At 48.7% G+C, this 115,960-nt stretch overlaps 9 protein-coding genes, 1 long non-coding RNA gene and 4 other non-coding genes across 20 annotated transcripts; 6 read left to right on the top strand and 8 right to left on the bottom strand.

Annotated features, from left to right (window-relative positions):
- The first annotated feature begins 347 nt into the window (after positions 1-347).
- Positions 348-13,135, top strand: LOC136359818 (gallinacin-8-like). Its single transcript, XM_066316756.1, has 6 exons — positions 348-366; positions 5,880-6,011; positions 7,825-7,832; positions 9,868-9,958; positions 10,504-10,637; positions 12,632-13,135. The coding sequence occupies exons 1-6, from the start codon at positions 348-350 to the stop codon at positions 12,638-12,640; spliced, it is 393 nt and encodes a 130-aa protein (XP_066172853.1). The 3' UTR covers positions 12,641-13,135.
- Positions 13,136-14,217: 1,082 nt separating this feature from the next.
- On the bottom strand, positions 14,218-17,744 carry LOC136358688 (gallinacin-9). 2 transcript variants are annotated; one of them, XM_066314634.1, is made up of 3 exons: positions 17,596-17,744; positions 15,096-15,225; positions 14,218-14,447 (listed from the first exon to the last, which is right to left on the bottom strand). In XM_066314634.1, exons 1-3 carry the CDS (start codon positions 17,651-17,653, stop codon positions 14,432-14,434), a joined length of 204 nt encoding a protein of 67 aa, XP_066170731.1. In that variant the 5' UTR covers positions 17,654-17,744; the 3' UTR covers positions 14,218-14,431. The 2 variants fall into 2 exon arrangements, with proteins under 2 accessions (XP_066170731.1, XP_066170732.1); XM_066314635.1 differs by lacking the exon at positions 14,218-14,447 and having other exon boundaries at positions 15,092-15,225.
- Positions 17,745-25,625: 7,881 nt separating this feature from the next.
- Positions 25,626-26,158, bottom strand: LOC136358689 (gallinacin-10-like). Its single transcript, XM_066314636.1, has 2 exons — positions 26,013-26,158; positions 25,626-25,762 (listed from the first exon to the last, which is right to left on the bottom strand). Exons 1-2 carry the CDS (start codon positions 26,068-26,070, stop codon positions 25,626-25,628), a joined length of 195 nt encoding a protein of 64 aa, XP_066170733.1. The 5' UTR covers positions 26,071-26,158.
- A 14,356-nt stretch (positions 26,159-40,514) lies between these two features.
- TRNAW-CCA (transfer RNA tryptophan (anticodon CCA)) lies at positions 40,515-40,586 on the bottom strand. Its single transcript has one exon. It is a non-coding gene; the product is annotated as a tRNA-Trp (tRNA).
- Positions 40,587-41,681: 1,095 nt separating this feature from the next.
- Positions 41,682-41,754, top strand: TRNAR-ACG (transfer RNA arginine (anticodon ACG)). Its single transcript has one exon. It is a non-coding gene; the product is annotated as a tRNA-Arg (tRNA).
- Positions 41,755-43,821: 2,067 nt separating this feature from the next.
- On the bottom strand, positions 43,822-43,894 carry TRNAR-ACG (transfer RNA arginine (anticodon ACG)). Its single transcript has one exon. It is a non-coding gene; the product is annotated as a tRNA-Arg (tRNA).
- An 877-nt stretch (positions 43,895-44,771) lies between these two features.
- Positions 44,772-44,843, bottom strand: TRNAW-CCA (transfer RNA tryptophan (anticodon CCA)). Its single transcript has one exon. It is a non-coding gene; the product is annotated as a tRNA-Trp (tRNA).
- A 4,401-nt stretch (positions 44,844-49,244) lies between these two features.
- LOC136358347 (gallinacin-11-like) lies at positions 49,245-51,966 on the top strand. Its single transcript, XM_066314274.1, has 3 exons — positions 49,245-49,486; positions 50,410-50,538; positions 51,641-51,966. Exons 1-3 carry the CDS (start codon positions 49,429-49,431, stop codon positions 51,766-51,768), a joined length of 315 nt encoding a protein of 104 aa, XP_066170371.1. The 5' UTR covers positions 49,245-49,428; the 3' UTR covers positions 51,769-51,966.
- Positions 51,967-52,478: 512 nt separating this feature from the next.
- Positions 52,479-54,341, top strand: LOC136358345 (gallinacin-12-like). The gene is made up of 2 exons (XM_066314273.1): positions 52,479-53,331; positions 53,888-54,341. The coding sequence occupies exons 1-2, from the start codon at positions 53,199-53,201 to the stop codon at positions 54,034-54,036; spliced, it is 282 nt and encodes a 93-aa protein (XP_066170370.1). The 5' UTR covers positions 52,479-53,198; the 3' UTR covers positions 54,037-54,341.
- A 6,266-nt stretch (positions 54,342-60,607) lies between these two features.
- On the top strand, positions 60,608-62,792 carry LOC136358344 (gallinacin-13-like). The gene is made up of 2 exons (XM_066314272.1): positions 60,608-60,711; positions 62,460-62,792. Exons 1-2 carry the CDS (start codon positions 60,651-60,653, stop codon positions 62,576-62,578), a joined length of 180 nt encoding a protein of 59 aa, XP_066170369.1. The 5' UTR covers positions 60,608-60,650; the 3' UTR covers positions 62,579-62,792.
- Positions 62,793-82,453: 19,661 nt separating this feature from the next.
- Positions 82,454-94,742, top strand: CTSB (cathepsin B). Of its 5 annotated transcripts, none has more exons than XM_066314633.1 (10): positions 82,454-82,476; positions 88,036-88,187; positions 88,723-88,808; positions 89,197-89,311; positions 89,896-90,014; positions 90,642-90,727; positions 91,415-91,561; positions 92,193-92,309; positions 93,068-93,196; positions 93,325-94,742. In XM_066314633.1, the coding sequence occupies exons 2-10, from the start codon at positions 88,062-88,064 to the stop codon at positions 93,420-93,422; spliced, it is 1,023 nt and encodes a 340-aa protein (XP_066170730.1). In that variant the 5' UTR covers positions 82,454-82,476; positions 88,036-88,061; the 3' UTR covers positions 93,423-94,742. The 5 variants fall into 5 exon arrangements, with proteins under 5 accessions (XP_066170730.1, XP_066170725.1, XP_066170728.1 ...); XM_066314628.1 differs by lacking the exon at positions 82,454-82,476 and adding an exon at positions 82,491-82,540; XM_066314631.1 differs by lacking the exon at positions 82,454-82,476 and adding an exon at positions 82,494-82,516.
- Positions 82,792-83,941, bottom strand: LOC136358687 (uncharacterized). The gene is made up of 2 exons (XR_010743151.1): positions 83,593-83,941; positions 82,792-83,146 (listed from the first exon to the last, which is right to left on the bottom strand). It is a non-coding gene; the product is annotated as an uncharacterized lncRNA (long non-coding RNA).
- Positions 94,743-95,757: 1,015 nt separating the features above from the next.
- FDFT1 (farnesyl-diphosphate farnesyltransferase 1) lies at positions 95,758-107,725 on the bottom strand. Of its 2 annotated transcripts, XM_066314626.1 has the most exons (8): positions 107,578-107,725; positions 106,363-106,460; positions 102,334-102,517; positions 100,316-100,444; positions 99,727-99,918; positions 98,955-99,131; positions 98,582-98,734; positions 95,758-97,439 (listed from the first exon to the last, which is right to left on the bottom strand). In XM_066314626.1, exons 1-8 carry the CDS (start codon positions 107,677-107,679, stop codon positions 97,218-97,220), a joined length of 1,257 nt encoding a protein of 418 aa, XP_066170723.1. In that variant the 5' UTR covers positions 107,680-107,725; the 3' UTR covers positions 95,758-97,217. The 2 variants fall into 2 exon arrangements, with proteins under 2 accessions (XP_066170723.1, XP_066170724.1); XM_066314627.1 differs by lacking the exon at positions 106,363-106,460 and having other exon boundaries at positions 107,578-107,689.
- A 1,195-nt stretch (positions 107,726-108,920) lies between these two features.
- NEIL2 (nei like DNA glycosylase 2) lies at positions 108,921-112,746 on the bottom strand. Its single transcript, XM_066314271.1, has 4 exons — positions 112,561-112,746; positions 111,470-111,801; positions 110,443-110,639; positions 108,921-110,093 (listed from the first exon to the last, which is right to left on the bottom strand). Exons 1-4 carry the CDS (start codon positions 112,696-112,698, stop codon positions 109,777-109,779), a joined length of 984 nt encoding a protein of 327 aa, XP_066170368.1. The 5' UTR covers positions 112,699-112,746; the 3' UTR covers positions 108,921-109,776.
- Positions 112,747-115,960: the final 3,214 nt, after the last annotated feature.

Here is a 115,960-nt window from a genome sequence, read left to right as displayed (position 1 = left end):
AAACTGACAAAAGGCAGGTTTGCATTAGATATTAAGGAGAAATTCTTCCCTGTGAGGGTGGTGAGGCCCTGGCATAGATTTCCCAGAGAAGCTGTGCCTGCCCTTGGATCCCTGGAATTGTCCAAGGACAGGTTGGATGAAGCTTGGAGCAACCTGGGGTAGTGGAAGGTGTCCCTGTCTACACTGAGGAGTTTAGAATGAAATGGTCTTTAAGGTCCCTTAGACCTCAAACCACGTTATGTTTCTATGATTCTAAGATACAAAATGTTTTTTCAGATCATATTTTACTTTAAACCTCCCTTCAGTCCACAAACAAATACTGTTCAGGCAGTATTTTAACATGATACATGAAGTACATTGTAAGAGGTAAATGGTACATTGTAAGAGGTAAATGATACATTTCCTAATTTAAATGATTGCTGTTTCTAACTGACCAAGACCTCTGCAAGTGACACCATGTCTTACAGAACCTTTAGTACCAAAATTAAACTGAAATATTTTCATTGCTGACTGGCAGTTTATTTACTTCCTAGTCATGTAATTTTTTTGTTACTTTGATATTAAGTTCTGAAGTAGAACCATACAATAGTCTGAATTGGAAAGGACTTTTGAAAGGTGAATAAATCCAAGCCCTCTGCAATGAGCAGGGACATCATCAACTAGATCAGGTCAGCCCAGAGCTAGCTCAGAGCCCAGTCCAAGTACACAGGCACACAGAAGTGTATAGCAATTATCTATATGTATGTGAAAACAGGACTATAAACCATATCCCTTACAAGCATACCCTGACACAGCTTTTTATTCTCTAGATAGTTTTTGTCTGTGAACTGTTTCTGCAATAAGGAAAAAGGGTAATTGAATTTCTGGCGTGTCTGCCAACATCTGGCCATAAAACTGAAAAATGGAGGGAATAAAATTGCAGAAGTTGCAGTTGCTCCACCTCTTGCCAAGTGTTTGTGGTTAACTTGCCAACTGTTAAACTTTCTCAACCCAATTCCTCAAGGAAACAAAGGTGCATTTGTTAATACTTATTGTCTGTAAGTTCCTGTGTGCAAGTACTCAAGGGCTTGGCTTTAACACTGGGCACACTGTTTAATATAAATTTCACATGGTCACAGTCCCATCCAGGCCATCAAAAAACCTCTGTGTGGACCAGGGGAAGGGAGAAGCAGAGAAGGAGTGGAGCACCTTTGGCAGAACTCAGCAAGGTTTTGGGTTGTGGCTCTTAGGGTAGACAATCCACCCCCATCTGAAGCTCCCTATCCTTCTGAGCAAGAGAAAGACACTTTCAATTGTTATGGTGGGCTCAGCATTTTGTGCAATAATTCCATGCTGAGGAGCTGCTGTGCCTGATGCAGGTGGGATATACTCCAAAGTGAGATGTCCTCAAAGGAGGCTGCAAAGTGTCTGGAGAAGAAATGTCTTTCAACATTTTAAAATCACAAGGTTTGAGTAATTTTACCAAGATCACCTTCCAGAAGAGAAGGAGGATCTTATCTCCACCTTAGGAATTTGTATCTAGCACAGAAGATGAAGCAATTAGGAGCAAAAAGGAGAACCTTAAACGCTGTTCCTAGTATTTTACTTCTGAAAATAAAAAAGGAAATATCATGGACATATTTCAGTAGTGTTACCCCTAATTAAAGTGCTTCAAACTGTACACAAAATGCATTTAATCAAGCTCAATACTTTAATGATTATTCAGTTATCTTGAGTAAATTATGAGAGTAACATCTGCATGAATAATTGTCGCTCCATCTTTTGACCTGACACCTAATTAAAGGTACTGTGGTACAAGGGCAGAGTGCCCTTTCTTTTTTGAGAACCACAATGTGACTGGCGGTGATGTGTGTGGGGTCAAAGCTCCTTGGCACAGGCCAGGTACCCCAAAGTTTCTAAAATTCAAAGAACCTTTGTAAACTGAAACAAATTTTCTGGAGAAAAATGGCAGGAGTAATCTCACCAAATTTTAGATATCCTAAAAGGAAATATGAAAGTACAAACTATTTTCACTGCTATTCCTTTATGGATAATGGAGAGAGACTGTTCTATGGACTTCTATAGACATTGGCAATAAGACTTTTAGAAATAAAACATAGAAGTAACAGTAGGGAGAGAAGAAACCCAGAAACATTGCAGCAGGAGGAGGAATTTTGGAATAAGAGCCACGAGCACTAATTTCTGCAGAACAACACAAGTGGCAGCTGTGTCTCTCACAGAGCCAGAATCTGCTCTTCAGAGGGTTTTTTAAAATATGTTCTCACCTTTCCAAACCCACCCAGAAAGTCATTAGAAATCCAAACCCTCTGTGTTTGGTAACACATTCTGCTGGGCACTATTGCTGGCTGTTCAGCAACTGCTTTTGAAGAGATAAACAAATCACTATGTTGAGCATCCCTAACTCTTGGGAATATATTTTTTTACTCTCTTTCCCTTTTATTTACTTTTTTCCCCCCTGTTTTGTGTTGTTCATATGTTCCAAAATATTCCTGATTTTCCTTTTCATAAGGTCTGCTCAGAAGCAAAATTTCTCAGGTGCTTCCAGGCCCTCTAAAGGAAACATCTGGAGGTGTTTTGACTTTACCTACACTTCTAGGCCATGAGGGCAAGGAAAAGGAGACAGAAGCACACATTCCAGGCCATATTTTGGTTTTTTGCAATCAGAAAGGAAGGTTCACTTTGAAACTGGAGGTACTGAGGGCTCCTTATTTATAAAATAGCAGAAAGGTTTGGGTTGGAAGGGACCTTACAAAAACGTCTCAGCCACCTACCAAGAGCAAGGACACCTTCTACTCTCCCAAATTGCTCCAAGCCCTGTCCAACCTGACCATGGACACTTCCAGGGATCCAGGAGCAGCCACAGCTTCTCTGGGAACCCTGTGCCAGGGTCTCCCCACCCTCAAAGAGAAAATGTTTCCCTCCTTCCCCAAGAAGAATCACCCGAGGTTCAACCACATGAATGCCATCATAACTGATTTTATTTTAAAGGGGAGGAAAGAAATCGTTTCCACATTGTTGCCTGGTTCGTGTTTGTGATGTTTGCTTCACTGCCGGGGCAGATTGTGACAGCTTTTCATTGCAGCAGGAACTGGCGGCACCAGGAGCAATGGGATCAGGGTGACTCCCAGGAGCTGCTCAGGAGAAGCTGGATGGATTTCCAAGGTGGATCCAGGGACTCTTCAGCTACTCCACCCCCTGCATGAAGAAGAGAGAGTCTCAGGCTACCCACCTGTAGGTTTTCTGCAGAGATGTTCTCCTTATCTCATTACATCAGAGCAGAGGCTGCTGCGGGATGTGAAATCCCCCTCTATGCCTGCAGGTTTGGCACCAGAAAAGTGAGACAGGTGGCAGGAGTTGTGCCTCCAAGAAGCTGCTCTGGAAAAAAGATAATGAGGATATGAGCCATTCCCACAGAGATCCCTGCATCTCTACTCACCTTCTGCAGCAAGAATATCCACTGCTACACTCCCCAATCCAGTAATAGGGGCGACGACAAATCCCTGGGACACAGCGTCCGTTTTGGATTAAACAAGAATTATGTAGCCTAGGAAACTCTCGTCCTGCACAGCACAGAGAGAAGAGTAATTTACCATGAAAGTGATCAAATACAGTCTTCTTTACACCCCTCACTCCTTACCTGCAGCCCCTTGGAGCAGCAGGAAGAGAACGACCAAGAGCAGGTGAAGGATCCTCATGGCCACAGCTGGGATGTGAATTCTTTACCTGAAATGAGCAGAGAGCACAAGGCTGAACAACACTGGACAGAGAATTCCCTCCTGGCCATGAGGGACTGCTTAAAAAATGTGCCTGGAGACACCAAAGCCAAAATCTTTGCACAGTGGATTTGGGCAAAGAGAGTGAAAACCTCATCCTTGGAGATATTAGCAATTTCAAGGAATGCTTCTCTAAACAACCTGACCTAATTAGTACCAGATTCAGAGTGGAAACTCTTGGATTAGCTAAGACCTTAAATTATTCTGGGATTCTATGGCATTTTGGTGCTGTTTTCCTTTTTTTTTTTTTTTTTTTTTTTTTTTTTTTTTTTTTTTTTCCTTCTTTTAATTTTGATTTTACTGCAGTGAAAAAAGATGTCCCAGATCTTTTCAGCACCAAACAGATTACTCTGGAAACCAGCATAGGCCCACAAATTGTCCCCCTTCCACATAATAAGGTACAAAAAGAGTTAAGTGCATGAGCCAGTCTTAATCCTTAGGAAATTCTAAAAAAAAAAAACCCCGACATCTCTATCTTTTCGATATTAGTTAAGGTAGCAACTCATTCAAAATGTTATTGCATTCAGGCAAGACGTGGCTCAAAATGCAAAGCTCAGCTGCTGTGCTGGCTGGGTGTCTGTTTCTGGAGAAAAACATTTCTGTCTCTGATGTCTCAAGGGAAGGTTCCCAGGTCTCTGCTCCCCTTGGAGATCAGCAAACCCAGAGTCCTCCTGGAAGCTCTGCAAGCAGCCAGTCCATGGTTCTACAGAGTACAGAAGGCCACTTGCTGGACTAAAGAGAGGGAAGGGGTTAATAATCAAAGCAGAGACTTGAGACTGATGAAAGGAAAAGAGGTTTATAGAGATGGAGAGGTGAATGTGGCTCTCCAGAACCAGGAAAAATTACCTGAGGAGAAGGTGGAGGATCACTGCTGCTTCTGCTCTCCCGTGGATCCACCACTCCCAAATACGCCTATAAGGGGTTGGGGATGAGCCAATGCAGCTCCTGGCCAATGAAGATAAAGCATTTTCCAGCCTGTGTTTTGTTTCTTCCAATGAGAAGGGAAGGCCCAGTTTGGGACTGCTCTCACCACGGAGCCCCAGATCTTTGTGCAACACATCTTAGACCATCCAAGTTTGTGTAAGGCCCGTTAGACCACAGGGTGATGTAAAATACATGGAGACATGCAGTGAGGGCTCCTTCTGATCCTGAGGGCTCCTTACTTGTGCAATCCCAGAGTGGGCTGGAAGGGACCTTAAAGATAATCCAATTCCTCCCCCTGCCATGGGCAGTGACACCCTCCACTACCCCAGGATGCTCAGAGCTTTGTCCATCCCAGCCTTAAACACCTCCAGGGATCCAGGGGCAGCCACAGCTTCTCTGGGAAACCTGTGTCAGGACCTCACCACCCTCACAGGAAAAAATTCTCTTGTCACAGGGAAAAATTTCCCTGGAAAATAATCACTGGTAATGCCACCAGCTTCTCCTGGTGACTGCTGTGGTGCTTTACAGATCCTCTGGACCAAGAAGCCAGGACAACCAGAAACCTTAATGCCTAGGAGGGATCTCAAAATTGCATCAGGAAGAGGACAGGAATGAGCTGTGGAAATCTGTGTGGATTTTAAAGTATCTCAGTGCTGGAAATATCTTCCTCAAGGTGTATCAGCTTTGTATCTGCTCGAGTGTCCTGAATGAAAAGGCAGCTCAGATGTCCACCTTCAGGTTACCAAAATTGAGGGTTTGTTCCCAATTGGGCCAGCTCCACATGGGATAAATCATGGCTTTACAGTGCAGTCAGGGAAAAACAGACAAGTGCTTTAGAACTGATCCTTTAGAGATGTGAAGCTCAATTTCTGCTCTTTGGTCTCCAAGCAGCACTTTTATCCTTGTATTTCCAGGGGTTTGGAAGCAGCTGGCAAACCCTGTTTGCTTCTGCCTTCCCTGAGTTGGGGGGGGTCTTTGCTGTGAGAGAGATGCAATTCCCAAAGGGAGCAGGGGCAGCTCACTCCACATCTCTGCTCAAAATACCCAGCAGCAGACGGGATTTCCAGGCAGGGTTTGGCCAAGTCAGGTCTGGGCAGTCAGTCAAGGTCAGTGAATGGACAACAGGGCTCTTTCCCCATGGATTTCATGCCATTTTTTGCCAGCACCAGGACGTGCTGTGAGGACAAACGTTGGGCAATTGTACCAAAGGTCTGTCATCCCTCCTGTCATTTGTGCAGGGGACGCTGGAGGAAGAGGATGGCAGAGAGAAGGTGAAGGATCCTCTTTGCTTCAAGTGTCTGGGGACATCCCATGGTCACAGGTAAGGTAAGGTGACATATGGACAGATAGGGTTTAACCCAGTGGCCTTCACACCAGCTCCTAGAGTAATTCAGGGTGCTTTGGGCTGGCTGAGATCTCCTCCTGGAACTGGTGGAAAAGGGTCAGGAGAGAGGAGAGCAAGCCATGGAGGAGGAATGTGACACTGGGACATCTCAGGCAGCACTTGTCTAAGTGTGGGCCAAGGAACTGGGACCTGAATATTCACTGGGAACAAAGTCTGAGGTGTGCTGATTGAGAAAAAATCAACTGGGATTTAGAAGAGTCCTTCCATATATTTATTTTAACAATATTTTATATATACATATATCTATGTTAGTGTGGATTTTTCTAGGAGGATTGTAGAGAAACAGGACAGTAAGAAATATCACTACAGAAATTTTCTATGTTTAAAATAAACAGTTACTGAAATTTATACCCTGACTATTCCTGGCTAAATCACAGGTTAGAATATCTGGATTATTCTTCTCTATTTGCATGTTCTTCAGTGAAGGTAAAATATAAAGCACTTGAGTAAATTTGGCCTTTTTTCCTTTTGAAATATTTATATATTATATGCACAGGCATACAAATATATATTTATGCTTGGAGAACATCATTTTGGGGGCTCCACACAATGTCCTTTGCAGTACTCTGGGAAAAGGGAACTGAGTAAGACATTTAGAGGTCAAAATGCTTTCAGGATGCAATATTAGTTGATTTTAATATTCCTTCTTTAATTGCATGTGCTTAACTGCCAGGAAACAGGTGAAATGTATCACTTTTGTAATCATGAGTGGCCAAAACAATGCTTAGAGTCAATAACAGTATGTCGGAATTAAAATAAGAGTTAAATTATAGTATTTAGGATATTCAAAGGAAGTCTACCATCAATCATAAGAAAAAATAAAATTAATTAGTTAAAGATCTTATCTAAACCCTAATATTTGAGCTTGGATCTGTTTTGTTCCAGTTTGGGAGGGTTTTACATGCACAAAGTGGAAAAACAGGAAGAAAGAATATTTTTACCTTATTTTGATCTCCTTTTTACCCCAAAATCTCAGTTCAGAGCTCTGTGTCTCTAAAAATTCATTTATATATTTAACATTCACTTCATAGTCTATTTGTGCTTCTTTACATGTCATCACTTGAGTTATTTAAGTTTTGGGGGTTTTTTTTGTTTAAGAACAAAATCAGAATCCAAATAATAGAAACAAATGCTCTTCCATATTTTAAAGCAAATATACACATTCTTCCAATTAAATTACGCAGGAATGGGATTTTAAATAGCTGTCTTTTTTTTGGGGGGAGGCTGTTCAGTGCCCAGCTACCCTCTGGGTGAAGAACTTTTCCTGATATCCAACCTAAACCTCCCCCAACTCTGTTTCATTCCATTCCCTCAAGTCCTGTCAATATGTTTTTGAGAGCAGTGACTGGTTTCTTGTCCATCTGCAGTCCACAGCAGACTGCAGAGCAGGGAGGGCTTTGAGTCTGGCCTGTCAGAAAACATCAGTCACTCACATATCAGCACTGGGAATCAAAAGACATCAGAATAATTAAGGAAGAAAAAAATCCATAAAATCCAGCTGTCAGAATAATTTCAGTACTCTTCACTGAAGAAGGCTGCTGAAGGGGAATTTCAGCATTAGCTCTTGATTGCCATCTTCTGGGAGAGACCTGGGAAGGTGAATGCTCTTTGGAATACAGGAATGTTGGGGTTTTTCCTGGTCTCTTGGTGGTATGAATGAAAACACAATATCTGAGCTCACAGGTGCCTTCAGGGTTCAGATTAAACCAATGCTGTCATCAGTTTCTGTAGTCCAGATCCTCAGAGAGTACATATTTGACCAAAATATTTTTGTGAAAGTTGTTTCCTTTGCCCACCTAGAATCAGAAAGGCTGTGTGGATGTGGGTGCTTCCCTGGAATTAATTATTCAAACAAAAATTATTTTCTGTGGGACAAGCAGAACACAGATGTGGCAAATCCATGAGAATGAAAGAGTGGCCAGCAGGTCAAGGGAGGGCAATCTGCTCTTGTGACATCCTACCTGGGGTCCCCAACATAAGGACAGGGACCTGCTGGAGAGAGTCCAGAGGAATCCACAGAGATGCTCCAAGGGTTAGAGCCCCTCTGCTCTGGAGGCAGGCTGGGAGTGCTGGGGATGTTCACCTGGAGAAGAAAAGGATCTGGAGAGACCTCAGATCTCCTTCCAAAGCCTAAAGATGCTCCAGGAGTGCTGGAGAGGGACTTGGGACAAGGGATGGAGGGACAGGACACCGGGAATGGCTTCCCACTGCCAGCGGCAGGGATAGATGGGATGTTGGAATCCTCTCCTATGAATGTGCTGAAGCACTGGCACAGGGTGCTCAAAGAAGCTGTGGCTGCCCCTGGATCCCTGGAAGAGCCCAAGGCCAGGATGGGGCTTGGAGCAGCCTGGGATAGTGGAAGATGTCCCTGGCCATGGCAGGGGGTGGAATAAGATGAGTTTTAAGGTCCCTTCCCACCCAAACCATTCTGGGATTCTATGAACACAGAGGGGTCTCACCTTTATTTCACAAATTGCAGAATCCGAGCTTCCCTAATTCAGCTGTTATGGGGCTGTGGATGCATCTCCAGGCTCCAGACCCTGCCCTGCAGGTTCAGGTCCCCCCTGGATCCCAAACTGCGTGTCCCAGGCCATCGTTTCCCACCCCCCTGGAGGGATCGATGTGTCGGGCACACACTGGGGAGGTGGGAGGTGTTTTTGGGAAGAGCCAGTTCCTGTCCCAGGGGAAAGGCAGGGAGTTCACAAAGAGGTCACCATCCCCCATCAGCTGCTGGGAAGTGACATTTCAACTGCTGGGAATTGCTGTGCAAGTCCATGTCCTTGGCCAGCTGGCCCATGGCAGCTCTGTCATCCACAGAATGTATAAAAACAGTTGTTCTGGGGTGAGACATCACTCTGTGAAGATCCCCTGGAGTGGAACCAGGTGGGACTCTCTCCTCAGGTCCTTTTGGGTGAGCTAAAGGTGCAGTTTTCACACCAATTTCAACCAAAGAGGACAAAAGCATGTAACTTTTGATAAAATTTGTTGCTCCTCTAAAAAGAAATTAATTCCGAGATGTAGAATATTGCAGCATAATTAAATCCCCATGAATATCTGAAATAATCATGGTTGGTGCTTGGCATTTCAGTAATGATGATTATTACACTCAGTGTTAGTGATTATTAATTACTAAATTAGTTGGTATTATTTTCCCAAGGTAGCTGGACTCTGCAGTGAGAAATGATGGTGGAGAGACAGTTCAGGGCTTTCAGGATGGATAGATGTCTCCTTAGATTTTCTGTAAAGATATTTCAAGGAGTAATTACTGGCTTGAAAGCTAAAAAAATGCCATTACTTGAGTAATTAAAGCTTTGGGGTGTTTATATTCAAAGCAATTGCAAAGGCTTAAGTTTTTAACTAAATAAAATGGATATTTTAGTCATTAATTAACTTGCTTTGAAGATGAATCACTGCACCGTATGGGCTGCCATAATTAAAGTTAACTCAATCCCAGTCAGACTCAGCAGTGCTGATCAAATGGAAAAAAATTAATAAAAATATTTATAGTTATAAATACATTTTATCAATCTTATGGTGTATGCTTTCAAATTTATCTTTCCTTAAAAACTGTTATTTCTATAGATTAATTCTAGAATATTTGTTTTATTACAAATATTTGTAATAAATTTGTTAATTTGTAAAAAATTTGTAATAAATTTGTTTTATTTATTTAAAAATTGCAGCTAATTTGTCATTAATAGTGTTTGTGCTGGGTAATGACAAGTGCAGGTTGAATGCATGACTTCTTTTTGGTTTTTTTCTTAGCATCTGCTGTATTTGGTGGCACTGAATTTGGACATGAAGATCTTTTCCTTTTTCTTTGCTGTTCTCCTCTTAATGCTTCAGGGCACTTCAGGTAAGAGTGAAATAAACTCTAAGGAAATGCAGAGGGAAAATTGTGAGCATGGGAAAAAAATAGAAATAGGAATAGAAATTAAAGCAGAAATAAAAGGAATAGGAATAGGAATAGGAATAAGAATAGGAATAGGAATAGGAATAGGAATAGGAATAGGAATAGGAATAGGAATAGGAATAGGAATAGGAATAGGAGTAGGAGTAGGAGTAGGAATAGGAATAGGAATAGGAATAGGAATAGGAATAGGAATAGGAATAGGAAAAAATAGAAATATAAATTAAAAGGGGTTTAGTCCATCTTGCCTATGGCCAAAGTGCTGCCAGAATGCTGGGGCACATTTTTACCAGTGACCAGACACCAAATGGGTCCATGGGATGCACTGAACCCTCCAAGTTTGGAAAACAAGGGAATTTAATGGTGTGGAAGTGGCTAGCCTGCAGGTAAACTTCAACATTGCTGCCGTGCTACAACCTGGATTGTTCTTAGTCTTCTTTGGGAAGGCAAATCACCACTCTGCATTGTTTTCTTTTTTCACTTGTGCCCAGGTTTCCTGCGTGCCCCCAACACCGAGGCACAGTGCAGACAGGCTGGGGGGGTCTGCTCCAGCCACCACTGCCCTCAGCCCCACACCAGACCCTTTGGACGCTGCCAGCAGGGAATTCCCTGCTGTAGGACCGTGGTGAGTCCAGGAGCTGATGGATCACACACCCACAGAAGGGTTGGAAAGGGACTTTCAAGGTCATCTATTCCACCCTCATTGTCATGGACACCTTCAAAAAGATCCAGTTGCTCCAAGCCCTGTCCAACCTGGCCCTGAACATTCCCAGGGATTTATTGGGGTTTATTACTCATTTATCACTCATTTTTGTTCATCCAGTCTGGCTTTTACTCCTCCAGTAGAAGCTGGCAAAGAGCAGAGACTCTGCACACTCAGATGCAGGATTTCCTGAGGATTTCCTCACTGCTTCCCTCAGTAGCATTAATGATGCAGCTCAACCACCTCGTGGGAAAGATCACAGTGAAACTCCTTTGGCAGAGAGAATTAATTAGCTGTCTTGGTTTAGATAGACAGGTATCTGCCAGGGAAGATTGGAGTCTCCCTTGGAATGTAAGCCCCCCCTCCCCTTTTCCAAATTATTATAAATTTGCAAATAAAGGTTGTCAGGCAAAGATTTTGGGAATAGGTATAGCAGTTCTTTACTAGGGATATTAAAGAAAATACAAATGTTTTAGTACAAAAAATAAGCAAACAAAAAAAAAAAAAAAAAAAAACAAAAAAGAAATCCTAGAAAAAAAAGCCTGTCAGAGTCAGAAATACAACCTGACATCCTGTTGGTCAGGGTGTTGGAAACAATCCAAAGCAAGCCCTCCTGGAGTGGCAGATGTGGTCCTGCTGGAAGTAGAGATGGTCCTCGTGGAACCAAAGGGTCCAGAGATGGGTCCAGTCTTTTTTGGGAATCCCATGGGAACACTGGATATCGGGTGACACTCCTGGCTCCCTTTTATCTAGACGAAAATGGTTTGGCTCCTCCTCCCTGGGAAGAGCATCTCACAATGGGATGATGTAATGTGTCATGTCATGGGTGAGCTTCAATGGCCCATTAACAGAAGATATCCCCATGGAGGGAAGAACAGAGATAAGAAACAATGCCCCACCCGGTTTTAACAGCTGGCTTGTTATCAGTTACCCCCTCCCTTCTGGAGTTACAACAGATAAAGAAAAATCTCCCCAACCGGGGTTCAACAGATGGGATAGAATAAACATTTTTTTGTTGTTGTTACAAAAACCCCAAGACATTAGCCAGAAATGAACTCTTTTTGCTGCTGTTCCCATTAGCTGGTTCAAGCTGCTCATGATGAGTAGTACTGGCTTCCAAGGACACATCTCCTGATGTGCACACTCCTGAGACTGGGATTTTTGGGTCAGACCAGGAAATCTGCATGTTCTACCTTGCAAAGGCTGCCTGGTCCCATAGTTGGAAGAACAGCCTGAAAGTCTTGTTGTTCTTCCACATTATTTTTTTCTCCTTTTCCACAGACTCCCTCTTCTAGACAAAATCAAAATATTTGCTCTAGTGAAAGGTGTCCCTGCCCATGGTAGGGAGTTGGAACCAGATGGTCTTTGAGGTCCCTTCAAATCAAAATAATTCTGGTGATTAATTTATTCTTTTTCCCCTCAAATTCCTTACTGGAATCCTAAAGTTCACCCCATATCTTTATTCCAATATGAACTGCAGCAACAAATATCCCTGAATACTTACACTCTGCCTCCACTGATTCTAACATTTCATTTTCTTGGTTTTTTTTCTTTTTTTCCCCTGTTAAATGGTGCAGACACTTTTATTTTTGGATAAACTTACTTAAACTTTCTTCAATATTAGTAGCAAGAGATGTTAAAAACAAAACATGACCAGCAGAAATTCTTTTCCATACCAGAAATTCCAAGAGGAGTAGGAAGCTTCAGGCACAGAGTGTGGTCAATTAATTATTAATTAAAATAGAAAAACAATTAATGATTAAAATTCAGCAGCAGTAGGACTGTGAATATCCTGAAGAGCTGGATTCAGGAATATCAAGCCTTGGTGCTCATTCAATCCCTTCTGTGCATTTTATTTAATTTCTTTCCTGGTTATAAGTACAAATTCTCAACATTTCTTCCCTTTTTTTTTGCAGTATGATTAGTGACCACTGACATCTCAGATGGGCTAACCAGAGCTTCTGGCAATTTAAGGGATGCATCATCTTTTTGGAAAATCTGGAATTCTGAGCAGAAAATATGCATTTGAGACATGCAAGCACGCGCCACGATGTGAACAGAAAGAGAACAAACCCCTCCACAAACAACCTTAATGACCTGGAGAAACTCCAAAGCAGTTCTTGAACCATCCAGAAAAGGCCAATATTTTTCATTTTTGAAAATGTTTTTCTGCTGAAATTTTATTGTGTGAACCAACATCTGTCCCAGAGAGGTCACCAGCATGCAGGAGTTTGTGCCTGTGAGAGGATGCAAAGCTCTTCCTTTGGACCTCGGAACAGCTATTCTTTTATTATTGTTATTATTATTTTATTATCCTTTTGGATCCAGCAATAATGTGAGTAATGCCAGAATGCTCAGCTAAGGTGTTTATATTTCATAATCTACACATCTCAATAAATTTTAATAAACTTGCTCTGGAAGATCTGTGCTTGATCCTTATCCCTGAGGTTTCACCTCCGTATGCCTGTGAGAAACAATATCCTTATCCCTGTAAACAATATCCTTATCCCTGTAAGGAATTCTCTTGCATTTTTATTGGAAGGTCTCACCTGGAAGCAGTGTGAGATGTGCCTTGTGGTAAACTTATCCAAGAAAAGGGGAGGAAAACAAACCCATGTAATGACAGGAGTATATCCTTGTCCTAATAATCATTGATTTGATAAAGAATAACTTCAAGGACAGCACTTGGAGAAACCTGGGACAGCAAAAGGTGCCTCTGTCCATGGCTGGGGTGGAGGCCCATGGCTGGTGGATGAACTTTAAGGTCCTTCCCCACTCAAACCATTCCATGATTCTGTGACTCTCCAAACCCACTGTGACTGGGCCAGTGGAGAGCTGGCACAAACTGATCAGGTTGAGCACCCAGGGAGGTCCTGAAACCATCCAGCAGCTCATGGCATGGAGAGCATGGACACTTGGAGTTGTCCCTTGTCTCAAATCCTTGTGGCCTTTGCACTGGGGATGTTAGGGACAGGCAAGGGAAGGAGGGGATGAGTCCTGGTGATGAGAATCCAGGGTGATGGACACACAGCCCACTGCCTCCAGACAGAGCAGTGCAGGGAAAACCAGTTTGACCGGTTTAGGATCCAGAGAAATTAAATTCCATGGACATGATAGTGGTGTACACTAAATAGAGACAGCAGGAGCAGAACCTTGTCAATGTAGTCACTCAGTTTCAAGCCCTTTTGCCACCCTGGGGTTTCTCTGCATTCCAAACATTTCAGGTTGGGCTGGCAGATGCAGCCCTGGAGAGGAGCACAGGACTGAGCCTGTCTTCTGAATCCCAGCTCTGGGCTGAAATGGCAGCTGGAACAGGCTCTAATGTTTTTCCAATTATTAATATAAATGTTACCACACAAATCACTCCAACACACGGTGATTTAACAGGACTTGATGACACATGGACTTAATGTAGTTAAATAAAATTCATTTACATCTGATTTTTATAGACAATAATAACAGCACACGCCACCCTTACATACATGAGCAAGTATCAGCAACATGGTTTCACAAGAACTTGCTTTTATTAGAATTGAAACTGCAAATGTCTTTACTGGACAAGAACTCCTCCTCAGATGTTCTTGTGCTCCTGAGGGCCTCCAGCCCCATGGGAAAGGCTCCCCAGAGCACTGAGAGCAGGATCCATCGATGTCAAAAGATGGGGGACGTCTCAGATGTCCAGAGCTCTTCTCTGAGTGGTCAGTGGGGTGTCAGGTTTAGGAGCTGGGGGTCCTGCAGAGAAAAGTCAGCTGCTCAGCTCATCCACCAAACAAATAAATTATACCTCGACACCTCAGACTGTCACCCTGATGGGGACATCAGGGAAGTCACGAGGGTAAAGACAGCTGGGGACTTTTGTAGGCTGGACGTGTGTTTCTGGCCATGAGACAACCCAGATAAAACATGGGATGAGGCTGTGACCTCTCAGCACACACCACAGCTACTCGCTTGTGGCTGCTGATGCCCCAGAGTACCAGAGACACCTTCCACTGTTCCAGATTCCTCCAAGTCTCATCCAGCCTGGCCTTGGACACTTCCAGGAAGCCATAGCTTCTCTGGGCAACCTGTTCCAGGGCCTCCCCACCTTCACAGGGACAAATTTCTTTCTAAAATCCAATTCAAATCTGCTCTCTGTCAGACTGAAGCCATTGCCCCTTGTCCTGTCACTCTTGTAAAGTCTCTCTTTTTCTCCAGAATATTTCAACACCACAAAGGTTCTGCCTTATTTTCACCACACACAAGTCCTAGCAGCTAGTAGCAGGTACTTTCTGGAGGTTTTAGGGGGCTGTGAGAACGGGCTGTGAAGCTGAAAAGGAGGAACACACAGTGATTCTACTTGTTTTTGGTGCAGCAGCTCTTCCCGGGAGGAATTCCTCTTACCATTTGCAGCATTTTAGCTTCCCACCACGGCAGGTCCCGATGTCAACCAGAGGAGCAGAGCAGGGCACAAAGGAGCAGGAGCCCCGGCTCTGCCGGCAGGCAAGGGTGTCAGCGGCTTCCTGGCTGTAAGCTGCAAAAAAAAAAAAAGGCAAAATTCACGTTTGTTTGTCCTAGCAGAGGACTGGAGACTTGAGGCGTGAGATTTACCTGGCGCTGTGCTAAGGTTTTGTCGTCAAGTTGGATTCCATCCCTAATTTGAAAGGCATCACAGGTTTGGTCCAAATCAAGTCTACCACATTTCAGCCACTTTGTCCCAGTGGTTCTCGAGTCCTTTCTCTCTCAATCCCATGTTATTCAAGGGTTACTTGTTTTTGATGACACTCAGCTGATTTTAAAGTTACCATTAGACCTTGGTTTTCTTTATCTCTTAAATTAAAAAGCCCTGTAGTGTTTTATGCATATAACCTTTATAAAGAGATAGAAAATAACTGGTGGCCTTTTCCATAGAGATTCTACTGGAATTGCACCAGTCTTGCAGCCATCTCAGGGGGCACGGAGTTTTTTTATATAAATAATACATTCTGTAGTGCACGAAGCAGGAAAAGCCCAAGAAAACAATCCCAAAATATGCAATACAAATTTTGTCTCAATGGTTCTACATTTTTTGTTTGAGTAGACAGACATTTGATGGTCCAAGAAAGCTGGTACAAATTTGAGACTACTGCAAATCAAATTGAGAGCTGCTTCAAAAACACCCAAATAGCCTGGAATGATACAAGGGCTCCAAACCCACTTAATGCACATGGACAATAGAGAGTTCAGGCAAAACCCAACAGTCAGGATAACATTATTCCCAAAACCAGATGAGGTCTCCCAATCTAGAATACACAGTCAGGAATATGTGGGTGACAATTTGAGAAGAGAAAGCTCTCATGTTGCCAGATTATATCTTCAGCATTATTATAAAATTGCCTCAATAAAATCCTCAGGGAATTGTTCAGGTTGGAAAAGGGTCCTTGGATCTTCCAAGACCATCAAGTCCAACTGTTCCCCCAGCACTGCCAAGGCCACCACTAACCAGTGTCCCCAAGTGCCACATCCACATGTCTTTTAAATCCTTCCAGGGATGGGGACTCCACCACTGCCCTGGGCAGCTGTGCCAGGGCTGGAAAACACTTCTGGTGAAGAAATGTTTCCTTAATATCCAATCTAAACCTCCCCAGGTACAGCTTGAAATCATTTTCTCTCCTCCTGTCCCTGTTCCCTGGGAGCAGAGCCTGAATCCCTGGCTGTCCCCTCCTGTCAAGAGTTGTGCAGAGCCACAAGGTCCCCCCTGAGCTTCCTTTTCTCCAGGCTGAGCCCCTTTCCCAGCTCCCTCAGCCTCTCCTGGTGCTCTGCCCCTTCCCCAGGTCCATTCCCTTCCCTGGACACGCTCCAGCCTCTCAATGTCCCTCTTGTCATGAGGACCCCAGAAGTTTTCCCAGCACTGGAGGTGTCCCAGCAGTGCCAGCACAGGGAACAGGCACTGCCCTGGTCCTGCTGCCACCCCAGAGCTGGGACAGCCCAGGTGTCATTTGCCTCTTGCCCACCTGGGCACACCTGGCTCATGTCCAGGTGTTGTCACCAGCACTCCCAGGGCTTTTTCCAGTTTTCCAGTCACTCTGCCCCAGCCTGGAGCTGCAGGGGTTGTTGTGAGCAGCACTTGGCCTTGTTGAACCTCACACAATTTACCTCATCCTATGGATCCAGCCCGTCCAGATCCCTCTGCAGAGCCTTCCTGCCCTCCAGCACATCAACATTCCTGCCTAACTTGGTGTAATCTGCAAATTTGCTGAGATTACCCTCAATCCCCTCATCTGGATCATTCATGAAGGTATCAAACAGGACCAGCCCCAGTACTGAGCCCTGGGGAGCACCACTGGTGACAGCTCAACTTAACTCTGTCCCCCACACCTCTGTGGGCCTGCCCATCCTCATAGTTTTAATCCAGTGAACAGTGCACCCATCCAAGACAGGGACAGCCAGTTTCTCCAGGAAAACTCTGTGGGAAATGGTGTCAAGGATTTACCAAAATCCAGCTAGATACCTAATCCACCAAATGGGACACCTTGTCATAGAGGAGATCACGTTGGTCAAGCAGGGTCAGCTTTTCATGAACCAGCACTGGCTGTGTCTGATCCCCTGGGTGTTCTGTACATTAAGACACTCAAGATGAGCTGCTCCAAAACCTTTTTTGGCATCAAGGTCAATACAGGACCATCTTTTCTTTTTCCCATCTTGTCATTGTATGCTAGAAAGAAACCATCAGTATGACTGATGATTTCAAGAACCTTGAATCAATAGCTTGAAAATTAGGACTATGACCAGGGAAGTGGAATTCTGATAGGAAAGTCATGGATTCCAGGAGCAGAGAGGTAATCTGGCCCTCAGCACTGGGATCTAGTGAACTTCTCTACCTCTTCCCCCTTTCAGCCCCCATCTCATCTCTTTTCAGCCTCACCTGGAGCGGCCTGGAAGAGGAAGAAGAGAACAGCGACGAGGAAGAAAAGGATTCTCATGACTGGCAGCTGGCAGCAAGGCAGCTTTTGCAGGGATGGAGACAACACCAGTGTGAACAGAAGCTGTCCGAGACCGAGCACAGGTGGTGCCTCTGCATATAAAGGCTGTGGGACAGAGCAGGGTGGGTGGAGGAGGGGCTGCCTGCAGAACAGAGAGTTCATTGCCCCGTTCCCATGGAGATTGGTGATGTAGGGAGGTGTTGCAACCTCTCACGTTAGAAGATGCCCGACCTGAGCCGTGACCACATCTTACCCAGCTGACCCCAGCAGGCAAACCATCCAGCTGGTGGGCTGGGCCCAGGGAGGACATGGGATTGGAGCAGGAGGGAGGTGGGTTCCTGGGATCCGCAGGGCTGTAAACCATGTAATCCATTGTAAACCATGCGGAACTGATGGTGCCCTGTTGGCCAAGGTCTGGTGGCAGCGTGTCCTCCCCCGCGGTCAGCAGGGTGGGCAAAGGAGAAAACTCCTCCTTGGAGACAAGAGCATGGAGTGACAAGACAAGAGACAAAGGCTTCAAGCTGAAAGAGAACAGGTTTGGATGAGACATTCAGAAAAACTCCTTCACTGTGAGTGTGGTGAGGCAATGGAACAGGTTGTCCAGAAAAGCTGTGGCTTCCCCATCCCTGGAAGTGTTCAAGGATAGGTTAGAAAGGGCTTGGAGCAACCTGGGATAGTGAAAAATATTCCTACCCAGACAGAGGCTTGGAATGGGATGATCTTTAGGGTTCTTTCCAACCCAGACCATTCTGTGATGATGAGGATGAATGCAGGAAAGGATCAGAGCTTTAGTCCTTGTTTGGGTTGGAGTTGTAGGGCTGCAACAGAAGGAGACAGGGCAGGGCTCAAAGGGTCATGGATATTCCCCCTCCTGGCTATGAAACTGGTGAACATGGCAGTTGCTCCAGTCTCCCAGGAATTTTTCCAGCAGAGTTCACAGCTCAGTCACTGTCTGTACCTTTTATTTGTGACTCTAGCCATTTGTACCAAATGTCACAGAAATCATTACGCAGAAAAGACTGACAGAACACCCCTGTGTGTTGTGCCACACTGTCATAGGAGACTGATCCTAATTCCCTCCAGCAACCCCTAAGATCTGTCCTGAAAGCAATGATATCATAGGCTGACCTTCTTCCCAAATCTAGTCTGCAGGGAGTGTCAAAAATTACTCATTCTTGCCCAAATGATCTTGGTTTAATGACATTTTCTCTTGCTGTCAATCACCTTGCTGAATGTGGTTACGAAGAGACTCACATATCTCTGATTTCACAGATTCAACATACCAAATCTACTTCCTTGTGGTGTGTCCACCTCTCATCTCACCTTGTAACTTATTTCTGTATCTGAAAATAAAATCTTATCTTGTTTGCAATGCATGTGGCGCTCCAGCCATATCTAAAATGGACCAGAAGAAGTGTCACCAGAACTCCCCACAGTCCACACAGGACAAACCTAAAATCATCAATGAAACAAAGTCACGAGAGTGTTTTAATTATTTACTGCTTCAGCTGGAGCAGCAAACTGAAGTGATGGAGAGCAAGAGCAGGCGTGAGGCCTGACTGCACACAGAGGGCAGAGAGGTCTGTGCCTGGTGAACCTGCTGCTGCAGGTTGGGTGTAGGGCATGGAAAGGCTTCAGGTCTTCAGGCTTTTTTAAAATCATTAATTCAGTATATTAGGGCTAGAAATAAGCAAAAATCTTCTTGTGGGTGGATGAGGAGGTTGAGGAGGGGCAAGAGAATACAGATGGCAAAGAAAATGAATTCCCACTCATACTTCATTGAGCCTACATCCTTGAGGAATGTGGTGAGGAAATGGACCTTCAGACCTCTGCCAGGAGCTGTGAGAGCTGGAGTGGGCAGTGATGGTTTAGGGAAAGGTCTTGTTTTTTCACACACATTATTGAGCCAGAAGCACAGGCTCTAAAATGGGCTCTTGCTGTCATCCTTCCTCCATTTCCCTCCTGGATACAGAAGTTTCAAGGAGTCAGGAATTTATATTAAATCACTCTGTGCCTGTGTGTGCCTGGAATTTTATTTAAGGGAGTCAAGGAATCTCCTGGACTCCTGATTTGTGATCAAGGACATGGACACAACGCCACAATCCAAACCACTCTGAGCACCTGCCCAAGGTTTCAGACAGGCAGCCCATCCACCTGCACTCTCAGCTTCACTCCTGGAAAGACAAAAAGAAGGGGAAAAAGTGCAGTCCATGATCTTAAAACACAGCCAGCTGTAAGGAAACCATCTAGGGTGAAGCTTATTTGTAGAAAGAACAGGATATAATGGAAAAGGGAAAAGTGCTTTCTATTCCTTGCATAACCCCCCTCCTGCCTTTCCCAGGCAGCACAAGGGGAAGGGACGTTTAACTGGGGGAGTGAGGCTGCTGAGCAAACCTTGCTGGGATTGGGCCATGATGTCACAGATGGTTCAATGTTCTTTGGAACCAAACAACGTCAGGGAGAGGGAAGGAAAGGGGGGATGGCTTCAGCCTCCTCAACTCCCTCCCCCAGCTCCAGGTGGAGAGTGGCATCAATGCTTGTGCCAGGTCCAGGCTCCCTCCATGGAAACATGAATGTACCTGGGGTGATGACAGTCCTCTTGAAGACTACGTGGCACCAGGGAAAGGGAGCTTGGACACCATGTTCCACTTCTTCCTTTTTCTTTTGAGGACCAGGAAAAGATGATCCAAACAGTCTCCAGTGAACAGAGAAAACACTGAGGCTATGACTGACAGGAAATTGTTGATCTTGAGATGTCAGTTGGAGTTAATATTTGACCTGGCAGCCAAGCAGTGGGTGGTGGATTTTGCATGGGACCTGTCCTTTTGAAGGAAAATCGTTTTGTCACCCAGAAAGAGCAAATTCATCTGTTTGGCTTACTGATCCTTCAGAGAGCTTGGGAAATCTGCCTTTACACCTTGGGAAATCACCACCTGTGGTCTGTATTCCGGACTGTGGGGAAACCAGTACAGATATCTTTGGCCCTGAAGGAGTTTCCCTTGCTTTTAATTACAGCTCATGAGCAGCTAATCTGCCTGATCAGAAGGGGAGAATTAATTTAGAGACCATCTCCTCTGTTCTAGCAGTAAATAAACAGGCAGAAGCAAAGAAGTGGTGTTGAGTTCCCCTGTCCCAAAGTCAATGGCATGGAATAAGTGACAGAGAGAAAGAAAATATTTGCAGCCACAGCGAAGGTGACAGTGGGCAGAGGGTACACGATGTTCGTTCTCCTTGACAGAGCGCTCAGTAAAGGCTGCTCATGCATAAAACTCATTTTCAGTGGGGGAACTCCAGTCTTAGGGACCAAAGTGCCTGTCCAAGGCCAGTCACGGGACCATCTCCAGTCTGTCCTGGCCATGGACCAGAGCAAGGAGGGGGATAAGTCACTGCTTGCAGACTTTTGGAAAGCACTGTTCCAATCATCATTTTGAATACTGATCTGTTCTTCAGGTCATCAAGGAAGAGCTTTTCTGAGGTCCTGCATCAGCTTTGGAAGGGGAATATCAACCAAAACAACTCTTTCCTCCCATAGCTTGAACACTATCAAAAAGTTTTGTTCAAAACTGCCAGCCCCTCAAAGGGAAAACACCAGTGGTGTCCTAGGAGACAAGTTCTCAATAGACACTTGGGAAGTGGGAAGAACGCTCAGTGGTCACTGCAGGAGAGAAACAGGGCAGGGAACTGGGATGGGAGAAGCAGATCCCTGTAGGGCCATCAACAGAGGAGAGCTGTGGGAGTTGTCTCACATGAGGCCAAGCCCAGGTTCCACTCAGGCTCATGGGGATGCAGAGGTGAGATGGACACTCCAGGGGCTCCATAGAAATTGGGCACAAATGAAAGAATGAGCCTGCAGTGAGGCTGAAATGCCAGACCTTGATGGACATAAGCTCCAACATCCAGAGACAGAAACGGAGACAATCCCATTTAGAATAACACCTCTGTGATTTATACACCAGACGTGTATTTCTTTGGGGCAGCAGCGAAATCTGAGGCTCAGTCTGTTCTGAATTTATCTGGATTTAATACCAGAGATTTTCTTCAGGATGTTGTGGTTTAACCTAAGCCAGAAAGTCAGCGTCAGGCAGCTCTTGCTCACTTCTGCCCTGGTGGAACGGGGAGAAAATCAGAAGAGTAAAAGTGAAAAAACTTGTGGGTTGAGATAGAGACAGATAAATAACTAAAACAAAAGCTCTGCAAGCAAAGCAGAACAAGAAATTTATTCACCACTTCCTGGAAGGTGGCAGGCAGGTGTCCAGCCATCCCCAAGAGAGCAGGAATTTACCACAGGTAACCGTTATTTGGGAAGAAAAATTCCATCACTCCAAATGTCTCTTCTTTCCTTGTTCTTCCTGCAAGTTTTATTGCTGAGCATGACCCCAGATGGTCTGGAATATCCCTTGGGTGACCTGGGGCCAGCTGTCCTGGTTCTGTCCCCTCCCAGCTCTTTGTCACCCCCAGCCCTCTCCTTGGTGGGGAGCAGAAAAAGCCTCAACTGATTCCTGCTCAGCCATAAAAAGTTATCAGTGAATTATCAGCACTGTTCCCAGCACAAATCCAAACCACCATTCCATACTGGGAAAGGAATTAAATCCATCCCAGCCGAAACCAGCACAAAGAAGGAACTTGAGGGATGTAGAACCAACCATCTGTGTCTGTTTTGTAAGTTGGACATGACCAGGTTGTGGGCAGTGAGATGTCCTTGTTAGAGTGTGTTCTTTAAATATTGAATTTTGTGGCTGTTGTTGAGAATAGGTCTGATGATCTAAAACCCAGTCTACACATCACGCAAAATCTTGTCTTTGTGGAGGGAGAGAGTTCAGACCTCATTGCTGTGTTAATAAATTCATGCGTGTGTGTGTATTTTTAATGCATATTTATTTTATATATTAAAAAATTGCAGTGCTGCAGGTGTTTATTGGTTCCCATATTGTCATCACTGTGTTAATAAGTTCAGGTATGTGTGTCTGTGGTTTTTTTAATTCATATATACTTTATACACATATATATAAAATTTGTAATACTGCAGGTGTTTATTGGTTGCTATGTAGTCATCACTGTGTTAATAAATTCAGGTTTGAGTGTGTATATTTTTAATGCATGTATATATATATATATATATAATTTGCAATATTGCAGGTGTTTATTGGTTGCTACGTAGTCATCACTGTGTTAATAAATTCAGGTTTGAGTGTGTGTATTTTTAATGCATGTAGATATATAGATATATATATATATAATTTGCAATACTGCAGGTATTTATTGGTTGCCATATCATCATATAATTATTCTCTCTCAAGAATTGCCTGAACAGTTCTTCCCACTCAGCTTTCATTCCTGTCATCCTAAATGCTTTATTACCATCATCAAAACTGCTCTTTTAGTTGTTCCCTTTCCCAAATCCTTTGGGAATATGTGAGACTGCACAGACTCACCTGTTTAAAAAATACTGCATCACTCTGAGCCTTGAGTCAAGACCAGAGAAGAAATCACTGTGAGTAACAGCAAAGATCATGGGTTGTGGTTTAAGAAAACCTTTATTTTCACATGCAAATAAAATAATAATATATATATTGCTTCACATCCTCCAAGAGCTGCATGAACCTGAAGTGATTGAACCTCCAAACACCCCTGTGAGGTAGGCTGGAATAGGTGGCCAAGGAGCCAAAGTGGCTTGAGTATTAAAAGCAAAAAGGGAGTGACTTCAGCGAGGAAAAACCCGGATCTCCAGAAGCGGTGTGCTAACAGGACATGCCCTCTGGAAGCTTCTTTTAATGCTCATTTGCAGGAGGCTTTAGATAGAGGAGGAATCCAGGGGAATCAGCTCCTCAAGGCAGTGGAAATGTTGCTGGTACAAGGGCTCTGGTCCAGGAAAGACTTTTCTTCTTACTCTGCCAAAATCCTGAAAAGATACAAAGGGTCTTGTTATTGTGCTGCAGTGCGACCTCAACTCATTCTCTAAAATCCTCAATACCTTCTAATTACCTTTCAAAATGAACTTAGAGGGTGGGTTCAGCCTGCAGGTTTAAAAACCTACATCTCTGTGTGTGTGTATTGGGTGTCCATGTCTGCAGATAACCAGTGTATAAGAACTGTGGCCACTGGCAAATGAGTTACATGACCACTTGTAATGACATTTTTTATTCAGTTTACACCGAAATAAAGATTGGGGATTTGATGTAGTTACTGAACACATAAGTCTAGTGCCATCTGAAGTGCTCTGGAGTATCAGCTTGGCCTCCAAACATCTATCTTTTCTGAAAATCAATGTTTTCCCTTAGTTTTACTCAGCCAGATACATTGATATGATTTAAATATTCCAAGGCACCTCAAACACCACTAAACATCTCAATATATCCTGCTAAATCAAGCCCTTCATGTTTAAGTTCAAAGATTTGTTTTCGAGCAATTTGAGCTGAAAAAAGAAATTTATATTGAACTTCAGAATAACCTGTTGGTTTTAACTTCTATTCTTATGTTGGTCAGCTCAGTCAAAAATCAAACAGGCAGTATAAGAACTTTTATCCTGAACGCTAACATCCGTCAGTATCAGGTACATTCTTCCAAGAAAGACTATTTCTATAGGAAAATTACACCTGAAACCAAACTCAGGAGGTCTTGTTCCTTTCCCAGGCTCAGTTTTCTTTTGGTCAGGTCTAACAGATGTTTTGACAGAAATCAGATGCTGGAGATCTTCCACCTGCTCCTACCAGTCCATTTGCTATCAGTGGAAATTGATTCCCAAGGAGGATGAGTGGTCACAGACACTTAGGGATCACATCACTCCATTGTAAAAGCATCTAATATCAGGTTCCTTCTGTTCTATTTATATTCCTGAATTCCCAAATGCATCCTTAGCATCTTATTCCTTAGCATCTTATTCTCCTGGCAACAAACCTGTCCTGTTATTGGAATTACTTGGGTTTCCTGAAACCACTGAGGATCCCCATTTGCTGAATAAATGTATAAAACTTTTTTTTCTAGAACCATCTCATCAGATTTCTTCAGTTTCTGGGAACCTTTAGACCCTGACAATTCTATAAATAATGAAATCACAGAAAAAGGAATTCTGGAATATTCAGACATTCACAGGTCTGAGCTCTCCCTTTGTTTGGAGCCAAGGTCTGTCCAGTCACATCAGTGGCTGGGGATCTGCCTGAACATCATGGCTGGGATGAATTATAGCACCACACCAGTTCTCTACCATCAAAGGTACAGGAACCTCTCCTAATCTGGCACTGAATTTAGGGGGTGTGAATATCACTGCCGCTCACAGGGATCATCTCCTGGTCATAAATGGGACAAAGTTATTCTAAGAATTAAGTAGCTGGAGAATATGTTTTATTTTAAGTTGAAGGGCGTTCCCCAAAAGGATGTTCAAAACCTTGAGGAAAGAAAAAAAATCTGGCTATCAGGAAAACTCAAGACATTATTAGAAAGTGGTCTCCAAGGTCAAAAGTGAAATGCGCACCCAAGTCTCCACTCACTGACAGATTCACTCCTCTTCACCTTTCTAGGAGCTGTGCAGTGGTGGGAGGAAGGAGAGATGGGGAGAGGTTGAGAAACAGAGTTCTGTGAACAATTTTACCCCTTTAAATGTACATTCTCTAGGTGAATTTTAAAATAAAAACAGAGGGAAAATAAAATGTTTCTCCTGATGGGTATAAATACTGTGAATTGTTCTCATAATAATTTCTTGAAAAAAACTTTCCTTTCTTTTCCCCTAGAAACTAAAAATAAAGATAATAACACTAAATTCTTGGAAATTTTGACCATTCTGAACCCTTTCTCCCATGCATAACTTCCATTCAAATGGATTTTCTCCCTAAACAGGCATCAACATTACACACATGTTCCTCTTCCCCACCTAGGGTTGCCCTGCAAGCCCCCCTGGAGTTTTGCTAATTATTCAGAGAAACAGTAGATAAAAGAGGGGACCTTCTCAGGCCCCTGAGATGTTTTGTCACTTTGTCACTTACTTGGAGCAGCAGTTCAGGGCCCCAGAGTGACAGGTCCCCCTGACAGTGAAGGTGGGTGGGCAGGGCCCAGCACGGCAGAAATTCCCCTGGTTCCGGCACTCCACGGTGTCAGCAAAAAAAGGGTCTGCAGAACCTGTGGGGAGTGGCAGGAGTTAAAATCTCAGCATCCTGCCTGGAACAAGCAGAGCTAAATGCTCAACAAATCATGTGTTGTCCTTTTTAGCCAAGAGGAGCATCCTGAGGGCAGATGCTCCTGGTGCCACCTACTGCACCATCCCCGTGGATTCAGATTTTGGCTTGCAGCTGATGGTGGCTTTCCCCCCACCGTGAACCCTCTTCTGCTTGCAAACCCTTTTGCTGTTTGTAGGATTTTTGCTTCTCACCTGAAGTAGCCTGGAAGAGGAGGAGGAAGACAGAGAAGAGCAGGTAGAGGATCTTCATGGCTGTCAGCTGCTTGTGGCCTGTGAGGTCCTGCAAAGCACCTGGAAGACCAATGGTGGCTGGAGCTGGCTTGAGGAAGGGCTGGACAGACCCCTGGTATTTATAGGGCCTGTGGAGTTGTGCAAGTGTGACAAGTCAATGAGTAACTGCCATGAACTTTCTGGGGAGGGGCTGGTTATCCCCTCCATCACAGGTGGCAGGGAACGTGTTGCAATCCCCCCAAGGGTGAATTTCCACTTCGTGTGTCAGTTATATAATCTGACCATCAGCCAAGCCTGACTGAGCTGTACCAATTTTCATGGCTTTTGGAAACCTCTTCCAGACACAGGCACCAGGATGGGTGGAGGGGACTTGGAGTTAATGACCATTGGCGTGGAGACTCAGATTTCACCCTGGATTCATCACTCACTGACTGTTTTGTCTCCAACATTTTGTCTCCATCTCCCCATCCCTGTCGCCAGGTGGATGATGTCAAAGGCAGAGGAAAGCATTGGGAAAGACCTGAGGTGATGCAACTGTGCTTTGTCACTTTTTAAACAGGTCTCAGGACAGCCTCATCCCCTGCAAGGGGCTGACACAAAGCTCTCCCCCTCCTTCAGTCCTCACTTGCATCACAGAATGGTTTGGGTTGGAAGGGGCCCTAAAGACCATCTCATTCCAGTGCCCACACCATGGGCAGGGACACTTCCACTAAAACAGGTCGCCCCAAGTCCCATTCAGCCTGGCATTTCATCCCACATCATTCCCACTGCTTTACCTTCAGCCTTAAGGCACAAATGCTGACCTCTTTGCACTCACCAGGTTCCAGTCTGTCCATATTAAAAACCTCAGGAGTTAGGAGTTCTAACACTCACTAATATATATCTTCTTTTTCTCTAAAGGAAATAATACACAAGTTTGTGATGCAATGCCAAATATTCCCCCCCTTATTGCCCCAAAAGTTTGGGAGAAGAGGCTGATTCCACAAGAATCATGTCTGACATAATGCTTTAAAGGGCAACATCTTCTGGATCTTCACTTCAGACCAAGATTGCTGTGGCTGTAAATTTTCTTAAAAGGAGATCAATGCAGAGAAGGTTCTTCTTCACAAAATCTTGGGCTAATAAACAGGTTAAACATTGTCATAGCCCAGGTGTTTCTGCAGTTCCTACCTCTGACATTCTGGTTCAGTGGTTTGCTTCCTTATTACCTCATTTATTGCATTTAACTTGGAGTTAATGGCATTTTTGTTCCAAGAATTGTTGGAAGGATGAAAACATTGCAGAGGTTTATTTTTAATTTGCACAGTAATGGGCCAGCTTGAGCTACTGAGAGAGAGGCAACAAGGTGAGTTTATGCAGCAAGTAACAGCTAGATAAACGCTGATTTGCCTCTTCCACTCATAAAATCCAGTTATCCAAGAAATGCCAAGTGCTCCTTTTTTGTCTTTTTTTTTGTACTCTTGCCTTGAAAATGATCTTTTCCTTTGCCAGCAACTCTCCAGCTTGCCCCATTTCTAATGGAGAAGAAATTTAATTTGCCATCCCTCTCTTTAGTGGGATACAGAGAAGCAAGTGCCTGACCTGCAACATCAGCATGAATAAACCAAAAAAATAAACCCCTTTTGTTTTTCTCAAGACCCACTGAAATGTGAATTCTCCTCACAGACTGAACAGTGTGGGAATGCTGTGCGAGTGGAAGCACTTGTCCATAAGACATCCATTTTAGGGAGGAGGGGTGTTTTTCCCAAATTAAATCAGAATGTGGCACTGAAGAAGGTTGTGATTACTTTGTGTTATTTGAATGAGTTCCATTCACTTCCAAGACTTTACTATTTCCCTCCTCTGGAACAGAGTCAGAGTCAGAACAGAGTCAGAACTCTATTATTAGAGTTAAATTATTCAAATTTCATTGATGTGGACTGCCATAGCACTCAGACTTTGCTGAGCAAGCTTCTTTCTTGCAGAGGGAGAACGGCCCTCTGGGAAACAGGGAAGAAGATTTTTACAATGAAGGTGGCAAAACACTGACACAGGTTGCCCAGGGAGGTGGTGGATGCCCCTGGAAACAATCAAGGATGGGTCTTGGAACAAACTGGTCTAGAAGAAAGTGTCCCTTCCTGTGGCAGGGGGTTGGAATGAGATGAGCTTTAAGATCCTTTCCAACCCAATCCCTTCAAAGATTCCATGATTCTATGAAAGTGACCAACACTATGAGCCCTGCTAGCACAGGCAACCCAAAAATGTCTTTCAGAGCAAGAGGAAAATTCCATGACTTTGATTTCTAAGAAAAACAAAGGCAGGTGCAAACTGGTTGCTTAAAACCGGGCAAAACTTGTATAAAACAGGCAAGCAGCAGAACAATTTGTGCAGCACAGCAGTGACCTGGGGCTGGAACATGGAAGTGTGTGCATGGAACTGTATCCCACAGTACGCAGGGCCAGGATGAAGTCCTGGAGATCTCTGTTGAACATTAACTTCTACACAGGAGCTGGGATTTCAAGGAGCTGCAAGTACTTATCTCAGAGAAATCAAGTTATCTAAACAAAGAGGAGCTGGGAGGACTTTGAAATTCAATGATCCTGAATTTTGCCCCAGCAGCCCCTTTCCAAAGGTGATACTGCAAGGTAAATCTGAAATGTTGAGTGGGGAAAACCTTTACAAACAGCATTTCAAGCTGATTTCTCAGTCTTCTACTAGACACCATTTTTTTTTCTCTTGTTCCCTCCTTGGGAAACAAACTACCCCCATAATAATTCACAGCAAATACCATATATGATATGTAGGAGGGGTTTGCCTCAGTATTTTCTCTTAAGTATGTCTTATCAGCTAATGACAAACGAGAAGAAGTCTAAGAAGCCCTTGGGAAATGTTGTTTAAAACAGGGTACATGTATTTGGATGGTGGCAAAACTTCATTTTACCACCATAACTGTAAATCTGCCTTTAAAATCTTGTAGGCACGTGGTTATTTAAGAAATCATGTGCTTATGTTTCATTAAAACCAAATGCATGTTAAAGCATAATCCATTATTCTCCTGGCTTTCCTAATTATGGCACAAATCATTATTATAGAGTCATAGAATCATGGAATTATTTGGATTGGAAGGGACCTTGAAGATCATCCAGTTCCACCTCTGCCATGGGCAGGGACACCTTCCACTACCCCAAACTGCTCCATCTGGAACAGCCTGGTCTAATGAAAGGTGGAATATTTGGGTTCTCATTACTTCTGAGGGTCCAGCCCTTGCAGAGAAGTGGCTAAAATCAATTAGCGAGATGGCGTGATCAAGTGTGTCTTGAAAAAGCAAAAAAGTTTTAATAAGGAAAGAAAATAATACAAAAAACAAAGAGTAAAGCTGAGCACAGTACAGGGACAAGTCCCATACTGGCTACAACACCCTAAAAATGCACTGAGCCTCTGTTCTCTCTCTTCAGTACTCAATAGTCCAGGTGGGCTATTTGGCCCAATGAAGTCAGCAACAGGCTTTGAGTTACACTTTTTAAGCCCAATCCTTGCCTCTGTGCTGGCACTGAGCCAATTGCTGACCGGATAGCAAAGACATTCCTGGGTCCTTTACCTTATAAGAAATGCAAGAGGTGAGTCTTCAACCTTTACCTATATGGAAATACCTGCTGGGTGTGTGAGGTGTATGCCAACAGTGGAACATCCTTGGAACTGTTCAAAACCAGGCTGGATGATGCTTAGAGGAGCCTGGGGTAGTGGCAGGTGTCCCTGCCCATGGCAGGGGATTGAAACTGGATGGGGTTTAAGTTCCCTTCCAACCCAAACCATTCTGTGATTCCATTTTTCTACCCTTTGGCATCACCCTGCTAAGGGCACAATGAGAATGGGAAAAAGAGTGCCAAGGTTGCTTCATCCATGAAAATTTATTAGTGGACATCCTCTAATAGATTCCCTTGGCTCTTGCACACAATATTCCCACGTCATTTGTCATTAGACTGGCCTGTGCCATTTCCCATGGGCTAAATGGGTGCACAGGGCAGGTTTTGCCTCTGTTTCTCCTCACTCCTCCTCAGTCCTCACTGCACTTGGCAACAGCCACAAAGTTCTCCTGTTAAAAAAATATCCTAAAAATATTTCGATGAGGAAAACCACAGCAGATCAGTTAATGAATCCTGGTGTGTGAAACACTCACTGGTGTCACTGACAGGGCACAAAGGGAAGCTCCTGCACATTTAATGTTCAGGGATGGTGCCGTGCTGAGGTTTGGGAACCTGGTCAATTATTACCTGCCCTTGGCTGCTTTGGTCTCAACTGCTTGTGCCCTCATGTTGCAATCCAGACACTGAGTCAACATTAAATAGACATTGAAGTGACAGCACTGAACACCAGCTGGGAGAATGTACTGTCCTCTGTGTCTCTAAACTGAAGGGGAATTCCTCTGTGGAGCGGAGGCTGAGAAGGAATAATAATCAGGGTTTGAGAGGAAGGAGGAAGGTCGGATCTTCTGTAGGTTATGGAGAAAACACTGGTACATTTCTGGTCCTGGTGTGGAATTCCCTGATCTGTCACACAGCCCTGATCTGTCACACAGCCCTGGTGCTGCTGCTTTTCCTGAAAAATACTGAGGCTCCTCTGTGAGTGGTATCCTACTGAATAACACAGAAGACTTAATTTTTAAGAGTTATTGTGCAGCTGATGACAAACTAAAACACCAGAAATCTAGGAATGCATTTCCCACACGTAGCAACTGTTTTCCATATAGGAAAAAGTTCGAGACTCACCCCTTGCATTGCTTATAAGCTAAAGAACCCAGAAACTTCAATACCCTTCTGATAGTGATTGGCTCAGTGCCAAGAGAGAATCATCTATTGAACCGTTTCGCTGTTCTTCAAATCCTGTATTTCTCCCTATTGGCAGCAAGCCAAATTGTCCCTCCTAAAACATTCAATATTTAGGAAGGAGCACAAAGGAAGCAAAGGGATTTTTGAAGTGTTTCTAGCAGAGTGTCAGAGGTTTCCTCAGACACCTGTGGGCAGCTTTTTATTTTTCACTTATTAAACCTTTTACTTTTTAAAACACCTCTGAAGAACAGTCTGGCTCAAATTATTTTAAGCCAATCTACAAGGGCTGGACCCTCAGAGATTGATACATTTATACATGGTTCACAACACTCTGGCCAGGTGTTAAACTGTATCACAGAAGTGTCTTCATTGGACAGTGAGTAGAGTCTAAATGCTTTCCTTTGTGCATCATTTAAATGTCTGTTCCAGTGGTGTATTGGGTAGGTTCTCTTGCCTTTGGCACCGTCAACATCAAAAACAGACTCTTGGAACTCCTCTGGTTCTTGTTAGGTAGGAAGCTGCTCATGCTGCAGCCACAAGAATTTGGTTTATATATATTCATATCTATGATCAGTCAGGTCAGCATGGCATTGACCTTCTCCTTGTTTCCATCTGTAGTAGACAACTCCCCTGTGCCTGCTACATCCAAGATCACATTAGAATTTATTGAGCTGCAGCTAATTCAGGTGTGAGCAGAGATTCAGGATGTGACCACTAAAAATTAATCATCCGCAATATTCAATTATTAGAACAGCCCTGGCAGTTTTGTCCTCTGCTAGTCCTCTGCCAAAAATTCCTGGGTTGTTTCCATGATTAGTCCTGGCTAGGAACTATTCCAGCAGACAGCCTGATGTGGTCACCTTGGACTGGAAGCCAAGAATTGTGCAATGTGGGTACGGTCAAATGCTGCCATGTCAGAACCCAGAGAAAGGCATTGTTACAAGTCCAGAAGCTTTCTTGAGTGTACTAGTAACTAATCATATTACAATTATTCATATTTGTCTGGTTTGGCACCAACTGCAAATGACCCTTTAATAAGAGGTTTCATCAAGTGTCCTAATGCCCTTTCTCATGGCTCAGTTGTCTTGACTTCCTCTGTCTTGCTGCTAGCAATCTTTCTTTTGCTATAAGTGATAACTAATAATTTTTTTTTTGAGATATAAACATCTGTCTTCTACACAGGTCAGTGTCCTGATCAAAGTTTAGAATTACACAGAGTTTCATTCTTGTCTCTGCTTGGATGCCAGTGTCCCCAAGAGAAATCACAGTGCTTATGGATGTCTAAATCCCATTCTGTGAGTCAACAGATCTCCACTTGTACAGATGGCACACAGGGAGGGATAGCACTACAAGAAAAGGTATCACTAAATTAACAAAAATATGTGTCCATTCAGTTATAAAAGATGGCTTTAAATATCATATCACGTGATGGTTTGGGTTGGAAGGACCTTGAAGCTCATCTAGTTCCAATCCCTGACATGGGCAGGGACACTTTCCACTATCCCAGGTTGCTCCAAGCCCTGTCCAACCAGGCCTTGGACACTTCTAAAGACCAGAGAAAACCAGCTACCTGGAGGAGTCACCTGAAATAATTAGATACTTTGATTTACTAAGTTACCTCGTTTCTAGCCCTCTGGAAAGACAACCCACAACTTCAAAGGTCAATATCAGGGATAAAACCCAGTTGTGCAAGCCATGACATCATCAAGCACATCACTAATTTCCAGTGAGCTAAGGAGGGTATTGTGTAATGCAGGGGCTGGAGCTGGGGGTGGAATTTGCTTTCTCCCACTCAATGGGCCACATCTGCTGGGCATTGCCTGGCTCTTCACTTTTCCCTACATCATCCAACTGTTCGCTTCCCAGATTCTAGTTTAAATTTCAATTCATTTTTTTTTTCTTGAAACTTCTTTACTGAAATTAGTTTTTCCTGGAACTATACCCTTAGTGGATTGAAAGCACTTTTAAGATGACTATATTATTTCTTAGGAATCACAGACACAGGACTCTGACCATTTCCTTGATATCTGATGTTCTTAAATATTTCCCTGAGATAAGCATGAGGGTGGTGAAGCCCTGGCAGAGGCTACCCACAGAAGATGTGGCTGCTCCTGGATCCCTGGAAGTGTCCAAGGCCAGGCTGGATGGGGTTTGGAGCAACCTGGGATAGTGGAATGTGTCTCTACCCATGATAGAGGGGTGGAACTGGATGAGCTTCAAGGTCCCTTCCAACCCAAATCATTCAGCCCTGAAAAAAAGTGATTTGAACAGAACATGACCTTGAACGCTCCCAGAGACGGGGCAGCCACTGCAACCTGTTCCAGGGCCTCACCATCTGCTTTGCCAAAGCTTTCTCTTTTATATGAAATTGACTCCCCTTCAGCTTAAAACCATCACCCCTTGTCCTGTCACAGCAGGTCCTTGTCCCCATCTGGTTTTTGCACCGCCTTCATCCACAAACCTCATTTCTTGGTCTAAGGCTGACAAGAGAGTCACTGCTGCAGATCATCCACGAGAAACCCACTCATCTCTGTCCCATGCCCAAGTTACAGAAAGTCTCTGCACATATTTTGGGATCCACTTTTGCCCCAGGGTTGTCCTGGTGGCTGACAGAGGCTGCTGGGATGACTTCCCACCTCTGAAGGCATTTTTGCAGTATTTCACCACGTGACTCTGGTGAGTGACTGGGCTCTTGTGGAGGCTGATGACTGGATTAGCTCCAGCCAGAATTGCTCCTGCCTACACTCAGCAGGACCTGGGATCATCCCCCACCGTGGCAGCTCACAAAATCCAAAAGCCCCTTTTGCAGCCTGTGCTTAACCCACCGCAGTCTGTCACTCCCCAGGGGACCCTGCTAAAGGAACTGTGCTTGAGGAGCAGCATCTCCCAGCAGATAGCAGCTCCCAGAGCAGCAGCTCCCAGCAGATAGCAGCTCCTGAGGGAACAGACAGCCTGGGAGCAGAGATGCTGATGGTGAAACCTCCCATAAATCACAGGAGCACAGCCACCACCTCCCCATCCCAGCTACCAGAACTAATCACAGCCCCGAGTAGACAAAACATCCACATTTTTCCCCTCCCATGTGTTTTCCCTCCATGTGCTCTGTGTCAGGAGTTGTCTGGTGCTCAGATAGGGCTGCCCCTGGGCGGTGGATCACATTTGGAAGGATTATTGTTGTCATCCAGCCTCATCCTTGGGAACATCAGCCCGGAGAGTCCGTAAGGGAAATCCTTAACTGTTCATGGTGTACAGAGTCCATTGTGCAGATCCCAACAGGCCAATCCATAACTGTCCTCCTTGGGGAGATAACGCTGTTCCCATGCCAGCAAGGGGCACCTCAGCTTCACCTTTGCTTCCAGAGCTGGTTCCTTTGGGCAATCACCTCCCCATGGCCTCAAGACAGCACTGCCAGACTCCTCGCCTTGAAGTAAAACCAGGGCGGCATCAGCCTGGAGGGAGGGATTATTGAATTTCTGTGGTTTTCATCCCAGCAACTGTGTTTCATTTGAAGTGGCTGCTATGGGCCAAGCAGTCAGCCAGAGCTCTGGGAGAAAAGGGATTAATGGCAAACTTGGGATGTGCATGAACTTGGAATAAATGTGCTAATTTCCTGAGCTAATGTACAAAGCCTTTGAAATTAGGAAGAAATTCTTTACTATAGGGGCGATGAGGTTGCCATGGGGAGTTGTGGACTCCCTGTCCCTGGAAGAGTTCAAGGCCTGGTTGGATGAGGCTTGGAGCAACCTGGGATAATGAAAGGTGTCCCTGCCTGTGGCAAAGGATGAAACTGGATGATCTTTAAGGTCCCATCTGACCCAAAATATTTCATTCTGTGATGTATCAAATGAATCTCTGGGAGCACCACGCAAATATACTTTCTGCCTCTCCTTTCATTTCATCTCTTTCATTTTATCTCTCCATTCATGGATATTTTTTCCCCACCAGGCTGGTCTCCTTGCTGAGGGATGAGGTTTGCTCCAACAGGAGGGCTGACACTGCAGCAGATGTATAGTCCAGTATGGAAGAAACCCTCAAAAAATAAAGAACTCCTCACAGAGTTGTTAAATTTTGATCTCCCTTCCTCACGGACATGTTGACATGGCATAAACCATCCTGACTCTCATCTGCTCAAGTTTACAAAATGTTCAAGATGATTTTCAATGACCCCAAGCCTCCTCTGCACAGAGGTCTCCACAGAGCCACACAGGGCCAATAGCTCCTGCTCCCCTGTGCATGACTTTCCTGGGAAACCACGTCTTGAACGGCAGCACCTCAGCCCCTCCTTCAAGGATGGGATTCCTCCTGGGTAATGAGCCACACACTCCTAAGGAAACTGACCTTTGGAAAGGCCAAGACTTCATAGCAGCATTAAGGGCTGCATTTCTCAAGAGTCGTCTGTACATTTTCACTCCCACGCCTTTGCTGGGGGTATAAAACAGAGTCTAACCCACCTTTTACCCCCATCTCCAGCCCTCCAGAGGGGCAGTGGGGTTGGGTTTGTGGGTGTGGGTGCAAAGATCCTTTCCAGCCCAAACCGCTCCGTGATTCCGAGGCAATGAGGGTGGCTGGCCACATCCATACTGTTAAATTCCTTTACTGCTGGGAACAGGTGTCTGGATTAGAACTATTCACAGGTCCCCAGCCCAAACCAGCCCAAGTGGACTTGGTGATAGTTGGTCTGGGCCCAAACTGAGCCAGTTTAGCTGGTATAACAGAGCCAGGCCCTGTACCTCTGTCCCTGCACTGTTTTACTGCCAACATGGACATGGTGCTGCTCCAGGACATTTTGTTATATATGATCTTGCAGGAGAAGGTAGATAGAGCTTTTCCTACCCTCCTTCCCCTCCACTCACTCCTCCTGCTCCAGGACACTCAGTAGTTCTACTGGTACATTATTTGGACCAAAGCTGTTGCAATCACACCACAAGTAAGTGAAATCTCTGGCTTTTACCCTAAAAACTAATTGGCCTTTCAGATTAGAGCAGTTCTGTATTTAATCAGCCATTTCCTCCATGTAAAGGATGTAGGTCTTGTGCAGTGATTTAGTTGCAAGAACAGTTTTAGTTACAGGAATGTGATATAAAATCTCAGAAGCATAAAGGAAGGAAGGAAGCAGCCAAGCTGTTGGATAAAATCCCATTTGCAGACAGCTCCTCTTCTTACATAAGGGATAAAATCCCAGGGAAAAGTTCAGGCAAAGGAAAGAAATTTGGTTGATTTTCTGTGCTCAAAAGTCTAAGAGCTGTATTATTTCTCTATCAACTTTGGGAGATGGGGAATGATGTGCTGAGCAGGGCCATCTGCTCCAGCTTCATCTTGCTATTTTATTTCTTGGGAAAAAATCCCACCATGACTTTTTCACTGCAAATGTAAGGCATAAAAAGTGTCTAACACACTTCTGGGGCTTTGAAAAGCTAATGGACTGTGATCAGAGCAGGGAATGCAATTAGAAGGATGGGTGCCTACAAACTGATGAGCTCTGGCTTGTATTAATTTAGACATTCATTCATTTTTTAAATCTACTCTTGATTACATCTCACTGCCAGCATTGGTGTCTGCTCACAAGGGTGGTCCCTGTTGCTTAGTCCAAGTTTTCTTGGAATTTGTTCTAATATTCACCCAGTTCCTAAGACAGGCACCTGAAAATCTCTCATGAGTACATCCTGGGTCTGCACCTGGTAAAACAGCTGAAAAATAGAGGAAAAAAAAAAAAAAGGGTTTACAAGAAAATAATTATGAATTAAGACCTGGAATCTGACGACAAAAAAGTTTTACGATTTCAGGCTTGGGGATTGCAACAGAGATAGAGATAAGAAATTGCTTTGAGCCTTTTTTATTGTTGCTTTGCCCTGAAATAAATCCAAGGAAATATTTCTCTTTTGAAGATTCTTTGCTGATAATCCATCCCATACTGGTTTATAGCCTGATTTTAAAGATATCAGTGAAAAAGCTGAAAACCTTTCTGCCTTCTGATTGCAGAGGAAGATAAATATCAACCACATGCTGCCAACAAAATGTACATTGGGAAAGAAATTACCCAGTGCCACAACCAGGGTTATTTTCCCCTAAATCCATTACCATCATGTACTTCTGTTACATATTTCCCCACTTGCTCCATTTTATGAAGTTGCCTGCTGTTGGCGAGGCTTTTAAATACCTGAAATAAAATTGCCAAAACCCTGCTCTTTGGGGGTTTTTTCCATGCAATTGCTGAATGCATTTATAAAAATTCATCCCCACGTGGAAGACTGGGGCACCCCATGGGCAATCACAGCCCTGGTACCCCCATCCTGCTCCACACTAAGGCAGGAGTGAGATGAAGATGAAAGCAGGGAAGGGATGAGAGCACCAGGGTCAGGCTTGGCCAGGGAAAATGAGAGACATAAAATCTGTATGAATCACTGAATTATTTAGGTTGGAAAAGAGCTCCCAGACCACTGAGTCCAACCTGTGGCAGATCCCCACCTTGTCACCCAGCCCAGAGCACTGAGTGCCACATCCAGCAATTCCATGGACACCGCCAGGGATGGAAATTCCACTACGTTCTTGGGCAGCCCCTTCCAACTCCTGATCACCCTTTCCATGAAGAAATTCTTCCTGGTATCTAAACGTTAACAGATTCCTCCATCACTTCCTCCAGCAGCCACTTCATTGATTGATTCCAATACTGAGGGAATAAAGAGGCTAAAGTTTTTTGGTTTTGGTTTGTTTTTTTTTTTTTTTTTTTTTTTTTTTTTTGCATAGAATGAGTCTCCCTCCACAAACAGGAGGACCTGCAAGTTGCCCAAAGAGGGTGTGGAATCTCCCTCACGGGAGAAATTCCAGAATTGGAACATCTGGACACAACCCTGTTCAATGTCCTCTAGGATGAGCCTGCTTGAGCAGGGAGGTTGGGCCAAATGACCTCCAGTGGTGCCTTCCTGTTGGAACCCTGGGCAGGATTTAGACTTTCTGTGCTGACAGGCACTGACCCCCAAGAAAACACTGCATTTGACCTGAGGCCATGGAAAAGGCTTCCAAAATTAAACGATAGCACTGGGATTATGGGTGTGTAGTTTGAATAGAAGTGTGTAATGTCACATGGTGGAAAACTTAGAGTTTAAGGCTTTAAAATATAGTAATATATATAAAGCAAGATGGAGGATTTTGGGCATAGGTTACTCCTTCTTTTCCTTCTTCTTCATGGGTTTAGGTGGTATCTTGTAATTAGGTAGAAAAATCCGCATTGTGGACCACGAGTGACTGGTTATTAGGTTAAAAGTAAAAAAAATTAAGGTGTCATTTCATAATTGGACAGTTTGTCCTTAAAAGACCTTGTAAAGAGATAGAGACAGAGCCATTTCTCACTTTGTTAGCTAGAACTCACAACTTGTGAGACTGTATTATAGATAAGAATTAATAAACGTCTGAGTCTGAACACAACACAGTCTCTAGAGCATTTAATCCTGGCTCTAACAGAAAAGAAGGTAAAAAAGCCACACTTTCCAACCTTCTCCATTCTGTGTGTCTGTGATCTTTATCCTTAGGAAGGTCCAGCAGACCAAAAACAACCTTTCTGTGGTGACTCACAGGGAGATGTGACCTTGTCCTCGACTTGGACACTGAGACTTGAGCCAGCAGAGTGGAGAGAAATGAAAACGAAACTTCAGCTTCCAAAACAGTCATGGGATCATTCTAAAAGGAAGCCTGGTGACACAAGAGTGACATTGTAGCTTATACAGACAGAAAAAAACCCAAACAAACAAACAAACCCAAAAACCCACAACAAAACAAACCAACAAAAAACCAACCAAACAAAAAAAAAAAAAAAAACCCTTTGCTGTCTGACAAAACATAGTTCAAGTTTCTACAGAAAAACATTGCCACCAGACACAAAAAGTCCAGAGTTGAACCCCAATCTGTCACTGTGTGAAGAAGTCCCAGCTTCGGGTTTCACATCCTCCTCTGATCAAGCTACTCCTATGTCAACATTCAGAGTAAACTATTTTGTGTAACAGACCTTGATAAGGCTGATCACAATTCCCTGAGAACTTGATTTTCACTGGAATGTAAAGTTATGTAGGAAAGGGCATTTGTTACAGGAATTTATAGCAATATGGCATATTTTAAGCCTCTCTCCCTCACATTTCCCCATTTGATACAGCCTCAAAGATTTCCTAGTTTATGCAAGACAGAGCATTTTAACTGGAAACATTCAGAGACTCTCAAGATTATGAAACAATCTTGGTTATCAAGTAGCTTATGACAACTTCCCTTGAATGGGAGACATCAAGTTCTCTCTGTTGAAGTGTCCCTTTGATTAAACCTCATCACCAGGCTCTTCACAGAGTCATCAAATGTTTTGGGTGGAAAGGGGACCTTAAGATCCTCTCGTTCCAACCTCCCTGTCATGGGCAGGGACACCTTCCCTAGACTGTGACTCAAATCTCTCCTGCTTTAAAAATAAAAAAGGCTTTCAAAAGTCTTAAGAGTTTGGCCCTTTGGAAAGAGAGACTAATTGAAAGCTCAGCACTTTTTTTGAAATGTAAAACTGTCCCAGTTGCCTGCAGTGAAAATACTGCTGATGAGAAGTCTACAAGAATAATGATTCCTAGCAGATTTCCTTTCAAGAGATTTCCAGTTGTCTCAACAACAACATCTTGAAAATTGTACTCTTTGGGGCTTTTTTCACCTGTGGAAGATTTGCAAAAGGAAACACTTGAATTTCTTTCCATTTTAAGAAGTCAAAGGGACAGAAAATCACATTATGGAGACAGAGCCAAAGACAAGGACATTTGACTAAATGATCTTTGAGGTCTTTTCCAACCTCGATGATCCTGTGACATTGAAAGCAGTGAGGCAGCGACATCTTGAGGAAATCCCTGCTCACTCAGCCCTTTGGTGGCACTCCAGGAGTTACGGGATGAAGGATCTTAGGTCCTTTCTTATTGATCCATTGTCTTATCTCAGTTTATCTCCTGTTTATATATTTAAAAATTCACCTTGAAAAAGCCCTTAAAGTATTTATATTACTTTTTATGAATTATAACTCATATAAGGTCAGTCCTACAGATTCGAGCCTGTTTTCCAGCCCCCCATCCTCTCTGTCCATCTCACCATGGGGAATCAAGAAAAGACTAAGCAGAGAGTTAAAGATCCTGATGACCAGTCCTGATGGCTCAGTTTAGGCTCCTCACAGCCAGATGTTCCAACAGAATCACCAAAAAAACCTCACTGACATAGTAAAGAAATTCAGTGAGAGCCATCAAGGTGGTGGGGGAGTTGGATACAGGGGATGCGAGGACAGATGAGGAGAAATTTGGATTATTCAACCTAAGGAAGAACATACAAAGAGATCTTTTCCCTCCTGACAGGTCCTTGCCCTTCCAAAGCGGTTTTTGGGACCAGAAGAATTCATACCTAGACATGAAGCCACATCTGGGTGCCCACAATTCCTGCCAGCTTTGCAAACATAGGATAAGGGAAGGCTGAAGTTATACTTTGAGGGAGTATATCTTGGAAGGATACTTTGAACACTCATCCAGCAAGGAAAGATCACTCTGCCATGACTCATCCACTGCCCTTCAGCAGGGATTTGGGGTACAGAGTTATAGAGTGGGAGGGCAAAAGGAAGTGTCCAGGAGATGTACATCTCAATGTCCCCACAGAGGGGACATCCTGACCCCGGTGTGATTTGAACACACAGCCTTCTGATCTGGAGTCAGACGCGCTGCCATTGCGCCACGAGGTCGGGGATGGGGGCACCCCCTGCTCAAATATCATCCTGGAATTTGGGGCATTTTTTTTGAGGGAATGGGGATTTTGTTCCACCTGACAGAGGAGTGGCACCATTTTGCCTGCCTTGCCTTGCTAAACAAAGAGGGCCCTAAATGAGATACTTCACAGGAAGACGGCCACAAATGGCCACTGCCCAGAGCAGCCCTGCAGAGCCTCTCCCAGGAGAAACAGATCCTGGATGTGGTGTCTCCAGAGGGACAGGAGAAATGGTGGCCCAGCTCCTCCCTGGGGACAGAGGCCTCATTCACCCAGAAGAGGCATGGATATCAAACCCATGATTCAGAGGTCACAGATCATAACCAAAGCGCAGCACAAAGCAGGGAGGTGTGGTGGGTGTCTGCTGCACTTTACTTTATGAGGAAACTGAAGGGAGTGAAAGCTTTCTCTCAAAAATAGAGAAAGCTTCACAACTGCAGGCTCAGTCACTCCTGTAGGACCTGAACTTAACTCCATGTGATAATTCCGTGGAAGACCAGTGTGGGGTGGTACAGACAGTCCAGGGGACTCCTGGAGTGTTTCAGGACAATGATTCAGTGCAAGATGATGGAAATCGAGAGAGGTTCCTGATGAACATCATGAGGAGATTTTAAGAAAAGAGTAAAAAAATAAGAGTCTGGTCCATCCCACCTCAGAGACCAGGTGAAGATTATGAAAGAAATGTTCCTAAATTGAAGGAAGAATGTGGTGATGACTGGAGACAGGGACCATGTGCAGAACACTGGCATGACACAATTTCTTCCTTGATGGCCAAATGGACCTTAGGGAACATCACTCATCCTGACCTTAATTTCACCTCTCACAAGGTCTCCCAGACGTGTCCCAGCAGCAGGACACGCACACAGAGCAGCTCAGCTCAATCCAAAGGCAAAGCAAAGGGCCACGACCAGGCACTGAGTGCGTTGGGGTCAGTGTTGGCAGCCCAGGGGAACCTTCACTGCTGGATGCTCAACTGGCTGTGCTTTGGGGTCTCTGTGGTGGGAGCAGAGGATGCTCCACAGAGGGAAGGACATGGGCAGGCTGGCAGGGACATGGGGGTGACATGGGGACAGGGCCAGTGGCGCAATGGACAACGCGCCTGACTACGGATCAGGAGATTGCAGGTTCGACTCCTGCCTGGCTCAACACTTTTAGCCCAGACAAATTCCTCCTGCTCCCTTTGTCAGCACCTTCCTTCTCCTGCCCATCATCCACCCTCCCTCAAGCTCCTCATGTCCTGTCCCACACCCCAAAAGGGGCAGAGATGGAGCCCACACCAAAGCCAGGGCCACTATTGCCACCACAGCAAATCCCACAGCAGAATGCAGGGACCTCCTGAGCTGCTGTCCTGCAGCCAGGACAGAGCCAGCACTCCCACGATGTCCTGGCACCTCGTGTGCCCTGGTCACCAGCCCCTGCAAGGCCCACACTGGTCCTGCTGCCCTTTGTCAGTTCCTTGACAAGTTCTGCTCTGGAAGCAGTGCCCTGCTCACAGCTTTGATGTCACAAAACAATGTTCCTGTGATGGTGATGTTGGAGAGATGGAAAAAAAGCCTGGAAGGTTAAGGACCTCAGGAGGATAGCTGTCCCTTGTCACCTCCATCACCAGTGTTATGGTGATCCAAGCAGGACTTAAACCTGCAGTGTCGTGAGCCACAGTCAGGTGTGTTCCTAGTCCATTGAGGCCCCAGCCTCTGATCTCACCTGCCGTCCTCACTTCAGGACCATCTGGATTTATTGGTGGTTAAAGGGAAGTGGCAGGATCTCATCTTGCTCCCATCTGCCCCTTCCATGTCAGCCTTGCCCTCCTCACCTGTGGTCCCACTGGTTCCACCACCCAGGAGAGGAGATCAGCTGCTCTGGTGGGTTGGAGGGCACATCTTGCTTTCCTCATGGGAGGTGTAGTTAAACTTCCCAGCCCATATAGAACTCTCTGGAGCCGTGGTGCCCAGTGGAGGGGAAAGCTTAGCCCAAGGCCACCTCCACTTGCTCCAGCCTGGTTACAGGAGGATGGGCAGGTGAGCTGTAGCAAGATCTTGCTTGATGTCCAGTTGGTCTGGGCTACCCTGCACATGGACACCTTCAACTTTCCTGGCCCAAGCCACAGACACAGTGAAGGTAGAAAGCAGCGATGACAGGACCATGAGCATGCAAATGTGGGATGGATGAAGCAACAAAAGAACGTGGAAATGGGAATTTTATATCAAATAACAGTGATTTATGTTGGAAATGATGTGGCATTCTGTAGTCACCTAACCCTTACCATAACCCTAACCCTAAGACTTCTGGTTAATTTATGACATGCAGATCAGGACTGCACACTCAGACTCTGAATATCTTCAGAGAGGCCACAACCTCTCTGGGCTCCTCTCTTAGTGATTTACCATCTCAGAGAGAATTACTGATCTACAGAGAATTTTTTTTTGCCAGTGTATCCAGCCAGAGCCTCCTCTGATGCAAGGAAAGTTTTGCTGTGCCGGGAGTCCACCAAGAAGGGACAACACTGGAGAGAGGCAGAGCACCATGAAGAAAGTTGTCCCTTGTCACCACAAATATGACACCAGGCTGTGGGCAGGAAAATTGCGAGCCAGGCAGGAGTCGAACCTGCAGTCTCCGTAGTCAGGCGTGTTGTCCATTGCGCCACTGGCCCAGCCCTCCTGGGCCTCTGGGGGCTTCCCATGGCTGGGTGGGCTTTGGGATGGAATTAACAAAGTATAGAAATCAATAGAATTTAGAAGATCCCTGGGTAATCTAATCTTAACTGATGATCTAATCCCTGTTCAGAGCACAACAGTCTTTGACGTCAGGTTGTAGTCAAACCACAAATAACTCCAAGGATGGAAGCTCCAAAGCTCCTCTGGGACCTTTGAGACCATCACTGACACATGCAGAACTTGTCAAGGAACTGACAAAGGGCAGCAGGACCAGTGTGGGCCTTGCAGGGGCTGGTGACCAGGGCACATGAGGTGCCAGGACATCGTGGGAGTGCTGGCTCTGTCCTGGCTGCAGGACAGCAGCTCAGGAGGTCCCTGCATTCTGCTGTGGGATTTGCTGTGGTGGCAATAGTGGCCCTGGCTTTGGTGTGGGCTCCATCTCTGCCCTTTTTAGAGTGTGGGACTGGACATGAGGAGCTTGAGGGAGGGTGGATGATGGGCAGGAGAAGGAAGGTGCTGACAAAGGGAGCAGGAGGAATTTGTCTGGGCTAAAAGTGTTGAGCCAGGCAGGAGTCGAACCTGCAATCTCCTGATCCGTAGTCAGGCGCGTTGTCCATTGCGCCACTGGCCCTGTCCCCATGTCACCCCCATGTCCCTGCCAGCCTGCCCATGTCCTTCCCTCTGTGGAGCAGCCTCTTTTGAGAGACCCCAAAGCACAGCCAGTTGAGCATCCAGCAGTGAAGGTTCCCCTGGGCTGCCAACACTGACCCCAACGCACTCAGTGCCTGGTCGTGGCCCTTTGCTTTGCCTTTGGATTGAGCTGAGCTGCTCTGTGTGCGTGTCCTGCTGCTGGGACACGTCTGGGAGACCTTGTGAGAGGTGAAACCAAAGTCAAGATAAATGATGTTACCCAGTGTTCATTTGACTACCAAAGAAATCATCTCTTCAAAGAAATCCATTCTTTTGGGCAAGGGTGGTTTGCCTTTGGTAAATCCTTGGCCTTTCAGTCATCTTCAAGTCTTTCCTCCTTTTGGGCATGGCTTTCTGAAGGATTTCCATAGTGTTCAGGCACACTCAGAGCTGTGATTGCCCAGACTTGAGCTTTCCACGTGGTCTTTCTTAGTATTCTTGAAAAAAATCTTTCCATGTGGTTCACCAGAAACTTGTCCCTTTTTCCATAATCCTACACAGATGAATTGCTCTTGATTCCCCTCCAGATATCCCCTGAGCTGACCACAATACTCCACTTTACCCTGCCTGGCAAGCATGCCCAGGCCCTCCAGAAGTGACTGAGCCTGTGGTTAAAAAGTTTCCTGCATTTTCCTGAGGAAGACAGAAGACCCTGCTTTCATCCCCACGCATAATTTCCATCCAGCACATCTCCCTGCTCAAAGAAGAGCTCTGGGCATCATGTTCCCCATATGGCTAGTGTCCCTGCACCCTGAGCCCTGCCCCTCCCACAGAACAGCCCCCCAGAAAAGCAGAGGGGGGACAGTGGTGTCCCCAAATGACCCCGGTGTGATTTGAACACACAACCTTCTGATCTGGAGTCAGACGCGCTACCCTTGCGCCACGAGGTCAGGGCAAACAAGTCCACGGGACTGGGACTAAAGTTAGGGTCCCTTTGAGCGGTCAGACCAAGCTACGACATGTCTACACTGATGCAGTGATAAAATGTCGTACTCACGTTTATTGTTTGTGCATTCATATTTATCCTCTTACAACTTTATTGACATTACAAGGCACACCAAGAATGTACACATTTGCCGCCTTAAGGTGGCTACGGTTTTAGCACCATACATCGACATGTGAACACCCGTTAGTACCCGAAATACCTTAAGAAAGAGAGATGAATTTTTGCTGCGCCACAGCCTGAATTTCCACCGCGCCACAAAGGCCCACAGGTCCCGCAGACCCAAGGAGCCCACAGGCCAAGGGGCTCAGTCTGGAATTGCTCACACCCCATTCCAAATACAAATCATGTCCTCTATCTCTTAGAAACTCTGCTACATGGGACTGGCCACTGGGAATGTCCTTTCCATGGGGACCACCCTGGGTGTCCCTGCACCAGGAGCTGGGCTGTGCCTGTGGAGGGGCAACCTCAGAGATCAGTCCAGGCTGCAGGATGAAGGTACATGTGGGAGTTCCAGCCACAGAAAATTCCCAAAATGTTGTGCACGTAGGCTCAAACACAGAAATGAATACAGTGTTCTACTTGAGGCCTTGGAAAAGGCTCCCAAATTTAAGAGACCATGAGCAAGAATGTGGGTTTGTAATACGGATAGAGACGTATTAAGCCAAGTAGTGGAGAGTTTTAAAATTTTAAAGTTAAGATGTAGAAGTAGCTATAAAGGTAATAAGAAGTTTTAAGGGGTAGCAAGTAGTTTGTGTGTCACTATATGATTGGATAAAAAAGTCCACATTGTGGCAGGATGTGTGATACAATTTAATTAGCTATTGCTGTGAAAGTTAATATGTGTGGCAGTAGATTATTGGTTGATAAACCTTTAAACTCCCTTGTAACCTGTGGTCTTGTGACCACTGACCACAAACTCCTGGCTTATGTGGCGAAGACACTCTCACTCCTTGAGACTGAGGCAATAAATCATGTTTTAAGACATCTCCCAGTGGTCCCGTTTCTCATAATATCCCGATAGGTACAGGGTGGGACGAGGGGCCCTACAGGGTCAGTGGGGGCAGGAACCAGGCTCAAGGATGCTCCAAGGGAGGATGGTGGCTCAGGGGGAGACACAGGACAGCCCGAGGTGGGTTTTGGCTGTGGGTCCAGAAGCAGCTCTGGAAATGGAGCAGAGCACCCACGGGCTCAGGCCAGTCACAGCCCCTGATGTCCTGCCCCAGCCCTGTGCTGGCTGGGAGTGGCACCTGGACCTCCTACAAGGAAGGCAGAATGTCCCACCTGTGCAGGCAAGGTCCAGTTCCAGCTGCCCAGTCCTTTCCTCAGGGGTGCTTAGGGCAAGGCTTCCATGGGCAACAGCATCAGTAAAGAGGTGAAACCTTCCTTACCCCTCTCCAGCTCCATTCCCAACCCCATTCCCACCCCATGGGAGACATGCTGGAGACACTCTGCTGGGTACCAGAGTGTCTGGAGAGGGACAATACAGGCAGGGGCTGTGGCCACCCGTGCAATGGGCAAAGCACCAGGAAACCCCTCCCTGGCTCAACCTAATCCTGCTAAGAGCAAAGCTCCCAGTGTTACTGTAGTTACAGCGATTTTTAAAATTATAGAAATGTTATAAAATTATGTGAAGTTAGAAAACATTAACTTTATAGTTAAATACTTAGCCTGAATGTAAGCGACTCCCTCCAAAAATTCAATTCCTCTGTAAAATTTGATGCCTGAAACCTAATCCCATCCCTGCTCTCCAAATATATTAATAATCACCACCCATTTACTCTGTGAATTACCAGTGCTGAGGATGGAGCAAAGAGACATTTCCTCTTGCTTTTACCTTTCCACCTGAGCAAATCCTGCTCCACGAGGTCCCTTCCTCCTCCAGCACCTTTTCCCACAAGAGGGAGCCAGGAGCTAGCTCACGGGCTCCATGAGCTCTATATCAGGCTGGAGATTAATTTTCTCCAGTGAAGGATCCTCCATCCCAAGGCCAGACTGGAAATTCCGCTAGTTTCCTTCCTGGAAATACAGGATTTTTTTCCTCCACAGCCTGAAGTTTTTGTCTATTCAATCCTAATAGTTGCTATTAGACATTCCCCCCACATTTTTCCCTGCTTGCCATCCCCAGTGGCACCTTTCCTCATCCATCCCACTCTGTCACTTGCTCCTTACAATGTTGTAAATAAAGTCAGGTTTTCAGCCAGTTCCAGGATCACTTCACCACAGCTGCAGTCAAATCCTGCTGATTTACATTGCCATAATGCAAATCTAGTTAAGTGCTTTGGGAAAGCAGATGTTTCCCATAATTTTAGTGTCCCAGGTATTGTTTTCAGAGCTGTCCCATGACTGAAAACTTCAAAATGAAAGAGAAGTCTTCCCTTCTCATAAAAACTCCTTTACTCAAAGGGATGTGAGCCCCAGGCCGGATCAGCAAAACTCTCCAGGGCTGGGGACTTCACCACTGCCCTGGGCAGCTGTGCCAGGGCTGGACAGAGATTTCTGTGAAGGAATTGTTCCTAATGTCCAATCTAAACCTCCCCTAGTGCAATTTGAGGTGATTCCTCTTGCTCTGTCACTTGTTACTTGGAAGAGGATCCCGACCCACCCCTGGCTGTCCCCTCCTGTCAGGGAGTTGTGCAGAGCCACAAGGTCCCTCCTGAGCCTCCTTTTCTCCAGCCTGAGCCCCTTTCCCAGCTCCTTTGGCAGCTTCTCACAAGAGATCCTTAGGCAAGCGGCAGAACTTCCAGTGTGTCTAAGCATTTCTTCTGTGATCCATACAAAATATGTCTCTGACCTGGAATAACCTGGGGAAGTAACCTGGGAAAGGAGGAGAACAAAAAAGAGCAAACAAAGTGCAGAGGCATCAAGGCAGACTGAGATGGTACTTGAATTTCAAAGAGTTGATTTTTTTTTCTGGGATAATTTCTGATCCTAATTTGAAGGGGACTGTGATTATATAAGTACTTGTGGTCTGATACTGAGAACATTCTGGAAAGTATTTAAATGTGGGATTACTGGGCAGTTACACCTCTTCCACCAGATTGTTAACCCACTTGAGGTTCTGAATTTGTACTTCACCTCCCAAGGAAATAAAATTTTAAAAGGCAAACATTTGGAGTCCATCTCTACAGGAAAGAACCCTTCTTTTGCCATTAAAAAAAAGAAAAAATTGTTGAGAAACTGAGTGTCTACTCCAGTCTGACAAAGTACAATGACAGATCCTGTCTGGGAGCTGAGATGAATATCTCAGCTAGGATCCCCTTGGATTCGGTGGGACCCTGAGCCAACTGAAGGGTTCTTGTTACAGCTTTTGTTACATCTCTGTCCCTGGAGTACCTGGAAATGGACACAAACACTTCTCCTTCATGACTGAATGGAGCAATGGAATTTTTTGCAATGGAAATTTGGAACGGAAAGCAAACAAAGCAAGCAGGGAGGCAGACAGAGAACAATGCACATGACTGAGGGCGAGGTTTGTATTGTTGATATCAAGGCTGCTGGGTCAGAACAACATCAATAAATATCTCATACAGAAAGAGGCTGAAGTAAACGATTGAGGGAGAACCTGAGCTGTCAGCTGCCACTTCCATGTGTCTGTTGATGTCATTCAAACTCCATACAGACAAGTGCTGAGGGAAACTCATGAATCTCACTTGTCATGTGCTCTTTGTGCAGCTGCAAAGTTGAAGGTGGTGCTGGTGACACCTGAAAACTGTATCATAGGAACATCGAATGGCAGAAGGGCTTGGGACGCAAGGGATCTGAAAAATCATCTAGTTCCAACTCCCTGCCATGAACAGGAACAGCTTCCACCTGACCAGATTTTGTTTTTGTTCACAGAAAAAAAAATACAGCTACTTTATATGTTTGTGTATTTTTATTACATATATATATATGTATATTATTTTATTTCTTTCTCTTGGGAACAACCGTTGCACTACAGGACAAGCAGCAAGATCAGATATTCCCTGCTGCCCAGAGAAGCTGTGGTTGCTCCATCCCTGGAAGTGTCCAAGGCTGGATGGAGCTTGGAGCAACCTGAGATAGTGAAAGGTGTCTCTGCTCATGAGAGATTTAGATGGACTAGATGGTCTCTAATGTTCTTTCCAACCCAAACTATTCCCTGATTCCATGATGATTCTATGATATTCCAGCTGCCTTCTCCCCCACAAAACAATGGCTAATTTCCTCCAGACAATCCATCCCCAAGCACATTGATATTTCAAGTTAATGATGCTCTCTGAGTGGATCCCTATTGATAAGGAGCCCTCCCAGCAGCCATCCCAGTGGTCAGGCAGGGAGGCACAGCTATTTGTCCCCTTGTTTTTGTGCCCCCGAGCCATTGTTCAGGCTCAGCCCTGTGCAGAGGTCAGGCTGTACCTGTTGCCTTCCTCTGCCACCCCTGCCAAGGTTCCCTGGACAGCCAAAGCTGTTCCCATTGCCCTATAAATGCCAGAGTGCTCCCTCCTCCCCTGCTCAAAGGTTCTGGCACTGGGGCCCTGTTCTCCACGCTGCAGCTGAGACCTTCCACCATGAAGCTCTTCTCCTGCCTCATGGCTCTCCTGCTATTCCTCCTCCAGGCTGTTCCAGGTAAGGGGTAAGCCCCAGGCTGGGGTTTGCCTGTGTAGGAGGTACAGCTCACTCGTGTGGTGGTGCAGAACATTCCTCTCAGCTCCTTTCCTTAGAGCAGTTCCCTATTTCTCAGTCTAAAAGCAGAAGTGAAAAATTATTCTATGGTGAGCAGGTATCACACCAGAAACTCCCCACAGAAGCCACTGCCACGTGTTGGCTCTTATGGCTCTTTTAAGTCCCTTTATGCCCCTTTCTGGCACTATTGGATGGTGGCACCATGGAAATCACCTCCTCTTCTAACCCCAGGGTTAAAAGTCACCCCCTCTGTGTAGGTGGAAGAGAGCAGAGAAGCAGAGAAGAGAATGTTCCCTGGTATAGCTCAGGTTTAACTGCACCAATGGCTTCAGCTCTCTGACTATTCCGGTTCCCCTTCCTCAGCCCTTCTGCTGTGCCAACTCATTTTCTGATTGTCTTTTTATCCTTCCTGTTCTTCGTGCTTAATGAAGCTCCTCACCTTGGAGAAAGGCTTCCAGAGAAAGAAGGAACTTGGCCAACTGCTTGTTCCTGTTACTTGAGCCAGATCCTGCTATTGGGGGATTTTAAAAGCCATAATTTTATCTTCAGGGCATGTGATGACCATGCTGTCCCTTGCATGTCCCTGCAGCACTCCAGCCTCAGAACTCAGAAGCATCTAAGGCTGGTCCGTCCCTTCCATTATAGCAAAATTGGCCAGGATATGTTCAGAAAGTTGCCATTAACCTCTATGTTTCACTCCAGTTGTACAAAAACCTTCCTTGGAATGCTCTGAGGTCCCACGAGTTCCTCAAAACTTCTGGATTTGGGGGATATTTGTGTCAGATCCCTGACTGGGGTCTGTGGGGTTTCAGCAGCAGGAAGACCATGAGAATGGACACATTCTGGGAATCCCATTCTCCCTGTAGGTCTCGGCCTGCCCAGGGACACCTTACGTTGTTTGGAATACCACGGCTACTGCTTCCATCTGAAATCCTGCCCGGAGCCATTTGCTGCCTTTGGAACGTGCTATCGGCGCCGGAGGACCTGCTGTGTTGGTATGTGAGGGAACCCTGCCCAGGAGGGAAAAATCTGGGGGGGAAATGGCTCAACTCAGCAAAACAAATTTTGCCTCCAAATCACAGGATCACAGAACGGTTTGGGTTAGAAGGAACTTAAAGCTTATCCAGTTCCACCCCCTGCCATGGGCAGGGACATCTTCTACTATCCCAGGCTTCTCCAAGCCCTGTCCAACCCGGCCTTGGACACTTCCAGGCACAGGGTCTAAGCCATCTCTTTCCATGCACAAAGATGGACCTCTATGTTCCTCCACTGACATCACTGTGGAGCCTTTGGGGCTGACCAAAATAACCCAAAACTCTACCTCCAACAGGAGAAATAAAATAAAAGTTTTGGCCCACAGAGAGTCCTCCTTCCTTGGTAAATCTTCTTATAATCATCTGTTGGGGGACTACTGGCTGCACCCACTCTGCTGTGCTTAATGGGTGCTAACTGAACTCTTCCCTGTTATTTTAGCTAAATCTTCACAGAATTACGTGGTTTTGGTGCTCCTCAATAGATAGTCCTCAACATAAATCATTAATGAATATATACTTTAGAAACAAATGTGCTAATCCTAAAATTTCCCTGATCCAGCATCCTGGATTTGTCAGTGGCCAGAAGTGGATATTTCCTCTCAACTACTCTGTGTGTGTGAAGTGCCCACAACCATATCCCTACATTTCTTTATATATTATTCTGGCTATCATGAAACTGCAACTCAGGATTTTTAGATTTAGGCATCATTGTGTTTAAAATCCTTACTGGATTTTTCTCCCCCGGCTTAGGAATGCCTTCCATTTCTTTTAAAACCTCATCCCTCACAATTTTATTCAGTGCCACCTACTCGAAATGTAATCATTCAGCATCCATCTTCTTCATAGCTTTATAGTATCCCTCCCTCAGTAAATTCTTTTCCAAGCTGGTGGGTCACAAATACCCTCTCTTACAGAAGTGCTGTGATAAGCCCCAAAGTTCATCTTTGTGTCTTTGCTTCTGGAGTCACAGTAACCACAGCTTCCCAACAACTTTTGTGTATGAGATGGTTTGAGAAGGCAGTGTCAGGTTTTCCTGGTTTGACTCAAACCCTCTGAATTGCAGACACGACATCCAACTTCCACGTCTGCCAAGATGAGGGGGGCCACTGTGTGTCCCCAGAAATCAGATGTCTGCAAGAGCAAGAGGGACTCTGCCCCCGCAGAGGATGGAAGTGCTGCTCAGAAGTGTGACAAAAACCTCGTGGGATTGCAGAAATCCATGGGAATGAACAGCCAAGGAAGCAAACAAGTTTTATTCCGAGTGTTCTGGACGTGTCTGGTGTTGTCAACATCAAAATTTTGTAATTAACCAGAGGTGACATGTTTCTTTATATAAAGAAGGCAATAAATTCTAAATAAACAGGTATAACAGTCATTTATTTATGGAAAGAGGATGGTTGCACTTGGGTGCTTTAGAGGACAGAGGACACTTAATCACAGAATGATTTAGGTTAGGAAAAATCTCCAAGGTCATTGAATCCAACCTATGACCGACTCCCATCTTGTCACCCAGACCAGAGCACTGAGTGCCACATTCAGTCATTCCTTGGGCACTTCAGGGAGCGGCTGAGGGAGCTGGGAAAGAGGTTCAGGCTGGAGAAAAGGAGGCTCAGGAGGGACCTTGTGGCTCTGCACAACTCCCTGACAGGAGGGGACAGCCAGGGGGGGTCAGGCTCTGCTCCCAGGGAGCAGGGACAGGACAAGAGGAAAGGGCCTCAAGCTGTGCCAGGGGAGGCTCAGGTGGAATTTCTTCAAGGAAAGGGTAGTTAAGAATTAAAACACTGCCCAGGGCAGTGATGGAGTCCCCATCTCTGAGGGGGTCAGACAGATGTGGCATTTGGGGAATGATTAGTGGTGTCTTGAGAGAGCTGAGGAATTGTTTGACTCAACTTTGGAAGGCTTTTCCAACCTAAATGACATTATGATTCTAGTTACGTTGTTCTGTTTGGGTATTTTTTTGGGGAGACAGGGACTTTTAACCTTGCTCTTTCACCTGTCAGTTTAAGATGTGTTCACAGAGTGGTTTTTTTTTACCACAGCTGAAGGCACAGCAAACAGCAGGGCCAGGCAGGGGGGCTGGAATATCATATTTTACAGCCAGAGCTGCGCACTCACTACAGATTTACCACCACGGGGTGCATTGCTGAGCTAACAGCTCTTCCACCAGCACTGTGTGCTCATCACACTCAGGAATGAAACCTCCCAAATTCCTCAGAAGCCAAAGCCGGGGAAAAAAAAATAACACCCAGGTTTCAGCTGGGGAAAATATTCACACGAGCTCAGATTTAAAATTAATCACTCCCAGCCTGCCTCTTTCTCCTCCTTGCAGATCCTCAGGAATCTTCTTTGCAGGTTTCTTCTCTCCTCCCTGTCACTTTCAAAGGATTTTGTTGGCTGCAGGTGAAGGGCAGAGGATCCCTCTGAGCCTCTTTTTTCCAGCTGGAATTCTACCAGCCCAAAATGCCAAGGAGAGGAATCAGGAAAGCCAATAACCAGTGAATGTGAAAAAAGTCAACACTGTTTGGAGCAGAAGCGCTGGGTCAGAACGACACCAAAGGGTTTCTCAGCAGCAAATGTTACTCTGAGCACTGGAATATAATTAACTCCTCCCCTCTTCCCGGATGCCATCCAGCATGCCAGCAGCACACAGAGGCTTCTGTGAAATCTCACTGCCAGCCCTGCCATTTTCCAGCAGAGCCAAAGGAATGGAGATCCTTGTGTTTGTTTTCATATTCATCTCCTTGGCCCAGCACGGTAAGACCAGGACAGCCTGGGGTGGTGAACAGGAAATCTGGGAACAGGGATAATCTTTCTCTGCTGTGTGATATTGCAGGAAAGGTGTTTTCTGGGTGACAGAGTGGGTGAGGTACTTTGGGAAAATTCATGATTTAATGCCTTTGGGGAATGCAAAAAATTAGCATGGAGGAAGCTGTGGAAATGGGGCACATCACTGAGTTAGGAGATGGCCTAAAGGAGAAGCTCTGTGCTCTGGGAAAATGTTCCTGCCTTTTCTCAGGCTGCAGTGGCCTCCTTGGCAGGGGTGGACAACCCCTCTGACCTCCAATGCACGGTCTTTGCCAACATCCTGAAAAAACAGCTCCCTGATAAAACATTCTTTGAGGGAGGTTGGCTCAGCAACTTGGGGTTTTTAATATGGATATCTGAACCTGTCTGTGGGTTTGGGATTCTGGGTGTGCTGGAGATGCCCAGGCTCTCTGTGTGACCCCAGTGCTGGCTTGGCTGGCTGGGAACACAGCACCAAAAGGAATCCCATGAATTTTATCCATTAATTTGCTGCTCCCTTATCCAGGAGATGCTCATGGACCAGACAGCTGTAACCACGGAGGGGGTTTGTGCCGAGTGGGAGACTGTGTTTCTGGTGAATACCTGGCTCAATTCTGCTTTGAACCCGTCATTCTCTGCTGCAAAAACCTGTCACTCGTCACCACAGAGAGCTGAAGGTTCCCAAAGGAGCCAGCTGCAGCACGGGGAGAGCCGCAGGCTCCCCTGGCATGGCACAAGCAGCTGTTTGGAAGGAGATTTTGGGGTTTCTGTGACTGCTGCTCCCCTGGGAGAATATGGATTCACTCATGGACTCCTGAACACTTTGGTTTTGCTGTAATTTTTTAGGAAACACTGTGACAAGAAGAAACTGGGGCCATCCAAGCTATTTGTCACCCTTTTGGGACTCTGTTATCTGACAGACACAGGTGAAAAATTGCCTTTCTCCTTACCTGAAACCAATAAACCTGAGGTTTAACAAAGCAGCAAGTGCCCTGTGAGTCAGCAACACTGCCAGTGGTGGGATGCCACTGACCAGGAGTGACCACAGCATTCCTCACCTCCCCAGAACACCAGGGGGATTCTGTTCCTTCATTTCCCTTCCCAGAGAAAACAGCTGCAATGGGGAAAGCCTTTTTTGGCATCACTTTTGGTGCAAAAGGCACATGGTTTGACAAAAAGGTGAGTGTGGTCTGTGCTTCTCAGGCAAAATCCAGCCCCATCCACTTCTTCTTTCCAGGCTGTGCCAGGTCCTCAAGGTAGTCATGGAATCCCAGAATGGTTTGGGTTGGAAGGGGCATTAAAGATTATTTAAAGATGATTAAAGATCATTTCATTGCACCCCCTGCCATGGGCAGGGACACCTTCCACTATCCCAGGTAGCTCCAAGCCCCATCCAACCTGGCCTTGGACACTTCCAGGGATCCAGGGGCAGCCACAGATTCTTTGGCCAACCTGTTCCAGGGCCTCCTCACCCTCACAGGGACCAATTTTTTTCCCTAAGATCCCAGGTCTATTTGTTTGAAACATGGTGGGGAGGGGATCTGAAAGCTGTGTCCCATTGCCCTGACAGGTGCCCTTTCCTCCATGGACTCCATTTCTGGTGCAACTCCTTTCCCTTTTGATCACCCAGCCCCAAGGAAATTATCTCTTTGTCCCTTGCAGCTTTCTTCCTATGAGCTTCCTCAGCCTAAATTAATTTTCTGTCCAAATCCACTCTCAGCCCTTCTGTGTCTTTTCAACATGAAATTTTGACACTCCCCTGCTTTTGTCAGCTCCTGGTCTCCCTTTCCAGGTAAAATATTTTTCTCTGGGTCAATCATTTCAGTGAAAGCAAGGAAACAATGACGTAATGAGAGAGCTATGCCAACCAGCTGAGGCACTGCTCAGACAGAGCCAGGGAAAAGTCCTCCCTGGGAGATGAAATCCTGGTTCTGATGAATCAGTTGGGAAAATTCCTCACTGACCTCACCAGGGTCAGGCCCCACTGCCAGAGGGCCAACAACTCATTCATCCAAGTGTCTCCATTCACTGATGAGCAGCCCAGTTACTCTCCTTGGGTGATCACTGGGACTCAGCACACACAGGGAGATGCCAGGGTTCCCCTGGAGATCCCCTCAGGATGAGGGGTGAGCCCTCAGGAGAGCCAGATTACCCACAGCTGGCTGTTGTCTTGGGAACTGATTCTAAGAAAACAGGGACAGGGCTGAATCCAGAGCTGAATCCAAATTCCTGCCCATTTCCAGCCCATCCCTCTGACGCACACTTGATGTACGAGGACAGCACGGGGAGGGGTTTGAGCCAAGGCACCTCTCCAAATCAAACAGTTCATTTCTCACATTCATCCATAGGGGTCATCATTCGTGCCCCTCATCTGGGAGTGCTGAGCCATCCTGGTTACAGCCTGGTTTCCCAGGAAAGTGAAGAGTGAGCTCTTGCAGCTCACCTTGCACATCTCCCTCATAGTCTTCTATGTTTTGGACCTACTGGCCAGTCCACCAGGAAAGGTGGAAATGCTCAGTTTATAGGGAATATTGTCCCTCTGGCACTAATGGGCATGCTCACAGGCATGGTCCCACTGTCCCACTGCTTTGTTTCTCCCACCTTGTTTGCTCATCTGGGTGGAAATAACATTAAAAAAACCCCAAACCACAACCCAACAACAACCAAAAAAAGTTAACAAAATCCCATCATTATTTCTGCCCAATGAATAAGGTGAACTGAATTCCCTTCCAGTCTCACACAGAGGGAGGAGAGAGATAGCACCAAGGACACAGTGGATGATGGAGAATGGCACTTCCAGACCTTATAAAACTGTTTCTTGATGTGGTTTCTTGACCCCTGAACTCGCCTGGGGCAAAGCAGCCAGCTCAGCTCCTGGGGACTTGTTTGAACAGCATCATGAGCTGCTTTGGTGTAAGTGTATGACAGGGAATGCTGCACAAATTGATCAAACCCTAGCTGGAGTTGTCTGTAACCCTGGGGAGGAGGAAGAGCCATAAAATCATCACAGAATTCCAGAATGGTTTGGGTTGAAAGGGACCTTAAAGATCAGCCTGTTCCAATTCCCTGCCATGGGCAGGGGAAAGCCAAATGAAAAAGAGGATTTTTTGTGGGAAATTCTTGATTGAGCTTTGAACTCCAGCTGTCTGTGCCTGACAGAGCTCAGAAGGCTACAAATAGGGTTTTTTTAGTACTACCTTAGCAGACCTACACATAAAGGAGATGAAAAATCACTCAGACATCTTGGGATGTATATTTGGAATCTCTGCAGCCATGCAGACAGCCAGGATGGAGCTCTACCTTCCTGCCAGGTCTGTCAGCCAGCACAAGCCTCCTGGATAACTGGGGATTTTAGTCCATCAAAGCCTCACATGGATTCCCTCAGTGGGATTTGTTTGCTGTCCCCAGGGAACAGGCCAGTGTTTGTTTGGCAAAGAGAGCCAAATCCTCCTCTTCTGCCCCAAAAAGTCACTGTGATTGCAATCAGGAGCAGGATGGGGTTGGATGGGCTCCTGCTTGGGGAAGCTGAGGTGCCACAGCCGTGGGCAGCCCCTTGGATCCAGGTTGCCTCTTACATCCCTGACAATCCAACACAAACCAGTGCAACCTCCTGAGTGCCTGGATCTTCCTTCACCCCCACACAGGGGAAAGGGGGTCACATTCCAACCTTCTGCCCACTCATATGGAAGGGCGTGAAAGGAATCACTCACCACAGCCCAGCTCCAGGGTGTGCTGGAGAGATAAAATAGCTCAGGATTCAGAGGCTGAACCTACACGAGTAAATCAAATCATGTGAGGCCCAGAAATGAGTGGCTATGGGTTTTCCCATTACCTCTGAGGGTCCAGCCTTTGCAGAGAAGTGGCTAAAATCAATTAGAGAGACGGCATGATCGAGTGTGCCTTGAAAAATCGAAAAGGTTTTAATAAGGAAAGAAAATAATACAAAAACAAAGGCAAAGCTGAGCACAGTATAGAGACAAGTCTCCTACTTGATACAACACCTAGAAAAGGATGGAGTTTCTTTGTTCTCTCTCTTTAGCACACAATATTTTAGGTGGGCTATTTGGCCCCTGGCCCAATGAAATCAGCAACAGGCTTTGAGTTACATTTTTAAAACCCGATCAATGCCTCTGTGCTGGCACTGAGCCAATCACTGCCAGGAGGGTACGGAAAATTCTAGGTAAACTTCCTAAAACGTCTAGAGGTGAAGTGAAACTCTTTCCCTGTTTGGAAACACCTGCTGGGGCTGTGGGGTGCATTCCAACAAGTGGCTATTCAAACGTTCTGTCAGAAAGTGAACTGTTTTCCACACTGCTCCTTGGCACAGTTTGGAGGTGGGCATATGCCAGGGATGATCCATAATTGACACCTGGATGTGGCCCTGCCCTGGAAAGGAGAAGTTAATTGCACAAGGTGTGTTCTGACCATTTTCTGTGGGGTAAAAACCATCATTTCTGGCTGTGTCCAGCCCTGGGGGCCTCAAGACAGACGTGGGCCAGTTGAAGAGAGTTCTGGGAAGGCCATGAAGAGTGGTCTGGAATGAGACCCATGGAGGGTTTCTGGACTACGTCTGAGCCCACAATCATTTTTTCACAGGTTGAATTGCAGGCCTCTATCAGTGCTTGTTTGTTTGGCAAAACGCTGTCAGTGGGATTGGGAGTAGAAGGTGGCAAAAGGGTTCATTCACCCAAAGAATTGCTCCTGCTGGCAAAAAACTTATCCCAGGATGCATTTAAAAGTCAGCCTGGTCAGGTCCTGGCCTGAAGGGAAGGAAGTCAGTGGAAACATCCCTCCCTTTTGGGGCCAGAGAGCAGATATGGATTAATTTGACTCCTCCCAGGCCCAAAACCCCTCAAGCACCCAGGAGCCAATTCCTGCGCCACATGTCTGAGCACAGATCAGCCTTTGTGCATGGTGAGCTCTGAGAAAAGACATCTGCTGGCAGGTTGGGAAGCAGGGGAGGGTGGGAGGCTGCTGAGCCAGCCCTAGTAGGATCACCAGAGGCTGTGGCCAACACGGCAGCAGGACCATGCCGAAGGGAGCCAGACCAGCTGTTGTACAAGCAGTGGCCCAAGGGACAGAGATTTCCTGCCCCGATTTCTGGAGGGAATCTAGGTTTTGTTGGTACTGTATAGTCCTGGATTTCTTTCCTCAAGGCACCTTCTGCAACTCAACCCATGTACCACAGCTGCAGAGCAGGGCTTTGTGGTGGTGTGGAGGATGCAGCCTGGTCCCCACGGAGCCTGCAGCATCCAAACAGCTCCAGGCACAAATCACCCTCTGCAGTGGTGCTGCTCCCACCACGGGAGAGCAGCTGAGCTGGAGACAAACACCTGGAATTTTGCCATCCGTCATTGGGAACACCGTGGCCACGTGGTATCCTGGCTCCGTGCTCCACATCCTCTCTGGAGAGCACCAAGCCATCTGCACACACATGTTCAGACTCGTCAGGTCACACACTCAGAGCAGGACACTCTCAGGAGCATCCACACGCTCCTCCCTGCTTGGACTGTAGCTCAAGAGCTGCCGTGTCCTTTCTGCTGGATGAGCTCTGTCCAAATTCTTTGCTTTGGAAGTTCTTCCCTGTGAGAGTGGGGAGACCCTGGCACAAGGTGGCCGGAGAAGCTGTGGCTGCCCCATCCCTGGAGGTGTCCAAGGCCAGGTTGGACAGGGCTCGGAGCAACCTGGGATGGTGGAAGGTGTCCCTGGCCATGGCAAGGGGTTGGACTGGATGATCTCTAATGTCCCTTCCAACCTGTAGTGGTTTCAAACCATTCTATAATTCCATAATTCCACTAAATCCCAGTGCACTGTCTCTCACACTGGAGATGCCAATCCTCAGAGGTGCAGGGTGAGTTATTGCCCTCCACCCAAGCAATGCCAGCAGATAGGCAGAGCACCAACACTTTTCCAGAGGCTCACACACATCCTTGCATCCAGCTCTTCCCCAGGTGGGTTTCCAGACCTTTCTCCCTTCCCAGGCTGTATGTGAACTGTTTGCAGGATGCCCTGGTTAAGAGCTCAGTGTCCCCCACTCCAAAGTCTGACTGGTGAAGGCCCCTTTATCTTCACTGTTTGATGAAAGTGATCCTGGTTCTGTTAAGCAGCCTGAGGGACATGGGGTTTGCATTTTCCAGGCCTCCCTGGTGTCCAAGCTGCAAAGAAAAATCCATCGAGGTGACTTCTGAAGGGTAAAGCAAAGACTTGATGATGGCCTCTGCTTCATCATCACTGTAAAATAGACTTGTATAAAATTTCTATTTCCTCTCTCTCCATTTGTTGTTGGCTGGGGAACATTCCTGCTCGTTGTTTGCTTTGTGTTGTTTTCCCAAGTTGAAACGCAGCTCTCACCTCTACTGATTTCCTGGAACTAATCTGAAGAACTGGTACAAAGCTGAAAACCTGCCAGGATCCCTGGGAGAGCTGTAATCCACCAGCCTTCCTAGCACCACTGAATACTGCAGGGAGGTATCCCAGCTTTCCTATTAAATAAGGATACAAATGAATAAAATATTAAATTGCCATTTATTCTTGACAGTTGTAAACAAAACCTTGGCAAGCATCCTCTCTGCGGCCTGGAAGCTGGGAAATTGAAGCAGATCCGTGATTTTTTTTTCAAGGATCCCGCTATTTTCAAGCCAGCTTTGTGTGTTGGGGAGTGCTGAGGAGGAGACTGGATTTTTTCACACTCGACTGTGACAGCGCTAAACACAGAGCGAGAGCTGGAAATAAAACAAACAAAAATAACAAAAATAACAAAAATAACAAAAATAACAAAAAAAAAAAAAAAACCCAAAATCCCCCCAAAAAACCAAAAACAAACAAAACCAACCAAACAATCAATCAAACAACCCCTCCAAAAAAAACCCCAGCACTCGGATACTGCAAATACTTGTATTGGATTTTTGGATTTTAACTCGAGCCCACAAACACAGAGCCAGACTGGGTCAGTCCCAACATCCTGTCTCCAGCAGCAAGCAGTAGCAGACTCCCCAGTGCTCAGCGTAATTGTCAACAAAATCCTGATTTTTTTCACCTCTTTTTTGGTCTTGTTCTTTCTGGTTTTTTCCCCTTTATTTCCTCTTTGTACATTTTGTCAGTAACACAATGTGACTGAGAGCAGGCACAACCCGTGCAACTGTTTGCTGTCGTGTTGAAATGCACCTGAGGTTGACAAAGTTCCCTCCACTCCGGGAGAATTACACAACCTCTCCCCTGGCCACTATAAATCCAGGATTTCCCCTCTTATTGCTCTCTTTGTGGCCCTTCCCTCCTCCTCGGGCTGAGCCATGCGGGTTCTCCAGCTGCTCTTTGCAGTCCTTGTCATTCTCCTCCTCCAGGGCGCTCCGGGTAAGGACAAAACTCCCACAGGGGTTCCTGCAGGACTGTGGAGAGAGAAAAGGCAGATTTCTACTCTGAGGTAGAAGAGGACAAGGCAGGGCTCTCAAGTCAAGGCTGACCTAACTCGTGCTTCCAAGGAAAAAATTCCTCCTGAGGTGGTCTCCGTGATGTTCCTGGATGCAGCTGTCCTGACTTCATAGGTTGTGCATCCCCTCCTCTCTGTGCCCTCAGAACTCACCCAGAAATGCTGAGCCTAAGCCAGGAGCCTGAGCTTTGCTCCTGACCAGGATAAAAGCCTCACCCTCCACAAAACAAGGAGAATCCCATTAAATTCTCCATGACTGGAATACAGATGTGGCAAATGCAGGAAGATGCAAGTGTGACCAGAAGGTTTGAGGGAGGTGATTTTTTTGCCTTGTGATCTGCTCTGGTAAGATCCCACTTGCAGAGCTGCCTCCAGCTTTGGGACCCTCAGCATCAGAAGCTGATGGAGCAGGTCCAGAGGAGGCCATGGAGATGTTCCAAGGGCTGGAGCCCCTCTGCTCTGGAGCCAGGCTGGGAGAGCTGGGGGTGTTCACCTGGAGAAGAGAAGGATCCAGGGAAACCTCAGAGCCTCTTCCAGAGCCTAAAGGGGCTCCAGGAGAGCTGGAGAGGGGCTTGGGACAAGGGATGTGGAGGGATAGGACAAGGGGGAATGGTCTTAAGCCGAAGGAGAGTAGGTGTAAATCAGATATTGGGAAGGAATTCTTTGCTGTGAGGGTGGTGAGGCCCTGGCACAGGTTGCCAAAAAAGGCTCTGGACTCTCCATGCCTGGAAATGTTGAAGGCCACACTGGATGGGGCTTGGATCAACCTGGGATAGTGGAAGGTGTCCCTGCCCAGGGCAGAAGGATGGAAGTAGATGGTCTTTAATGTCCATTCCAACTACAGCCATTCTCTGTATCCGGTTCTATAAAATCAAAACCATTTTTCAGGGGGATAAAACAGGAGGAAAGGCAGATAATTTACCTTTTGTTTGTTTGTTTGTTTGTATTCTGGTTTGATAGAAAAATATTCCCTGCCTTGGCATTTTCGCTGCCCGGTTGTATGCATGAGAGATTCAGGTTTCATTCAGGTAAAAGGTCACGATGATGTTAGCAGGACTTTGGTGATATCACGTTTGCAGAAAGCAAACCTGATAACCAAGAAGAGATTTGCTTGCTTAGCCTGTTTATGCTGTCTTTTATTTAACTGAAGTCCTGGGGACAATGAAGGGAGAGAGAAGGGTTTGCCCATTCCACTGGTGGTGGACTCTCCAGAGCCTCCAAACTTGGTGTTTCTGCTGTGTCTAAAGAGAAGCAGCACATGCCCTTTTAATCAAAACAGCAGAAGATTTGAAAACCCAAAACAAACAAAAAACCCAAAACATCAAGAAGTCAAAAAATCTCCAAACAATAGGTGAAAAACCCATTCCAAAAGGCACTTCTCTCTGTTTTGATGCTGTTCAACCTCACCTAACTCATCTAACCTAACAGAGCCATCCCAAATCTGGCTGTCTCACCCAGGCCAGTAATTAGGAGACTCCCAGTGCTTGCTGGATGGAGAACCTCCTCCCAAGAACATCTGATCCCCACCATGGGACCATGAATTTCCCTGTCACCGACTGAGAACATCCCGTCGCTCAGCCACCAACACCAGTGAAGTTCCCAGTAACTTTTGGGGCTCTGAGCAGTGGGTTTCAGCTCTCCTAACCAGGTCTCTGTCCTCTCTCCCTAGCAGCCAGAGGCCTTTCAGACAGCCAGCAGTGCAGGAGCAACCATGGCCGCTGCCGGAGGCTCTGCTTCCACATGGAGCGCTGGGAAGGGAACTGCAACGGCCGCCTGCGCTGCTGCCGGTGACACTGGCAACACCAGGGTGGTGTGACAGCCCCAGGAGAGGCAGCCCAGTGATCCTGCAGCCAGAACTGAACACAGAACCAGCCCTCAGACACCTCCGTGCCTCCGCTCGTAGCTCGGTTTGTCCACCACCAATAAAAACCAATAAAAAAGGTTTGTCCTGCTGGGTCGGGAGCGCAGCCCTGCTTCCCCCTCAGATGGATCACCCTGCCTGACACTTGGAGGTTGATGGTGCTGGAGGTGCACTGGGGGGTCCAAACCGTCTGCACAGAGGTGGCAGATGTGGTATAGCAGCAAGGGGTGGCCTACTAGAGTGGCAGCAAGAGAAGGAGTTGGTGGGCTGGACCAAGCAATTATGAGTTCTCTTTGAACCCATTCCTCCACCTCTGTCTCAGTCAGCTGCCTTTAAAAACCTCAATTTCTATCTCTGTTCAGAGGAGGCCATGACAGGATTCATCCTCTTCAAGGGGATGGATCCAAGACAGAGGTATGATTTTCCCTCCAGAAGTTCTTCTTCCTCTCCCGTAGCAATAAGGTGAACCTGGGTGGGTTCAGGTTGTAAGTGAACTCACCCAACTTCTGGGTTAAAACTCAGGTAATAACTGGTTATAACTCAGGTTATCCAACCTGATCTCCTTGAAGATGTCGCTGCTCATTACAGGAGTACTGGACTAGATTAAAGCTTCCTTCCAATCATTCCATGATTCTGTGATCCACCTCTGTGAGGAGGTAAAGGTGGGTAAGACTGAGAAATCCCTGTGGGGAAAAAAATTCACCCCATCTCATAAGGAGTGTGGTGGGTTCTGCATCTGCCCTGCTCCTGCATGGAGCAATGCCCAGGCAAAATCTTACTTCCATAGTGCAAGTTATGCCAAACTCTATCCCAGTGTCACCCGAGGGGTATCACTGCCCCTTGTTCTGCATAGGCTGATTTATTGAGTAGAATTATGAGTGGGAATGAGCCAAGGCCAAGTTCACTTCCAGCAGCTCCTCACCAGGGAGTGAGAGTTGTTTGCTGTGGACTGTTGTTTACTGAAGGAAGGGGAATTGCCCATGGTTGTGCTCTGGAGCAGGACCCCCAAAGCAAGTCCTCACCTTGGAGGTGGTGAAGTGGAAAGGAGTCGGTGTAGGGCAAGCAGGAATAGAGATGTCTTGGAGCTGTGAAGAGAGAGATGGCTTGAAAGGGTATGAAAATCTGGTCAAGAGAAAAGCTGGAAGATTTCTCTCTGGAAAACACCCAGTGTGGTACTTAGGACATGGAAGAAATGAAGTGGGCAAAATTCCTACCCTAAAACCCGCAGCTACACACCTGGCTTCAACTTAAACCCATTCTGCTGTCCATCCCAGAGGCATCAGTCTTGCCCTGGAGGAAACCAGTAAAACCAGTGACCCAACTGTGCCAGCTGACACCCAGTCGTGGTCTGACCCATCTCTGGCTGGACTGTGAGCAGGGAGAGGTCCCCTCACTGCTCCTGGCACCATGAATTGAAGCACTGAGGGTCTGCTGGGCTCCATGCTGGGATATCCCATCCTTGCTCGTGTGGCTCTGCGGGCTGCAAACACAATGGCAATGTCTCCATGCAGTCCCCTCTCCTGGACGCTTCTCCTCTCCTGAGTGACAGTCTGGCTCCTCAGGGACCTCAGAAAGGCTCAGCCAGAGGTTAGCAGCCACCGCGGCTCGCATGAGCCATCAGCCCCATCAGGAGATAAGGCTCCCCTTGATAACGGGACCTGCCAGAACTGAGCCTCCAGTTTTTCCACCTTTTTGAAGTCTGGCCGGTGAGGTTTTGCAGAACTTTGTCTTTCTGCCAAAGTAACCAACTTCCAGCTCCAGCCTTTGCCTTCCCTCCTGTTCCCCGGCCTCCTCCCCCTTGCCTTCCCTCTTCCTCCTCGCCCCTCCAAGCGCAGCCTCTCCTTGTCTCTGATAGGGATCCTGGGGGGAGGACGGACACGGGGAGGGGGTGATGTCATCTGTTTTTGGCCCTTCAGAGGAGCCAGGCTCAGACACGTCTGCCTCTACCCAGCCTGGCGCCGGGAGCAACCGGGAGCCTTTCCTCTGGCAGCCGCCCCTGCGCCTTATCGGGGGCAGGATGACATCCCGGGGCCGGGATGCCGGAGGGAAAGGAGGTGGGGAGCCCCCGAATGTGAGCCCCGGGAGAGGCGTGCACGCCTGGATGCGCACAGGGATGTGTCTGTGTGTGTGTCTGTGTGTGTGTCCGTATGTCCGTGTGTCTAGTCCGTGTGTCTGTGTGTCCGTGTGTCTCTGTGTGTGTGTCTGTGTGTGTGTCTGTGTCCGTGTGTCTGTGTGTGTGTCTGTGTGTCCGTGTGTGTGTCCGTGTGTCTGTGTGTGTGTCCGTATGTCCGTGTGTCTGTGTGTCCCTGAGTCCGTGTGTCTGTGTGTCCGTGTGTCTGTGTGTGTGTCCGTGTGTCTGCGTGTGTGTCTGTGTGTCCGTGTGTCTGTGTGTCCGTGTGTCTGTGTGTGTGTCCGTGTGTCTGCGTGTGTGTCTGTGTGTCCGTGTGTCTGTGTGTCCGTGTGTCTGTGTGTCTGTGTGTCTGTGTGTCCGTGTGTCCGTGTGTCTGTGTGTGTGTCCCTGAGTCCGTGTGTCTGTATGTCCGTGTGTCTGTATGTGTGTCCGTGTGTCCGTGTGTCTGTGTGTGTGTCTGTGTGTCCGTGTGTCTGTGTGTCCCAGTGTCCGTGTGTCTGTGTATCCGTGTGTCTGTGTGTCCGTGTGTCCGTGTGTCTGTGTGTGTGTCCCTGAGTCCGTGTGTCTGTATGTCCGTGTGTCTGTATGTGTGTCCCTGTGTCCGTGTGTCCGTGTGTCTCTGTGTGTGTCCGTGTGCCTGTGTGTGTGAGCTCCCTGGCAGCGGGGAAATCGCTCCCAGCAGGATGGAGCCGGCCATCAGCCGCTGGAAAAGGGCAAAGCGCCTCCGTGCCAAGCGAGGCCAGGGCGATGCTGTCACCCAGACCTGCTCCTGGCAGGGTTTAACCTCTCGTATCCCAGGCAGACAAGCTGGAAAATCCATCTAGGGAAAGGTTAGAAGATGCCCCTTGCTATCAAAGGAGAAGGTCACGGGAGCTGGATGGAGATAAATTAATTTGTCCCATACCCAAAGGTCAGGGTCTGGAGTGCTCTCAGGCAGAGCTGGGTACAAGTTTACCAAAGAAATAGTTTGGAGATGGACCATTGTGTCCTCCTCTTTGGAAGCTTTCTCCAAGGTGGAAGGGAAAACCTTCATTCTTTGTAAAATAGAGAAAATGCTAACACCACCTCCTCTTCTCTTCTTTTGCCCAGAAAAGTGGCTTGGTCAGAAAAGTGGGAAATATTTTTGGCTAAATCCATGGAAAGCAGGGCTTTTGATCTCCTACAACACAGCCCTCATAAGGGAAAGGTCTTGTGGGACATGTGAGCCCAAGGAGAGAAACAGTTCCCTACAGCAATGGTCTTAAAATAAATTTAATTTGGCATTCTTTATTAATGTTAGAAAGAATATTTTCCCCTCATTCTGATGGATCATCATGTTCACTTTGGAGACCAGTGCTCTGGAGGGAAAGGGAGATTTTTGGGGAGAGCATCTACAAACACTGAGGATTGGAAGAGAAATCTAAACAACTGCTAGGTCTCCTTCCAACTGGAAACTTTATAAAGTTGATTTTCTTTTGCTTGGAAGAAATCAGGTTTTCTGCAAAAGTCATTCTCAGTTGCTGTAACTAGAGTGAGAAAATAGATACCGAAAAATTAGGAGTGCTATAAAATCAGAGGAAACAGCCTCAAGCTGTGGCAGGAGAGGTTCAGGTTGGACACCAGGAGGAATTTCTCCATGGAAAGGGTGGTCAGGGTTGAAAGGGGCTGCCCAGAGCAGCCCTATCACAATATGGGGAAAGGCTATCACAATATAGGGAAAAGACTTACTATCACAATGGGAAGTAAAATAGAAGTGGATTTTTAATTAGAGTTATCTACTATATTTAGGTCTGAGTTAAGTTATATTTTAGTATTCTGTTAATATTAAGATTAAGTTCTGTATGGTTCAGTTTAAGTTTAAGTAGTAAGTCCTTTCCCCATATTGTGATGGACTCCTGTGTGGAGTCCCCATCCCTGGAGGTGTCCAAGGAAGGTCTGGATGTGGCACTCAGTGCTTTGGGCTGGTGACACAGTGGGGATCAGTCACAGGCTGGACTTCATGATCTTGGAATTCATTTCCAACCTAAATGATTGTGTGATTCTGTGTCGAATGAACCTCTGCCAGCCTAACCCCAGCACTTTTTTTTTCATTAATAAATTGGTGCCCTGTTTGTCCATCCCAACAAGGGGACTGGGAAGAAAGGCAGCCCTGGCCCTGCCCCGTGCTGACCTTGGCTCTCCACATCAGCACTAAATCTTGGCAGTGGCTCAGCCCCGGCATCTCAGAGGCTGTGTAATAAAGTACACGTTTTTTTCCTAGGCATAAATAAATGACTTCACCCTTCTGGCGAGCTGCTCCGGGCTCTTTCAGCAGCTCCACGTGGAAGAAGGGCAGCGCTGCAGCAGCACAGCCCACTCTCCCCACCGAGAGAGCACTGGTGATGGGGGAGCTCCAAAACAAACACCATGGCCAGCAGCTGCTGGGCTGCTCCCCAGCACAACAGCAAAGCCACCTGAAGCCAAAATCTTGTGGCTCTCAGCTTGGAGATGCCCCAGGGCAGGGTGGAATTTGGGGAATTTTTAGGGGAATGGCACTGCACCCCAAATGAAGAGTGTGGATGAGCTCTTTCCCCTGTCCAGCCTCCTCTCCAGGACCACAGCTTCCTTCCCCAAATCCCACAGGCACTCAGGTCTTCTTCCAGGACTATCCCCTCGTGCTGGGGACGGACACAAAAGCTGTCAGGAGTCTTTATTGTCCAGATCTTTGCGCCGTTATCAGCGACTCCCACACACTGGAAGTGAGATATGTGTGACAACATTTTTTCCATCCATCGGAGCTTATCATGGCTGAGAAGAGTGGAAGGGGTTGGGGAGGGTGATGGGGAGGGGAGGGAAGGAGGGGAGGCGCATGGGCATGAACATCCACCCAGCCCATCCTCCACCTGCCCCATGACCTCACATCCATGGAAGAAGGAGAGGGAAAAGAGGGTTTGGGAGCAATGTGTTGTCAAAGCAGTTGTGTCAGACCCGAGGCCTCCCAGCCCAGTAGAGCCAGTCCTAAATTCCTTGGGTGAGATCTGAAAACACCCTTCCTGCAAAGGCATCTCTTAGTTCATAAGGGTGTGTGTACAAATGAGGAGAGCTTCTGCAAGGATGTTGGCTGGGCTCGCAGGACCCCGAGGGGTCTGACCCCTCCTTGGTGTCAGGCAGATCCTTCCCAGGGAAGGGGCAAGCTCCAGGCAGCAGGAAAGACATTCATATGGAAAATATCTCAGCTGTGTCAGACCACAGCAGAGCTACAGGGACCCCAGCACTGCATCTGTGGTTGTGAACTGGGTGCTGCATCTCGCTGCATTTCTCAAGCTCTGGGCCTACAGTCCTGGTTTGTAGAGTAGAACCTGCCCTTCTCAGTCTTCATCTGGAGGAGGTGGAGAGAGCAGAAGTAGGGAATGTTTCTTTAAGACTAGAAGTCTATCCCCAGCCTAGAGGACCTGATGCCACGGTCCTGAGGCATCAAGAAAGAGCAAAGTTTGTGCTGCAGGAGCTGTGGGGACAACACCAAACCTGCAGCTAGGTGACAGGAAGGTTTTAGGGAATTACAAAACTTGGTGATAGAGATGTGGAGCTGGCAGCACTTGCAAGGGCAACAAGTCCCAGTGCAGGACAAACTGAAAATACAGCTGTGATTTCAGAGAATCATAGAATGCTCTGGTTTGGAAGGGACATGGAACACCATCTCATTCCACCCCCTTCCACGGGCAGGAACACCTTCCACTATCCCAGGTTCCTCCAAGCCCCATCCAGCCTGGCCTTGGATATTTCCAAGAATGAGGAGTCCACAACATCCCTGGGCAACCTCATCACCCCTACAATAAAGAGTTTCCTCCTAATTTCAAAGGCTCTGTGCTCAGGATATCACCAAGTTCATGCACATCCCAAGTTTGCCATTAACCCCTTTTCTCCCAGAGCTCTGGCTGACTGCTTGGCCCATAGCAGCCACTTCAAATGAAACACAGTTGCTGGGATGAAAACCACAGAAATTCAATAATCCCTCCCTCCAGGCTGATGCCGCCCTGGTTTTACTTCAAGGCGAGGAGTCTGGCAGTGCTGTCTTGAGGCCATGGGGAGGTGATTGCCCAAAGGAACCAGCTCTGGAAGCAAAGGTGAAGCTGAGGTGCCCCTTGCTGGCATGGGAACAGCTTTATCTCCCCAAGGAGGACAGTTATGGATTGGCCTGTTGGGATCTGCACAATGGACTCTGTGCACCATGAACAGTTAAGGATTTGCCTTATGGACTCTCCGGGCTGATGTTCCCAAGGATGAGGCTGGATGACAACAATAATCCTTCCAAATGTGATCCACCGCCCAGGGGCAGCCCTATCTGAGCACCAGACAACTCCTGACACAGAGCACATGGAGGGAAAACACATGGGAGGAGAAAAATGTGGATGTTTTGTCTACTCGGGGCTGTGATTAGTTCTGGTAGCTGGGATGGGGAGGTGGTGGCTGTGCTCCTGTGATTAATGGGAGGTTTCACCATCAGCATCTCTGCTCCCAGGCTGTCTGTTCCCTCAGGAGCTGCTATCTGCTGGGAGCTGCTGCTCTGGGAGCTGCTATCTGCTGGGAGATGCTGCTCCTCAAGCACAGTTCCTTTAGCAGGGTCCCCTGGGGGGTGACAGACTGCGGTGGGTTAAGCACAGGCTGCAAAAGGGGCTTTTGGATTTTGTGAGCTGCCACGGTGGGGGATGATCCCAGGTCCTGCTGAGTGTAGGCAGGAGCAATTCTGGCTGGAGCTAATCCAGTTATCAGCCCCCACAAGAGCCCTGTCACTCACCAGAGTCACGTGGTGAAATACTGCAAAAATGCCTTCAGGGGTGGGAAGTCATCCCAGCAGCCACTCTCAGCCACCAGGACAATCCTGGGGCAAAAGTGGATCCCAAAACATGTGCAGAGACCTTCTGTAACTTGGGCATGGGACAGAGATGAGTGGGTTTCTCGTGGATGATCTGCAGCAGTGACTCTCTTGTCAGCCTTAGACCAAGAAATGAGGTTTGTGGATGAAGGCGGTGCAAAAACCAGATGGGGACAAGGGCCTGCTGTGACAGGACAAGGGGTGATGGTTTTAAGCTGAAGGGGAGTCAGTTAAGATTACAGATGAATAAAAGTTTTGGCAAAGCAGGTGGTGAGGCCCTGGAACAGGTTGCTGTGGCTGCCCCATCCCTGGGAGTGTTCAAGGTCATGTTCTGTTCAAATCAGTGTTTTTAGTGCTAAATGATTTGGGTTGGAAGGGACCTTGAAGGTCATCCAGTTCCACCCCCCCTGCCATGGGCAGGGACACCTTCCACTATCCCAGGTTGCTCCAAGCCTCATCCAGCCTGGCCTTGGACATTTCCAGGGATCCAGGGGCAGCCACAGCTTCTCTGGGCAGCCTCATAGCCAATGATTTCTTCCCAACATCTCATCTACCCTCTAGCAGTGGAAAGCCATTTCCTGTGCCCTGTCCCTCCATCTCTTGTACCCAGTCCCTCTCCAGCTCTCCTGGAGCCCCTTTAGGCTCTGGAAGGGGCTCTGAGCTCTCCCTGGATCCTTCTTTTCTCCAGGTGAACACCCCCAGCTCTCCCAGCCTGGCTCCAGAGCAGAGGGGCTCCTCTGGACTCACTCCAACAGATCCATGTCTCTCCTGTGCTGATGATCCTGGATTCGGATTCAATATTTATATCTCACTTCATTCTTTTTATGTTGGACAGGAAAATAGGAGCTGCTCCTCTCTGCAGCCCACACACTTACTTAGCCGTTCTTTTTTTCCCTAATTACTTGCAGTTTCATATCACGATTGTCTCAGGCACCACTTTCTCATATCCCATCTCATGTCCAGGATGTGTCACCAGCCACATCCTGGCCAAGTTCCCTCTGTGTTCATGGTTGTGACTCTGAGGCTGGAATTTCAGTTTCCATCCCCAGCACTGTCAGTGATGGCTCCTGGATCAGGTCACTGGGATGATTCTGCTCAGGCTCCTCTGCTCACACCCCTTGTCTGGCAGCAGAGTTGGGTGTTCTGCATCCCATCCATCCCAGGGGACACGGGCACCATGGAGGTCTCCTCAACCTCTGCTGTATCTGAAGGACTGACCTCTTCCTTTCTGGGGTTATCATCTCCCAGACTCCCACTGCTGGAAAATTACCTTGGCAAGACAGGAGTAATCCTTCCCATCCAGGAGGGAATTAAATTTGTCTGCACTTTTAAATTAGTCACTCGTTGCTTTTAACGCTGACCAGTGAGCACAGAGTTAAACAAGCCCTGGGCACAGTTTGGCCATCAGGTCATTCCCAACAGGCTCTTGTAGGGAAAAAGTCCCAGAGAAATAATTCTGAAGGAACCCCAGGTTAGGTGTTGCCTCCAGTGCACTCATCTGTGTTTTGGGAAGGGTTCCTCCACTGGTTATGGCCATGATCAAAATGGATCTGGATTGGGGTTTTATCTCTGTAAATGTAGAAGAAAGGCAGTGTTTTGGAGTAATGATGAGATTTCCACGTGCCACAAGTGTGACCTGCTCCAAGGTGAGAACATGAAAGTGATCTGAGGGATCAGCAGAAAGTGGTGGTGTCTGCAGGAACCACCCAGGAAACACAACTGTTGTGTTCTGCCACATTAAGATTAAACAGCAGGACACCTGCACAGGGAACCTGAGGCAGGACACACTTGGGATATGGACACAGGCCCCTCTCTGTGGTTTGTTTCACCACAGCAGGATCCAAGGGACTGGCTCACACTGGGTCATAGAAACAGGGAATCATAGAACCACAGTCATGGAATGGGTTGGGTTGGGAGTGATCTAAAAGATGATCTGGTTCCCTGCCATGAGCAGGGACACCTTCCAGTATCCCAGTCTGCTCAGAGCCCCATCCAGCCTCCAGGACTGTCCCTGTCCCCAGGATTTTCCCTCTTTAGGGGCAGCATGCATGAGGCTCAGTCTCACAAGAATGGGAAACAGGCCACTAACAGATTAATTAGCAGTCTTCACAATGGGCTAATTACCATTTTCACACAGGGCTGTTCTTGGAGCTTCCCAGCCAGGTATGACCCCGTGGGAGTGTGACAACCCCCGCACACAGACCTGCTGAGCATCGCTGTGCTGTGAGGCTGAGACCCATTTCCCAGCACAATGAGGAGGATATTTCTGGGCTGCTTTCCTTTCAGCAGCTTCCTCTCTCGGCCCAACGCCTGCCGTGATCCTCATTTCCCTCTCACCCGCCATTACTCCTCGGTATTCCTCTTCCAGGTCCTTTTCCTTATCTGCTGCCGCTTTCCTGTTTTTCTTCCTTGCTCAGCACCCTGCAGCCTGCCTGGCTCCTGGACCATCAGCTCCTGTCCAAGGGCTTCCTCCTCCTCCTCTGGCCGATGTGCTGCCAGAGATAGCCTCGAGCATCCCGGGGGACCACGGGCATCCCGTGGGGATGAGGAGAGGGTGGTGGCGCCGACCCTGCCCCGAAGGAAACGGCGCTGGGAGGAAACAGCTCCCAGAATATCTCCGCTCTGGGTTACCCCAGGGGTGCAGAGATAAGCAGAAAAAGGGTGAAGGAGGAGGAGGAGGAGGTCAGGGCTGTTCAGCTGAGATGTTTGTGTGTCTTCTGGCGCAAACACCAGTCTGGCCTTCCCCAGCCAGGCGCCAGTGTGGTTTTGGGGGGCAATTGTTTGTTCAGCCTCGCTCACCTCGGAACGTGCAGCTCGGCACCACGGCGGAGAGGGAGATGCTCAAGGCTGTGGGGAGACAATGCTGGGAGAGCCAAGCCCTGTCACAGCAATTCCCAGGAGAGGATCCTCTCTTTTTGTGGTGTTTGTTGCCTTGGGTGGGCGCCAGGTCAGGGTTAGGACCTCGCTGGGCTGGTGCTGGAAAGACTCAGGGCTATCCCTTATCCCTCACATGGGACACTTGGTGTCACAGCCCATCCCATGGGACAGCTGCCTGCTCTGTGGGGACTTCCATGGGTGATGTCCACCCTCAGTGGGGCAGTCTCAGGAGCTCGTGGACCTCACAAGCACCAGCAAATAGAGTTTGCCAGGTACAATTCTTTGGAGAGGCTGCAGATGCTTGGAAAATGCTCTCTTGGGAGAGCCCATGGTGATTTGTCAGCCCTCAGACCCTGAGGTCCAACCCAAGGCAGGTGACCAGGGGCCTTGGCACAGTGGAGGCTGCAGCCAGAAATCACCATCTCTTTCTCCATTCCAGGAACTTACTGCAGCCAAGTGATGCCTTGGAAGGTAAATAAAAGACCCTGGAAGAGGAATATTGAGGAATAATGGTGGGTAAAAGGGAAATGAAGATCACAGCTACTCCTTCAGCACAGGCATAGCTGGAAATAGTGACATTCTATTCTATTCTATTCTATTCTATTCTATTCTATTCTATTCTATTCTATTCTATTCTATTCTATTCTGTTCTTATTTCTATTCTATTCTAATTCTATTCCATTCCATTCCATTAAGTTCATTCAAATGATTCATGGTTCCATTGCTGTTCACCACAGCTGTGTGTTGGGACATCTGCCACCCTGCTCCCTGGGGAGAAAAGTCACCTCAAAACTAAAAAAAGCCCATTCCAATCCAGCTGACTTGTCATCCCATCAGCTGAGAAAAACACTCGGCTGCCAACTTCCTCCCCAAACCCCAAGACTTCTCCAAAGTCCCAGGACAGCATAACTTTGCACTTAGGTCTTGGTTTTGGTTTAAACACGTACACGTGACTCTGTTGCAATGAGCACGGAGCTGTCTCAGAGCCAGTTCCCTCCGCTTGTCCCCAGCCAAACCTGCTGCCTTCCTCCTGCTATATTTATCAGAAGGATTTGGCTGCTTGGAAAGTGCTTGGGGATGCAGCAGGGGTGGAGCCACCTTGGAGATCAGCCATGGGAAAAAACCTGGAGCTGGCTCAACAAACCCATGTGGCTGTTTTGAGATGGTCTCACATCCCTCTCAGGGTAATTCCAGTGTAAACCCGGGAGGCTGCTCCTCAGTTGGTGAATTCCTCACGTTTTACAGATAATTTATAAGTCTTTAGCACCTTGGTGCTTGTCCTTGTGCTGGGGACCTGCTCCCCTCTCAAACCTTTACAGTCCTCATCTCCAAACAGAGACTTCCAGGGAGAGATGCTGCCACTTTTTTTCTACCCAGGAGATGATCAAATCAATTCTTTTTTGTCACCCTATCTCTCTGAACCCACAGGGATTGTCACCCTAAACTGGGAATTCTTACAGATACAAGTGAGATGGGTGTATCTGAGAACCTAAAAAAGCTTTGTCACTCCCACACTCTCCTGTAGCAGTGAGACCAGAGGAGATCAACACACAAAAACCTCTCCCAAACCTCCACAGTGAGACAGGACAGTGTTTGCTCCTCACTTTTCTGCATCCCCTGGGAATATCTGTTCCCAGCTGGAAGCCTTGCCCGTGCCAGCCTGGAGGCACTCCCTCAAATCCCTGCAGCTGCAGATATTGAGCAACCTGTGCAAGAGATTCCTGCCTCACACCACAGCACGTGGGCTGCTGTTGGGCAACCAGGCTTGCAGCAACACAGGATCAAACCTCTTGGATGTAGAGGTTTGATGGGGCTCAGCTTCCTCTTCATTCCCGGAGCAAACACTCCTGGCATTTCGGGCTCTGAATGTCTTTCTGTGTTGGGATGCTTCTCTGGGTAACCTGTGCCAGGGCCTCACCACCCTCACAGCCAACAATTCCTTCCCAATATTCCATCAACCTGCCCTCTGGCAGTGGGAAACCATTCCCTATGTCCTGTCCCTCCATCCCTTGTCCCCAGTCCCTCTCCAGCTCTCCTGGAGCCCCTTTAGGCTCTGGAAGGGGCTCTGAGCTCTCCCTGGATCCTCTTCTCCAGGGGAATGTCCCCAGCTCTCCCAGCCTGGCTCCAGAGCAGAGGGGCTCCAGACTTCAGAGCCTAAAATGAGATAGGATGAGACAGCCCAGCTCCCTTGAGGTATTCAGGATGGCAATTCCCAAACAGACATGGGATAAAGTGATGGAAATCATCCTGCAGGAATGAGACCGGTTCAAAGTGCCAGGGCCAGGGGCAGATTTCGTGATGCTGCCTGAGAAGGGAGAGCAGGAGCTGCCCAACTCGGCAGTTTTCTGCTCGGTGAAGGAAATATACTCCACACATCTTCTGTAAAACCTTCCCTGACCACGAGATGGCATTAAAAACCAGAGCAGCCTGAACCAGACAGGTTTTCCCCTCTGGTCTGGCCTCCTCCAGCAAACCCGGACTTTCTGAGATTCATCCTGCTGGGATGAATGTAACAGCGTGTCTCTTCTTACAGGAATGTCACTTCTGCCTCAGGATCTCCCTGTTGGCTCCCTCGTCCTGCACTTTTTTTTTTTTCCCCTAAATAAATTAAATAAAATTAAAATTAAATTCAATGTACTTCTAGTTTCTCCCACATCCCAAACAGGTCCAGGTACCCATAGCATGGGTCCCTTGCTGCTGACCATCAGAAAACCCTCCCAGCACTCTGCCCTTCCTGTCCCAGCTCCTTAAGCACGACCCCGATTTCCAGCCCCACCAGTTCTCCTCCTGTTCCCATTTCCCCGCTGAGACTCATGCATAAAGAAAGCAGAGAACAGGGAAAACCAGGGTTACCAGGAGAAAACGGGTCCCGAGTGGCCGGTGGCATGTGACAGACCCTCCCACGTCACCGGGAGCCTGGCACGGCGCCTGATGAGATAACCTTTTCCCTGGAGCACCAAAAACACCCTTTTCCGAAGAATCTTGGGAAGTTTCCCTTCCTGCTAGGAGCCAGCAGCTCTTGTGGCTTTGCAGGCAGTCAGAGGGTGCCAGCAGTGAAATGAAATCATTGCTGCAGGGCTCTCCATGGGCCAGCACTGTGGCTTTCTCCAGCTGGACTCACCGTGGGATGGAACCTTCCTGCCTCAGTTTCCCTCCTGCCAGAAGAATCCAAAAATCACTCTGCAGAGAAATTGTTCTCTCCTTGATGCAAAATTAAGTTTGGTATCCCTGTACCAGACACAGTCTCCATCCCTGTATCAGCTTTCCAAGGCAAAAACAACACAGAACAAATGCTTGAGCCTAAGGACCACCTCCCCCAAAATGGGTGTTTCATGCTCTGAGCAGGAGACATCAAGAGATGAAGTCAGAGACACAAATGAGAATCCGGGGATCTCTTGGAACAGACAAGGACAGTCACAGCCCCGTTCCTTGGCCAGACATGTTGGGAAAACACCTTCTCAACTCTGTGCTGGGAAAAAGACTCAGGTGAGTGTAGGAGGAGCCAAGAGCTCTGGTGATCTCCTTGTTCAGACTCTGATCTGGGCCATGGCCAACCTCTGAGCCTGCAGAGAAAGGCCAAATTGTGAAACACTCCCTCAAAAAGCTGTGCCCAAAGCTCTTCCAGTAAAGCCAGGATGGCAAAGTTGGCCTGGCTGGAAGGGACTGACACACTGGTCACGCAGAAGAGTAAAGGACACAGAGCAGGGGTTTTGCTGTCCCTCTGTACAACACCCACAGAAAAGTGATTTGGACTCAAATTCTCACAAGTCACTGTCCCCACTTCTCTCTCACTTCTTCTTTCCACTGGATTTTGTCCTCTGGAGCCAGCTGGCAGTTTCTTTTTGAAGCATAAGCCCTGCTCTGATCCTTAGATGACCCCATCCTCCAGCTGGGCAGTGGGTGACCACAGAGCAGCACAGAGGGGAAGTCAGGTCCTGCTTTCTGTCACAAGCCAGGATGGATGGACACAGATTGCATCCAAGTGGCTCAAAAGCACAACCTCAGCAAGAAGTGGAAGGAGGAGATCAGGATCAGGTGATGGGGCAGAGCAGCTGAGCCCTGAGCACTTCCCACCATTCCTGAATTCCCTGGAGGCTGGGGTATGGCAGGAGCACGAGCAAAGCCAGGCGTGTGCCACAAAGGGAACAGAGATCACAGTGTCTGCTCCAAAGTGTCTGAACATGCCTGACCCATTTAGGACATGAGCCAGGTGTGCCCAGGTGAGCAAGAAGGTCAAGGACACCTGGGCTGTACCAGCAGTGATGTGTACAGTGGGACCAGGGCAGTGCCACTCCCCTTGACCCAATTCTGGGGTCAGTTCTGGGCCACTCACAACATGAAAGACATTGAAGGGCTGGAGCATGTCCAGGAAAGGGAACAGAGCTGGGGAAGGGGCTGGAGCACCAGGAGTGGCTGAGGGAGCTGGGAAAGGGCTCAGCCTGGAGAAAAACCTTGTGGCTCTGCACAACTCCCTGACAGGAAGGGTCAACTGGGGAGGGTTGGGCTCTGCTCACAGGGAACAGGGACAGGACAAGAGAAAATTTCATGAAGTTGTACTTGGGAGAGGTTTAGATTGGATATTAGGAATAATTTCTTCCCCAAAAGGGTTCTCCAGCACTGCCACAGGCTGTACAGGGCAATGATGGAGTCCCTATCCCTGGATGGATTTAAAGTGTAGATGTGGCACTTGGGGACATTGGTTAGTGGTGGCCTTGGCAGTGCTGGGGGATGGTTGGACTCGATGATCTCAGAGAGCTTTTCCAAACAAAATTATTTTATGACACCTTGTATGGAAAGCACATGACAAAAGTGCTCTGGAGTTAAGGCATTTCCGAAAGGAACATACTGGACTGTCTGGGGCCAGAGCTGCTGCCCTAACCAGCCCCACACTGATGGGGACACAACTCTGGGGAGCTGCCCCAGCCCCAAAAGACAAGAAACACAATCCCTTGCCAAGGCAGAGAGAATATATGGAGCAAGTTCCCAGAGATTAAAATATCTGTCCGATTCATGGAGGAAAACTCAGTTCTGATAAACACAAAATTTCACCTTTGGCTCCAGGAGTGCTGAAGCCAAAAATTGCTGGGAGAGTGGGGAGATAGGTCTGAGCAGTGACATTCACACAGCTCTACAAAGCTCTGTCCTAAGCAAGGCACAGGACAAGTTTGTTCTTTGCCTTTCTGATGTGCCAGACACGAATAAAAACTTTTCCACCTTTGGATGAGAGCAGCTGGGCATGTCCTTGCCACAACTGATCACGTTTGCTTTAACAATTAGGAGGGGAGACACCCCAGGAAGACACGATGGATGGAGCACGGGAAGCAAGGAGAGACTCTCCATAAAAATACATCAAACTATTAATGTTTAATCTAGACAACGACTCTGCCTTACACTGGTGCTGAAGATCAATTTTGTCACCCTGCAGAGGCACATAAACTTGCAGGAACGGAAAATATCCCTGTCCTCGCCTCCCCACATCCATCCAGGGCCAGCAAGTTCAGCCCTCCAAGTCTCGCTGCTCGCCCAGATCTGGGCTCGACTGGTCTCGACGATGGTGGGAAGAAGCTTTTTTGCTGATGTCATCTGCTCCTGAGTCACCTCCCGGCCGGTCACAGGGCTCCTCGTGAGCCAGCCCGCCTGAGTCACCGCGGAGTTGTGTAACCGGAGTTCCCTGTTCGCTCTGATTCCCTGAAAATCCCTGCGCTCTGTTTGCACCGATTTGCTGGAAGCGGAGAGGGGGGAGGATTTTGCAGGATCCTCCAGGTCTAAAAGAAGCCTTCAGCCTCTTAAGCAGCATCAGCAGCTGAAGGCTAAAGGTGCTGCTGTTGGGTGTCCAGGGGTGTAAGCCACCAAAACCCCCTGATACCTTAAATTATCTCCCATCCACACCAGGAGCACACAGTCCCCACCAGCCAGGACAGCCTCTCTTGCTCAAGAGGCAGCAAAGCTCACTTTCTGTCTGGACAGAAGAATCCGGTCAACAAACCCCAACTTCCACCAGACAAGACAAAATCCATCAGAATTAGCCAAGAACCCACCCAGGGCATGTTTCAGTGAGCTTTGTAAAGCCACGCGCTCCAGCAGTGACTCGGGCAGACCCTGAACTCTTGGAGGGTGAGGATTTGAGCTCAGAGTGTCCCAGCTCCCGAGCAGAGGTGAGGATTATATTGGTGCCCAACTCTTCCAGCAAGGATTTATCAGGCAGCATTATGGCTTTACAGAATCCTGTTTCGGTTGCCCTGGGCGAGTATTTTACCTTGGCAGCCAATGCAGCCGTGTAATAACCATCATTATTCCCATCGAGGCCTCACAGATGTTCTGCTGCTGCCAGGGAGAGCAAATCAGCTGCAAAATCATGTCACAGAAATCTCAGAATCATGGAAATACTTGGGTTGGAAGGAACTTTAAAGCTCATCTCGTTTCAACCCCCTGCCATTGGGCAGGGACACCTCCCACTATCCCAGGTTGCTCCAAGCCCTGTCCAACCTGCCCTTGGCCACTTTCAGGGATGATGCTCAAAGAGGGACACAAAGCCAAGAATAAAAGAACTTCAGAGGCAAATCCTGTAATGCTGCTTCAGCAGTAAAATTATAATCTTTAAAAGCGTCTGAAAAGGATGAGTCAGGAAAAATCGGGGTGGATATTCCCCAGAGGAGATCTGGCAGCCCAGCTGGACAGGCTTTGGGTTCAGGGAGGAGCACAATTCACTCCTACCCCAAGCAAAGCAGAGCTATTTGGTTATTAAATAAACTTGTATTTCATACCCCGTTTTGTAAACAATGATGGTTTTAAACCGTGAAGATGGAAAAAGCCATACCTGCATTAATTAAAACAGTAAAAAAATATGGTAGGAGATGAACTTACATAGAAACGCTCTTTTTTTTTTCCTAAAACCTATAGGTGTTGGCCCTGCAGCAGCCTCCTTAAGAGCTATTTGCTGTTCAGTGTTGAAGCAGGGGCACCGTGATTCAATCAACATTGATTTTAACAAGTGATAAGAGAGGTTTGCCCAAGGCCTCCTGACCCATTTCCTTATCTCCTTCCTGTAGTGGTGGATTTTGTTCCAAAGGCCAAAGCCTCAGCAAACACAACTAAGTTTTTCTGCTACACTAAAAAAATACCATGAGAAAATAAAAAAGGGGGTTGGTTCATGCCTGATTTAGACACACAGGGGTTTTTTTGAAATCTCTGGGAAGTCTCAGATGGGGAAGCTTTCCTGACTGCCTTCAGCATGATCTATAAAAACAACTTCTCATTGAACCACAGAATAGTTTGGGGCGGAATAACCTTAAAAGTTCATCCCATTCCACCCCCTGCCATGAGCAGAGATACTTTCCACTAGCCCAGATTGCTTCAAGCTCCATCCAACCTGGCCTTGGATATTTCCAGGGAAGCAAAAATTTTTCTGGGCAACCTTTGCCAGGGCCTCACCACCCTCATAGCAAACAATTCCTTCCCAATATCCCATCATACCCATTCCCCCTTGTCCTATCCTTCCAATCCCTTGTCCCAAGTCCTTCTCCAGCTCTCCTGCAGCCCCTTTAGGCTCTGGAAGGGGCTCTGAGCTCTCCCTGGAGTTTCTTCCCCAGGTGAACACCCCCAGCTCTTCCAGCCTGGCTCTAGAGCAGAGGGGCTTCAACCTTCAGAGCATTTTATCTCAAAAGTTAACATCTTATCTCAAAAATTATCAACTTATCTCAAAAATGGAAACATTTTCAGCCCAAACCGACTGCAATAGGGGCAGAAACTTTGACACTTCCCCAGAGAGGGCAGAAAGTCAGCAGTCTGTGCCAAGTTTTAGTTCATACTTTTTTCTTGAAAAAAACCCCACCAAATACTTGCAGGAAAAACAGGTGGCCTCTCCCCCCTGAAAAACCCACAGAAGACACGGCAGAGCCTGAAGGATGGGCTCCCTGGTGACTCAGAGCAATGCTAAATAAAAGGTGCTTTATTGGGACTGCACAGGTTTAAAATCGCTCTTCTGAGACATCTGGGTGAAAACCTAGCTGGAAATAAGGAGGTGTGGGGAATTCAGAGGGAACTGATCAAGTTACTGGGAGAAATAGGTGTTAAGTGATGTCCTGATTGCAGCTCCACATGACTGGAGGCACCCAGACTGTACAAAGGGCAGGACAAAATCCAGGTTATTTCTCCTGTGTTTTATGTCAACAAAAACTTGCAGCCAACGTGGGAAACGGAAATCAACCTTCATAAGGAGAGCGAAGAAATCCTGTGGAGTCCGAGGGAAGTTAGGCAGGTTATGAGTGATTTTTTTAAAAAAATTATTTTAATTGCTAAAGCACAAATAAATACACAGTGAAGGGGTGGCTAAATATGACATGTAAAGGCATGCAGTGGTCCAAGGGCATTGAAGAATAGAAACATTTAAACACATCAAAACCATGCCCAATTATACTGCATAAATACTGGGTTGTGCAGTCAAAGGTATTAAATGTTATTCTGATTTTTCTCATCACTTCACTAGAAAATCTTCTCAAACCAAAATCAATCTTTAAAATGTGAGGGTGACCAAAAATTGATTGATATAAATGGAACCAGGGAAAAAAAAGGAATGTGCTCACTGGTTTCTGATCACTGATTAATTATTTTTGGTTCCAGGCCACATGGTCATTTCATTTCTGAGAATGGTGGTGAGTACAGTTTTTCCCTCCTCTTCACAGAGATGGGTGAGAAAACAATTTAATTTATTTTTTCTCATTAAAGAGAAGCTTTAATATCATTGTGGTTTAGAATAGGACTTGAAACTGGCTCCTGAGATGATTTGAAAATTGGCCGAAATTTGAGGGGAAAAGTAACACAGTAACACAGTGAAATATTTCTGCATTTCCACATGAAAACTTCAAGGGATGCTGGCAGGATGGAAGTGGCATGGAGACAGGGTAGTGATGGGGTGCAAGGAGTGTGGAGTAGGAAAACTGGATGGGATAAAGGCGGGTCGGAGGAGGGAAGCAGGAGGATCACAGAATCCCAGAATGGTTTGGATTGGAAGGGACCTTAAAGCTCGTTCCTTTCCACCTCCTGCCATGGACAGGACACCTTCCACAATCCCAGGTTGCTCCAAGCCCTGTCCAGCCTGGCCTTGGACACTTCCAGGGATCCAGGAGCAGCCACAGCTTCTCTGGGAAACCTGTGGGATGCAGGTGGAGTAGAAAATGGATAGGTGTGGGATGCAGGTGGGATTTAGGAAGGATACAGGCAGGTTGGAGGAGGAAAGCCAGATGGGAGAGAGGCTAGCTGGAGGAGAGAAACAGGAAGGAAAAGGGACAGAGGCAGGATGGAGACAGGATAGCAAAGGGTGGGATACAGGTGGGATTCAGGAAAAATCCAGAGAGGTTTCTGGAGAAAAACTAGATGGGATGGAGGTAGGATGGAAGAAGGAAGCAGGATGGCATTAAGCAGGGATAAAGGTGCGATGCAGGCGGGATTGAGGAGGAATGCAGGCAGATTGGAAGATGAAAACAGAACGGGATGGAGTAGGGCAGGAAGGGAGAAAGGCGGGAGGAAGGACGCAGAATGAGACGGGATGGGATGGCAGAGGGTGGAACAGCTGTGGGATCGAGGAAGGTCAGAGGCAGGCTGGAGAAGGGATACAGGCGGGCTGGAGGTGGAATTGAGGAAGGATGCAGGCAGGTTGGAGGTATGAAAACAAGGTGGGATGGCGCTCGGCAGGAGGAGGGATAGGAGCAGGGGCGCAGGCAGGATGAAGGAACCAGGGGCAGGGATGGAGGCACAAGGAGAAACGCGCGCAGGCAGGAGCAGGGACGGAGGAAGGAGGGAAGCACTGAGGAGCAGCGATGGAGCCGGGAGCAGGGATACACGGAGGGATGGAAGGAGGGAAGGAGGCGGGCTCTGGGGGCGGGCAGCCGGCAGGATGCTGTCACACCGGGGGCGGGCCGGCCCGGGATGACTCAGCCTCCGGGACCTGCCCCGGCCGTGGCTACCGAGAGCTCTCGGGGCCGTGAGTGCCGGTGAGTCCCCGTCAGTGCCGGCGGATCCCCGTGAGTCCCGGTGAATCCCCGCGAGTGAACGCCGGTGAGTGCCGGGGACGCGCACAGCCAGCGCAGCGGGCGCGGCGGGGACCGACAAGGGAGGGGATGCTCAGGGACAGGGGACACGGAAATGGGACACCCACGGCCACGGAACACCCGCAGGAACAACAGCAACAGCGTCTCCCGCTTTTTCCAGCGCTGTTTTTGGGGATTTTTTGTGCGGGGTGAGGGAGGGGGATGCGCTGCGGCGCTGGTTGTTGCTGGGGAAAACGAACCCTCGAAACGCGTGAAAGCTTCAGGAAGGGTCACGGGAGGAGAGAGGAGACCTTGTTTTTATGATAGAGGCAGGGAAAACACCGCAGCCCTGCTCGTCAGCTGCCGCCGAGGTGGGTTTGGCCCCCCGGGAACATCCCGTGATGCCTGGGTTTGGATCAGGACCGTGGAATGGCGCTGGAGAAGCTGCCGTGCATCCCCCTGGCCTGGAGTAAATCTCTCATCCCCACATCCCGCTCTCAGAGATGCTCTGCGGGCGTGATACAGCAAAGATCGCTTTCTTCTGGCATTCCCCTCTGGATTGCAGATGAAGGGAAGGGATTTCCGCAGCACGGGGTGTCCGGGGGTTGTGCAAGACTCTGGTTCATGGATTGGTCTGTAAGAGAGGGGGGAAAAAAAAAATCAGTGCAGCCTAATTTGGGCGGAATCTTGTGTTTTCCATGCTTGGAAGCTGCAGAGGTGAGTGCTGCAGCTTGTCTCAGGAGGGAATTATCTTGTCAGATACAGAGCAGGTTTCGTAGGATTGAAATTAGATGATCTTTAGGATCTCTTCCAACCCAGACCTCTCTAGGATTCTGTCATCTTACCTGGGTTAGCGATCTGGCTTTGCCAGAAGGGAATAAGCGTGGGGAGGAGAACCTCATGTCGGTTTTTTTTTTTTTTGTTTTTTTTTTTTTTTTTGTTTTTTTTTTTTTGTTTTTTTTTTTTGTTTTTTTTGTTTTTTGTTTTTCCTTGATGAAAAAAAGTAAATCAAGCTTTGGTAATGCAGCGAGAGCTGTAATGGAGTCACCAGACCGCGGGGTTTGGTGCTGCCAAGCTCACCTGGTGACGGCAGCAGGCTGAGCTGGATCGGGAGCCGCAGCTGAACCTTCCTGGGCTCGCTTTGTTGTGGCTCGGAGTCACAAGCCCTGGCAGAGAGAACAAAGGACAAAGCTGGGCCCAGGCTGGGGGCTGGTGCTGAGCAGGACACATGATTTGGGCTGTGCTGAGCACCCCTGGCCCTGGAGGGTGTTGTGGAAGGGAAGGTGGGACAGCTTTCGCCTCGCTCAGAGCCTTGAGAGGGTGTGGATGGCTCCGTCTGTGCCTGCAGGGGCTTGGCCCGGACACTGCAGGAGCTGGGAGATGCTCCAGGGCTGTGACTTATCTGTGGTCTGACCTGCCTCCACCGAGTCATGTGAGCTGGACCGGGAACAGCCGGTTTGGGGCTTGGGTTGCTTAAATAAAGTTGAGTGGGACTTGTGGGCTTTGTTTTGGGGAAGGAGAGACCTTGGTGGTGCAGAGGTGAAGGGATTCGCTGCTGTGGGCGCCGTGTGCCCGCCTCGGCTGCTGGGAGGGTGATGTGGGATGCTGCTGAGCTCTGGAATATCAGGGTTCGACTGTCAGGAGCTCTATCCGTGAGAAAACAAGGCAGGGAGCTGCCCTGGCGCCGAGATCTGCTCAGGAGGGATGGAGATGGCACTTGGGTGGTGTCTCCTCCTTCCCTCCTCCTCTTCCTCTGCAGCACGGCGGGCTGTGGGTGGATGCTGCAGCACCAGCAAAGCCACAGCCCTTGGGGTGCTCTCCTCCCTCGCAGGCTGCAGCTGCTCCGAGCAGAGCCTTCAGCCTCGCTGCCTCCTCCTCCTCGCTGCCTGGAGAGGGGCTGCACTCAGCTGCCCCAAATTTCCTCTTTCTAAGCGACCAGCTGAATCGTGAGTGTCCTCCCACGCCCAGGGTCAGGTGTGCTGCTGGGTGTTTGTATTTCTTGCTCATCCTTCAAGAAAGGGCATTAGCAGATGCTTTGGATCTCAAAGTAGGCTCTGCTCTCAGTCCAGAGGAAGGTGGAGCAACCTGGGGAGTTTTTTTGCAAGCCCCAAACACCCTCCTGCCACCTGGGGGATTCTGCAGGGTGAAGCTCAGGGGTCCTGAGAAGCCCAGCAGCCTCGTTTCTGTTTCCAAGCTGAGGTGCTGTGGTGGGATGTGAGCTGTGGATCAGCCTTAGCCAGGGTTATCCTGAAGCTGAGGCACCTCTGGAGATTTGGGAAAGGATCTGAGGTTCCTAGGGAAGCTCCTCTGCTCTCCTTGCTGCGCACAAAGCGGGGGCAGATGTGTGCAGCAGCTGTGATGCAATTTTGGTTTTTGGGGCTGCTGCTGTGGGGTTTAAACGGCTGTGAGGTTTTTTGATGGAGAGGAGGGGTGTGAGGAGCAGATAGCAGTGCTGGGGGAAGCACCAGTGTGATAATGCTGCCAGGGGAGGCTCCTGCTGCTTGGCTCAGCTGGGACAGGGGGGTGAGGGAGGAAAGCAGCAGCTTGTTTTTTGGGATGCTGCATCCCCTATCTCTTGGGGCAACCAGTTCTAGTGCCTCACCACCCTCACAGGGAAGAATTTCTCCCTAATATCCCATCTATCCCTGCCCTCTGGCAGTGGGAAGCCATTCCCTGTGTCCTGTCCCTCCATCCTTTGTCCCAAGCCCCTCTCCAGCTCTCTTGGAGCCTCTTTAGGCACTGGGAGAGGCTCTAAGGTCTCTGGGGTTGTTGTGGTTGGGCTGCATGTGACCCACAGCTGGTGGGAATCCATCCTGACAGTCCCGTGCCTGTGTGTCCTATTTACAGACCTGCTGTACACGGGATAAAGCCAGGGAGAATGGGGGGGTCAGGGAGGGAGAAATCCCATGGGGAGTGAGGATTTCCCCTTCCTTTCCCAGACAGATCTTGGGATACCTGCTGCCAGTTGAGAGTGTCAGCTCCCAGCACCCAAAACTTCATGGCCATAGGAAACTTCAAATAATAGAAAGGTTTGGGTTCAAGGGGTCTTTAAAGGGCTTTTAATTCCAACCTCTCTGCCATGGACAGGGACATCTTTAACTAAATATTTTTACTATACATCAGCTTGCTCAGAGCACTGTCCAACCTGACATTGAATGTTTTTTGGGATGCTGCATCCCCTATCTCTTGGGGCAACCAGTTCTAGTGCCTCACCACCCTCACAGGGAAGAATTTCTCCATAATATCCCGTCTATCCCTGCCCTCTGGCAGTGGGAAGCCATTCCCTGTGTCCTGTCCCTCCATCCTTTGTCCCAAGCCCCTCTCCAGCTCTCCTGGAGCCCCTTTAAGCCCTGGGAGAGGCTCTAAGGTCTCCCTTCTCTTTCCCAGACTGGACACCCCCAGCTCTCTCATGCCCCAAAAGGAGGCTCCATGCCCACAGGGGACTTTTTGGGTTGTTTTTTTTTGTTTTGGTTTTTTTGGGGGGTTTTTTTGCCTCGAGAGTCATCTGGCTCCCAGCTATTTGCTTTGCTGGGTTTGCTGGCCCTGGGCCATGTCCATGATGCAGATGCAAAGCAGCAAGAGCTGAAACTCTGCCTGTCGAAGGGGAAACTGCTGGGATCTATTTTCAGTTCGGTTTCGGGTTGCCTGGAGAGTGTGGTCTGGTAACCCGAGGCTGGGAGATGTCCCGTGTCTGTCCCTCAAAAGCTGGGTGCCTGGCAGGGTGGCTTTCAGCCTGTCAGCAGATTTACAAACATCCTGCTGAGAAAAAAAAAAAAAAAAGGTGTAATCATGTGACTTCTGGCCTCATAAACGCCTCTTGCCTTTGCTAAGGGAAAATACCGAGTTGACTGCGGGAAGTACAGAGGGTTTTGGGGGTTGACATTTGTGTGTGTGCATTTTTTTTTTTTATAACTTTTGTGAGATTTTTTTTCACTAAAATGTGCTTCAGCTCAGGCTGGTTACCAGCAGGCTTCCTGTGGCCTGTTGTGGGCAAAAAGCACAGTCGTACTGTAAGTGTATATTTATTTTCCTGGGTTTAACCTCCTTCCTGCTGAGTAAGCAGGACAGCACAGTCAGCAAGTGCCTTGCCTGCAGAAACCTCTAAGCAACAAAATATTCATCAAACCCCTGAAAATATGCATAAAACCCCTTCAAAGAGGTAAAATTTAGGAGTGGGAGGGCCCAAATGCTGCTGAAACTCAGCTGGGTGGTTTTTTTTGTTTTTTTCTTTTTTGGTTTGAGAGTCCTGCTGAAAGCACGAAGAAGAAGGGGGAACAAACAAAGAAATGGTGGAAGGAGGAGTGGGAAAGGAGAGAAAAAAAAGCCCCTTTATGCAGCGAGCTGCAGCCGCCTGGGCTCGCTGCTGGCAGAAAGTAGGACACTCCTGCTGGGTTTTCTTCTCTGGAAAAGGCTAAACTTGGCTGTGAGTGGGAGGAAGCAGCCGGCAGGGAGGTGTGGGATGTCTCCCCATCCCCATCCCCTGCTCATCCAGCTCGGCTGCTGTGGGGTTTGTGGAGCTGCTGGCAGGAGCTGCGTGTCCGGTTTAAGCCGGGGCTTGCAAAGGTGATTACACGTTCAGCTCGCTGAGTTGAGCAGGAATTAAAGCCTGAATATCTCTGCCGTGGAGGATCTGAGGTCTTGGAGTGCCCACCAGGCTTGGGGCTCGCTGGGGTGGATGTGGGGCTGGGAGAGTTTGGAGGAGGAGGAGGAGGGTGCCCTGGTGTGTTTGCAGAGATAAAGGAGCTCGTGATGTGTCTGAGTGAACAAGTGTTTGCTGGCGCTGGGGGTTGGTTTGAAGTTGGGCAATTCGATGTGAATTAGGTTATAGGGGAGCAGGGAAACCATGGAGCCCTGGAGTGGCTGTGGGGCTGCATTTTGTGTGGGTGCTTTTGCTCCTGCACAGGAGGCTGTGGTCCTTTCTTTCCTGCTCTTGGATTTCCCCTGTGTCTCTGATCCATAAATTTGGGCTTTCCTCACATCCTGCACCTCCCTGGGGAAAAGCTCCAGCGGGAGGGGAGCAGAGGACAGCAGCCACAGGTGCATGGACAGGGGGGTCACACCTGGGGCTGTGACACCCCCAGGGCAACGGGCTGGCCAAAAGTGAGGCTCTGAAGTCTAAAAATGTAATTTGGAGGAATATCTTTCAAGAGAAGAGCAGGGCTGGGGCCTATCAAGTGCCACGCCTGAAGTTTGGTGTGGAGGTTGGATGCCACTTTATTCCTTCTCCTGGTCCTTATTCTCCGTTGTTGTGGAAGTAAACAGAGGTTTTAATACCCTCCAAATCCCTTGGATCAGCTTCAAAAGGTATTTTCTTGCTGCTGCTAATCCTGCAGTGGTCAACAAACAAGGTTGCCTTGTCTGATTTCTCCTGAGCTGCAGGCGTGGGGTTGTTACTCTCTTCCTGTGTCTCTCTCCTGACCTTTGGGGCACTTGGGGATTTGGAGGGATCTGGTGCAGCCACACATTTAGTGCTGCTGAGCCCACCTTGGGCATGTTTCTGACGCTGCTCCAATCTGGCTGCAGGTGGAGTGTCCTGTTCAGGAGCCAAGATGTGGCTGTCCGTGTCCCTCCTGTGTGTCCTGGTGGCCTTCGCCAACGCTCGCAGCATTCCTTACTTCCCTCCTCTCTCAGATGACCTGGTCAACCACATAAACAAGCTCAACACCACCTGGAAGGTGAGTACTGGGCTGATTTGGGGTTTTTTTGGGGAAGATGCATTGCTGACGGTCTCCTTGTGGGATTCAGTGGTTGAGCTTTGGGAGTGTCACCGTGGTGGTGACATTGATCCAGCCTTGGTCTCAGCTGCCTTTTCCAATGAGGTGGTGCTGTCAAGGGTTGCTGCAGTGACAGGAACTGGGGAGCTCCTCTTTGGAGCAGAGCAGGATGAATTTGTGGAATAGAAGCAATGTAAGAGGAGGAACCTCTGCAGGAGGCTGGAGACAAGCAGCAGGTGTCCAGTTCTTGGTGACCTGACCCTCCTTGTCCAGTTTGCTGTGTCCAGAACCTCCAGCTGGACCTGTCTGGTCCTGATGGGCTGATCCTGGGCCGTGTTCTGTGTCTGTAGGTGGTTGGCTCTTGGCCCCTGGGCTTTGCAGCCAGTGTCAGGCTCTGGTTGGGATTTGGGGAGTTCTGGAGCACCAGGCTGTGGTCCCAGAGATGCTCTTGGTGGCTCTGGAGACTCAGGTCCCAATTCTGTGTGTCTCTCCCCAGGCAGGGCACAACTTCCACAATGCTGACATGAGCTATGTGAAGAAGCTCTGTGGCACCTTCCTGGGTGGGCCCAAGCTCCCCGAGAGGTGAGTGCAGGGAGGAGAAGGTGAAGCTCCAGTAAAACTTGTGTGGAACCTTCATGAGCATCTGGAGTGGGTGAGGGGCTCTCCTGGCAGGCTGTGGGCAGCAGGGGGGACATTTTTCATGGATTTAAGCACGGAGCACACGTGAGGGGGAAAATCCATCCTGTGCCTTGCCAGATACTTGATTAGTTGTTCAATTTGTTATCCTTGAAAACGAACACGCCAGAGGAGCTGCTGAGCTGGTCTGAGGACAGCACCAGTATTTATGCTCCTTCAGTGAGCAAACAACAGCCCTTCTCCTCCAGGCCACCTTCAGAGGAGGCTGGAGAGTGCAGTGCACCCAGCTGTGGTTTGCTGGTGTTCCTGAGACAGGATTTCCCTCTCCCCACAGGGTGGATTTTGCTGCAGATGTGGAGCTGCCCGATAACTTTGACTCACGGACACAGTGGCCCAACTGTCCCACCATCAGCGAGATCAGAGACCAGGGCTCCTGTGGCTCCTGCTGGGTAAGGACAGGGGAAGTTTGATGTTGTGTTCATAAAATTTACTGGGCAAAACCTGTGCCTTTGTACTTGCTGCTGAACCCCCTGCCATGAACACCCCCATCCCTGGTGTTCCAAGCCCTGTCCATGGACACTTCCAATGATCCAGGGGCAGCCACAGCTTCTCTGGTCAACCTGTGCCAGGGCCTCCCCACCCTCACAGGCAGGAATTCCCTCCCAATATCCCATCAATCCCTGCCCTCTGGCAGTGGGAAGTCATTCCCTGTGTCCTGTCCCTCCATCCCTTGTCCCCAGTCCCTCTCCAGCTCTCCTGGAGCCCCTTTAGGCTCTGGAAGGGGCTCTGAGGTCTCCCTGGATCCTTCTCTTCTCCAGGGGAACCCCCCCAGCTCTCCCAGCCTGGCTCCAGGGGCTCCAGCCCTGGGAGCATTTTTGTTACCCTTTGTGAGGGGACACTGTGGAATCCTGCAGTGTCTGAGCTCCTGGGTGGCTTCTCCCAGCCAGGCCATGCTTGCTGCACTCATTTCCAGGAGGTTTCCTGGTTTCTCTGCCCCGTCCAGCTCTAATGGGTGTTTTGGGGTTGCCCCCAGGCTTTTGGCGCTGTGGAAGCTATTTCAGACCGGATCTGTGTCCACACCAACGCCAAGGTCAGCGTGGAAGTCTCAGCCGAGGACCTGCTGTCGTGCTGTGGCTTTGAGTGTGGCATGGGGTGAGCTGCTCCCTGTCCTTGTGCACCTGGAAGGTGGTTGGGAGGAGCAGGGGCAGACCCTGGAGGTGCTGATTGCTTCAGCCCTGCCTTCATTACCTCCCTGAGGAGCACAAAGCTCCTCCAGAGGTTTGTGCTGTGGATGAGGGAGTTAGGTGGGAACATAAAGGTGATGCCAAGGATGGGATACATCCTGTCCCCAGCACAGTGGATGGTGATGGCTGCAGTCACATAGTGATGCTCTCCCACACAGAGCTGGCAGCTGCCAAAGCCAAAGGAAGGATCTTTTCATAGTCCCACATCATTGGTTTTCAGGCAGAAGCCTTTTGCCTGGTTTTCCCAGTTGTTGAGCACAGGACAGGGAGTTGAGTCTCCAAGTGCTGTTGCTCCTGGCAGCAGAAGCTGCTCAGGGACGTGGTAAGGAGGCACTTTGGGATTTGGAGCCATGAGTGCTCTTCCTTCTTTGCCTGAGGCTTTAGTGTCTCAAGGCAGATCCTGGGGAAGAAAAGAACAGACTTAAAAAAGCTTTAATGTGCCCAAACCTTCCTTTGAACCATCCCAGGCTGGCTCCATTCCCTTGCCTCTCCCAGAAAGGGATGGCTGGGGCTGGAGCTGGTGCCTCTCTCCCAGGTGCAATGGTGGTTACCCCTCCGGCGCGTGGAGGTACTGGACAGAGAGGGGCCTCGTGTCTGGGGGTCTCTACGACTCCCACGTGGGTAAGTCCTGGCAGAAACCCTTGGGGAAGCAAGGAGGAGCATCTCTGCTTGGCTAAGGTTCATGTTTTTTTGGGGCTGCTTCTCTCCTGGTCTGTATCCTTGTGGTTGCTCCTTCCTTCAGCTTGAGCACCTCTGCAGTCCCAGCTGGCTGCCCCTGCCCCCATGGCTCCTTCTAGTCACTGCTTTGGGACAAAGGTCCCTGAGCACACCCAGAGGCAAGAGGCCCATCTGGGAAGGGAGCCAGGAGCCCTCAACACACCTCTCAAGGCTCCTGTTTCCATAGCAGGAATGAATCAGGCTGTGAATTTCGCGTTGTTGCTGGTTTTGAAACAGTTCACTACACTTTGGATGAGGTCAGGAGTCTTCCTGACATGTTTTCCCCCTCAAAAAATAACTTCCAGAATTGGAACCCTCTGCCTCCCCCTGTCATGACCATCAGTTGGTTCACGTTTCCACCTTTTCCATCACCATTTGGAGAAGGAGGTGGTGGGCAGTGGGTCTGGTGGGAAACACATTCCTCATGGAGGAATTGCCCATCTGGCAGGGGAGGGAGAACCTCCTCCACCCCACTGATTTTTGGGGTTCCCGGGGCGGAAAGGCATTTCTCTGGGGTGTCTAGTGCCTTCTCCAGCGTGGCTGTTGGGACCTTTGGGGCCAGCCAGCTGATGTCACCTGTGTCCTGGACAGGCTGCCGGCCCTACTCCATCCCACCCTGCGAGCACCACGTCAATGGCACACGGCCCCCCTGCACCGGGGAGGGAGGGAGCACCCCGAGGTGCAGCCGGCACTGTGAGCCTGGATACTCGCCCTCGTACAAGGAGGACAAGCACTATGGTAAGGGAGGTGGCCTCCAAAGCAGCCCCACAGCTGCTCCTCGTGGCAGCTGGGAGGGTTTGGTAGGAATGAACCCGTTCCTGGTGGGTTTGGTTTTTTTTTTTTCCTGTGCCCCGTTCCTGGAGGCTCCATTCTGGTGGTCCTGGAGCAAACCTGAGTGTGGGAGATGAGCAGTTTGCGTTTGCTGAGACTCAGCTGAGAGCAGGGGGAACTGGTGGAACTGGTTTGAGTGCACATGGTTTGCTTGAGGAGTGTGGTGCTGAGCCCCATCTGGTGTCCAAACCACCTCCAAATTTCCTTGGCAGCAACCAGCCCTGTACATTTAGGATAATCTGGCTGTTTTTTGGAGATTTGTCTTCACTTTGAGTCTTTTGGGTTTTAAAAGGAGAACGTGCAAGGAAAAAACTAAAGCTGTCTGCAATGAATCTTTGGGTACAAAACAGCTCAGATTAAAAAATTCCCTCTAGAAGAGGGATGGCTGGAGCCCACTTTTCCTGCCTGGCTGTGTCAGTCCCTGTGGAGCTGCTGGGTTTGGATTTAACCTGAATTTAGGTGCAGGAGGCCTTCTGCAGGGTCACACTGAGCAGGCTTGGTTGAGCCATCCTAATGGTGGGAATTCTCTTCCTTGTAGGCATCACATCCTACGGAGTCCCTCGCAGTGAGAAGGAAATCATGGCTGAGATCTACAAGAACGGCCCAGTGGAAGGAGCTTTCATTGTTTATGAGGATTTCCTGATGTACAAATCTGGTGAGGAGCAGCAGTGGGGCTGTGGAGGGGAGCCCTGTTCCCTGCTTCATCCATAGGGTCCATCCATGGGCCTGGTCTTCTCCAGAATTGGAGATCTCAGCCTCACACTCGAGTGTCTGGTGTGGCAAGGACATGAGCAGATGGCATCTCGTGTATCCAGAGCAGGAATAATCAGTTCTTGGGACTGGATCAGGGAAGGAACCCCAAATTCCAGCGGACAACAACAGCTCCCATTTTAGGACCTCAAAACTCTTGTTTTGAACTGCCTTCAACCCCTTGGGGAGTGTCTCTGGGTGCATCGGTCACAGAATCATGGAATGGTTTGGGTGGGAAGATAATGATTAAAAAATCATCTCATTCCAATCCCTGCCATGGGATTGGGACTTTCCACTATCCCAGGTTGCACCAAGCCCTGTCCATCCTGGCCTTGGACACTTCCAGTGATCCAGGGGGAGCTACAGCTTCTCTGGGAAACCTGTGCCAGGGCCTCAGAACCCTCACAGGGAAGAATTTCCTCCTAACACCCAACTTAAATCTCCCATCTTTTAGTTTAAAACCTTCCTCTTCTGTCCTATCACTATCTCCCTGTGTAGAGCTCCTTCCTCCAGACTCTGCACTAAGTTTCAGTTTCACATTTAACCAAAACCTCCTCCTCAGCCACTCTGGGGGTTGTGACACGGGGTGGCCCCCGGGCTGTGGTGTGGACAAGCTGTCCCTGTTGACATTTTGGGGTGGTTTTTTTCCTTTTTCCCTTGCAGGGGTTTACCAGCACGTGTCTGGGGAGCAGGTGGGAGGCCACGCCATCCGCATCCTGGGCTGGGGCGTGGAGAATGACACTCCCTACTGGCTGGTGGCCAACTCCTGGAACACCGACTGGGGAGAGAACGGTGAGCACCATCAGGATTCCCTGCCCCATTTCCCCGCCCCGTTCCCCTCAGGTGGATGGAGAGAGTGACTTTTTGTTGGTGTTTTCTTCTTTCTTTTTTTTTTTTTGTGGCTCTTGGTGTTCTCCCAGGCTTCTTCAAAATCCTGCGAGGAGACGACCACTGTGGCATCGAGTCCGAGGTTGTGGCTGGCATCCCCAGGACAGAGCAGTACTGGAAGAGGATGTAACTCTGATCAAACCACTCTGATCAAATAATCCTGAGTTCCCTGATGCTTTTAACTGATAGCGGGTTGGGTGCAGAGACCCCCCCCTTCTAAAAGAGACTCTAGTTCAGGTTACTTTATTAAAGCTTTTTATCTTTTCTTTTTTTTTTTTTCCCTCCATTTTTTTGTCCTTTTTTTTTTTTTTTTAAATTTTTGGGTTTGTTTTTTTAAATCGTACGGTGGAGCTGGAGGTGGAACTGCTCTCTGCCAACCTCCTGCTTCAGAGGGGTCACAGCAGGACACTGGGGCATTCCCTGCTCAGAGGACTGCTGGAGAGCTCACTGGCCTCTTGGAATTTGGTTAGCCTGGACCCCTTCCAGCTCAGTTTGGCACTGGGAGGGCAGGAAAACTGTATCTTTGTGCTGGGATTAGAGACTTGGTGGGGCAGCAGAGGTGGATGCTGCTGGAAAGCCATGGCCAGGGGGGATTTGTGCACCCCCAGATGGGTTGATCTGACTGTTAGCACCTGGAACAAGCAGGGAAGAATTTCCTGTGAGTGTGTGCCTTGAATTGGCTACAATTAGGCCTATTAATGACAAAATACTGATGAACTTGATGTGGGGTGGCTCTGGCCAGAGCTGCCTGCACCAAGTCCCTCGTGCATTGACTGCTCTGCTCCATCCTTCTGGCTTTTTAAACCACTTCTTCCTCAACTGTTCACTGGCTTTTTTATCTGCTGTAGTCTGGGGTTATTGATGCTGGGGAAGGGCCTGGCTGGAGCTCCGTGAGCCTTTGCCCAGATATCCTGCAAGCATCTGGGAGGGCGCTGGAAAGAGCAAAGCCTTTTATTTCCTCCGTGGCTGAGCAGCTTGATGAGTGCAGGTCATGCCTGGGCAAGGGTGCAGCACCCAAATTTGGGGTGCTTTGGGGCTGCAGGTGCTGAATGCTGAGCTGAGGGATGGTTCCCTGGTCTGCTGCAGGGAGCTCAAGTAGATGCTTGGAGGTGTCTCACAAACTTGGACACAATTAAAGCTTTTTTTTTCTCGAGCCACAGGCATTAAAGAAGGTAAAAACCCTTATTTTTGTTACTGGGGGGAGGTGAAATAGGTTGTGTATAGGAGGAATCATGTGATTTGCCAACACTAATATAGCAAAGAGCTTTTTTTTTATTATTTTAAAGCACAAAATGTATTAGTGAGCTGAGGCTACGGGTCTGAAATGTGTGAAGCAGGCTCTCCATGCACTGTAAAATAGCCCCTTACCTCTGCTTGCTCAGGCACCAGTGAGGCAGAGCTGTGCTGTATTTGGCTGGAACACCTGTGCCAATAAATGATTTCTCCAGAATCTCTGCTCCTGGCTCTTGGTTGCTTCTGCTTGGCTTCTCCCAGTTCAGATGATTGTCTGGAGTGGAAGCCAAGTGAGACCCTTCTGTCTTCAGAGAATGGTTTGGGTTGGAAAGGACCTTGGAGATCATCCAGTTCCTCCCCTGCCATGGGCAGGGACACCTTCCACTATCCCAGGCTGCTCCAAGCCCCAGTCTCCAACCCGGCCTTGGACACTTCCAGGGATCCAGGGGCAGCCACAGCTTCTCTGGGTTCACCCTGTGCCAGGGCCTCACCACCCTCACAGAAAACAATTCCTTCCCAATATCCATCCCTGCCCTCTGGCAGTGGGAAGCCATTCCCTGTGTCCTGTCCCTCCATCCCTTGTCCCCAGTCCCTCTCCAGCTCTCCTGGAACCTCTTTAGGTCCTGGAAGGGGCTCTGAGCTCTCCCTGGATCCTTCTCTTCTCCAGGTGAACCCGTCCAGCTCTCCCAGGCTGGCTCCAGGGTCTGTAGCCCTCAGAGAATCTCTGTGGTCTCCTCTGGACTTGCTCCAGGAGCTCCACATCCTTCTGCTGTTGTCCCCATGGCTGGAGGCAGCTCTGCAGGTGGGCTCTCACCTGAGAGGGGCAGAATTCCCTCCCTCGTGCAGGTGTGGTCACTGCCAGCCCTGTCCTGTGGCCCTGCTGGTGACAGCCACCCCTCGGGCTGTGTGCTGGGGTGGGGAAGGTTCTTCCACCCCGAGCAGAGAGCAGCCAGGACTTGTCCCCAGCTCCCTGAGGATGCACCAGGGCCCTGGAGCACGTGCCTGCAGCCCAGAGCTGTGCCATCACTCCTTTGAAGGGGAATTTATGGACCCTCAGCTGTCCTGGTTAAAATTCTTCCTCCAGGTCTGGCACATTTTGGGAGCTGTATTTTATTAACCACAGTTGGCACTAAGAGAGCACTGGACTTGCATGAGCTGAGGGTTGTAACCTGTGGGGAAATTACTGGTGTAAAAGAAATGTCAGCTGAAAAGAAGAAGGAAAAAAAAAAAAAGACAATTCATCACTTTTATTTTTTTTTTTCCCAAAGAAAACTTTAAATTTCAACAAGACAGGAAGCTGCACAAAGAGAGCTACCTCGAGTTTCTTTAGGACAACAGCTTAAAACTATCTACACCAGGAACTGTGGAGTAGGGGTTCTCCTGCTGAGTAACAGCCTGGCCACAGGGGCTTGGCCTTGCAAAGACCACCACCCTGCAGCTGGTAGCTCTGTCCTGGGCCAGGACATGGGCACTCCTTCCCTTCACGACACCAAAGCAGCATTTGAAGGGGGCAGGGAAGGACCCTGAAAAGTAACAGTCCACCCCAGGAGAACAGGACTTGCCTTTAGTATTGTTTTTTCTTGTAAGTTCCAGCCTGAGGTGTTTGAAGCCAGCAGTGGGAGCCTCCTGCAGCTCACACATCACTCTGACCCAAAGCCAGAGCCAAGTGGACCAGGGAAACCTGCCCTGGTCACCTCCTTGGTGGCTCCAGCCTTCCCAGCTCGTGGCAGAGATCACTCCTGCCTCCCAGGGTGATGAATGCCCCCCTAAAAAAGCATCCCATGAGGGACAGCAGGGTGTGTCCCTCACTCCCCTGCCTTGCTCTGCCACGAGCAGCCAGCCCCTGGGGCTGAGTCAGCACAGAGCCCAGAGCCTGCTGTGGAGTCAGCCTGGGCTTAAGAGCTCAGGGCTGTGCTGGCAGCTCCCTCCTCATTTTAACCACCTCCCCACTGCTGAAACAAGAGCTGTGTCACTGCAGGGGCCATCTGTCCCCAGGCAGGGAGCTGCACAGCTGCCTTTGAGCTGGGGGCACGTTCAAGTGGACAGAGTACCTCACCTCTCATCTATTTAACATTAAAAGGGCTCATTTCAGCATCCTTCAGCACAACAGAAATAGGACCTGTCTCCAGGCTGCAGGATGTCAATCACTGAGGGCCAGAAAGTGGCCAGAGCTTTTTCCTTGGATAAGGAAGCACATTCCTCTCCCAGCTGAAGCAGTATCTTTCCAGCACAGAGCAGGGACCGGTGAGGGAGAAGAGGCTGCCTAACTAAGAAATGGAGGTAAAACCCTCAGGGTTTTGCTCAGCTCTGAGCTGGAAAGATGCCTCAAATCTCAAGGAAGAAAAGAAACAACTGGAGTTTCTATTTCAAACCATCCTAATGGAAAAAAAAAAAAAGAAAAAAAACCAACCAACAATCACCCAAAATATTCAGGCAAATGGAAAAAAAGGGAGGGAAAAAAAATACTCGACCCCAAACACTAGGACTCCAATCAGCAGCCATCAAAGCAGACAGCAAGGGCGGTGAGGATGGAGTCCAGCAGTGCCACACTGTCACCCTGGGGGCTGCAGCTCCCCGGTGTCCCATCCTTGTCACCGTCCCAGTGCTGGGCCACCCCCAGGGCAGGGGACGAGGAGCCTCCTGCCCCCTCCCTGCTGCCCATCTGCTCATCCCCTCACCCAGCCACTGCCCCTCAGTTCTCTCCTGCCTGCACGTACTCCTCGGTGGCCTTGGAGAGGGTGCTGAGGTACTGCCAGCTCAGGGCTGCCAGCAGCATGGCACAGGACAGGTAGATGGGGGAGTAGTGGTGGCGGGAGGCCATGGGGCTGCCGGGCAGGCTCATGGCACGGATGGAGGAGATCACCTGCTGCGTCTTGTTGGACGAGGGGTCCGTGCTCGGGATCTTCTGGTAGATCTGGAGGAGGAGGGAAGAGAGGAGTTAGGGCTCGCACAGGAGGTTTAGGAGGAAAATGGGACGAGGCTGAAGTTTGAAGTGAGCTCGGTGGTGGAGTGCCATGAAACAAGGGACAATTGGATGGGTCCAGGGGCCATCTCCCTTGGGAAGTGCACTAAGCCAAGCTGCCTCTTGAGGGCAGCCCACGATGGAACATGGACCACACGATCCCTCATCCCCCCGTGGTGATATTGGGACCAGTGGCCATACCGGGCTCAGGGGTTCTCACCCTGCAATCCTCACTCACTGTATAGCCCACCTCAAACCGGTGGGAACATTCCTGCCTGGAAAGAGCCACATCATCACCTGATGCTGTGGCATTTGGAGTTCTCTTCTCATGGCCTCTGAGATACTTGTCTGCAGGAGTCTGAGCAAGGTGGGCACAAGCAGAGACCCTCTCCTGGGTTAAAGCCCTGCAGTGTCACTGTCCCTTGCCATGGGATCAGACAGTTCACAAGGGCAGCTCTAATAACCCATGGTTTGGGGACTCCCTGCTGCAGAAGTGAAGTCTTTTTATTTAGTATTTAATTCCTCACTGGAACTGGGTTTTGGGAAGGGGGCTGCTTTTTTCCCACAAAACCACCCACCAGCTGACTCTCCACGTGAACTTTTAATCTCCACAGGACCCTGAAGTCAGGAGGAAGTCATAAGGTTCCCCCTGAAACTCCTTATCTCCAGGCTGAGCCCCTCCCCAGCTCCCTCAGTCACTCCTGGTGCTCCAGACCCTTTCCCAGCTCTGTTCCCTTCTCTGGACACGCTCCAGCCCCTCAATGTCTTTTGTATTGTGAGTGGCCCAGAACTGACCCCAAAATTGGGTCAAGGGGATGGGCACTGCCCTGGTCCTGCTGGACACACTCTGCTGGTCCAGGCCAGGATGCCACTGGCCCCAGTCCCTACTTCCCAACACAGACACAGACCAAGGGCATGTTCAAGGGAACGCATCAAGCACAGTTTGGTCCAGGCCAAAACCACATCAGGGTCACCACTCCCCACCACCACTGAGCCAAGGATATAATGAACAAATTCCCGTGTATTCCCAATTTCACCCCAAGAATGGGGACAGGGAGAGGCAGAAACGACTCAAAGCAAACTGCTGAGCCTACCTCTTCCACATACTGGTACATGATGGCTTTGACAGCTTGTATGTTCGTGGCATCCATCATGAGGGTGACGGCCTGGCCCTTGCGGATCTTCACCACCCCCCTGAACACCTGCTGGTTGTTGTAGCAGGCAGCCAGCGTGGCAATGGCCATCACCTGAGGAGAGGCAAGGAAAAGCCTTTACTGCACTGCAAGGAACTTGCCAAAGGATCACCTTGTCCACAGTGACATCCGTGGAGCGGAGCCACAATCTCAACCACAGGAACGGCAGGAACCAAGAAATAAAAAACCCCAACGACACAGAACCTCCTCCACCTCCAGCTCCACCCCCAGCTGAGCTGCAGAGGATGAGGAACCACTTGGAAGCTCAGCTCACCTGGGGGATAGCGCAGAAGTTGAAGACACTTTGGTTCTTGAGGCGGGACAGGTAGGTGAGGACGTCGGGGACGTGGTGGAGGGCATTGGTGATGAGCTCATTGAGGCACTGCACGGCCACGTCGATGTTCTCTGGCTTGGCAAGGTCCGAGAGCTTCTTGGCATATCTGCTCCAAACCTGAGCACCAAGAGAAGTGTTCATGAATTGGAGGGTGCATTGATGTCATCAGAGAGACACCAGGTCTGCAAGAGCAACAAGAACCACCAAAAACCCCCACAGAACAGCCTTGGAGCGTCCCTGGGATAAAGAAAAGCAGGAAGGGCAGGCTGAGGAGATGTGACAGTGGCCTTGGTGTACACAAAGAGATGGTAAAGAGGGTGCAACTCATCTCCACATCTTTCCTAGGGAGGGAAAGGAAAAGGTGAGTCACACATCGAGAAATGCCCTGTGAGACAGATGAGCCACATGGAAAAGGGGAAGAAAAAATTTTTGGACATCCTGTCAGGCACAGGCAGAGCTGATCCTGCTTTTGAGAGTACCAGGTACTCTCCTGGGATCTCAGCCAGTCTTATCCTCCCTCATTCCTCGAGAAAACCTAGCAGAGAGGAGAAAAAGCTGCCTAAGTAGTTCTTGGCAGTGTGTGGTGACACCACCCTGTCCTTACATCTGCACCCAGAGAGCTGCAGACAGATGTCAGCCAGCTGTCACCAGAACTGTGATTACCAAGAAGATCCACAGCCAACAGTAGTTATTTTATGAGGTTTTTCCTCACCTCTCTGGGCCAGAACTCCCTTCCCTCCAGCTGGTCCTCCAGATAGTCACGGATGATGTTGGTTTTCTGTAGGAAGAGGCCCATGGAGTTTGCCAGATCTGTGTCCTGCCCCACGATGGAATCTTCCAGCTCTGATGCAGAGAAGAGACGGGAAAGGCCAATCCCCACCAGCCCAGCAACGTAGTGACAATACTGCCAAGGAGGTGCCAAGTTGGGAAAGGGGGGAAAAAGAAAACAAGATAAAAGGAGCAGTTACAAAGAGCTGCCTGTTTGTCACAGTGAGTTTTACAAAAAGCAACTGACAGTTCATTTGATTGCAAGTTCTCATGGCCCTCCCTGGGATGTCTCCGCTTTCCCATGAAAACAAATACATTTTCCCAACAAGGATGCTCTGTCTCCTGCTTCCACAGGGACAAGGTGGACCCTACTTGGAAGTGTTCAAAAAACTTGTGGATGTGGCACTCAGGGACATGGTTCTGTGGTGGCCTTGGCAGGAATGGCTGGACTTGATGATCTTAGAGGGCTTTTCCAACCTGAACTCCATGACCCTGCTCATGCTCAGTCCATTCCTCTGTCTGGGCTGACTCACCTTATCCCACTCATGCTGAGAATCCACCTTTTTCTCCAGGAACTCTGCCATCCCAACACCCATCTTGTGGCAAATATCTGAAATCACATCCTGGTAGACCTTGGACAGGTTTCTGAACTCCATGGAGATCTGTAGCACGGTAAAAACAGAAAGATAACGTTCAGAAAGAAAGAAAAAAAAAGCAGCAGAGCTCAACATTTATTAAGAAATCAGAAAAATACTGTTTACCAGGCTCTAATCCTGCCCTGGCTGGAGATCTGGGACAACTCCCCCAACCTGAGCTGTTTCAAGGTCCTTGGAGCTCAGGCTCAGCCTGTTCCCAGTCTAAACGGGATGGTCTCTGGCAGGAGATCAGACACAGCAAAATCTTTGGGAAGGCTCTGTGGCCTTGGACTGGTATCATCTGGGAGCTGCAGGACAAAACTGACTGCATTTGGTACACAGAGCTGTTTTCCTCTGTAATTTGAGAGCATTCCACAACACCAGCCACAGGAAAAGACCCATGGGAGGTTTCTGGTCCTCTGTTCTCCCCAGCCCTCTCCAGTTCTGGCTTCACAGGGCATGTCTGGCACAACTGGAAAGGCATCAAGCAATGAGGGAACTGTGAAATCCTGCTGCATGTCCAGTACTGTGACCATGGAATCACAGAGTGGGTTGAGTTGGAAGGGACCTTGGAGATTCTGTGGTTCCAATCTCCCTGCTATAGGCAGGGACACCTGCAGTGCCTCAATTGCTTCCACACTGAAAAAAAAACCAACTTAAAAGTGCATCCTCTCTTTCCCAAAACTGTGGAGCATCATGTTTCACTGTGCTAAGCTTTATTCCCCCTCAGTGGGTGACTGAAGCCAGCCCAGGGTTTGTGTGCAATAAGGGTTTGTCTGTAAAATAAATGTATCCACTGTCCTTCTGTCTCTGTGGCTTCAGTCCCTTACACAGAGGAGCACAGCCTGCAAATGCACCTCTATGAAATATTATTGGAAGTTTTTTACTATAAGGGTGGTGAGGCACTGGCAGAGGATGCCCAGAGAAGCTGTGAATGCCCCCCAAAAAACTCAGGGTCAGGTTGGACAGGGCGTGGAGCAACCTGGTGAAGTGGAAGGTGTCTCTGCCATAGCAGGGGATGGAATGGGATGAGCTTTATGGTCCCTCCCAACCCAACAATTCCATGGTTCTACAAGTCTATGATTATTAAAATCACACCTGAGCATGGGTTGCCTCAAACAAGTAACATACACACCAAGAGAGAACAGCAAAGTGCCACAAAAGCCAAGCCACTGACATACCTACTGTATCCTTACACACCCAGAATCCCAACACAGACATCCCCTATAGCACTCCACCCTCTGACAGGCCACAGTCACCCCGAACCTGAGCATCAAAACACACCTCAGTTCTCCAAACATTTACCCCATTCCCACTGCTAGGGAAAGCCTGAAAAGGGTAGAATAAATTAAAAATGGTAAAAACTTGAACAAAACAGAATGTCCTTGGAAAATTAGATGCTCCTCACCAGAACTATTCTATTTTTTCTTCAACAGAGCGAAGAACAAAAACTCTAAAAAATCAACTCAACAATAAAAAAAAAATTAATGCAATATTGCTACTAGGAAGAGTGAGGGTGATTTTTGTCTTATATTATATATTCTGGAATGGTTTGGGTGGGAAGGGCCCTTAAAGCTCATCTCATTCCACCCCGTGCCATGGGCAGGGACATTTCCCACTGTGCACACAGGCATAGTGTTGGGTAACAACCCCAAATCTCTCTCCATAAGACAATGGTCATCTGCTCTTCCACTAGAGGAGGCAAAAAGCCACTTTTCCAGGGCTGGCACTTTTCCACAGCCAGATTCCCTCTGGCTGGCTCACAGCATTGCACCGTGTTTGGGTTTCTCACCCCAGCTCAGCGCCCAGCCCAGCTGATGGAGCCCTTGGGAAGGTCTGTGGGACTGAACAAGGTCTGCAGCCATCACATGGAGACAACCAGGCACCCAGAGGTGCCACAAGGAGCAAGGACTTACCGTGGGGAAGTCTTCCAGCACCTGCCTGTCCTTCTCCTTGCTCTCTGTGTACTTCCAGTCTGGATGGTAGAGATGGGAGTGGAACTCGTGCAGCATCGGGACCTTGACATCCAAGGGGATGCTCATGTCATCCTCTACAGTGTCCAGGGCACGGAGAACCAGGTAGAATATACACACTGCATGTCTGGGAGGGGAGAAAAACCAGTAATCCTTTACTTGGGAGTGCCTGGGAGGCAGGACAAACAGCTGGGATTAACCACAGAGCCTTCAGCCTTTGAGCTCAACATGTCACACACACTGGCACTGCCAGGTCCTTGCTGCCTTTGCAAGACACCAGGCAGGTTAGGAAATCCAGGATTTTCCCTCATGAGGAGAACTACAGCATGATTTTTGGGCTTTCTGAGGTGTGTGTCAGGGCAGGGTCAGGCCTGTGAGCTCCCTGAGCAGGGAAGATCCAACCCTGCAAGAAGGGCCAGCCCTCACCTGGACCCAGAGGACAGACCCTGAGCTCAGGTTACTGGGAAAAGCAAATGTAAAACAGGGAAGGGGGAAAAAACCAGATGTGTTTTCCCCATCACTCCCCCTTCTCTGCACATCTTTTACCCTGTTGGGGGGGAATAAAGGGGTCACATTGTGCAATAAGAAAATCAGGACTGGCAGAAAGAGCTAAAATCACCCTGTATTTTATATTTCCAGGACGAAAACATTGGAGGCAGCCCATGTGTCTCAGAATCTCAGCAGGAAGCTGCTGCAGAGCCACCTCCCCTCCTGCTCCCACTACCCCTGCATTCCCTATCCCTGCCTCTACCATCCCTGCTTCTTTCCCCACCCCTGCTTCCACATTTCTGCAGCTGAAAAAAAAAAACAAAACAAAAAAAACCACCACCAACCCCAAACAAAAAAACCAACAACAAAAAACCCCACACAAAACAAAAAAACAAAAACAAACAAAAAAAACCCTCCCAAAAAAACAAAAAAAAAACCCCCAAAGCCACAAAAAACACACCAAAAAACAAGCAAACAAAAATCCCCCACAAATCAAAACAAAAACAAACAAGCAAAAAAACCCTCCCCCTCAAAAAAAACCACAAAAACAAAACCAACCCAAACCAAAAACAAGTCCTGATGGCAAGAAATGCAGTTTGCAACTCCAGGATTTATATAAAATAATCCCCAGATCTCCACCAGCACAGGGATATATGCCAAGGAGATGAGGCATTTATTAATTGTTTAACAAAGGGAAAGTAGCTTGGTCTGCTTACATGCTAATTACCAGGTGACAGTGCTGTACTTTTAGAATGACAATGTGCAAGCAGTGATTAACAATCCAGGGAAAACTGGTCTGCCCTTAGAGCCAATACTGTTAAATTTGGCTTTTATTTTCCTTGATTAGAAGGGTATTTAACCCCCCTGTCAAAGCACATGAGCAGCTCTCTCGTGCTCCTGTTCCTTTGCATGACTGAGTTTTTCCATTCCAGCCGGGCTGCAAACATTCATCCAACAGGATGCAAGTGCCCAAAGCTCCAACTCGCTTCCAGGAGCCACCAGGAAAGGCAGAGCAGAACCTGGAATGCCATCCCAGAGGCACCTCTCACAGGGGCATCATGCCCAGGGAAGAGCCAGCAGTAATTCCAGAACCCAGCACAGTTAAAACACTTATTTAACCCAAATTCTGCACCCAGACCTTGCTTGCCTCCCTAACTTCCCTGGTATACTGAATTTAGATCCTTGGTAATTTTGGCAAATCAAAGGAAGAAATTCTTTGCTGTGGCACAGGTTGTCCAGGGAGGTGGTGGATCCCCCACCCCTGGAAACATTCAAGGTCAGGCTGGACTGGGCACAAATGGAAGCACCCACTTGCAGAAAGAACCAGTGTGGATCTTCCAGAGCTCCAGCTCCAGCCCCGTCCTGGGTGCAGATCCCTCCAGCCCAGGTCAGGAGGTCTCCTTTCTCCTTGCCAGGACACACAGCCTCTGCTGAACCTTCAGGATTAGATCCTGAAGAGTTCCAGAGACAGGCAGGACCATGGAATTGACAGCAGAGAGGCAGGAGCACCCCTCTTCTCCTCTCCATCACCAGGAGAGGAGCTGTGAGCTTGGATCATAATTCTTTTCCACCTCCAGCAGTTATGGTGCTGTTGGCTCAGCCGTGGATGAAACTGCAGTTTTGAGCCTCCCACCTTCCCAGAGAACACCCTGACCATGGAGCAACGAGCTGGGCAGGGCTCTGGCCAGCAAAACAGGCAGTTTATGGGGCCAAAACAAAACAAGCACGGAGGAATCAGACATTTCGGCTCAACTACCAATAAATACCCTGTCTGGCCAGGGAAGCACTGCTCCAAGCACTCCTCCAGGAGTTCCCCATTTTCCAGCAGCCTTTTTGGGATGCCTGTCTGTAACCACAGGGGCTCAGCTGAGCTCCCTGACGGGGTCAACATCAATGCAAGCACTTTTTTGACCCAGCAAAATTAATATCTTCTGTGAGGCTGTGGCTCTGCCTATTTCTCTGTCCTCCCTATTTTGTATTTCCCTTGTTTGACCCTAAATTCTCCAGTGGAGCTCCCAGCCTTTGAAAATCAGTCTTTCCTGATCCACTACTGAGCCAGCTGTAATCCAACCACCAACCCTGCCCAACTGTGGGTTGCAATGATCAGGCAAGAGCATTTTTAGGATGCCGGGCAGAAGTTTCTGTGCCCTGAAGGGTGATCCTGATCCCAGCAGGCTGCAGGGCAAGGATTAAAGGACAAAAAAAGACAGACAAAGAAAACTGCAGGAAGTTTGAGGCAAGCACAGGGCAGACACATTGCTAACAGGTTTCACAGTGTTTTCTTAATATTTTTTTTCTTAATTCCTGTGCAGGAAAAGCATGGAAAATAAAAAGCTTAATTCTTGGCCCAATTCGTACTTTTCCACGCAATTCCAGCCAAACCACTGAACTTCTCTGCCTTTTCTGTCAACGAGGCTGCAAACACCATTTCATGGGGCACCGTCCAAAATGCCAAACCAGGCCTCAGAAACCCCACAGATCACCCAGGGTTCAGGGTGGTGCCTGCAACTGCTCAACAAAACTATCGGATGTGCCTGGAACAACTTCCAGAACCCCTAAATTTGATCATCAACCCATCCTGGGATTAACTGGGCATTTAAAAACTGAGATCAGTCATTGTCCAACGAATATAAGGAACTACATGGAGAATAATTACATGGCATGAGGTCCACTGGCCAGCTAAGCTTTACATCCTCTGTTCCTATTCCCATCTCCAGCTTTTCTGCACAGGGCAGCAAAATCTGCACAGCAAAAAATGAGTGTGCAACAAACCCAACTGTGACAACTGCACAGGTTTTGAGGCAGCTGCTCCCAAAATCACCTCCCAGGCAGGGCCCAGACCCTTGGTCAGCTCCAGGTTTCTCCTCACCTCCAGCCTTTGTCCAGCAGCAGCCTTGGCAGTGCCAGGACACATTCCCAGGGTGTCACACAAGGCACACTGCCAGGCCCTGTGTTTAACAGTCTGCTGGCCAGGAGGCTCAGCCCGCAGACCCAGTTTGGGGGGAAGATGCAGTGCAGAGGGGGGATGTGGTACAGGCAGATGGGACGTGAAAAACCCCACGTCCCTCTGCACGGGGTGGGGCTGAGCTGAGTGAATCCAGTCAGCTCCTGATGGGAGAGGGAGCATGTCCCAGCAGCTCCACTAGGAGGGAAAAATGGTGTCTGGGGGTACTGCATGGGCCCAGCTCTGGTACTGGGGGTGCATCACACCCACCAGCTCCTGAGGAGACCTGAAATTGGGGGGGGCTACTGCACCCACTAAGTTCCCAGTGTTGGGGTGGCATTGTACCCATCACCTCCCAGGGAGGAGGAGAATTACCCCCACCATCTCCAGGGGATTCCCCGTGTCGGGGGGAAAGCTGCACCCGACCCTCCCGAGGATCCCCAGCGCTGGAATAACACCCCACTCTCCACCCTCCAAAGACCCCCAGTGCCGGGCGGTCACCGCACCCCCTCCCCGGTCCCCGCGGTCCCCCAGCTCACCGCAGCTCTCCGTCCAGAGCCTGGATGACGGCGGCGAAGCTGCGGCTGGTCTGGTTGAGGTACCGATAGCAGGTGCGGAGGCCACATCCCAGCGAGTCCTGCGGGCAGAGCGGGGCGCGGGGCGCGGGTTGGAGGCGGGGGGCGGCGGGCGGCGGGCCCGGGGCCGCGCCGGGGGCTCCGCAATGCTGCTGCTGCTGCTGCTGCTGCTGCTGTCCCCGCCGCCGCAGCGCTGCCCGCGGGGTGCTCCGAGGTGGGGACAGGGTCAGTGTCCGCCGCAGCACGGACACGGCCCGGCAGCCGGCCGCCATGGGGGCGCGGCGGCGGCGGCGGGGGGCTGCGGCCGCTCCGCCCCGGCCCGAAACCCGCCCCTTAACCCGCCCCATCCCGGCTCTGCTCCGGAGATGCTGCCATGTACGGACAGCGCCGGGGCCGTGCGATGGCCGGAGCCCCGGGGATGCCTGCGGGGTACCGGCACCGGGCAATGCAAGGGATGCTCGGAGCTGGCGGGATGCATGCGGGTACGGGCAGCGAGCAGTGCATGGGAAGCCTGAAGCCAGCGGGATGCTCGGAGTCAGTGGGATACCGGCACCGAGCAATGCAAGGGTGCCCGGGGCCGTGGGATGCTCGGGTAGCACCGAGACTCTGCGATGTCCGGTATTGGTACCGGCACGAAGCAAGGGAAAGGATGCTTGGAGACGGTGGGATACCCGGAACCGGTGGGATGCTCGCAGGGTACCGGCACCGAGCAATGCACGGATGCTTGGAGCCGGTGGGATGCTCGGGAAGCACTGGGATTGTGCGATGCCCAGTGTCAGTGCGATCCGCGCAGGGTACCGGCACCGGGCGATGCTTGGAGCCGGTGAGATGCACCAGTGCACAGGATGCTCGGAACTGGTGGGATGCATGAATGCACAGGATGTCCAGAACCGGTGAAATGCCCGGAACCGGTGGGATGCACTCAGGGCACGAGCAGTGCAATAGGATACCGGGAGCCGGTGCAACCAGGAAGCACCGAAGTGCACATAAGGCGCACAAAGCTGGGCAGGTCCTATACACGCTGGATATGGGATGTCACCCATGACAACGGTGTCATGTGCACCGGGACATGACAGTGCCCCCCACCTCCTCCTCCTCCTCCTCCCATGCCCTGCTCCCCACCGGCGCACCGGCGACAGCGAAATGCATCTCGCCGCCCGCGCATCCGTCGCCGCTCACCGTGTCCATCCGCGGCATGACGGCGCGGTAGCCGCCCATCTTGAAGCGCAGCAGGTTGTAGATGTCCTCGGGGTGGCCCAGCCATTTCCGTAGCAGCTCCATTGGGGCCGCGCTCAGAACCCACCGCCGCCGCCGCGTGCTCCCGCCTCCCCCCCCAAGCCGCCGCTTAACCGGGAACGGGCGGGGCCGCGCCAGCCCCGCCCCGCAGCCAATCACAGCGCTCGGCACATCGCTCGGTGGGGCGGGCGCGGCGCCGATTGGCGAAGGCGCGCTCGCACCAGGGCAGCGCCAGCCAATAGGAAAGCGGAGCGGCTGGTGTGACGGCCGGCGGCGGGCGCTGATTGGCGGGGACGCGCGTCGGCACAGGCGGAGCGGGAAGGAGTCGGTGGCCCCGAACCCGCTCGGGTGAGCGTGAGGGCAACGGCGTCGCCATGGAGGGACGGGAGGGTTGGGGTGGGAAGGGAGCTTGAAGACCTTCCCATTCCATCCCTGTGCTATGGATAGGGACACCTTCCACTAGCCCAGGCCGCTCCAAGCCCCGTCCAACGTGGCCTTGGCCAGTTGCAAGGATAGAGAAGCCACAGCTTCTCTGGGAATTCTGGGGCGAATTCCTTCCCAGAATCCCATCTAACCCTGTGCTCTGGCAATAGGAATCCATTCCCTCTTGCCCAAAGTCCCTCTCCAGCCCTCTTGAGCCCCTTTAGGCTCTAAAGTCTCCCTGGAACCCTCTCCAATCTGGAAAGCCCCAGCTCTGAGCCTGTCTCCGTAGCAGAGGTGCTCCAGCCCTCAGAGCATCTCCATGGCCTCCTCTGGACTTGCTTCAACAGTCCACATCCTTCCTGTGCTGAGAACCCAACACATAGCCAGCTCCATCCTCATCCTTCAAAGTGCAAGATTCACCTTTTGGGGTTCTTTTTTTCTAAGTGTTTTTCTTCCAGAAGCTGGGCTTTGATCACCACTGTGCGTCCCTTCCAACTCAGGCTATTCTGTGATTCTTTGTTTTGGAAGAACACTTTGTCAACATCCTGCAGAAGAGACATTAAGCATCTTCTTTGGCCCCATAACCCCATTAATTCGTTTATTCAGCAATCCCATAACATGCAACCATTTAAAGGCGTTGCAGTTCACAGGGGAGAGGCTGTGCAAGTCTTGCTTAGCAATCAGCTGCCTACAACGGAGGTGTTTACCTCCAGCATTCCCAGCTGATTTGCAATCCATCTTTAAATCCAGCTCCCATTAATGAGAACACACAGCTAAGGAAAGTTACTGGTATCACAGGCAGCACCAAACAGGTAGCTGTTAACCAATTCCAGGCTGCTGGAATTTCTATGTACACCCCAGTTTTCAACCAAGAAACTGGCAGGGAGGACACATTTGAGATGAACATCACCAATTCTAATTCCACCTTTTATTTTTTTGCTCAAGTCAACAACGTACTATTAAAATAAACTCAAACCCAGGGAGAAAGGACAGCAACACTTCCCACCTAGTGTATAGAGACACAGCTCTATTTCCAAACCTTTCTGCTTTCAGGTTTCCTTGGAGATCCTGAGTTTTATGCAACACTGTCATACCCTGTATTTTTTTATTATTATTATTGTTACAGTGAGATCTGGAATTGGCAGTTTGCCACAAAGCTGAAAGCTGTGGGTGCAGAGATGAGCTCCACCAAGCACTGCTGACGTATAGTTTGTGTATGTTGATGTGGAAGGAGGAAGCTGTTCCTGTGAGATCTGACACAGGGAACAGCCCCTCATGTTTTAGAACACCCAATCACAGCCCAGGACACAAATATACAGCTTCAGACAGAGAAGTGGGATTATTTAATTCCTAATTAATCAAGCTGCTTAGGCAGAGGGATATCCTCTGTTTTGCTGACTCCTCCAGGGTCAAGGGACAGGGTCACTTCAGACCACAGCAATCTGCTGCTCAACCCTTTGCACTTCCCATCCACTGCCACCTGAACAGGGCAACCAGAACACCTCAGAACTGGTCAGACTCTTTACACTGCTGTGCCACTATGACAAAAAAAACCAACATGGAAAAAAGCCACTTTTTCCTTTCTGCAGCCACTCAGAGGACTTTGGGACCTACACTGAGCACTGAACTGTGCCAGCTCCCTAAGGCCCAAACTGAACAGCCTCAAAGAAACCACAGAGACCCTCTAGGACAACAACAGAGACCACGCTGCAGGACAGGTCACTCAGTGACTGGGGAAGGGTCCCCATCCCCTGGCAGCACCGCAGGCTGGCACTGAGGACACCACCACGTCACTCTCTTGAAGCCACCCGAGGGTCCAAAAGTGCCCTTCATCAGGGGATGCCCCAGGGGACACTGCTCCTTCTGATACACCTGGGGGTGCAGCCCTTGGCCACGCAGTTTGCTGTGCAGCCACTCAGAGCTGAACTGAACGGCGCAGTCCAGCAGACGCTCCAGGTCTGAGAGAGCCAAGAGGGAGCCTGGTGTTAACGGGTGGATCCTGGCCAGGTACAAGATCTCGTTCTTGATGATGTTCCCTAGAAGGGGTCAGAAACAAGGAGACAGTATAAGGGTATTCCTAAATCAAGGTAATGCAGGCTGCTGGCTCCAACCTGTGGTTTCTGCCTCAAGGATCACAGCCAGCAGCACCATTCCCTGAATGAGAGGGGGAATCCAAAGAGTAGGCTTAAAACTGGGATTGGACTGGAAGATGTTCTCTTCCCTCTACCATTGTTACAGATCTTGAAGATGACCACATGCCCTCAGCTGGATAAACCAGGAGCTCTTAATCTAAAGAGAAAACTGCCCAGACATGCACTTCTCCATCTGTAGACATCCCACACACCTTCCTCCATTTCTCCTTCTGCCCCTATTCCTGGAACTCACCCAGCCCTGAAAAGTATCTTTGGTCTAGGAGGGTGTAGCAGACGGGATTGGGTGCACAGAGGGCACGCAGGGCCCGACCACGGTGGAATTCCACAGACAGGATGTCACAGGTAGGATCAGCCCTCGGAGAGGAGCACCAGAGCATCCGGCAGTTGTAGAAAACAAGGAAGCCTCCGCTCTCAAAGTGCAGAACCAGCCTGGGAGAAGCAGAGAAGTTGGAGTCTCCCATCAGAAACATCTCAGAACTACTTGTTATACTCTGCAGCTGGCCACTGTCTCAAGGCAAAGTGGCATCTTTAGTGATTGCAGCCATGAAGCTTGGTGGTGACCCCACACAACTGGTGGAGAGTTTTTCCTTCTGCTGCCCTGTGAGACCCTGGATGACCAAGCCTTCAGCAGGACAGTCCACAAATCAGAGAAATGGATGTTAAAAGTAGCACAAAAAACTGTTTAAAAATACTTGTATGAAAAGTCACCCTTCAAATAATCATAGAATGGTTTGGGTTGGAAGAGAACCCAAAGATCATCTTGGGCCACCCTCTGCCATGGGAACTTCCCCTACCCCAAGTTGCTCCAAGCCCTGTCCAACCTGGCCTTGGAGACTTCCAGGGATGGGACACCCAGAGCTTCTCTGGGAATCTGTTCCCTCTTGCTCTGTACAATTCCAGTGGGATACAGGACACAAACCATAGCCATGCTTTCAATTCACTGCTGCCTGAAACAGCATCACTGCTGCCTGTGATTCCAGGTTTGAAGGCTTTTTCAAAAACACAAAATTGGGAAAAACTGGCATTTTTAGGGCATGATTCAGCCTGCCATCCCAAAACTTCTCTGTTCAAGAGAAAAATCTTAGCAGAGCTGGTACTATGATCCCCAAGCAATTACATGCTACAATTCCACTGCAGATTCTCTGGTTGAACACACCCCACATTCACTCATGCCTTAAAAAACTACCAGGAAAAAAAAAATCAAGGCTAAGAGAATTCCCACACAGACTTGGTTTGGGAGAAAAGAGAAGAAGAAATACCTGGGCACAGGATCCTTCCAGTCCCCCTTTTTATTGGCTCTGTTTGCCCTCGAGAACTCGTTTGCCCGGACGCTGCCGAACATGCCAAAGTGGATGCGCAGCCAATTGCCTCGACCCTCTGCTGCCTCTGGGGCTTCAGATCTTGAGTGCTGGGGCTCCTGCAGCTCCTCATGCTGGGAATTGGGATGTGGAGCACCAACCTGTCCTTGCTGATCCTGGGCAGGACAGTGTGCCTCACAAGCAGGTTCTCTTGGCAGCAATGTCTCTTTTGCAGTTGGTCCAAAGGGACCTTCAGCTGCCACAAAGGCCAGGTACAAGTTCTTCCCGTGAACCTGAGGAAAGAGGTGGGATGTGCTGATGATTCATAAAGGACCAAAGCATTCTAGAAAGAGCTGGGTTAGAATGGACCTTAAAGCTCATCTCATTCCAAGTTTCCAGCCATAGGCAGGGAAAACCTCCACTAGACCAAGTTGCTCAGCCCTCATCCAACCTGACTGAACACTTCCAGGGATAAAACCTCTGGCTGTTTCCATACAAGTGACTTACTTTCTACAACCTCTATTAGAGGACACATCAGCCCACCCTGAACATGAAATTCATCAGCATCCAAGTCATTCCCATCAGAGCTGGGGTGATCCCTGCAGATTCCTTTCTTTGCCTGCCTGAAGCACAAGGTGTTCAGATGCCATTCAATTCAGAATCCCTCCCAGGGGCTCCCATCAGGCTCAGCAGGACACACACTCAGGGTTTGAAATTTGTTATCATCGCTTCTGATTCATCTTCCCACTTTCTGCTGTGTGCACTTCACGCTTTTGATTTTGCTTCCCACCTTTAGTCAGAGGTGAGGCTGCACCAGGGTTTGGCCAGTCAGGTCCAAATCATCTGGGGCTGTCAGCCCAGTGAAGCCCCAGCAGGACCGACCCAGTGTGACTTCTGACAAGTACTCACAGCACAGACACCTCAACTTAGCCGGGTGAAACCCTCAGGGAAACATTCACAGGTTCTGCACCTTCTGTCACCCAGGTGTGGGACACTGGTGACTTCCCTCAGACTTGTCATGGATCTGTAAATTCAGCTGTAGCACAGCTCACCTGGGAATCCTGGAGCCTCAGGGTATTCAGGTCATTCACATTGAGCTTCCTGCTGCTTCCCCCCACCTTGGCCACCACTTGTCCCACAAAAGGGGAGGTCAGCAGCTGGAACTTCCTCACTGTCGGGCCCTCTGGCATCTCCAGCAGCTGCAGAGGGATTAGCAGGTCCTTGTCACACTCTGCCCTAGACTTGAAGGCAAGCTACAACTCAGAAATACACAAAACATTCTCCTGATTTTCCTCCTTAAATTCCTGTACCAAAGTCCATGAGGATAAATAGGACCAGGGAGGTGGAGGAATTTCCATCCAATATATCATATATATATCATATATATCATCTATCATGAATATGCTTTATACATAATTTTATATATAATTTAATCCAACACAGCCCTGAACAACATACTCCAATGTTTTCACCTACAAGCAGGAATTTGACCTGGGGAATCTCCCAAAGTCCTTTTTTCCTGGGGTAGTAGAAGTTTTCCCTGCCCACATCAGGGGGGTTGGAAGTTGATGATCTTTAAGGTCCCTCCAACTCACTCCATTCTGTGGTTTTATTAGTGACCCAGAAGCAGCACAGTGACCCATCTTTTTCCCAATAACCATGGGAAGTGCTGCTCCCATGGAAAGATCAGCCCTGGGATTAGAACATCTCCACCCCTTGCTTTACCCACTGACTGCAGTGGCGTGGAACCAGTTGGGGAACATTCCTACACTCTGCTAACAGCATCTGGGAGCACAAGGCTCTGGATGAGGGGGAGATGAAGCAGCACCATCCTGCAGTTCCTTCCAGGAAGTCACACCAATACATAAGGAGTTATTTCGGGCATGAAGCCCCAGTCACTTGCAGTTCTTCTGAGGACTTCTGTGGGTGTACCAGGAAAGCTCAGTTTGGCTTTCATCTCACAGCGCCCATTCTCCCTGCAGACTAATCTCAGAGACCAGCACTGATCAGAGGCTCAGCTTCAAGCTCCACAGCACTCAGTACAGCGCTCTGAGGCACCTGGCACAGCTCTGAGACAGCTCGATGAGAAAATCAACAGCAATCCTTGGGGCCCCCACCAGAAGAGCCATTCCCACCTCTGGGCAGCCATTCCTGTGCTGCAGGACAAAACTACTCACTTTTGGGAGGGCTCAAGAGGAAAACATGCTAGGGAACATTAATTTAATGTCTTAGATCCAGGTACAGATATTAAGTGGCCATCAAAACTAGATTTAGCAAGGGTAAAAGAATGAGTTTCAGTGCTCTGCCTTCAAGGGCATGTGGTGATTATTCACAGGCCTGCTCCAGTTTTATCTAAAAAATCTGCATATTTTCTTAATTGAGAGGCAGCTAAAGAGATGTGCCTGCTGCCAAAGGCACAGCAGCAGTTTGGTTCCTTGGAAACAGCTGGACACAGGTCACCCAAGGAGTCTGCCCTGACTATCCAGGCACTGGCTTCATGTCAGGCAGCATGGACTGAACCCCAGGACAGCTCATATCCCAGGAAGTTCATCACCTGCAGAGCTCTGACTGCTGCTAAGTCAGTTCTCCACAGGCTCCTTGTGAGAGACTGGAAGTGCTGGGAGCTCTGTAAGGTATTAATGCTCACACTGCCCCAGCTGTAACCTGTCTGACAGCAAAGGAAAACTCCTCCTCAAGAGCGAAAACTGCCCTGTTCCCCAGCACATCAGAACCACCAGCATCTGCCATCCTTATCCCATGTACCTGATTCCCTTATCTCCGTGTACCTCCTTATTTCATGTTTTTATTCCAGACCCACTTCAGTCTCAAGCACTCCCCTCTCCAAGGAGGAAGAGGAGGAAAACCATCCTCTCTGCAGGGCATGACACTTATCTCATGGCATGACCACCACTGAGCTGTGACCTGTGCTGGTCTGGAGCAGGGAGCCAGGCCTCCAGCAAAAATCCTCCCCCTGTATGGCCTCATTCCCAGTCCTTTTGTCCCAAACAAAAGCCCAGCACCCACAGCAGAACCAAGCAAGGACAAGGCTCTTGCAGCTCACTCCAGCTCTGCCTGTGTCCCCACAGTGCCATCCTGCACCCAGGGACTGCAGGAAGGCCCCCTGTCACCCTACACCCCTGGGCAAGGCTCCTGCAGGGAACTGAAGGCACAGCTCTGACCCTCCGCACGCAGTCAGGGGGGTGCAGAGCTCTCCATCTTCCCGCATTCAGCCAATGTCTAATCAACCTGCCGCCATCCTAAGAAAACAGGCACTGAGTTCCCTCCCCATTCCCACTCACATCGCCCCAGGGCAGTGAAGGCACCCGCTGCTTCCCCCCCAAGCCCCACATTCCTGCATCCAGCTCTCATCCACTGCTCTCCCCGGGTGCACCGTGTTTCCATTTGAAGAACAGGCTGGGCAGCCTTCCCCCCTATTTCACTGCCTCCCCTCTATCCCTCACAGCCCTTCCTCTGCCCGCAGCCACCTCCCACAGCCCCTCTACCCACCCTCGACACGACCTCCTACAGCAAAACCGCTTCCAGCCGCCTCTTTTCATAAGGCAGGAAGATCCTCCCTCCCCAAATAGCAGGGAGCTCCCCAGTTGGCTGCTGGTGGAGGGATGGGCGGGTTCCAGGAACTGACCTCACCAGTTTTAGCGGTCTGGGAACTGGTTGGACTGGGAAGGAAGCTGGGCAGTTCCTGGCAGGGTGATTGGGTGCTTAGAGCAGGGCTGTGCCCCTAAGAGTGGGAGGTGGCTGGGCACAGCCTGTGTTTACGGTCTGATTTCGGCTCGAGGGTGGCGTCTCTGAGTTCAGCTGGAAACCTTAAGGCTGAACAGGGACTACTGAGTAAAACTTGGTGAGAAGACCAAAAAGTGAAGTCATGACGGTTTTTAAGTGCCTCCAAAGGGTTTTCCCTCTCTGCTGTGTTCTGGGTGTTACCAGTACTGGCGCTTTTCCTAACTGACATTAAAATCATAGTCACAGACTGGTTTGGGTTGGAAGGGACCTTAGACATCATCCAGTTCCACCTGTCTGCCATGGGCAACCTTCTATTAGACCAGGTTGCTCCAAGCCCTGTCCAGCCTGGCTTTGAATTCCTCCAAGCTAGTCTGTCACTTCTTGAGTTTTTCATCCTGTGTTGGACTTCCCAAATGCATAGGAGGGGGCTCTGTGTGGCTCTGGGGCCTGAAAGCAACATTGATTCTCCTGCAATGATCATTGCTTGGGAATTCCCAGATCTAGGCCATTAATTTACCAAAGATTTTGGTTCTCATAAATAATCTAATATTTATTATATAGGAATTATATAGGAATTTTATATAGGACAAGGACTAATGGGTGTGAGTTGAAGGAAGGGGAATTTAGATTAGATATTGGGAAGAAATTATTAACTTTGAGAGTGGAACAGGTTGCCCAATGTGGTTGTGGCTGCCCCTGGATCCCTGGAAG

Source organism: Sylvia atricapilla, chromosome 3 (genome assembly GCF_009819655.1).
Source record: "Sylvia atricapilla isolate bSylAtr1 chromosome 3, bSylAtr1.pri, whole genome shotgun sequence".
Classification (NCBI taxonomy): domain Eukaryota; kingdom Metazoa; phylum Chordata; class Aves; order Passeriformes; family Sylviidae; genus Sylvia; species Sylvia atricapilla.
This window is presented reverse-complemented; position numbering and strand designations above follow the sequence as displayed.

Bases quoted from the DNA above. Each gene is read 5' to 3' on its own strand.
- LOC136359818 (XM_066316756.1), top strand. The intron at 9,959-10,503 runs GTAAGAGTGAAA...ACTTGTGCCCAG, and splicing joins AATGCTTCAGGGCACTTCAG to GTTTCCTGCGTGCCCCCAAC.
- LOC136358688 (XM_066314634.1), bottom strand. From the start codon at position 17,653: ATGAGAATCCTTTTCTTCCTCGTCGCTGTTCTCTTCTTCCTCTTCCAG. The intron at 15,226-17,595 runs GTGAGGCTGAAA...TTTTTTTTGCAG, and splicing joins CCTCTTCCAGGCCGCTCCAG to CTTACAGCCAGGAAGCCGCT.
- LOC136358689 (XM_066314636.1), bottom strand. From the start codon at position 26,070: ATGAAGATCCTCTACCTGCTCTTCTCTGTCTTCCTCCTCCTCTTCCAG. The intron at 25,763-26,012 runs GTGAGAAGCAAA...CACTCCCCACAG, and splicing joins CCTCTTCCAGGCTACTTCAG to GTTCTGCAGACCCTTTTTTT.
- LOC136358347 (XM_066314274.1), top strand. From the start codon at position 49,429: ATGAAGCTCTTCTCCTGCCTCATGGCTCTCCTGCTATTCCTCCTCCAG. The intron at 49,487-50,409 runs GTAAGGGGTAAG...TTCTCCCTGTAG, and splicing joins CCTCCTCCAGGCTGTTCCAG to GTCTCGGCCTGCCCAGGGAC. The intron at 50,539-51,640 runs GTATGTGAGGGA...TCTGAATTGCAG, and splicing joins CCGGAGGACCTGCTGTGTTG to ACACGACATCCAACTTCCAC.
- LOC136358345 (XM_066314273.1), top strand. From the start codon at position 53,199: ATGCCATCCAGCATGCCAGCAGCACACAGAGGCTTCTGTGAAATCTCA. The intron at 53,332-53,887 runs GTAAGACCAGGA...TCCCTTATCCAG, and splicing joins CATCTCCTTGGCCCAGCACG to GAGATGCTCATGGACCAGAC.
- LOC136358344 (XM_066314272.1), top strand. From the start codon at position 60,651: ATGCGGGTTCTCCAGCTGCTCTTTGCAGTCCTTGTCATTCTCCTCCTC. The intron at 60,712-62,459 runs GTAAGGACAAAA...TCTCCCTAGCAG, and splicing joins CCTCCTCCAGGGCGCTCCGG to CCAGAGGCCTTTCAGACAGC.
- CTSB (XM_066314633.1), top strand. From the start codon at position 88,062: ATGTGGCTGTCCGTGTCCCTCCTGTGTGTCCTGGTGGCCTTCGCCAAC. The intron at 90,728-91,414 runs GTAAGTCCTGGC...TGTCCTGGACAG, and splicing joins TCTCTACGACTCCCACGTGG to GCTGCCGGCCCTACTCCATC. The intron at 93,197-93,324 runs GTGAGCACCATC...GTGTTCTCCCAG, and splicing joins CACCGACTGGGGAGAGAACG to GCTTCTTCAAAATCCTGCGA.
- FDFT1 (XM_066314626.1), bottom strand. From the start codon at position 107,679: ATGGAGCTGCTACGGAAATGGCTGGGCCACCCCGAGGACATCTACAAC. The intron at 102,518-106,362 runs GTGAGCTGGGGG...CTCCCCTCCCAG, and splicing joins GCTCTGGACGGAGAGCTGCG to ACATGCAGTGTGTATATTCT. The intron at 99,919-100,315 runs GTGAGTCAGCCC...CCTCCTTGGCAG, and splicing joins CTCAGCATGAGTGGGATAAG to TATTGTCACTACGTTGCTGG.
- NEIL2 (XM_066314271.1), bottom strand. From the start codon at position 112,698: ATGCCAGAGGGCCCGACAGTGAGGAAGTTCCAGCTGCTGACCTCCCCT. The intron at 110,640-111,469 runs GTATTTCTTCTT...TGCTTCTCCCAG, and splicing joins TGGAAGGATCCTGTGCCCAG to GCTGGTTCTGCACTTTGAGA. The intron at 110,094-110,442 runs GTGAGTTCCAGG...GACCCCTTCTAG, and splicing joins AAGATACTTTTCAGGGCTGG to GGAACATCATCAAGAACGAG.